The 144,179-nt window shown below is 29.6% G+C and overlaps 6 protein-coding genes across 8 annotated transcripts; 2 read left to right on the top strand and 4 right to left on the bottom strand.

Annotated features, from left to right (window-relative positions):
* The first annotated feature begins 9,097 nt into the window (after positions 1–9,097).
* LOC123305873 (protein FAM13A) lies at positions 9,098–24,228 on the top strand. Its single transcript, XM_044887710.1, has 5 exons — positions 9,098–9,327; positions 12,674–13,400; positions 15,982–16,874; positions 20,781–20,996; positions 23,743–24,228. The coding sequence occupies exons 2-5, from the start codon at positions 12,710–12,712 to the stop codon at positions 24,181–24,183; spliced, it is 2,241 nt and encodes a 746-aa protein (XP_044743645.1). The 5' UTR covers positions 9,098–9,327; positions 12,674–12,709; the 3' UTR covers positions 24,184–24,228.
* A 7,491-nt stretch (positions 24,229–31,719) lies between these two features.
* On the bottom strand, positions 31,720–34,050 carry LOC123290777 (gastrula zinc finger protein XlCGF57.1-like). The gene is made up of 2 exons (XM_044871100.1): positions 34,017–34,050; positions 31,720–33,616 (listed from the first exon to the last, which is right to left on the bottom strand). Exons 1-2 carry the CDS (start codon positions 34,048–34,050, stop codon positions 31,992–31,994), a joined length of 1,659 nt encoding a protein of 552 aa, XP_044727035.1. The 3' UTR covers positions 31,720–31,991.
* A 4,110-nt stretch (positions 34,051–38,160) lies between these two features.
* LOC123305875 (bifunctional 3'-phosphoadenosine 5'-phosphosulfate synthase) lies at positions 38,161–90,756 on the top strand. Of its 2 annotated transcripts, none has more exons than XM_044887714.1 (7): positions 38,161–38,306; positions 85,507–85,851; positions 86,711–87,172; positions 87,688–88,080; positions 89,131–89,276; positions 89,449–89,654; positions 89,718–90,756. In XM_044887714.1, the coding sequence occupies exons 1-7, from the start codon at positions 38,283–38,285 to the stop codon at positions 89,996–89,998; spliced, it is 1,857 nt and encodes a 618-aa protein (XP_044743649.1). In that variant the 5' UTR covers positions 38,161–38,282; the 3' UTR covers positions 89,999–90,756. The 2 variants fall into 2 exon arrangements, with proteins under 2 accessions (XP_044743649.1, XP_044743648.1); XM_044887713.1 differs by having other exon boundaries at positions 38,162–38,306; positions 89,712–90,754.
* Positions 90,757–92,932: 2,176 nt separating this feature from the next.
* Positions 92,933–100,225, bottom strand: LOC123305882 (SH3 domain-containing protein Dlish). The gene is made up of 5 exons (XM_044887722.1): positions 100,069–100,225; positions 99,772–99,962; positions 98,039–98,229; positions 96,435–96,709; positions 92,933–94,326 (listed from the first exon to the last, which is right to left on the bottom strand). Exons 1-5 carry the CDS (start codon positions 100,115–100,117, stop codon positions 93,866–93,868), a joined length of 1,167 nt encoding a protein of 388 aa, XP_044743657.1. The 5' UTR covers positions 100,118–100,225; the 3' UTR covers positions 92,933–93,865.
* A 7,106-nt stretch (positions 100,226–107,331) lies between these two features.
* Positions 107,332–108,427, bottom strand: LOC123305884 (speckle-type POZ protein-like). Its single transcript, XM_044887725.1, has one exon. The coding sequence runs from the start codon at positions 108,386–108,388 to the stop codon at positions 107,369–107,371; it is 1,020 nt and encodes a 339-aa protein (XP_044743660.1). The 5' UTR covers positions 108,389–108,427; the 3' UTR covers positions 107,332–107,368.
* Positions 108,428–112,430: 4,003 nt separating this feature from the next.
* LOC123305889 (endocuticle structural glycoprotein SgAbd-2-like) lies at positions 112,431–119,627 on the bottom strand. Of its 2 annotated transcripts, none has more exons than XM_044887729.1 (3): positions 119,518–119,627; positions 116,391–116,659; positions 112,431–113,108 (listed from the first exon to the last, which is right to left on the bottom strand). In XM_044887729.1, the coding sequence occupies exons 1-3, from the start codon at positions 119,524–119,526 to the stop codon at positions 112,778–112,780; spliced, it is 609 nt and encodes a 202-aa protein (XP_044743664.1). In that variant the 5' UTR covers positions 119,527–119,627; the 3' UTR covers positions 112,431–112,777. The 2 variants fall into 2 exon arrangements, with proteins under 2 accessions (XP_044743664.1, XP_044743665.1); XM_044887730.1 differs by lacking the exon at positions 119,518–119,627 and adding an exon at positions 117,967–117,984.
* Between the last annotated feature and the right edge of the window lie 24,552 nt (positions 119,628–144,179).

The following is a 144,179-nucleotide window of genomic DNA, read 5'->3' as shown; positions in this document are numbered from 1 at the left end:
TAAACTAAGAACAGTTAGCCTTTTATTATATTAAAGATAAGTATCTAAATAATGTTTTATTCAAGTTTGAGGATGCTTTATCGACTTTTTTAATGAAATATTGAAAATTAAAAATCGTAGTTTTTATATTGACTCAATGGGATCCCGTGCGTTATTCTTTATACAAGACCAAAATTCTCATATTTCCAAAAAAATGTGTTCACATATTAACGCACCAAAAAAAAAAAAGCTTAAAGTTAAAAGAATTTACATATATGAAAAAAAAATACATGTTATCGATCATTATCAAAAAATATTAACGATTAATCATAATTTACATTATAATTTCATTATGAGTATGATAACTTTAAAAATCATTAACAGATGTCGTTGACATCGGTTGACAAGTTTAATTAATATGTCACAAAAAATTGTTTTTATAAAATAGACAATCGCCTCCGAAAATTTTAAAGACACATAACTTGACGCTTTAAATCGTTGTAACGTTGCCAAATCGATTATTTTCATTATGATACAGAAGATTTCTAGAGTATAATATATCGAAATTATTCGTTGTGTGCGTAGTCATGGAAGGGGCAATAAAATCGATGCCAGCGCTTTAAGTGAAAAATTTTGGAGTTAAAGGGGGCTGTTATGACTAATTTGCAATTCTTTACATGTTAATGAAGTAGTGTATCGTTACCATGGAAACGAAACTCACGCACGGAGCGAATAGGAATTATAACTACAATAACTAACCAAATGAATGATCAAAATACTATTGATTTGTTTTTGTAATCGATTTTTATGTATTATTAATTGTTATAAAATCGATTTAATTATTATGATAAATTATGGTGTAATGTGTGTATTAAATTTTGTACGCTATTTAAAATTTTGAAAAAAAGATAGGCGACCCATACTACCTGAAATACAACTTTGATACTTTTCATGTTTTCCGGACATCCTGTACAGTGTACATTACCAAATGAAAGGCGCATAGACAGATTTAAATTAATAAATATCATCATACTAACAAAATAATTTAAAAATAATGGATAAAATATTGTAAATTGAGTTTTATTAAAATGATTCTATTAATATAGAATCATGATATAACTTTTATCATCCAATATAAATATTATAGAAGAAAATTATCAATTACGATTTCTAAGAAACTGTTCAAATGCCATCCATACTTATTGTACGTATAAAAATAAAACTATATGGAGTGTAAAACTAAATATACTTTTTTGAGTATTAATTTTTTATCTGTGTACCTAAATAAAAAAAGTTTTTAATGCATTTTTTTTTTTTAAATTTGTATGTATATTTAAATTTTCTAAGATAATAGATGTAAATGTAGCTACAACAAGTGAAAACAAACAATTGATTAAGTTAATTGTTGAAATACCATGTACAGACAGTGTTGATTACTCAATCGTTTATTTTGTGACGTTATGTGAATAAAGAAAGATATCATCCACTTTTAGATAGCCACACATTCATAACTGATATTCCCATATAGTATATACTATAAAATTTGCACCTAATTTGCGCCCTCGTGGGTAAACAGTTAAGTTTACAAAAAAATTTTTCAATCAAAAGTTGTCTATTTTTTTATAAGGAACATTTTTTACAATTAAACTTTGGTTCTATCTCTAACGGTTTACAAGATGGGTCCTACCCAAGACTCAATTGACCTATGTTGCTCTTTTACGAACTCGACCTGACTTTTTATGCCTTGAGCACGCTTTAAAATTTTTAGCTTGATATCTTTATTAGTTATTTAATTATCGTGTACACAGACAGACAACCGAAAATGGACTAATTAGGTGATTTTATGAACATCTATATCAAAATTTTGTTCGTAGCATCAATGTTTTTAAGAGTGACCAACTTAGGGCTAAACTTAATATACTATGATATATTTCATATATACATGGTATAGAAAGTACGTTGCAGATTTAGAACAAGTACAAAAATTGAAGACCTATTGTACTGAAGCTTATGACAATTTTACAGAAAATTATTTATAAACTTTTTGAGAGAAAATTATTAATAAGGCAGTATTCACCATTTAAGCAATTTTGTATATGTGTTAATAAAATCACCTAATTAGTCCATTCCAGTTGTCCGGTTCAGAATTTAAAAAGTGAGTTTGGATCAATTGGGCTTGGAGTTCGTAGAGTCCATTTTGTAAACCGTTAGAGATAGAACAAAAGTTTAAATGTTTCACTTATAAAAAAATAAACAACTTTTATTTGAAACATTTTTTCGTGTTTATCCGTGAGGATGCAAATCAGGACAAAACTTCGGTGTCCATTTTCTCCAAAACTATAAAACATAGGCAGCTGAATAAAAGATAGGCAGCTGACTGTGCAAGTAGGCTCAGCTCGTAGTCATGTGGAAGATGTGTCAGTTCGTGGTCAAAGATTCTCGAAAAATGGAAAAAATTATAGAAAAAACTTTCGAAAATTTTCAACAACCAAAACAAATGTGTTGGTTTTTTAAACTTTTCTGATTTATTAAAAATAATGCAAGCATTGCCATTCAACACTTCCTATATAGGATATTCCAACAATTACCTCATTCAATTGTTTGTTATCACTTGTTCACATTTAATAACTAGTCATACGATATCATTTTTATACAATGCATATATGTAATATGCAAGGTATACTAAGTTTAGTCCCAAGTTTGTTACGCTTAAAAATATTGATGCTACGAAAAATATTATGGTATAGGTGTTCATAAAATCACCTAATTAGTCCATTTCCGGTTGTCTGTCCGTCTATCTGTCTGGCAACACGATAACTCAAAAACGGAAAATGATATCAAAAGCTGAAATTTTTACAGCGTGATCAGGACATAAAAAGTGAGGTCGAGTTCGTAAATGGGCAACATAGGTCAATTGGGTTTTGGGTCCGTAGGACCCATCTTGTAAACTGTTAGAGATAAAAGAAAAGTTTAAATGTAAAAAATGTTCCGTATAACAAATTAAACAACTTTTGTTTGAAACATTTTTTCGTAAACATCACTGTTTACCCGTGAGAGCGCATATTATACGCAAATTGTATAATAGGTATTATATAGGTATATCAGTTATATGTGTGTGACATGTACACTCACTGTCAGAAAAAGTGCCACAGTTAAACATTCTAAGCGTACGCATCATATGTTATGTTATAATAGTAACACTTAGAATGTTTTAAAACGAGCATTTTTTGTGACATTGAGTATATGTATGCATTGCATAATGTGACAGAGTAATCAACAATGTCTATACATGGTATTTTAACAATTTACTCAGTCAATTGTTTGTTTTCACTTGTTATTTATACCTCCGCGATAATCGTGCAGGTGCATAGTGATAAATACCAATGGTAATAGGAACATTAGCAGTTATAGAAACATCAGAAAACGATTTTTTTTAAATCGGACTTAGTGTTGTATATCTTCGAGATACTGATTCTTTTATATCGGCTCGACGCGGCGCTTTTAATTTTCAAATGTAATATTTTGTTTATTTTGCATGCATAAAATATTGTTTACATTATTTGGACTTAGTTACTATTTAAAATATAAAATTTATTTATAGAATTCAATGTTTATAACGTTAAATACAAATAAATACGTGTTAATTATCTATAAATAGTGTTTTTATATTGTGTGGGATTAAAAATTATCGGCAAATATCCAAAATGTAAAATATTTTCACACACACCGCTCGCTATGTAATGAAGCAATCTTCAATTTGTTTTTTTTATTGTGAAGGTTATTTAATACGTGATTTAGAAATTGTACTTCAAAGGTGCATCATTTTGTATGGAATTTTTTTAATTATTTCCAGTAAATAATTTTTTTTTTTTTTAAATCTTCAAATAACACTAAACCTATTATGTAATATATACCCTGTATATATGTAATATATATCAAGGTATATTAAGTTTAGTCCCAAGTTTGTAACGCCTAAAAATATTGATGCTGCGAACAAATTTTTGGTATAGGTGTTCATAAAATCATCCAATTAATCCATTTCTGGTTGTCCGTCCGTCTGTCCCTCTGTCTGTGGACAGGATAATTCAAAAACGAAATGAGATATCAAGCTGAAAATATAGAGTGCTCAGGACCTAAAAAGTGAGGCTAAGTTCGTAAATGAGCAACATAGGTCAATTCTGTCTTGTAAACCATTAGAGATAAAATATTCCATATAAAAAAATAAACAACTTTTGTTTGCATCATTTTTTCATAAACGTCACTGTTTATACGTGAGGGCGCAAATTAAGACAAAACTTTGGTGTCCATTTTCTTAAAACTGTAAAAGATAGAGAGGTGAAAATTTGCAGGTAGCTTTAGTGGTCTTATGAAACATTCTCGAAAAATGAAAATAAATTCTAGAAAATACTTTGGAAAATTTTCGCATTTTTTGAAAACCAAATAAATGGCGGTTGAAAGGCCGACATAATTGTGTTGGTTTTTTAAACTCTTTTAATTTATAAAAAAAAAATGCAAGCCCTGATATTCAACACTTTCATACAGGGTATTTCAACAATTAACTCAGTCAATTGTTTGTTTTCAATTAAAACTTGACTTAAGGATGTATGAGCATAATGATCAAGTAATTTTCCATTTTGATAGTGAATTATGTTACAACTTTACAACATAAAACAAAAAGTAGGAATAAAATTTTTCGATATCTGGCGTAATTTTCATAATATTGAAAATTGAACATTTTCTTTAATTATTTAGCTTTCGATGTTTCGAAAACAAAGGCAGATATCGAAAAATTTAATTCTTACATTTCGTCTACATTACTTTTATAATATGTCTTTTTTTGAGATTTCTTCATAAGAGCAATGTCTTTTACGTCGAAAAGGACTCCGGAGACAATACATTAACTTTTGGGTTGGTTAAAATTTTTGAAAAGTATGGATCATGCTTATCAAAAGTTCTTATGGACTCAACCCTCAAAAATCCTTTCTTTCCGAGCTACGGCACTTCAAAAGTTATGCCTACATAAAGGACTCCAAAGGGAAGTGTTTTTGAAGCTTGAGCCCATAAGAACTTCATCAGCATGGTCAAAACTACCTTAATCCATAGTTTTCAAAATATTTTAACCGAGACCAAAAATCAATGTACTGTGTACGGGGTCCTTTATATCTTTAAATTATTTTCGAAAATTTAAATATTTAAAATATGAAATTTAAATATTTCTAAGGGTCTAATCTTTAAAAATATGCACACACAAAAATCAATTTCTTCAAATTTCTAGACCAGAATATCTTAATCAGAATACTTTTAGACCAGAATACCAGAATACCTTAATATAAATGTATACAAAAATTTACAATTTTCTGACGCTGTACCCATAGCAAGACAACTACCTTAAGGAACCATGAAGTAATAGTATTGACCGTCAATGTACTCCTTAATAAATAATTAAGTATATTTTTGTACAATTTTGTTAAATTTGGAAAAATTGCAATTTTAATTAGGTAATAATAGTAACGTGTCATTGTGTAGCCTTGAAATGTTCAAAATACCATAACTTTTTACATAAAATAGTGAATCAAAATTTTAAAAATTATTTTTCAACAAATTTGTTAATACCACCCGAATTTGTTTATTTTTCAGGAAAAAGAGCAATAAAAAATGCCCGTACGAGCGTTTTGGACCTAGATATTCGCTTTCTAAGCAAAATTGACATTTCTGGATTTCTGTAAAAAAAATTTTCTTTGGTTCAGTAAATTTTTTAAAAAAATAATATTATTATGTTGAAAGTTTGTACATGAGAAAACCGTCTGCCAATTCATTTTTAGTGTGTTGAATAGTCTTGCCCTGTAAAGCTGTTTGGTTTACAAACAAAAAATATTAATGTTTAACTATGCATTAATGCGTTATGCATGTTATTTAATAAATTTTTCTGTAGCTTATGGCTAAAAATATGTCTCCTATCATCGGCAGACTGTTAAAAATTTTTAATTTTTTCTGTCACTCTGACAGTCTATCTAGTTGTCACTTAAATAACCTGATATCAGAACGACAAAACATTTTCGGTGTGAATCTAGTCTTATTTATATAACAACATTTTGGTATCTTGTTTTTTTTTTGAAAGTATTCTCATGCTGATAACTTCTTTCTAGTCAACCACAAAAATATTTTAGTATGTTAATTATATAATCTTTTTCGTTTCTTTTGCACTAGTTCAAGGCTATAACATAATATGACATCATATATTGTTTTTATGGGGCCTGCAATTAGATAGAAAAATGAATCAGCACTAATTTATAAACTAATAGAAAAATATTTACGATTTCATTTCTACAACATGTTTGTTATTAAATAGTTTCAATTAAAAAGTAATTATTTTAATTAAATTTATATTAAAAACAATTCTTAAAATTTATTGACTGATATTTTTATTAATAGTTAGTGACAGATTTTGGGCATTTCAATCATTTATACACTGGCTGATTTTATACAAGGTGTCTCTGAGAATGCAACTCGAAATAAGTCGATTTAATTTAACTTTCTTTGAGACAAAATTGCTTTGGTTGGAGCTTTGTAACTTAAGTGGCAATTTGGAATTTTTATACCATGCATATATGAAATATACATAGTATATTAAGTTTAGTCCCAAGTTTGTAACGCTTAAAAATAATGATGCTAGGAAAAAAATTTTGTCATAGGTGTTCACTAAATCATCTAATTAGTCCATTTCCGGTTGTCCGTCCGTCCGTCCGTCCGTCTGTGGACACGATAACTCAAAAACGAAAAAAGATATCGAGCTGAAATTTTTACAGCGTACTCAGGGCGTAAAAAGTGAGGTCAAGTTCGTAAACGAGCATCATAGGTCAATTGGGTCTTGGGTCCGTAGGACCCATCTTATAAACCGTTAGAGATAGAACAAAAGTTTAAATGTAAAAAATGTTTCTTATCAAAAATTAAACAACTTTTGTTTGAAACATTTTTTCGTAAACATCACTGTTTACCTGTGAGGGCGCCAATTAGGCGGAAATTTTATAATATGTACTATATACTTGATTATCAGTTATGTATGTGTCACATGTTTGTATGTGTAATGTGATAAAGAAAACAACACTGACTATGCATGGTATTTAAACAATTAACTCAGTCAATTGTTTGTTTTCACTTGTTTTTTATAACTTCAATCCATATATCTCTTACGTTACGCCTAAAGTGGCTGTTATGAATTTTTGTATTTATAAATGCAACCAGTGGCGGATTAGTCAAGTAGCAAATGCTATGCGCCCGTTCACCATTTACTAACGCTTTCTGATCGGAAAAAATAATCATGTTAGACAGAAGCTTGAAAATATAACTTACTGTGCTTATCTGTGTTATTTCGTATAATGATACCAATATGACGTCACCAAATTGGATGTCCGCGTTTTTGACAGTTTAAAAAAGGTTAAAATTAAATTTAAGTTTTTGGCAAGAAAGCGTGTGTATTTTTCCGAAATAAATTTTTGGTGGCTTTTTATTAGCAAAATCAACATTTTGAAGTACTTTTTCAAATATAGTAGAAGACCCTATTGACTGAGTTAATTGCTGAAATATCCTTTATACAAAGTGTTGAATATCAGTGCTTGCATTATTTTTTTTAAATTAGAAGAGTTTAAAAACCAATACAATATGGCGGCCTTTCGGCGGGAGGAAAAGTGTGCCTTTAACGGGGTTTTCGAGGTCCCTAAATTCAAATCTACAGCCGGAAAATTGAAAAATCCATTACAGCAGAAAAAAAAAGAAACTTGAAAAGTGAAAAATTTTATACGATATATGCCATTTGAACAATTAATGCAAGCTACTGAACAATGAACTTTTTTCTTTCTGGATCCACAAACATTTTTACAGCACTAAACTAGCACTTGAAATATTTTTCACTCTCCATAAAATTGGAGAGAATCGTCGCCTATTTTTTAGTTCTTTCAGATACGGAACCCTAAAATCGCACTTGAAACATAGCTAAAAACACTGCCACTCCAGGCACCTTATTGTATTTTTACATTTTTTTGAGATCGGATTTGAATTCAGCGACACCAAAAACTCTCTACATAGATATATTTTCTATTTTTTACTGTTTTCAAATTCTAAAAATATGACTATTCTAAACTAAATTACGAACAAAATGAGCCGTGTTACTACTTATAAGTAGTATCTGATTATAATCAGACTGTTCTCAAAAAAATTAGATACTCGACCCTAATTTTACATAAATAGCCTGTGCTACTAGAGAAACGGTCCTTAATTGATTTTAATTGCTTAGAGGACCTTAAAATTTTTCCAAAATATTTTCTCTACCGATTTTATAGCGTTTTCTTTATAGGATCTTGTTGTATATCTAACATTAATAGTACACGTCACTATTGCGTACTACTTTAATTGTACACTAAAATAGACTCTTATAAAATGTTAATTATCAGCAAAGCTATATAAAATAAATTTTATAATAATTGATCAATGAATGCAATAAGTTAGTTAATCAGAAAGTTATTAGTATGACCCTTAAAGGCCAAATTGAACACGTCTTATTATAAATAAATTTATTTTTTTTTTATTAAATGATTGTTTTGTTTGTTTCAGATTAAAGAAAAAGAAGAAAATTGAAGATAAATTATAAGCACGTGAAAATATTTACTAAACAAAATTCCATAAAATATTACGTCACCCTTGAAATCTTAAAATAATAACAACTTTGTTTGCCAAGTATGAAAAATTGGACCACATGTAAATTCGAATAAACAGTCTAAGAGACAAGGATTTGATTGGTGTTTGTTGATCAAATCCATGCTTACATTACGACTAGTATCAACACATTTTTTGAAACAACCATAGATTCAGCGATGTGTCGTGATCGGGATATGAACCCGTGAACAAAATAAATCTTAAGAAGAAAATAAACTTAAAACAATTAAACACGTTAACGTTAAATAAAAATCAATTTCATTTCAACAACATATAATTTTTAATTTTTGTTTTTTAATTTCTAAATAGTAAATCGACATACATAAACCAATCATAAATAATATACCTACCATATATATATTAATTTATAATTTAAAAAAAAAGAAAAAACATCATTTTCGATCTCTTATCGACATCATTTTTCATTTTTACCTGTATATTTATTTACTTATCTACGTTTAAGTTTTATCGTCTTGCCATTTAAAATAATTCATTAATTAAACCGTTTTTTTTTGAGACAAAATAATATTTTTTTTAAATAATTGAACCAATTCTACAAAATCAATTGAATTTTTATCGGAATATATCGAAATTGATATAATAATAGGAAACGTGTGGTTTTGCGCTAAAGGCTGTTTGGTAAGTTTCTTTTGTTTTGTTTACTTTTTGTGTGTAAGAAAATTGGTACAGTAAATCTGGCATTTTGACTGGAAAAAATTACAATACTGACTCTGAGGTTATAGATCGTTACGGGGGCATGTAAATAACTTAAAAAAAAATTAAGAGAATTTTTCGTTCCGCTGTTTTTGAGAAAATCCAAAAAAATGGGGAAAAAAAATTTGGAATGTGTTTTTCTCGGAATCTATTGATTTAAGGGAAAAGTTTTTCAAATAAAAAATGTAGAAGACACTGTCAGCTACATTTTATGTCATTGGAGCAACGTCATACGAGTTAAATTACAAAAAGTAGGTGGCGTTAAAGTATCAAAAAAAGGGTAAGTAAGTTTTTCATAAAAATTGTTTAAATAAAAGTTGAAGCTAATTTTGAGTCAAACAACTTTCTCATTTACACTTTTACAAAAACATCATTTTTTCTTAATGAAAATCGTGAAAAACCCTTTTTTGATACTTTAACGCCACCTGCTTTTTGTAATTTAACTCGTATGACGTTGCTCCAATGACATAAAATGTAGCTGACAATGTCTCCTACATTTTTTATTTGAAAAACTTTTCCCTTAAACCAATAGATTCCGAGAAAAACGCATTCCAAATTTTTTTTCCCCATTTTTTTGGATTTTCTCAAAAACAGCGGAACGAAAAATTCTCTTAATTTTTTTTAAAGTTATTTACATGCCCCCCTAACGATCTATAACCTCAGAGTCAGTATTGTAATTTTTTCCAGGTCCGGCCTTTTTTTCGTCTATATTGACTGAATCAATGTTGTGTGAGTATCATATCGTTTAAAATTTCAGTTCTATGAACTTCTGTCAGTAATTGGGTTGTTATTTTAGCTGATTTACAATTGAATGCATATAAATTAAAAAGTGATAACAAAATTTTATTCAAAAATCCTAATGTTTATGGTATAAAACTCACCGGTTTACTGTAACTCCATCTGTTGAATAATTAATTAAACTCTTAATTTTAACTGAATGTCCAGATCTCTTAAAATAAAAATCTTATATTTTAAAAAAAACTTTTGTTCACTTCTGTATACAATTGGGATTTTGAAAAAAAATTTAGTTAATTTTTTTTTTTTTACAAAAATGGAAAGATCATATACAGAGTGTCTACTTACGTTGGCTACACATTGAAAACTTTTTTATTATCACGTTTAGGAAAAATTTTGTATGAAAAGTTCGACAGGAATGTTAATGGTTGTTTAGAAATGTAGACCATTTAGAACAGATAATAACGAGAATACATAATTTAAAACGAAAGGAACATAGTTCCTACCGGGTGCCCCACAACACTTCTATTATCGATAAGACAAGTTATTTTGCGATTCGCTTCTGGACTATTGTGTATGTATATGATTTATCCTTTCAAACTACCTTCAAATCATTATGAGAACTAAACACAGCAAATTGGCGAAAAATGCAGTTTTCTCTTTTTTTTGGATTTTTAAGATTTGTGAGTGAACGATATGGCCTAGAGACATCGTTCTTTGCTTATGTTAAAGCCAATTATATTTGCTTTAACAACTTTTCCCATGATTTCACCCATAAAATAAGTATTTTCCTCGATATCTGAGTCGAAAATAGACCAAGTATGAAAATTTCACTTTTTTCGAAAAAATTGCCTATTTTTTGAGAGCTGTATCTCAGTAAGTATTAAACTTACAGAGCTGATTTTGATTTGAAATTGTAGCAATTTTCTTCTTTTATTTTTAAAAACATAAAGAAAACATTTTCTAAAAAAAATCCATAGTTTTCGACTTATATTGAGAAAACTAAAAAAAGAGGCAAAAATCTGACCGCCATCTTGAATATCTCACTTCCGATCGAGATTTCGGTTGAGCAACCGGCATATTCTGATTCAGCAGGATCGAAATAGGGGGAAAAGACTTTTTGCCCAAAAGTAATATAAAATGTTTCTAAAAGTTCGATTTTCTGAAATTCTTACTAGTCTATACATGTAATTGTTCTTTTACAATAGTGTTAAAACTCCTACATATCTCGGTAGTGATTTCTTGAATCGTTTCCCTTATTATCTGTTCAAAATAGTCAAACATTTCTAAAGAATTATTATCATTCCTGTCGATTTTTTCAATTTGAGGACACCTTGTCATTCGATGTCAAGAGTGAATAGCTGAATGTTAATATTTTTGAAAGCAAAGACTTTTATAAAGAATAACTTTTTTTCGGAAACCTTTTTTAATAAATAAGTTTTCCATATGTAGCCAACTTAAGTAGCACTCTGTATATTTCATAAATTTATACAGGGTATAAAAATGACGTTCTGCTAATGGTATAAAATACCATAACTTAATAATAATGTTTCAGGAAACTATTCATAATTTATTTAGTACATAATTTATTTAGTATTTACTTTAAGAAGTATTAATTTAATTGTTAAATATTTTATATTTACAATTAGATCGGGAAGTGTTCAAATTAAACATACTGCAATAATTACTGTTTATGTTAGTAGTACAAATACAAACTTTGTCATTTAATTGTTAAAAAGGACTCCGCACAAATTAAATATAAATTGGATACCGGTCGATTTGGCTGAAATTGTGAAATGTTATAGATCTCGACATTTTGATCAAAATTTATAATTGGCTCGAAGTGATTTTATGGATAGTTTCGGAGATATACAGGAGGTGGGGAAGTTTGTGATATTGGCTATGGGCTTGAGTTATTGTAAATTGGACCCCGCTCGATTTAGTTAAAATTGTGAAATGTTATAGATCTCGACAATCCGATCAAATGTTTGCATTGACCCAAAGTGATCCTATGGATAGTTTCAGAGATATGCAGGGGAGAAGTGTATCAAATTGGTTATGGGTTTGTGCTACCATTTCTGAGTCTCTGGTATTAGTATTCAAAAATTGCTGGGTTTTTGGAGTGGCCAAGATTGGAAAATCACTTATGCCCTGAAATTATTTAGAGGTCAAGTCAAGGTTGTATCAAGGTCAATCTAAAAAGGCTTATTTTCGCAATGTGGTTTTGGAAATACAACACCCGAATCTTGAGGTTGCTTTACAATTTCAGCCAAATCGATTGGGACCCAGTTTACATTAACTTAAGCCCATAGCCAATATCCCAAACTTCCCGCCTGTATATCTCTAAAACTATCCATAGGATCACTTTGGGCCAATGATAACTTTTGATGAGAATATCGAGATCTATAACATTTCACAATTTCAGCCAAATTGACCGTTCTTTTAATTCGAAAAAACTGATTATAGTTATATTATCGGGGAATTAAATTTCTAAATAAAGACTAAATAGGTAAATTTTATTAAATTTTATTTACAGTGCAGCACAACAATCAATAAAGATCCTAGAGAAGCAATGAGGCGTCCTGTTGATCCAACAACTCCAACACAAACAACACCCACCAACGACGATGAATATTGCCAAAGTAGTGAATGTGACCAAAAAAGTACAGCCGTAGCAATATATAAAACAAAAAAAGATAAACGTTTAACAGAGAGTCGATTTGCAAAAGTGAAACGTATATTAAGTGGTACATTATCATTAGGACGATCACAACAAGATACCACCACCATTGATAAAACAACACCAAATATTGGCATGGAATCAACTAAGAAATCAACACGGAAACGTGATCGATCTCAAGAGAGAGATCGATCACATCTCAATCAAAATGAGTTAAAACAAAATGTATCTGACAATAATACATCACCACAAATTGGATTAAAATTAACTAAACTTGTTGAATTAAATAAGAATTGTGAGACATCACCGATCAACATACGAAAACGTAAAGAACATCATGAAATAATCAGTCCGTCCGAGGACCAAGAACGTAAATTAATACGATCGAATTCTGAAGAACGTCCTTTACATACTATCGTCAATAAAGAAATCAGCCATTTAAAAGATATACGTCGTGTATCCAGTCATGAGGATTTTAAAAAGAAAATTTTAACACAACAAGTTGAAAGTGACATTGAAAATTCTAGTCCGAAACATCATCCGCAGCATGCATCCGTACAGGAAATTAAAGTTGATTATGAAGGTAAATAATAAAATTTTCTTAATATATTTATTTTAACTGTGTTTTTTATTATCAGGGGTCGAAATAAGTATTTCGGTTTAAAACTGAATTGAATTAAACTTTTCTCCCGCCATTTTGAATTTTCATATTTTTTTATTATAAAATTCGAATTCAGCGACCCTAAAAACCCCATGAATGGTATTTTCTTCCTCATTTATATTTTTAATTCGTCTCGGGAACTATGGGGCATAAAAGTCGAATAAGCGAAAAGAGGGTGAGAAATTGTCACTAACTAATTTAAGGGTTTTATCTAAATTTAATTACGAACAAAATAAGCCGTGCTAGATCAAAATCGGTTCATTATCAAAAAAATTAATATTTCGACCCTGATTTCACTGCACTAGTAAAGTTTTTATGAACACGGTCTGCCAAAGCGGAGCAAGGCAATCTCAAAACTTTTTGGAGTTGCCTTGATCAAGTTGATTTTCAAATTGAATGTATAATTTCGGGTATAATTACAAAAGCAATAGCTCCTGCATGGTAACTGCAGGTAGGCCCGTGTGCAGGAAATAGCCGAGGGAAGGGATCAAAGTTTTGTTCACCATGGTAGATTATAAAGTCAATAAAAACAAGATATTATTTTTTCCGAGTAAGAGAACGTTTGATTAAGTCAAAATGATATATTCAGTCACTATTTTTCAATAAGTTAATTTTGAAAGGTACAGAAAAAACTTGCAAAACTACTCCAAAACTCTATGTGTATTGGCCTCTACATTAAGGTATGTTTTGAGACGCAAGTTTAAAGAAGAGTGTTCACTCGTCGCTGTTGTCACAGACAAAACTGCAAGAACGTGAAACATTTGGTAGAAATTCGAAAACGCATCTTTATTGCAAATATCGTGTGCTTCGATTGAATTGTTGTTACCCGGAAATGCGTTTTCGGACAAAATTGAACTTCTTCGATTCATATGTCACGGGAATCATTGTGCAAAATTGAATATTCTAATTCAAAAAGTCGAGCAAGAGTTTTCATCTAAATTTTTCATTTTGTTGAGAAAAAGACAAGCAAAATTTGATAAAATATTGCGATGATTCAAAATGTATCTATAATCTTCAACTGAATCAGTCTGTATATTGTTGTACGACGTTGAGTCTGTTATGACGTGAACCTCAGCTTCCGCTCTATGTTGTATTCTCTTCTTTCAATCAACATATTTTTCGCAGCAACAGCCAGTTCGATAGCCTCGCTAAAATCCTTTTTAGTTTGAAGTCCTCGGCTCAAAGACAAAGTCAAAGAATATACCGAGCTTAAAATATGCATGTATATGGATATCTGATTCGTTAGTGAAAATGTGTTTCATAAATAAGTGCATTTACAAGACTATATTGTTAATTCAAAATTTATGTGGACAGATTCTCAATGGGAGGGGTTTGGGGGGTCCAAATCGTTCGCACGGGCCTGCATGCAGGCAAGGCCATTAAAAAAAAATTTTTTTAACATTTCGAATACAACTTTTTTGTGAAATGTGCAATTTTTTTTTCAAAAGATTTTCGTTAAAAAAACATTTTTTATTTTTTTGTATTTTGCGTGCCATAATCCACACATATATTCATTTTCTTCAAATGCTGCTATCCAAGAATTAAATCAATCTCAACTTAAAGATCCGTTCAGATTTAAAAAAAATCTCTAGATAAATGATTAATTTTAGATGAAAATAACTCTTCTGTACCGATTTTATGGGAAGTTGACGGATCGCCGTGGTTTTGGTCTTAAAATACTCGTGAATAGCTCTAGTTCAGAATCTATATCGATTGCTAAAAGAAAATTATCATTTTTAATAAGAGTAAACAACAAAAGTGAATTAAAATTTTCTCCTGTAGAGTTATTGAGGGCGCTGATCACTGTTTTAATTTAGAAATCGGAAAATTCATAATGACCTAGTGTTAAAGAAAGTTTTTTTTGTTTTGACGCAAGTAAAGAAAGAAAATAATAATGCCAACAGATTGGAAATGGAAAGAAAATTATCTAATACTCGTCCCCACGGTAAAAAATGCTGAAAATGTCATTACTGTAACCGACAACGATGTGGTATGTTTCGATACTGATGACGGTCCGTTAGATGCTATGTACTACAACAATAAATAACTGATCCTCAAGATTTTTAAATAAAAATGCAACTATGTCATTTTTAATTTTTCATTTGAACATTAAAAGCATTTCATTTTCATTTGAATTGTGGCATTTAAAAACCATACCTTCTGACCAAACTGACTTTTTTCTACATCCTCGTACGAACAGTTTGCACCCGCTCCCACAAAAAACAGGTGTACTTTTAAATTCCGAGCTTTTGGTCATTTTTCGATTTTAATACTTCGATTATTTAAAGATAAAAAACTTAATTACCATCTCCATTAAAATTTACTCTTTTTTTTATTCCTAAAATTTCTATGTTAGCTTAAACCGGTTGAAGGTATAAGTTTTTATAAATGATCTTTAAAATGAAAAAAAAAGGAGTTAACTAAATGCACCTGTTATAACCGTGTTCTGAGGTTTGCCATATTTTATTTGTAATTTATCTCAGCTATATGTTTTCTATTTTAGATTCTACACCATTGCAAGATCGAAGACATTCACCAAACAAGGTATCACCAAATCGAGACCCTAAAAATCGTTTTTTCAATGAACAAAAATTTTTGTCTGATTTTGAAACAGAACATGAAAAGCGACGTACTAGTGAACGTTTTTCACGACCTCTAGCACCACGAGGTCGAAGCAAAATTGTAACATCTGGAATAAAAAAACGAAAAACATTAAAAGATCAAAAAATCAATAAAGTCAGTAATGATGGCGAGAGTAAATTAAACGGTAATGAAATTTTGGACAATGATACAACTAAATCATCACCAAAATTATCTAAATCTGAAGCCGAACTTCCTTTAGATCTGAATACTTTACATGAGCAAATTGATAGTTCAGAACCAATCTGTTCAAACTATTTATTTATAGAAGAAGAAATATCTAGTTCTAATCAACATCCACCTTCAGCTCCGCCTTGTCCAATGTTGTTGTCACCACGTAATTCGTTAATCATGTCACGCAAAGTGTATTTAGAACCATTTATACCGATGCAATCAAAAAAATCTATAGAAAATACACCAATAAATCCGGTTGAAGCTCGAATTCGACAAATACAAAAGCAAATAAATAGTATAAAGAAAAAATTGAAAAAATTAGAGGAAACTAATAACGGTGCTACTGAATTGGATAATAAAGTTTGGATGGATAAAAAAGTACGTGGCTATATGCAAGATTTGAATAAATTAAAGAAAGAGTTAAAATGTTTGAAAAATAATACATCAATTATTAGTATTAGCCATCGACGTAATGATTCACAAGACTGCTATGAAGTAACAGTGTCTGCCTCTACAGGTGAGGAAGCAAATCCTAGGAAACGAGTGGATATGTTGAAAGAAACCTTGGTTGAAGTGCAAAAGGTAAATAATATTTGTATTGCATAGTTTTTGTTTTATTTATCAATTATGTTTGCTTAACTCTATTTAGTCACATTGGGTAAAATTCCTCCAACGGTTTTGTAAACAAAAATTTTCCCATTAATTTAGAAAAATATATACTGTCTTTTTTAAGTTAACATATGCTTGAAACTCGATAAATAAATTTAATTGGGGAAAATTCTTCAAACAAAGAATTTTAGTTTCAAAGGCGCACATCTTAGACCGACATCGAATTCGATCAAAGTTTTCAGGTTCAATTAAAACGTCACTCTGATTCATAACTAACAATCATTAGATAAACGCTTTAAATTACAAAATTGTTCTTTATAAATAAGTTAACATTTTTCGTTTGAAAATTTTTTTTGTAAACCGAATAGTTTAGACAGTAATTGATAGTAAAAATTTTATTGAACTTAATTGATCTTTATAGAAAAACGAACCACTTGTTTTGGATTTATTGGAAATTTTTTTTCGAAGAGTATATTTCGCAGAAACAATTATACGAAAAAACAATTTTGGGTAAAACATGCCAGTCCGTTTTTATCTAAACTGTACGGTTTGCGAAAAAATATTACTTTTTTAATCAATAACAACTTTCTGATTGAAAAAGTTCATCTATCGATTATCAGTTATGGAATAGACTGATCTTGAAAACCCAAACACCAAATTATTTTTAACCCCCGTACTAAAAAAAAAGGGTGATATATGTTTGACCGCTATGTGCGTGTGTGCCTATCTGTCCGTCTGTCTGTGGCATCGTAGCGCCTAAACGAATGAAATGATTTTGATTTTTTTTATTTCGTTTGAAAGGTAATTTAATGGAGAGGGTTCTTATCTATGTCAAGCTCGAGTTTAGAGTTCGTTACTCGAAAAATCTAAAAAATTGGCGCTGATCTTCAAAATCGGTTCAGTTGGAAAAGCCTTTAAGGAAAAAGATTATTTAAACAAGGGTGTTTTTAGATATGTTTCAATTGCGAGTTTAGGTTTCCGTACCCGAAAAATTGTTCGGGAGTTTTTTAAATTAACTTGTATATATTATTTGCTTGAATAATTTTTATCAATAAAAGTTATTTTTCGAATTTCAAGCATATGTCAACCTAAAAAAGCAACCTGTATAATAAATGGGGCATCATTTCATTAAAAATATAAATTTTAAACCAAAAAAAAATTAAAGGCAAAATTACCTGCTTAATCGCATTTGATTGGAAATGGGCGGAGTTTTTCCAGTTCGAGATTTATAAAAAACTGCCGATTTTAAATAAAAAATAATATTTTTCGGTATTTAAACCAATTTATCAAGCGAAAAAATTAAGATTTAAAACTAAAATTATTAGAATATTACGACTTTCTTATTGTGAAAAAACTGACTTAAGGAAAGGTAAAATTTTTCAAAATTTACCTTAATTTTTAAGTTATCGGAACCTAGGTACAGTTTCCGAAGTCATACACTATCTAGATAGCGTGACTAATAAAAAAATGCATAATTCTTAATAATTTCTGGATTTTATTAATATCCAAAAACGACCACTTTAATCATATTTTAAAAGAAAACGAAATCCGATTTCTCTAAATTTCTATGAAGAAAAATATTTGTCTTTTTCGATAAATGAAATCAAGTTCTATAAATTTATACACAAATAATAATAGTTTTGTAAGATTATATATGCTTTGTGACGTTTAATAAAAATAATCTTTTCGTATTAATTAAGGGTCTATTTATAAAATAAAATAGGTTTCGAAAATTATTTAACATGCCATTCTGCAAGGCTTTTAATAAAATAAAATAAAATAAAACCCGCTGCATGCATCTTCTCTATTAAATGTATTTAATATTTATAATGGGGTTACACCATATATGTAATACTCCTATATGGCCAGCCGAGAAAGAGGTCCGGCGAATTTCGAGCAGTGCAGACAATTGTTTCTCTCTCATGTTTATTATTTTTACCAACACATTCATATAAATACGTCTATCTGCATACAAACATTTCTTTTTATTATATAAAAACTACCTATTATAGATACATCTCACTCTTCCTGTGACTGTTCCTCTTACGGGCTCAAATGGTCGGCTAACCATATAGAAGTATTACATATGTGGACTACACAAACTAACGCTCGAAGTCGTACAACATTCATTTATCTACATTGTTTTTAATATTTTCACAAATTTTTATTTTTGTTCACTTTCTATTAAAGCTGTCACCTCTAGTACTTTTCAAAAGCGGAAGCATTAACTTTGATTCAAAGATTTAACAAAAATTAATCACGAATGTTTTTCACATCTAACGACTTTTTTTTAGCGACAACAACCGTGATTATCCGATAAGACGCGTTGTTGCCATCACTTGTAAAGCGGGTGCTATCTCTCTAAATTTAGCACCCACCGTATGTTTCTTATTAAAGAAAAAATACATTAATCAATTAATGTATACATGGTGGACAATTTTAATCTATTATGGCCAATAGCTGATTTTGGAGTTTAATGGGCGCATTATGTTCTGAAATCAGATTGGACCTAGATCTCCGAGTTGCTTTAATAGTCAATTTAGATTATAAACGGTAATAGATAGAATAACACTTTAAATTAGAAAATTGATTCTCATACAAAAATTAACATTTTTTTCGAAAATCGTTAGCTTGCGGAGAAATATGTCATTATGGCAATTAATCGAAAGAAAACACGCTATCTACATAAAAATGCTTTAGCCGTTAGTTGTCAAGGGCAATAGAGGACATTAGTTTCAAGGTCATAAGACCTTTAATTTCAAATGATCTTGAAAATTTAACTGAGCTTATATTTTATTAACACAGACAATTGACCTTCATAGTCTTTGGTACCTTTTATGTAAAAAAATTTTCTAAAGCTACCGTATTTTATTTCGATTAAATGCAATAATGACATATTTTTAAGTCGCATTTCCTCCGAAAGCTAACGATTTTCGAAAAAATGTTTTAAATAAAAAATGTTAGTTTTTGAATGAGGATCAACTTTCTTATTTAAAGTGTTATTCTATCTCTTAACGTTTAGAATCTAAATTGACTATTAAAGCAACGCGGAGAACTTGGTCCAATATGATGTCCGTTCATGATGTCTCTCATCAAACTCTGCAAGTTTTGGTTAAGTTATTTTTTGATTGGTAAATGTACAAAGATAGCGTCTGCTTTGAAAAAGCGCATTGTATTGTATAACCACCGCTAGTGTTTAAACCTTGTTGTCGAGTCTGATAAACTTTTGTTAGAAAACTAAAGCAATTTTATTGATTATTTTTATTTAAAAATGCGTTGAATAAAAACCACGAAAAGATTGATAAAACCACGACTTCGTCGCGGCGAAGATTTTAGAAGAATGAAGATTTTAAAATAATGCGTCATTTAACATTAGTCGCGATCTTTTATCTTTTACCATTCAATTTTTATAAAAAAATTAAGGGTTAAAAGTTGGTTTTTTTTTTCTGCTCAACAAAAGATCATATGGATATTTTATTTCGGTCAACATGTTGTGTTTTGTTCATAGAATTAGAGTTTTTTGTCGATCTCAGGTATTTTGCACTTGCATAAAACAATAAAAAATTGGGGACAAAACTTTGTCAAGTTGTTAGTTTTGATTAGTTATACGCTCATTGTGGGTGGCAAGTGCAAAAAATGCTACGGAAAAAGAATTTAAATTATCTGATATTTCGAATTGAAGAGGTGGCAGCCGCATTTTCTTTCAGAGAATGTACTTACAAAACTAAATTTTTGTGTTTATGAATAATATTTATTTATTTTTTTAAAGTTTGGTTTCGTTAATTTATGTTTTTGTATTTTATTATTTTCTAATATTTGTTTTTCTAACTTCAAACAGCAGGGAATTTTTTCAAACTTGTATTACCCCATTCATTGCAGCGTTTGTCTGAGAAAAGACAGCATGCAAATCGAAATGAAGAAATCAATCAAATGAATGATGAACAATTGATTGATGAAAAAATAGCTGTTCAAAAAGCATTGTTACATTTGGAATCAATTCATGGCAGGCCAGTTAGCAAAGAAGATCGGGATGTTGTACGTCCATTGTATGACAGATATCGAATACTAAAACGTATTGTTGCTAGAACTACAAATGTAAGTTTTTTTAAATTATTTTTAAAAATAGTAGAAGAGCTGTGAAAAGTCCCTCCTGGTAATATAAGAGTTCAAGTTCAACTTTTATAGTAGTTTTATTTTAAGAGGCCTTAATACAGTCGAATCTGGATTAGCGGGAGTTTAAGGTACCGCAATCTTTTTCGCTTATGAAGGTTTCTCACCAAACCAGTTTGTCGCTTATGCAGGTATCGGAGTGGTTTTTTTTTAGTTATGTATATAGGTTTTGAGAAAAAACAATTTTAATCAATTCCACGAAACTGAAGAATGGGTGATCATACATAGCATATGTTAAGTACGCTCGATATCCGCTTATAGAGGTACAGGTAAATAATGTAGTCTCAGTTACAGAGATCTACGACCGAAGAAACAAAAACAACTTTCTCTTATAGAGGTTCTTGTTTCTCACATATAGAGTTTTTAGAAGATTAAAATGACGGGACCTGGAAATTGGAAAGGTGAATATTTTCGATATTATCTTTATTCAGAAAGAAAATAGGTAATCTATTTTGGTCCAAAATTTTTTCCTGAAAATTGACCGAGAAATGAAATATTGAAATTCTAACACAAAAATAGTATGAACTGTGAAACGGTTGACATAATTGCTAACAGAAAACAAAAAATACGTTGTTATAGAATAAAACAAGCCAAAAATCATAGCGTTTTTTGTTTACAGCTAATCAATGACTAATTTAATCGAAAAAATTCTCAAAAGTCAAAAAACCGGTTTTCTTACGATTAAAAAAAAGTTGACGTCCAATGCAAAAAAAATAAATGGGAAAGTTCTAGATCTCAAAAAAACCTATCGATTGACGTCTGTGGTCCAATTTGGATGCGTAGATGCCAAAAAAATTGCAAAATGAGCGAAAATAGTCGTTTTTACATTTGCTTATAACTTTCTTTGTTTTTCGATTTTAAAGTTGAGTGAAGTTATGAGTAATAGATTCAGAAGTCTTCAGTCGAGGGATTATGGTAGTATAGTTTTTCGGGGTTTAATCTCTTAATCGTCTAGACTTCTTCGATTATGATATTTTAGTAGCAAGTGAAATTTTTTAATTTTTGATGCTGAAATCGGGAAACGAAAAAGTGCATTTGTTTGGGATGGGTGGTCGTAGAGCTCTGAAAATTGCACACGTTACTAATAAATGCTTACAAATAACATTTAAAAAAATTTTTATCTTTCGTGAATCGACGGCTATGATCCCATTAAAATCGAGTATTTCTCCATCCCAAAAATTCACTTTTTTCGAGGCACAATTTCGGCATAAAAAAAATAAAAAATTTCACTTGCTGCTAAAATATCATGATCGAAGAAGTCTAGACGATGAGATTAAACCCCGAAAAACCGCTCTATCATAATCCCTCGACCAAGAGGAATTTTGTCCTTTATCCAGGTTTGACTGTATTTTATTATAGTGCCCTAAAGCTACCACATTATAAGAACAGAGCGATATATAAAATAAATTTCTAAGAAAATTCTTTTGCAGTTTTTGGATTTGATGTATTTTGTGGACAAAAAATATGCAACACTTAAAAATGATATATTTAATGGTGGTAGGATGAATTTGAAAAATACACTCTTTTTCAATGTGTGTATGGTCTCTAAATAGCATAATATTTTCAGTGTGTGTGCTTATCTATAAAGATGTTTATACATTATACATATATTACACAATATTTCTTAGAATATGACGCTTAAAACTTCATTATCTTTTGTAATTTTATATATTTTAGTTTAGTGCCTGTATAAAAGATGGGAATGTTGAAATTCTCTTTCAACAAAAATTGTGATGCCTATTTTTGTTCTTTATCTACCCTCAAACCCTAAGATTGTGGAGACGGAGGAAAAATTTTCAAATGGAATCTTACCTTTTATAATACATCGTTGTAAATAGCATAACAGCTGTAGCGTAGCTAGCTTTTAGGGGTCCCCAAAAATTTTTGAAACAAACCCACTCACAGAAACAAATTAATATTATTAAAAAACTCCAAGATACCGATTTTCAGAAATTTTTTATTTTTAGCTATTTCAGCCTTTGTTTGAGGGTCACCTCTCTTAAATACTATACGATACTTTACCCAAACTTCACCCTTTAGTTTTGTGATTAAGGACTGGTCATATTTACAGTAGAGTATAACGTCCCCCTATCTAAATATAATTTTGATTTTAGGTATCCCTTTTTAAATACGAAAAACATAAAACTAATATTAAATTTTGATTCAATGACTCAAAAAACCCTAGCTCCCAATTTTCAGAAATTATGCTGAAATATGTTGGCAATTATGCTGCTTATATGCTCACATAATCTTAAATTTTTTTACCGTGTATTTCCTCATATTTCGATATACAATTAAATAATTTAGTTTATTGAATAGCCATAGTAGAATTGCCATTTTGAATTTTCACTTCAAAATGATGATCAGCGACCTCAAAAATATCTGAGTGGAGATTTTAATCTACTTTCCTTGTTTATTTTCCTTTAAAAAACTGCATTTTGTTCTTACTTTCTATATGTCACACCAGAATTGGGATCAGCTATCTCGAAAATCTTTCAGTGACCATTTTAGTCCACGTTTGCTTTTCTGCTATATTGAATCTGCCATTTTAAATTTTGTAAAAGACATATTCTAACTAGATAAATTTTAAACTAGATTCACCAAGTTGCCTTAAAATCGATACCAAAATGATATTTTGACATCGACCACTAACACTTGTCTTTTGTTTTAGGCAAAACTAAATAACAGTATTACAGAATTGGGTACAATATTAGAACATGAAACAATGAATTTCGTATCAACACCAATTCAAGAAAATGATCGCGATGGCGATGATAATGACAATGATGACGAGGATTCTCCTTCGAATACACCTGGTGGTAGTATGGACAGTAGTGATACAGACACCTCATCTGTCAATGAAAACTTACACGCTTTATCATTAGATGAATTACTGGAACAACAACGGTTAACACGCGAAGAAAAGAAACAAACACGACGCTCATTAAAAGAACACGAACATGAATTTGAAATGAAAACTGGTCGAAAATTACAGAAAGATGAACGGTCATCAATGGAAAGTACTTATTTCATTTATAAACAATTAAAAGGGAAATTAAAATTAATTGAAATACTTATAGAAAAAAAACGACAAAATAAGAATGGAACATAAATTGTGATTATTTTACGAATTTTATAATCTGTTTATATACATATAATATATTTATTAAAAAAATCTTTATTCTAAATTTCATATTTCACCAAATGTCTTCATTATAAAGGTAATTTTTATAATTTTTGAAAAGACATTTTTGTGTGAATTTTTGTTTTATTCGTTATTTATTTGTTTATTAATTTCTTCTTTTTTTTCGTTTTTTAAAATAATTATTATGTATGATCGTAATGATTATTACAATTTATTAAATATATTTTATTCAAAGTTTAATTAATTGTTGATTTTTTATATCGACAAAGTACTCGACTTACCCAATATATTATTGGTTTTAAATTTTTAGTATTTAAGTAAAAAAAAATGCATCGCCGAAAATTCCAATGTGAAAATTTTCAATTTAAGTGTTTTGTATTGAATAGAAGAGAGGAGATACTTATGAAAACTGTCCGTCCACATATATATAAAATTGTTTTTAGATTGTTAAAATTTCAAACAAAATTTATATTAAACATATCAGGAAATTCATAACTTTTAATTGTTTTGCTCTATAATACATTATTTTACGGAGAATTAATCATAAGTTGATCAATTGATATTTGGAAAAGTTATTTGATGAGGAAGTTTCAATAATTTATAACAAAATAATTGTGATACTTACAAAACACTCATAAATTTCATTACTAAATACTCACAAAATTTTTAGGTTCCAGAATAATTTTTTAAAATTATTTGGGCTGCCAAATCACAAAACAAATTTGCTTTGCGAGTTAAAATATGGTGAAAGTATTGTTTATTAATAAAATTAAATACTTTACATCTATCTCATTATTCAAATTAAAAAATTAACGAAAATTAGTAACAATAATCATCAAGGGAACGTATCCAAGATTAAAACTGATTTTTTATTTTATGATATTCGTAATTTATATGACGTACGTTTGCCTACTTGGGGGTGCAAAGTAACGCACGGATCATAGTTATTCTAAAATAATGATTTCTATATCTCCAGGCTTCGATACCTCGAAACTAAGGTAGATATAAACAAATATTACTCTCACTTTTCGCTAAGTCCAATAAATATTCATCATCAAAAATGGAAACCAAAATTTATTTTTGTTTCAGTCTGGCATAATTTTCAATAGTATTTAATTGAGCATTTAAATTTTCGCATTGGAATTATATTTCTAAATTTACTCAAATCATAAATTCAGTGGAAAAATCATCAGTCATTTTTTCTTATTTGATAAGGTCCTGGTTTGATAGATGGAAGGATCCTGATATTATTTATAGGGTATTCTACTATGTTTGAAAAAGTACTTCAAAATGTTGATTTAAAAGCCACAGAAAAATATATTTTGGCAAAATAAACACACTTTCATGCCATAAAAATTTTATTAAATTTTAAACATTTTTTATTATCGCAAAAACTCTGTCAGCTATTTTGATGACGTAATATTGGTAAAAACAATAGGCGTGTATGTAATTATTGTATGTATAAATAAAGTTGTTAGTAACATAATTTACAATTACTATGAAAGCCATCAACAAATTAGTAATTAATGCATATTATTTTTGATATATGATGTCACATTATGGCGACTCGTGTTTAGGTCACGTGATATGCAGATTAAAATTTACGACTTTAAATTTTAATATAATAAAACAATAATGTGCTTTTATGACTCAAAATCAGAAAATTTAAGTTTATTTCAACATAAATTTTAATTTTTATCAAAATTCATAATTTATTTTTCACTAGCGAAAGTACCCTATTGGTATGGAATCATTTTGTTGAATAATTAAAATGTTTGATACTCTGATTGGTTTTTCCTATATATCACTTTCAGAAGATGATTAACATCTCGCTCGTATCAGTCAGATTTGCGTAAGTTAAGAATATAAAGACGGCTGTTCGAAATTTTTCAATAAATTGCAATAAAAGTTATTAAGTAGATTTTTTTGTTTTTATACATTAATAAATATTTAAATACAGATCACTAAATAATAATATCTTCATAACTTATCAGTTAACATTTTCAAACAAGGAATAATACAAATAAAAAATCAATATTTTATTATATAAAACTTGTATATTAGTCATATATGCGAAAATTGTGTTGCAATTCCTTATTTGAAAATATTAGTACCATTTTCTTTTATATTTAATTGTCTTAAATCAGAAGGAATTAACATATAGTAGTCGAATTTTCATTTATTTTCAGTGTTGTATTATTCATTTTAATTTTTGGGTCCAATAGTGAGAAATATAATGGTCTATAATATAGTATGGCTTCGATAATATTTTGCTACATTCACAATGAAATAATAATTATAGTTTTAGATGTTTAGAGAAATAAAGATTGTTATATCTTAGTAATTACTTCGATAGTTCTGTGAAATCCTTAGAAGCGACACAAAATAAATTCGCAGGGATACCTGTAACAAAGATACAAAAAATGTTGGATCAAAAAAGTACGAAGAATTTTTAAATAAAACACGCATTTTTCGTTTATTTTTTAATATTTATTTTGTGGGATTCAAAGTAAATGCCATTTTTTGCCAACTTTTTTTCCTGTCTATTTTTTATGACACTTTTCGAGGTAGTATTTAATAACTTGTTTTATCTACGCGATTGATTAAAAAATGAGCGCCTTTAACGAGAATTTTTTATTTTCGGGAAAACAAAGAAGTTAATATGGGTCAAATTTGGTCCTATTTGCCCATTTTTGCCCCTGACCACGTTTGCTGCTCTGTGCTCTATGCATAATTCTATCCATTTTTTGGACGAAGCTCCAATACGGCAAAATAGCTAACTCGATAATTGACCAAACCATATTTTTTATCTTCTTTGTGTTACCCCAGCTCGAGTTTTGGTACCTCTTTTTTTATTGTTTTAGCGAGTCGGAATAAAATCTGTTTGTACATGAAGCCCTATGCTTCCGGGGTACAAATATTAATAATGTACTTCATAAGCAACGTAAAACTTTTAGTATTCTATAGAGGTGCTAAATTTAAAAATATTGACTGTACCATTTTATGAAATTTGATAATGTATTGTAATTTTATTTCATGCGTTTACCATCAGAATTTATTTTGCTTTTCGACTTCGCCTATAAATTTTTTTTAAATAATAAAAGATTTATTTGGGACATAATGCGGACTAACATAAATTATGTATGGCTGTTAAAATGAATTTGAAATTTTAGGCCTATTAATTGCTATTTATGTATTTAGGTAATATTAGATTACGATTTGGTTTTACTTTAATTTTTTTTCGAGGTTTATGTTTATTAAACATATTGAAAATGTTTGTATTTTCTTTGTTAAGGATATGAGACCGCCCTATTTTTAAATATTTCGACTTGCGAGATCGTAGAGAATATCACACAGCTTTGTAATACAAGATACGTTACGGTTAATTGCTGTTTTGCATTAACCACCAAACAGTAGAGAAGACTCAGACGTAGAGGGCTGTTGTCAAATAATCTCCATCAAATAAATCTTTCATTTCAACCCTACCTGTACAGCTCTTGCTTTGGACCTGATTTGTTAGGTGAATACTTTCAGTGAAAGTGAAAATGGGGTTTCACGACACACAAGCTATAAAGGAGAGTCGTTAGATCACCGAAAGAGATCAAACATGTAGCTGCCTTATGGATTTTGACTCCAGTGTTAGCGGAATTATTCATGATGATATCAACTTTCATCCCTACGCGAATTGTAATTAAAGTTTAGAGACATTACTTTAATGGGTGCTTTATCTCCCTAAAATTCGATCTTCAGTGGCCGACGGGCTTCTTTTGGCATTATGTGCTTCTTGTTTTATCGCACTACAAATCTCCATCAATATCAGATTTAAAATTGACCGTTTACTTTTCTTGCAGTACACAATATCGCATAATTTCTACTTTTTATTCCCTTTCTGTTCACTCGTTGTGTCTGCTTATCTGCTAAAAAACTTTGGATCGATTTTTAACCCTTTTTCCGTGATTCAATCCAGCTGAAACTTTGCAGGTAGACTCGTGGCGAAGATTACAAAAAACCTTTAAAAAATTTTAATTATAGTATACTTTTGGATTTTTCGATGGAGCATAATAAAAACTTGGCTTTTATGGGCTAGTTTTTTTGCGATTTTTTCAATGTTAAACAAGAAATTCCACGTGTTAGAAAAGTCTTGCGTTTGATGAAAAAATGTTTCCTTCATAGATATAAGCACGGGGTCTACGTTTAATGCGCCTTAGTCGCGTTTGTGGTTTGAAAAATGGCTGCGTATCAAGTTTGAATGATAATTCAGTTGCTGTTACGAAATGACAGGTCGTGTTAGAGATGCTGAATACTCATGATCACTCCTCGAAGATAAATTTATAAAAGTTAATACACTGAGATTGGTTTTCCTTTAGATCGATAGAAGCAGGTATTAACATTAAGTGGTTCAGTTGAACTGGTGTGAATGACGCGTTGTCGAACCTTGCGCACCGGTCGCTTCCGCCCTAAAACCAGCACTGCCGTGTCATATTCTTCATTATTTCGCAAGCAGAAAGATTCAAGAATAGCATCCATAATGCTGTGATACTTGTATTAGTGAATTTTTATTTGTTTTTAATAATTTATTTTCATTATGAACGTAGCTATAAATTTAAAAACATTAGTCAATGCTGTGCATTTTTAAGTTAAATAAGATATGAAATGTAGATTCGTTTCTATTGTAGTATACTTCCACTAGACATTAGACGAAATAATATTTCATAAAAAAATAAATAAAAATAATACAATTCTGAAGATGTTTTGTTTACTAAAACTATACTCTTTGGTTAATGAATGTACTTCTGCTTATATTACAAATAAATACAATACCTACAATCTACATGGAATGTTAAATATAATAAAAATAAAAATCAATCAATGAAACAAACCATACTGCATACATTGCTTTGGAATATACAATGCATCATATATAATTAATACAAAAAAGTAATTTTTTGAATCTACTACCAACTGCAATTTAAATATTGCTTGTTTATTATATAAACTTGTATAATCCAGTTTACAATAAATAAAAATCTTGCAATATACTAAAAGTTCTATTTAATTTTACCCCCATTTTCGTAATCCAAGATCAATTAGAAATAGTAATAAGTGAAAACAAACAATTCACTGAGTTAACTGTTGAAATACCCTGTATAGAAACTGTTGGATGCCAGGGCTTGCACTTACTATGTATGAAATATATCAAGGTATACTAAGTTTAGTCCCAAGTTTGTAACTCTTAAAATTATTTATGCTACAAACAAAATTTTGGTGTAGGTGTTCATAAAATCAACAAATTCTGTCCGCCTGTCTGTCTGTCTATCAGCACGATAATTAAAAAACAAAAAAATATATTAAGCTGAAATTTTTATAGCGTACTCAGGACGTACAAAGTGAGGTCGAGATCGTAAATGAGTACCATAGGACAACTGGATCTTGGGTCCGTAGCACCCATCTTGTAAATCGTTAGAGATAGAACAAAAGTTTAAATGTAAAAAATGTTCCTTATAACTTTTGTTTGAAACATTTTTTCATAAACATCACTGTTTACCCATGAGGACGCAAATTATATAGTATGTATTATATGGGAATATCAATTCTATGTGGCTAATTCTTTATTTTTTTATAAGGAACATTGTTTACATTTAAACTTTTGATTTATCTCTAATGGTATACAAGATGGATTTTACGTACCCAAGACCCTCACTCAACCTCACTGTTTACGTCCTGAGCAAGCTAAAAAATTTCAAATTGATATCTCTTTTCGTTTTTGAGTATTCGTGTTGACGGACGGACAGATATTCAAACGGACAACCGGAAATGGATTAAGTTATTAAAGTACATGTATATGCCAAAGTACTGTGGAATTTACTCAATTTTGCCCCCCTCTAACCAAAAAATAACTGTCCTCCTTCCCAGGACCAAAAGCTGCCCATATTAGCTGCCCTAGCCCATGAATACTTTTACCAGAACATTAGTTCCCATTTTAATTATTCCAATTAATGAGTTTATTTAATACACCTTCTGTATAAGTTTCAAGTTGATTCTCTGCACGGTTTACAACAATAGTATGTAGGAACTTGGAAGTTTGAATGACATTGTGACCATAGTTAAGACGGTTCTATACACATTTTTCAATGGCGTGAAACTTTATAATTTCATTAAGACTCCTCTTAAATATTCATTGGTGGAAAAAAATATTTACAAAGAAAAGCGGTTTTCCAGATAAGAATGGTTCAAGTTACATTTGAATTTCAAGCACTGCCATTATACCCTTTACTCAATTGAAAATTTGAATATGCTATAGGTACTCATATTCTACCTGCCCTGGTTACTTTTATTTTTCGAAAATCCTGTTAATTTTCCCAATTTCCACTGTTCACATTCATATATAATGGAATACGAAAACGTAGCTAAGTATGAACAATGAAAATTGTGCAAATTAACAAGATTTTCGAAAATGAGTACCTAAAACATATCCAAATTTCAAATCGATAGAGTAAAGGGTATAATCGCAGTGCTTGAAATTCAATTGTAACTTTAACCATTTTTATCTGGAAAACCGCTTTTCTTTATAAACATTTTCTTCCACCGACGAATGTTTAAGAAGAGTCTTAATAAAATTATAAAGTTTCACGCCATTGAAAACTGTGTATAGAACCGTCTTAAAACGATTCACAATGGCATACATGCGTATATGTCACGATTGATATTCGACAAAAATTTCGTGCTACATAAAAAAATTATTGCACATAAATACAGAACATATTTCTGTTATTCTAAAGAGAAGATTAATAATTTTAGTTTGAGAGCGTTAATTTTTGGAAGTTATTAACATTAATTAACGCATTTTATTAAAATCCACTTTATTAAAAAAATTTTGTCTATCAAAATATTTTGTTTATGTACATTTTAACTTGTTAGTCATCTTCAGAACAATCTTGTTTCAAAAAAATTCATCTTGATATCTCTTTTCGTTTTTGAGTTATCGTGTTACATACTTGGGATATTTCATATATACATGGTATACAAATTTTTATCTTATCTCACCTTTTTCGATACATAAGTGTAAAAACTAAAATAAAATAATTAAAAATACATTTTTTTAATGTAGGTAGGTATAGCTGAAATTAAGACTTAAAGGCGAGTTTTTTTCAAACGCTTATATATCGAAAATGGCGAGTTGAAGTAAAAAATATCAAGGGTCAAAAATTGTTCGAAAGAAAATGTCTTATAGCTTTCACATCAAATTTTTGACCAGAACCACAAAATAATCTTTATTTTCGGCAATAAAAATACTTAAAATCGTCTAAAATACAATATCTAGTTAATTTCAAACTAAATTTTTGACCGGAACCACAAGATAATCTTTATTTTTCAACACTATCGGTTTTCGGCGTAAATCCACATTTTATTTTTTCAAATGCTCTTATCTCGAAAACAGTGAGGCTAAATAAAAAATGTGAAGAATCAAAAAATGCTGGGAATTGTTCATAATATAAAATACAATAGTTTTTTGTTTTTTATTTTATACAAGTTTTTTATTTTATACAATATAATGTAAAGTAAAGAGAATGTGTTGTCCGGAAGTAGGGTGCTTCTTTCCCACCCTATGGGAGTAAATCGAAAAAGCACAAGTTCGCATGTATATGACTTTTTAAAGTACACTCAGGCAAACATTTTCCACCAGCTCCCATATAAATCTACTGACGAGGAGTTTACACCTTGGTCAAATGCTTTATTTCCTACAGTATTATCTTCATATAAAATTTGGATTTCTTCTAAGCTGAGTGTTTAATTCGTTTGTGTCGATTTAAACTGGTTTGATGGGTAAATGATTTATCACAATTGTCACAAGAAAAAGGTTTTTCTCCGGTGTGAGTTCGTTTGTGTAGAATTAAACTGGATTGCTGGGTAAATGATTTATCACAATCGTCACAAGAAAAAGGTTTTTCTCCAGTGTGAACTCGTTTATGTTCAGTTAAATAGCTTTTCCAAGCAAATGTTTTATCACAATCTTCACAAGAAAAAGGTTTTTCTCCGGTGTGAATTCGTTTGTGCATAATTAAATTGCCTTTCGAAGTAAATGATTTATCACAATCTTCACAAGAAAAAGGTTTTTCTCCTGTGTGAATTCGTTTGTGCATAATTAAATAGCCTGTCGAAGTAAATGTTTTACCACAATCTTCACAAGAAAAACGTTTTTCTCCGGTGTGAGTTCGTTTGTGTAGAATTAAATTGCCTTTCGAAGTAAATGTTTTATCACAATCTTCACATGAAAAAGGTTTTTCTCCGGTGTGAGTTCGTTTGTGTCGATTGAAACTGGTTTGATGGGTAAATGATTTATCACAATCGTCACAAGAAAAAGATTTTTCTCCGGTGTGAGTTCGTTTGTGTCGATTTAAACTGGTTTGATGGATAAATGATTTCTCACAATCGTCACAAGAAAAAGGTTTTTCTCCGGTGTGAGTTCGTTTGTGTAGAATAAAACTGGATTGCTGGGTAAATGATTTATCACAATCATCACAAGAAAAAGGTTTTTCTCCGATGTGAGTTCGTTTGTGTCGAATTAAATCGTTTTTCCAACCATATATTTTATCACAAAATTCACATGCAAAAGGTTTATCTTTAATGTGAATTCGTTTGTGTACAAATAAATTGCTTCTCCGAGTAAATGTTTTATCACAATCTTCACAAGAAAAAGGTTTTTCTCCCGTGTGAATTCGTTTATGTTCAGTTAAATAGATTTTCTGAGAAAATGTTTTATCACAATCTTCACAAGAAAAAGGTTTTTCTCCTGTGTGAATTCGTTTGTGTCGAATTAAATGGCCTGTCAAAGTAAATAATTTATCACAATATTCACAAGAAAAAGGTTTTTCTCCCGTGTGAACTCGTTTATGTTCAGTTAAACAGATTTTCTGAGAAAATGTTTTATCACAATCTTCACAAGAAAAAGGTTTTTCTCCTGTGTGAATTCGTTTGTGGACAATTAAACTGCCTTTCGAAGTAAATGATTTATCACAATCTTCACATGAAAAAGGTTTTTCTCCGGTGTGAATTCGTTTGTGGATAGTTAAATTGCCTGTCGAAGTAAATGATTTATCACAATCTTCACATGAAAAAGATTTCCCTCTAGTGTGAATTCGTCGATGTAAAATTAGACTTATTTTAGTTTTAAATGTTTTGTCACAGCCACTGCATGGAAAAAGTTTGTTTGCATTGTCATTTCGAAAATATTCTAAATCATTTTCATCTTGCTTAATAATTAGTTCAGAATGTAATTGTTCAAATTTAATATTTTTGTAATTGTTCGTCAACAATTGTTCATTCTCTTCCCCCTTTTCTTCTATTATTTCTTCTTTAATAAATACAGGTTCGATCACTTCATTTTCTTCAAACGGTTCTTCTTTTATTATAAATTCAGTATTGAATTTGTTTTCAAGTTTAATGTTTTCTTCATTAATAAACAATTCATTACTTATTTCATTGATAAAACTTTCCATTTTATTTGTTTTTTGATCACAATTCGTAACAAATTTTTTAAATTCGTAATAAATGTTTATGTCAACTGACAACTATTTTATTATAAATTCACAGGCGTTAAATAAATCAAAGAAATAAATATAAACTTGTGGACGTGGTTTATAAATGCACAGACGTTAAATAAATATAGACTGATAGTTGTGGTTTATAAATGTATAGACGTCATATAAACATAGACTGACAGTTTTGGTTGCAAATTAATAAAATGACTAGACCTTTTAAAATCACGATTCACTTTTATATCGGGCCAAATGATTTATAACCAATATGATAAAATGAATAAGAAATGTCTTCCATCTTAGACTAACTTACTGCTGCCAGTCCAAAAAAATCTCTCTCTGCTCTTGCGCTTATAACTGATAAAAAGAGCTCCGTATACTTAGCAGATAAAATTGTTATTTTTCACTCAAACTATTTCCATTAGTTTTCCTTAAATTAATGATTTTTTTTCAGCGTATAGTTAGCAGGTAGGAAATTAAATCCACTAAATTTTTATGTTATTTGAAAGGAAATCATTTGGGAATTACGATAAACACGGTTTCAGAGTTTGGGAATGTATAATTAATTAATTACACCTATTTTTTAGTTTATTTATAGGTTATGTTAATTAACCGTACATCTGAACCATTAATTGTTATATGGCAAAACTGTTCTTATTCAATTGGGAATCGTTTGGGAAGATTGAGGAATATAATTTTATTATTTAGGACTGATAAGTTTTCATTTAATTCATTAGTTTTTCAAAGCGTATACTAAACAGGTCAAAAATTAAATTTTCACCATTTTTAAGTTATTTGGTAATAATTTACCCGGAGACTAATCTAATTTATTTGGGAATTATATTAAGTGGATTTAATTTCCTACCTGCTAACTATACGCTGAAAAAAGAATCATTAATTACAGGAAAACTAATAATTCCCAAATTCTAAAATTATATTCTCAAATCCTCCCAAACGATTCCCAAATGAATGGAAATAGTTTGAGTGAAAAATAACAATTTTATCTGCTAAACTGATAAAAAGGCCTATTGGCAATGATGTTAAAAAATTTTACACACATTTAATCTAGAAACCCCATATACTTGACAGATAAAATTTATATTTTTCATTAAAACTATTTTTATTTAATTGGAAATCGTTTGAGAAAATTTAGGAATATAATTTTATAATTTAGGACTAATTAGTTTTCGTGTACGGAGAGTAGACTTTAGAGGGTATGGAGGGTAGAACCATCTCTGTATATAAAAAGTGTCCATTAAATGCGTCAAATTTGTGGCGCCACGTTAGCAAATGATAAAATTGCTGCTGTAATAGTGATGAACGATGAGTTCTAAAAAATCGATCTTTTATATCGATTCAGTAGTGTCTCGATTTTACATGAATCAAAAGACTGTAGTGCCCATAGGCGAATTTGTGAATTTGCGGCTGCGCAAAATGAGCATTTCTTACGTTTTTATATATAACAGTGGCAGTTGCTCATTGCTTCGCTGGGCAATTTCACCTTTAAAAATAAAGACTACCGCGTTATAAACTTCACTTCCTTTACCTCACCTTTTGTTCACATTTTGATGGGTTTTAATTTTTAGATGTGAAACCGTAATTTTTTTGAAAATGAAATTTAACTCATCTTGTATCCTTCTGATAATATAATAATGTATCTATCTTGAAAAATTTTTTAAATCGGTGAGATAAGTAGTTAATTCAAAAATGACAAATTTTCATAGAAACTATCATCCCCTTTTCATCACCAAAATGACGGAGTTTCATACAAACTTTCATCTCCTATATGACCCCCTTACAGAATGAATCTTCATAAAAAAGTGATACAGCAAACTTTTGTCTCAAACCATGAGCACGCATATATATCAATTTTTACATTTCACAACATTTTACAACTTCAAAAATGACAAAATTTCATATAAACTTTTTCCCCCTATTTTACCCTCTCGAAGAATGCATTTTTTGAAAATAGTCATACACTAAACTTTCGTTTTAGTTTATACATAATTTTTTAAATTTCTAACTTCAAAATTGACCAAATTTCATACAAACTTTCAACAATTTAGGGGATGAATTTCCGAAAACACTTAAGGTAGTACCTACACGAAAGTGATATTTCAAGAATTTCTCAAAACTCAGAATATAAAATATTTAATTCATAATACACATGCTGTTAAAATTAGAAGATGATTTACCATGCCATACATGAGATATTAGCAATTAAAAGTGACGCAATTTGTACGTGTACATGGGAGAAGCGTATAAAAATACACAAATTTACAAATATTATATTTATTTATCAATGAATGACGTTCACCATCTCTATGAAAAACTAATATAATGTAGAATACTATATTTAGAAAATATATAAAAAAAAATAAAAATTATTTACCATATAGTTTCGATAAAAAACTTAAATAAATAACTCGTTTTAGCGATGTTTTTTTGTGGAGAGGATATAAAAACTAATGGTAAAGGTATATATCATAGTGTGTGTGTGTATACGTATAGGAGATAAATTAGTGTGTAACTACAGTCTTGTGAAAGTAATATATGGTATATGTATAATAGTCATAGCACAGTTAATGCACTGAATGATAGTATTAGTCCAAAACTTTTTGACTGGACTGTCGCGGAGGAACTACCTTAAACGTCTATTAAGGAACGTTTGTGAAAAATTTCATGCTTCTATAGACTCAGCGGTTTCTGCTGTGTGTTGACCGATCAGTCTGTTTCTTCTTTTATAAATATAAATATAGACTGTAAAGAATGAAGATGGGTCCTACGTCTTCATTCAAGACCCCATTGATCTATGTTGCTCATTTACGAACTCACTTTTTACGCCCTTTACGAATTTCAGCTTGATATCTCTTTCCTTAGTTATCGTGTTCACAGACAGACGTACAAACAAACGAGAATGAACTAATTAGGTGATTTTATGAACATTTATAGGTATCAAAATTTTCTTAATAGCATCAATATTTATAAGCGTTACAAACTTGGGACTTGGGACTAAAATTAGTATAACTTGATATACAGGATGAATCATTTTAATAAATATCTCACTTTGTAGTTAATCAATTAAAAAATAACTTAAGCAAAAGTTGCAGACTTTGATGGGGGACATCATGTTCTGACATCAGAATGGACCTAGTTCTTCAGGTTGTTTTAACATAGGCCATTCATAAAGAACATTAATATTTGCAAGAAAACGTCTAGTTCTGCATTTTTAATATGTTGTTGGGACCACTATCAGTAGCGTCTATCCAAGTTTGCAGCTTCGAAAACCTATGTGCTAACTTTGCAGTACTCGAAAAACCTCTAAATTTTGACCCATTTTAGTTTTCTCTATATAAGTCGAAAACTATGCGTTTTTTTAGAAAATATCTTCTATAAATTTTTTAAATAGAAGAAAATTGCTACAATTCGAGACCAAAATCAGCTGTGTACCTTCAATACTTACCGACATAAAGCTCTCCGAAAATCGGCAATTTTTTCGAACAAAATGAAATTTTAATACTTGGTCTATTTTCGACTTTGATATTGGGGAAAATACTCATTTTATGGATAAAATCATGAGAAAAAAATGTTATTGCAAATTTAATTAGCTTTAATTTAAGCATAAAACGATGTCTTTAGGTCATATAGTTCACTCACAAATCTTAAAAATGTAAAAAAGGAGAAAATTACATTTTTTGCCAATTTGCTCTTTTTAGTTCTCAAAATGGTTTGAAGGTACTTTGAAAGCATAAATCATATACATCCACAATATATCGGATGCTAATCGCAAAATAACTTGTCTAATCGGTAATAGATGTGTTGTGGGACACCCGGTAGAAACTATGTTTCTTTCGTTTAAAATTTTTTTTTTTTTAATTTTCGTTCTGAAAATAGACATTTTCTTATTAAAAAATTAATTAATTTATTACTGAATAAAATAATAAATATTTATACACTCAATAAAATAATAAATGTCGATGACTTTAACATAATTAATCTAATTTAATAACAAAAAAATTAACAAAATAAATAAATTTGTTAACAATTACTAATGGCTAATCACAAAAAATACTCTTATTTTCTCTTTGATTTTAAACAACACATTATCAATAATTTGCATAAATTAAAATTACAAATTAACAAGATAAATCTAAATTGACACTTATTATAATCTTAAAAAAATATTTATTTACTACGCTTTTCTTTACTTGTTATGAAATATGGGAAAATTTTTCAAATAGTTAACTAACTCCCTTCGGCTAAAAATCATCATCATTTATCACTACTCAACTGACAATAATAATATGCGAGGTTCAGTGAAGTAGAGAGAGAGTATAAATGTCAAATGCAATTTTAAATTTAGGTTACAAAACTATAAAATTTGAAGAAATGTGTTTTTAAAATTTGAATTAATAACAATAATCGTTTTGAATTAAGCTCTTAAATTGATTGTAAATTATCAGAGATAACAATAAAATTAAGTAATTTACTAATTGTTAATAAATAATAAATAGAAGTGTTGTGTCAAGAATGTGTTCTAAAAAACAAAAAACTGTAAGTATTTCGATTTGTTTTGATTTGATTTGATTTACTTTTTTCTTTAATATGAATTAAAATAATTTTTTTTTTTTTTTGGATTGAAGTTTTAAAACCTTGATACATTTTGTGTTTTTTACATTTTTTTTAATATATTTTTATTCATGCATGATTTAGTTCATGATTGTCATGATCAGATTTTAATAACAATGTCATGTATTTTCAATTTCTGGTTTTTAAAAATTTATATAATCGGTGATTTCTTGTGAATTTCCAGAATAAATCAATGTTAAAAATTAGCCTTGATAATTAAAAAGTCGCAAATGATTTTTAATTAATACTATATCATTTTTTATTATACCATGTATATATGAAATATACATAGTATTATAAGTTTAGTCCCAAGTTTGTAACGCTTAAAAATAATGATGCTAGGAAAAAAATTTTGTCATAGGTGTTCACTAAATCACCTAATTAGTCCATTTCCGGTTGTCCGTCCGTCCGTCCGTCTGTGGACACGATAACTCAAAAACGAAAAAAGATATCGAGCTGAAATTTTTACAGCGTACTCAGGACGTAAAAAGTGAGATCAAGTTCGTAAATGAGCATCATAGGTCAATTGGGTCTTGGGTCCGTAGGACCCATCTTGTAAACCGTTAGAGATAGAACAAAAGTTTAAATGTTAAAAATGTTCCTTATCAAAAATTAAACAACTTTTGTTTGAAACATTTTTTCGTAAACATCACTGTTTACCCGTGAGGGCACCAATTAGGCGGAAATTTTATAATATGTACTATACTTGATTATCAGTTATGTATGTGTCACATGTTTGTATGTGTAATGTGATAAAGAAATCAACACTGACTATGCATGGTATTTCAATAATTAACTCAGTCAATTGTTTGTTTTCACTTGTTAGTTTGTTGATTAATTTCGAAACGATTTCAACCATATTAATTAATACAATGTAGGTACGTTTTCAGGGAATATTTATATAAAAATGTGTAAAATAACGTTTGTGATACACGAAAGCACTTTAATTAACGCACACTCGATTGAGTTTCCAAAGAATGGTTCGATTTGAGTTTCCCAGATTCTGTTCTTATAAATTTGGCAAGATTAAGGATGTACGAGCACCAAGGCAATTTTAAATAAAAAGCTTTATTTTTTTATATGAAGTTTGACTAATTCTAAATCGATTCTGAAAATTTTAAAGGGTGTTGCTCCATTATTTAAATAAATAAATGACTTCAAAAGTAGGCATATTTAACATTGGTTTTATGGTAAAACGGTAGATGGAGATGTGTTTTCATAAATTACAAAACTAGTCGGTGGAAAATTTAAAAAAAAAAAAACTATTAAAATTAAAGTAAAAAATATGTATGGTTCCATATCCCTTTAAGGGATGTTAGAGACTACTTTAGTCCATGTTTTTCGCTTTTCCGGGGCTCTGCATATTTCTTCTAATGTCATTCCAGTCCAAGCTTTTAGATTATCCATCCAGCCAATTTTTTTCCTTCCAACTGCTCGTTTAGCTGGAATTTTACCAAATAAAGCCACCTTGATCATATTATATTTGTTCGATCTAATAATATGCCCAAAGTAGCTTAATTGTCTTTTTTTGACGGTCTTGCTCAGTTCTGCTGAAAGTCCAATAATTTTAAGCACTTTACTATTTGTTGTGTATGTGTTTCATGAAATTTTTAGGATATTTCTATGTATATAATTTTGATGGTGAATTATATTATTGATTAACAAAATAAGACGAAAAGTAAGAATAAAACGAAAGGGACTTCAGGCTGAATAATTTTTGTGTTAAGGGGATGATTGGTCACTCCAATTTGTCTGACTGATTAAGTATAGTTTTTCAATAGTTATTTTAACTATTGATACTTAAGGATGTATGAGCATGACAACAATGTTTGATTTAAAGGCTCAAAATTTGTTTGTAGGTAGTCTTTTACTCAAAGAATATGTGGTTAAAATTTCAGCTTAGGTAACCGTGCAAATTTTTAAGAAAAAAGTCATTAAAAATCGATATAAAATACATTGGCTCTTATGGAGGAATCTCAAAAAACGACATATTTTGGAAGTTTCTGATAATTTTCATTTGGAATGAATGAAAACAAATTTTAAAAAAACTTTTTTTTAATAGAAAGTAAACATATTAGCAACGAATTAGAAAAAAAAAACCAAGTGTCTCCGTCCATATAAGGGATGTAAGAGCAGGGTAGATTAAGGGTTGAAATTATTTTTATCTTATTTTCAACTTTGATGATGAATTTTGTTATAACTTCATGAATGTAGACGAAAAATAAGAATAAAATTTTTCGATATGTGTCTTGGTTTTCGAAATATCGAAAGCTAAATAATTAAACAAAATTTTGAATTTTCGATATTTTGAAAATTAAGCCAGATATCGAAAAATTTTATTCTCACTTTTCGTCTTATATCGTCAAGTAATAATATAAATTTATCATCAAAATTGAAAATATCTATTTTTAAATTTGTGCCCCCACTACCATGCTCATACATCCTTAAAAATCAGACATGTAAAAATAAGTAAAGTTTATTTATTTTTTGTGGAGCTTTAAAGCGTCTGATAAAAGTTCTGGTCCATCAAAAGTGTCTGACACTTTGATACTACTTGAAAAAAATATTCTACAAAAAGTTTTTGAAAATCAGCCATAAAAATTTAAGTTAAACAACTATTATTTTTAGTTACCTTTCTCACCTGGTACCTGCCCAGGTGTCACACGGCAAGCTCCACAAGACACTCGAGACGCTATTCAGAACTAAGGTTTCATCTGTGTTAAAATAAATTATGTCTGATCGCTCTGGGATCTTGGACTAGTATGACGGTAATTTGAAATCATGCGTGAGAAAAATTTCCGAAAACTCCTGTAAAACAGTATAAAAAATTTCTGCAGCTTGCCAAATAACTTCCATAACGACCGCGCAAACGTTACACAATATTGATAGACAAGGATAAATCATTTTAACAAATTTATTTCATTCATATTATCACAATTAATTAATTACTTTAGGAAACTATTAATTTTAAAGTATATAATAAAAAAGTGAAAACAAACAATTGACTTAGTTCATTGTTGAAATACCATGCATATACAGTGTTGATTACTCTATCACTTTACACATAATACATGTCACACATACATAACTGATATTCCCATATAATACATACTATACAATCTACGCCTAATTTGCGCTCTCACGGGTAAACAGTGATGTTTACGAAAAAAATGTATCAAACAAAAGTTGCTTATTTTTTTATAAGGAATATTTTTTAAACATAAACTTTTGTTCTATCTCTAACGGTTTACAAGATGAGTCCTACGGATCCAAGACCCAATTGACCTATGTCGCTCATTTACGAACCCGACCTCGCTTTTTACGTCCTGAGTACGCTGTAAAAATTTCAGATTGATATCTTTTTTCGTTTTTGAGTTATCGTGTTGACAGACAGACGGACAAACAACCGTAAATGGACTAATTAGGTGATTTTATGAACACCTATACCAAACATTTGTTCATAGCATCAATATTTTTAAGCGTTACAAACTTGGGACTAAACTTAGTATACCTTGCAACTTACATACATGCATGGTATAAAAATTTGATTAATTTTACATTACGTAATATGAATTTATTAAAAAATAAATTGGCCACTGGTGAGATCAAATCATAGTTTTTTTGCATAGTAACCAAGCATGTTAGTCTAAACAAATTAAAGATTTTTTGAAGAATTAATTTCCAGCAAGCTGGAAATCTTTTTAGTATACCTTGATTTGGTGCTAAATGCGTATAATCCAAGTTTTCCCAATCCCAGAAGATGTGTATAGCTTTTAGGAGCCAAATAACTGCAAAAATTTAATTATTTTTTCAGTTATTTGGCTCCTAAAACTATGCACATCTCCTGTGATTGGGCAAACTCGGAATACACGCATTTAGGACCAAATGAAGGTATTAAAACGATTTCCAGCTTGTTGGAAATTAATTCGAAAAATTAATTAAAATTTTTCGAATTAATTTCAAGAATGCTTGAACACCAAAGTTTTGTCCTAATTTGCGCTTTGGCCATAGTTTGCCGACTTTCATTTACAGCCTATGTATTTATGATTGATCATTTGAGGCGCTCTAGAGACCAAACACGTGAACCGATTTTAATCATTATTATTTATTACGTTAAGCGATTTGTCTATTTAATAGCTATTCAATGATACTTGGCATAGTTCGCTGATATTCATTTTTTCAATTTTCATTATTTCCATATCTTCGGTAGCACTTGCAAGGTTAATACAAATCGATTGACGTCAGAATCATCAAAATCGGTACACGCATTTGGTCTCTAGTGTGTCACATAGAAACACACATACATTGTTTTTCCAAAATATGGCGTCTGGTGGTCGTCATATTGAATTATTATTACTGCCATATCTTCAGTAGCACTCGCAAGGCTAATACAAATCGATGGATTAGTGTGCCACATAGAAACACAACACTTAATATGCGGTCTGGTGGTCACCATATTGAATGTAAAAACATTCAAATATTTCAAAAACTTGTAATAATTTTGAGTAAAGACCATTTTGAGTAAAAATGCGAATTTTGTCATGAAAATCGTGTATGCGTATAAAAAATATTCTTAGCCACTTTTTCTGATAGTTTTTTTTCGATATTTCTAACCGCCTCTGACGCTAGGCTAGGAGTTTCGGTTTGATTTCGGTTAATTTCTCAGAAAATGTGATTCACTAGCCTGAATGATTGAGCAATATTTCAAATCGATATTCCTTAAAAGTAACGAAAATATGAGAGTGTCTTCATCTTAAATGCGACATAATCTATATGTAAATATTTTTTTTGGTATTAAAAAAATATTTTTTATCTTTCAACTAAAATATAAAAATTCCCCAAAGTAAGCATTTTTTCTAAGTAGGATTAAAAAATTCTATAATTTTTTACTTACTATAAATTAGTAGTTTGAAAAAAGTTCATACTTTTTTTTAATGAAAAAAGCAAAAAAGTTCTATTCCATGAAGCTTGGTAAGAGTAACAAGGACACAACTATGATTTTCACATTCATTTTCGGGAAACTCCAACGTCAGAAAACTTTTTTCCTTTAAGATATGTGATCACTAAATAAAAATCGACTATTCTTTAAAATATGGTTAAAATTTGATACAATTTATTTCTAATGCAATAATATTCCTTAAAAAAATTATTTATTAATTGATTTTTCAAAATTTAATTTTCAGTAAATAAATTCCCAGTGATAAGCGCACATAGAAAAAGTTGCTCTAATTTTATAATGATATAGATAACAATAATATTTGTATTTACACAAAAACAATAAATTAGCCGATTACGCAATTATAACATAAAAGATAAGAAAATTAAATTGGAAAGATTCATTTGAATTAACTACTCCACATTTTTTGAACTTATTTTAATAATTTCATAAAATGCAACACTAATCGCTTGATTTATTAAAAACTATACTGTTTTAAATAGTTCTTTACTTTTTTCCATGACCACCTAATGCCACTTACTTTTTGGGCTAGTTGGAGGTTTTAACCAATTTTTTAGAAAATTACAAAAAAATATTCAATAAAAGTTAAACTAAAAAAAAAAACTTTTAAAACTATCGAATTTTTTTATTTTATTTTATTTTTTTTTTCGAGAATGTTTCAAAAGATAACTAATTGAATTTACCTGCAAATTCAACTTCCTATCTTTTTTAGTTTTGGGGAAAATGGACATAAAGTTTTTTTCCTAATTTGCGCTCCCACGGGTAAACAAAGATGGTTACGAAAAAACGTTTCAAACAAAAGTTGTTAATTTTTTTATAAGGATTGATTTTGACCTTTAAACTTTTGTTCTATCTCTAACGGTTTACAAGATGGATCTTTTTTATTTTAATAATTTGCAAGAAATGCGCCATTTTAAAATTGGCATATCTCGGTCAATTTTGAAGCTAGAAAATCGAAAAAAACAAAAATGCACAATTAAATCAGCTAAAATTTTAATTGAAGTTATTGTTTTCACTCCGTTTTGCCAAAATCGAGTTTTCATCAGATCTAGACGTTTTAAGGTGTCAGGAAGCTTCCCTGGCTACTTCCGCGAGGGTGTCTGTATGGCTGTATGTATGTATGAGTGTGTGTGTGTGTGTGTGTGTGTGTGTGTGTGTGTGTGTGTGTGTGTGTGTGTGTGTGTGTGTGTGTGTGTGTGTGTGTGTGTGTGTGTGTGTGTGTGTGTGTGTGTGTGTGTGTGTGTGTGTGTGTGTGTGTGTGTGTGTGTGTGTGTGTGTGTGTGTGTGTGTGTGTGTGTGTGTGTGTGTGTGTGTGTGTGTGTGTGTGTGTGTGTGTGTGTGTGTGTGTGTGTGTGTGTGTGTGTGTGTGTGTGTGTGTGTGTGTGTGTGTGTGTGTGTGTGTGTGTGTGTGTGTGTGTGTGTGTGTGTGTGTGTGTGTGTGTGTGTGTGTGTGTGTGTGTGTGTGTGTGTGTGTGTGTGTGTGTGTGTGTGTGTGTGTGTGTGTGTGTGTGTGTGTGTGTGTGTGTGTGTGTGTGTGTGTGTGTGTGTGTGTGTTTTTTTTTTTTTTTTTTTTTTTTTTTTTTTTTTTTTTTTTTTTTTTTTTTTTTTTTTATATAGCGAAGGAAATTCATTTATGAATCTCTGGCTTAGATGTTTTGCCTGGTATGTCGGACTCGGACATTAACTTAAGATGACGTGTTAATGCTAATACCGACTAAAACCTCCGCTATCCTCTGAACTCTGGTCCTCCACGGTATCCGCCGTTAGGCATTACTTCGTGGGGGGAGAATTTAGCTACTGCTTTTTCTTCTGCTAGCTAAGATGTTATTCCTTCTTTCTTCTAGCTGTTGTCCTGTGCCCTTCTTCTTTCGATGGAACGCAAGCCTATGAGGACTTCTGTTGCAAATGTGCTGATGGCGTTCCAAGAGGCTCTCGATGACAACATTGCTTCTACTAGTGTCTCTGGTTGAATACTCTGGTGTAAGATACTTTCGAGTTGATCACGCAGTGTAGAAAATCGCGGACACTCGAAGAAAACATGCTTCGCATTTTCAAGTACTCCTGGGCAGGACGGGCACTCCGGAGAATTATCGTGCTTGAAACGGTGTAAATACTCTCGAAAGCAGCCATGTCCTGATAGCATCTGTGTTAGATAGTAGTTGACCTCACCGTGGTTACGATTCAGCCAAACATCAATTCGTGGTATGAGGTGGTGAGTCCACCTGCCTTTCTCTGCAGCATTCCATTGACGCTGCCAACGTGCGATGCTCTTCTGTCGTTCTTCTGCCTTGAGTTCTTCAGCACTCAGTGTGGTTGACGCCTTTCGTTGATAAAGGTTCTGTCTTTCCTCAGCTAGAACTCTAAGAGGTAGAGTTCCGGAAATGACACACACCGCTTCCTCCGATATTGTGCGAAAAGCGCTTGCGACTCGTAGTGCGCTCATCCGATATATTGGTCCAGCCTTTCTCCAGGAATCTTGCGTCTTTAGTGCGTCAGCCCAAATGGATATTCCGTAAGTGAGTACCGATGTGACTACTGATGACAATAGTAGCCTACTGCTCTGCTTTGGGCCTCCGACGTTCGGCATCAATCGTGCGACACTAGCTCTCACTACTGACGCTTTCGTGCAGACGTGTTCGACTTGCTGCTTAAAGTTGAGTCGGGCATCAAGCATCACTCCCAGATACCGTATATGAGGTTGTGATGTGATTTCTTGGTCTCCGACTTTCAGCTTAATTGTTTCAACTTCTTTACGGCTGGTAATAAGCACTGCTTCGGTCTTCTGCTTTGCCAGTTGTAGATTCACTGTGTCCATCCACTGGTTGATCTTCTCAAAAGTGATGTCAAACAGGTGTTGTATCTCGTCAAGGTGTTTGGCGACGATCACTGCAGCAACATCATCGGCATATGCTACCAGTTTGACACATCTTGGAAGATTCAATCTCAGAAGGCCATCGTACATGATATTCCACAGGAGTGGACCAAGAACAGAGCCCTGTGGAACTCCACCGGTTACATCATATGCTCTTGGACCATGCTTCGTGTCGTATTTCAGCACTCTATCTGTGAAATAACTAATCACTAGTCTGCGCAGATATGCTGGTACGTTTTTTTCTTCAAGGGCTTGCATGATGCAGTCCCAGTTAGCGGAATTAAAAGCATTTTTGATGTCCAAGGCGGCCACCAGGCAGTACTTCTTCGTTCCACCCTTCCATCTAGTTCCTGCGATTGCTTCCTTGGCCGTATTAACAACCAGATTGATCGCGTCAAGAGTTGATCGTCCTTTCCGGAATCCATACTGGTTGTCTGCCAGGAGTGGATCGACTACTGTATCTATTCGTTGATGGATTATGCGCTCGAATATCTTACCCGCTGTATCTAGCATGCAGAGTGGTCGGTAAGATGACGGTTCTTCTGGCGGTTTTTTCCCTTTAGGTAGCAGTACCAATCGTTGCTGTTTCCACTTACGAGGAAAAGTCCCCTCCTTGAGGCATGCGTTGTAAGCGTCTAGAAATAATGTTGGTGCTGCCTTTATGATGGTCTTCAAGGCTATATTAGGGATTCCGTCCAATCCCGGAGCTTTATTATTTCCTACACGATTACAGGCCTCCAGCAATTCTTCTTCAGTGACCGGTGGAATGTCTTCCAGTTCGCCTGGCATTATCTGTGTGTGTGTGTGTGTGTGTGTGTGTGTGTGTGTGTGTGTGTGTGTGTGTGTTTATGTGTGTGTGTGTGTGAATGTATGTAAACCTCTCATAACTTTTGAACGGCTTGTCCGATTTGATCGCGGTTGGTGCCATTCGAAAGGGCTTGACCAAACTTAGATTTTGAGGACTATTTGGACCGATTCGATAGATTTCGAGAAATCTCAAAAAAACTGCAAAAAAAAAAAAAAAATTTTTTTTTTTTTTTTTTTTTTTTTTTTTTTTTTTAAGTGGTTTTTTTTGAATAACTTTTAAACGGCTGTATCGATCAATTCCAAAAACTAATCACCTCTCAACATCAAAAAACCACGTCGATCACCACTAATCCGGTCAAAATCAGTTCATTCGTTCGTGAGTTATCGTTGACGAAAGAAAACCCAAAAAAAAAAAAAAAAAAAAAAAAAAAAAAAAAAAAAAAGGGTTTTTTTCGGAATAACCTCAAAATTTTTTGTTCTATCAATTGAAACTTAAAGATTCTTCATGAAGCTTCAAAAACTGCGTCGAATGTCACCAACCGCGTGAAAATCGGTTTATTCATTCTAAAGTTATCGAGTCAATACTTAGCGGGAAGTTACAAGGATGACCTGCAGGGTCAACCGTTTTCCAAATTTTTTATTATTACTTTTTGTTTTTGTTTACTTTTAATCATGTATACGATATTTATTTACATAATGGTTTCTCGATTATAATTGATGATTTTTAATACATACAGCGTAAACTAAATATTGACAAATATCTTGTCTAGTAATCTTAATTAAAGAGAATTGAAAAAAAAACACTCGAGCCAGGACTCGAACCCGGACTTCTTGGATGTCAAGCGCCCTACCAATTAGGCCATTCGAGTTCTAGACACAGAACGCAATTTTTTCAACTCATTGAATTTTTATTTTTACTTTGTTTATTCACTTATTATTATTACTTATTGTTTTTGTTTACTTTAAATTATGTGTACGATATTTATTATTTACATCATATTCTCTCGATTATATAAATTTATTTATTTTTTTAATATTTTTATTTTTCAAATATTTTTGATATTTTTTGTGTACTAGAGTAAGCGACTTGACCTAACTTTTCTCAGTGAAATAATTAGAAAATCCAAAACTATTGCTTCTATAAAAATTTTGTAATGAACCTTTTTTAATACTGCTATAAACTTAATTGTTTACGAGATATTTTATAAAAACCTATTCTTGCGAGGATTTTGCAATGGTCTTTTCATAGGTTATTTCTTGCATCCAAATAAAGATAATTCCGATAAAAAAACTTCACTTGGATTTCTTAAGCAGAAAAATCTTTATTTTCCCGGGCTATTAATGTTAATGTAATTAAAAATTAATACAACTGTTTGGGAATTCCAAATTTTAGTAATGTTAATTTTAAATAATTAAAAATTCACATTGTATAATATTTATAAATTTTCCACTCATCATTAACAAGTGACAGCAGATAAAAATAAAATTAACTTTGCTATCGTATAATCTAACATAATATAGTGTGAACGCGACAATACTTTTACATACGTATAAAGTATACACTCCCACTCAATTATAGTTTTTTTGGACTTTTTAGAACAATAAAAACTACTGAAAATAAATAAACTCCAGTTATCCCATCTATTGTGTTCACTTAATAATTCGTCTATCTATCCTTGTCAATTTTTAGTGACATTTCGTTTATCGACTAACTTCATGGTGTTAAAAAATTGTAAGTAACTTCAACATGTAGTTTTCGTGTCATCCTGTGCGCGGGCATCTTAAAAATTCACTTCCATGATGATTTGCGGTCTCTCCATATTCTGTTAAGTTGATGGTGTGGAGCATGAAGGTTATAAAGAAGGAGAAAGATCGCTATGTACTAAAGCATTAGCGCACCTGTCCCTGAAAATTTGTAGAATTTATAGTTCATTTTTAAGCCACCAGCCGCGCTGTCATCAAGAAGTAGTATCTGCGAAGTTAGCTGTTGTTGTTAGCATAATGTACAAATTGATATATCATTTTAAATTAGCGCACAACAGCCCGCTTTTATTGATACTACCTAGCGGTCGCAGCGCCTCACTTATTTTATCCATATTTCGGGGACAATATTTTCTATAGCGATCGTTCTCCTTATAAGCTTCATGGTGTGGAGCATTAGGGTCATACTCACAACAACGACATGTTATTAATTGTATTTACAAATAGTTTAACATTTGAAAATATGTAATTAAGATACAGAAATGGTATTTAAATTTTTATATCTATAATAATTATATGGAATTAAAATTTAAGCTATTTATGACTACTTATAAAATTCCGTAAAAAATTGAAGGATAATAATTATTTTGATTAAAACATATATCAAATATTTTCACCTTTATTTAAGGTATTTCGATACCGATAAAATGAAAATGATCCAAAAAAATTGAAATTTTATTTATCAATTAATCATCCTTTTTTACTTTGTCTTTTGTGAAAAATTCAAATCGATTCTCTAAACGGTTTATGAGGAATTAACTACCAAATGTAGTGTTTTTACCAAAAAAGCAATTCTCATAAAAATACAGTAACCTTGTCGTTTGAAAATAGGAGTTAGTCTGCATCAAATCAAAAATCGAAAAATCCGTGAAAATTTTGGATTTTGGCTTGAAAATTTTCAAACAAAAATTTTGGAACTCTAAAGCACTAGTTTTTTCATAAATCCTTTTGAGAACATTTCTCAAGTAGACTTAATTTGTTACAATATCAGACGAGAATGAACTCTGTAGATCCAATACTTTCCGAGATAAAGCCTTTCAAAATTTATGGATGTAACTTTATACATTAGACTTAGAGCTATTGTCAAATCCAGTAGTTCTGATTTTTAGTCAACTTGTTTAAGATGTTCCAATGAATAATCCAAGTTGGTGACCTCAAGCGTCGAATGCAACTTTGTCAAAAATCGAGAAAACCCGTGAAAAATTTTGGCTTTTTTTCTGATTTTGGCGATTATAACCCTAAACGGCTAGTTTTTGCAGTACCTTTTCAAGATGTTTTTAAAGTAGACTAAATGTGCTACAATACGAGACTAGAGACTCGTCACTGAAGACCCAGTAGTTTCCGAGAAAAACTACTTTTGACCAGAGTACTTCGAGTGACGTCTGTAATATTGCAAAAAATTGCGAAGTTAGAAAAAATTATTAATTTTGAACAGCTTTTTCTCCGCAACTATTGGGTCTTCAGTGACGATTCTAGTTTCATCTTGAAAAGGTACTTCAAAAACTACCTCTTTATAGTTATTTTCGCCAAAATCTGAAAAAAGCTGAAATTTTTCACGGGTTTGGTTTTTTCGATTTTTGACAAAGTTGCGTTCGTCTGTCGAGGTCACAAACTTGGATTATTTATTGGGACAACATCTTAAACAAGTCTGCTAAAAATCAGAACTACCGGATTTGATGCAGACTGTAATGTATAAAGTTACTGTAATTTTAAACCGTACTAAGATTTGATATGGATATTCACAAAAGACCTATACAAGAGTGATTAATTGATAAATAAAATAAATTTTTCTTATCATTTTCATTTCAACTTTTGAAGGTATTTCGATACGGTGAATCGATAATGATACGAAAGATCTGACTTTTTTTCAATCAATTTATAAGACTTTTTATGCGTCTTTTTTGAAAAATTCATATCGATTATCTGTACGGTATAGTTAAAATTAACTATTGAAGTCAGTGTTTTTACCAAAATAAGTTTTTCGTTTGTATGCAAAGTTTTTAATTTGGTATGATTTTAAAGCTTAAAAGCACTTATTGGTTAAAAATTCAACACTTATTACGACTTCTTCATATACCACCATATAATGTAAAAAGGTAATAATCATGTTATTAATTTATCGTAAACCGTACAGAGAATCGACTTGAAATATATACAGAACTAGCGACCCGCCCCCGCTTCGCACGGGTGCAATGCTGATACTAAATACACTACAGAAAAACTGTGAACGTTGTATATAAAAACATATCGGCCCGCTCTGGCTTCGCACGGGTATAAAATATATAGCCTATGTGATTAAAATCGATCCAGTAGTTTTGCTTTATTCATTACTGCCCGTGGCCCGCACGCGTTAAATTTGGAGTAAAACAATCCCCCTTTCCCTATACCATGAAGATTTCCTGCTATCTTTGGAATATCTAAATTCATACACTACATTTTTACTTATTTACTTTTTACATTTTTAACTATTAACCTCAAAAATAGCAGTACTTCTCCACTATTTAATGGATGTTATTATACATATAAACCTTCCTCTTGAATCACTCTATCTATTAAAAAAAACCGCATCAAAATCCGTTACGTAGTTTCAAAGATTTAAGCATACAAAGGGACATAGGGACATAGGGACAGAGAAAGCGACTTTGTTTTATACTATGTAGTGATGCTTACTAAATAATGATTAATTGACACACAAAATTTCAGTTTCTTGGTAACACTTTCGTTTTGGTTTCGAAACGCCTGAAGGCTAAGATTGCCATTTTGTTTCGTTTTTGGCTATTTTTGAATAAAAAGTATTTAATTTGAAAAAAAGACTTATTCTGAAAAATAGCATAGTTTTAGGTTTTAGCGTGACATGCTGTATAACTCGACTAGCTGTGAAAGACGCGAAGATTTAAAAATTTATTTAAATCGACTCTTTGATGTTTATGAGTATGTGTAAAAGTATGAAAAAATTAGCAACAAACTTGGGGAAACATCCCTATTTGTGGCTTAAATGGGAAATTATTGTGTTTCTTGAAAAAATTATTAAATTTTTTCTTTTAGAAGCCGGAATTAAATTAATTGTTAAAAATATACAGATTAGACTATTTTAATATATAATGGTTAATAGATTGCTTTACTGAAAACCAATCAAAAAATAACTTAAACAAAAGTTGTACAGTTTGACATCAGATTGGACCTAGTTTTTCAGGTTGTTTTAATAGTCAATTAAGATCTTAAAAGGTAAGAGATAGAATAATATTTTAAATTACAAAGTTGGTCTTCATAAAAAAGCTAACATTTTTTTTGAAAATCGTTAGTTTTCGGAAGAAATGCGAATACAAAATGTCATTGTTGCATTTAATCGAAAAAATACACACTAGGAAAAATGCTTTAGGTAAAAGCTGTCAATGGAGGATATTTCCATCTCCTCATGACAAGAGCTGGGCAGTGACAGAGAAGATGAGATATTGTCTCCTGCTCCCTCCCCTCTCTGACAGCTCCTGCAGTAGTTGTGATACACTGTCAGGTCCAGACGTTCAGCATGCCTGCCGCCCAACCAATGTCCTGTAATAGCCGCTTTGCTAACAGAGGACCCTAGAAGGTTTATGAGATATCCGGAACGACTACGATTGTACTCAGGCCATATCTATCTTGTAGTACCACAAGTACGCTCCTCTCTTTATCTAACATTGGCCCTTTTTAAGATATTCTCTTTAAGGAGCAGCTTGCAGGTTTCACTGTATATTTTTAGGAATTTATTGGGTTTTGCTAATTTCATGAAACATGATACTGTGCGTAAAATAAAAGGTTATGATAAGTTTTACTTTCAATGTTTACTAAAAATTTATAAAAATTTGTAGTTACCTGAATTGCTTAAAAAAATTGTTTATGCCAATATTCCTGTGTCCTTGCAGGTATCTTAAATCAAATAAGATAAACTTGAAAAACAATTAACATTTATATTAACATCCATTTGTAAGTATTTTAAATAATAAGATAATCATATTATTAGGTCATTAAAAATAAGTAAATATGGTAATAACTCAAAAATTTATTAGTTTATAAGTAGATCTGCATTGCTAAAAAATTTGCGCAATGAGAAATTTACTTCGTTGACAAATATTTTAATAAGTGTTAAAATACCTTATATACCGGTGTGGAAAATCAGTGCTTGTATTATTTTTATAAATAAGCTAAGTCTAAAAAAGCATAAAGATTCATGTAAGATAAGAAGGCGGTCATTTTCAAGATTTTTTTTCAGTTTCTTGAAATGTATCTCTTGTACCTCCTTAATTTTATCAGAAAGGTTTATTATGAAACTAGAATCAATGGATTCACTATTTGAAGTTACCTACAAATTTTCAACTCTTAATCTTTTATAGTTTTTGAGAAAATAAACTAAAGTTTCACCTTAATTTTGATCCTTATGGTAAAACAAAGATAATTACAAAAAAAATATTTTAAACAAAATCTGTTAATTTTTTCATAAGGATCTGTTTTAAAATTAAACTTGTTATACTTTTTACGGTTTAAAAGATGGATCTTAGCGACACAAAACCCAATTGACCTATTTCGCTCATATACGAACTCGAACTGATCTATTACGTCCTGAGCATGCTATAAAAGTTTCAGCTCGATACTTCTTTTCGCTTTTTAGTTATCATCAAGAGGGAAGAGCAGACGAAATGTACTAATACGAATTTTTTATCAATGCACATACCTAGACCATTGGATCCGTTTTGATACCGAAAAAGGGTTGGCCCATCCCCGGCAACTACTCTATGAACTATTTGGAATTGTTTGAGAACATCAGGAGTGCTTTGACGTCAACGGACTTCAGGTTGAAGGGGTCGTCAAAGAAAGACTGGCTCGAGTAAGTCCAACTCCTCGTGACAAGAGCTGGGCAGTGACAGAGAATATGAGACATCGTTTCTTCCTCCTCCTCATTGTGATTGCTCCTGCAGTAATCATGATACACTGTCAGGCCCAGGCTTTCAGCGTTACTGCCGCCTAGTCTGTGTCCTGTAGTAGCAACAATTTTGGTAATAGAGGCTCTTAATAATAATAATAATAATAATAATAATAATTATAATAATAATAAAATAAAAGAGAGGTACCGCAAATAGGTCCCTAGCATCTAGACCAAGAGTCCCCTGTGCCCTCCTTGAGAACGACCTGTCACCCGAAGACGATCCGTCTTCGGGTAGGAGGCGCTATTAAAATCGAATGGAGGTAAAGGATTTTGTCGAGGCCAGACGTTTGTTCAATGTTTCGGACCCGAACATTCTGAATCTAACGTCCTTCAGATTTCTGCAGGTGCAAATGGAGATTTCTTCATCCTTCATACAGGCTCTACAAGTGGAATCATTAGAGATCCCTATGTTATGAAGGTGATAGTTCAATCGACAGTGTCCGGTCAAGAGTCCCACCACCCTTCTCAACTGTGCTCTAGTAAGTTTCAGAGGAGCACAGTCGAATGGTCTAGCTGTGGTTATACACATTTTGTATTGTCGCATGCCTTGCGCAAAGTCTCAGTAATCAAGATGGGCTTGTCGTAGTCATTCTTTGATTCGGTAAATTACAGAACATCTTGCTATGGGAATGACAGGCTCATGTGAAAGGGGCGTCTGAGACAAATAGAGGCTCTTGAAAGTGATATAAGTGTCTTGTAGTACCACGAGTACGTGCCTGCTTCCATTTAAGATTGATTTTTTTTTATAAGATATCCTCTTTGAAGAGCAACTTTCAGTTCGCAAATGAAACTCCCAGATGACTTGTTTTCGGCATCATTGTGCCATTTCTAGCAAGCTTGTCGGCTTCACAATTTCCCTTAATGTCCCTCTGTCCAGGTAACCATACAAGGTTTACATTTATTTGTTCCACTAGCTCGTTTAATAACGTTCGCCATTCCAGTAGTCGTACCTAAAAATAACAAATTTTTGAATTATTTACTTATTTTTAATGGCCTAGTAATATGACTGTCTATTATTTAAAATATTTCCAAATAGATATTAATATAATTATGTTAATTGTTTTTCAAGTTTATCTTATTTGATTTAAGATACCTACAAGGACACAGGAATTACATAAACAATTTTTTTTAATCAATTCAGGTAACTACAAATTTAAAAAAAATTTTAATATTCATTGAAAATAAAACTTATATTTTCGGGACATTATCAGTTTCTGAAAAAAAAAATTAATATCAACCTCATCGCAAGATCAAATATGGCGAATGGGGCGACGAATGTGACATAACTACCGTACGGGGTTGAGTGGTGAAGTTGACACAAACGCATGAGTTGTTTGTATGAAAGTAATATACTGTCTAACAAATTTCAAATGTTGTTGTTTTGAAATGCAATATAGAAATGCAGACAATCTTCTTTTGATTGGTTCTACCACTTATAAATATTATAACAATTATAACAAAATACTGATGTGAATGTCACAACCACATGAGCAGGTTAGGTTTATTTAAAAAAGATTAGATTACTTCTAGTCGGATTTGACCCAGAGGCATATGGATTGCTATTGAGTTTAGTGTCTGAAGTCCAAACATGGTATATATTATAAAAATGAGCAATAAGTTTTTTCAAATTCACTGTAAGTTAGTAACAACAATCTTGATGTAGTTTATACAATCACATATAGACTAGATATAACAGCTATGTGTTCGACAATAAACAAATCCTATATTCAAAGCAAACGCTAAGCAATTTTCTTTTAATTCATCGATTCGCTTTATTTACACGATTATTTATTCCAATTAAGTACAATTTTATTTTCCATCAATAAAATTCATGACTTTAAACTAAATTCAATCTCTTTCATAGAAGTAATATTTTTTTTAATTTAACTTTAGTGATTTTGTATCAATGAATTCATATTTTAAATTCAATCCCATTCTATTGTAAGTACAAATATTTAGCTGTACTTGTTCCAATCATAAGGAAATTGTTTGAAAGTATTTTTACTTAATTTAACATTGATATTTATATAAATAACGAAAATATAAGGGTGTCTTCATCTTAAATTCGATGTACTGTATTCTCTGAAATATTTCATATACAGTGTATTAGTACCTATCGCAATTTCTTAAGGAAAATTTAACGTTACAAAAAAAAAGACACAACTCTAGTAGGCCTTGAGCTAGAACATTTTTTTACTCAAAACGACGTGTCACACAAAAACTATGAAGTTTTGGACAAATAAATTACTTTTTACTAGCCATTTAATTAGTGAATCTTTGAAAGTACAGCTCTTTAGGCCATAATAATATAATATATTGTCCTAGAAACCTACTGTAGTGACATCCATTGTTTGGAGTGTCAATTTGTTGGATCTCATATAGCTCATATGATAAAAACTATTGGATTTGTGCATCTATATTATAATTAGTTGTCTATGGTAACTACAATCATTCATTGATGATGACAATATTCATTTTATGTCATAATAAGTATCTATTACGATACTAACTTTCTGATATTATGTTAAGGCAATATGTGATTGGCCTGTTAAAGTATGTAAGATGGAGGTCATTTAATTTAATTAATATTATTGTTAACAATTAAAAAATTTCCAATGAATTTTCATAACTAGAATTTTTATTTGTGACCAATAAATTATATACATGTTTATTTTAATATATTTAATTGTACGTACATTGTTCCAGATTTCAGTAAAATTAGAATAGTTTATATCTAACAAATTAGTTGTAGAATAAAATGGGTACTTTGGTAATGATCTTTATTTTAAAATCCTGAAAATTCTTTTCTTTTTTCAACCATGCGCGGTTTTTTTATTGTTATTATATTAAAGGAGATAATGATTAACTTTTTTTCGTAGACTTAATAATTTAAAAGCAGTACTGCGTTAACAACTGTACTGCGTTTACACTTTCCTTCTTTTTGTCCGAAGTTTTATTTTTTTATTTCTTTTTTAGTCCTCTTAAATCTATTTGGGTTCCAACACCGAAGCCCTTTATGAAAATAAGAAAAGATGGTGGGGCCCCTAGACGAACGCCCGCGCCGTGATTGCCTATATGATACATGTGGCATTGTTTTAAAAGAAACTGTTAAAAAGAAAACGTAGGCGGAGGGGACAGCTAAATCGATTGCAGCGCTGTTATCTTATAAAATTTGCAATAAATAATGCGTTTTGTTTAAAATTATTGAAAAATAAAAATTAATTAAACTTGCTGCATTAGAAATTATAAAAATAAGGCACGAAATTGCATATAATATTTTATTAAATGTAAATAAACATAATTACTTACTTAAATTTGTTAGAAAATAGGAAAAATATTAACTTTTCAATGTAAAATTATATTAACTAATGGTACAGTAAATCTGGCATTTTGACTGGAAAAAATTACAATACTGACTCTGAGGTTATAGATCGTTAAAGGGGCATGTAAATAACTTAAAAAAAAATTAAGAGAATTTTTCGTTCCGCTGTTTTTGAGAAAATCCAAAAAAATGGGAAAAAAAAATTTGGAATGCGTTTTTCTCGGAATCTATTGATTTAAGGGAAAAGTTTTTCAAATAAAAAATGTAGAAGACACTGTCAGCTACATTTTATGTCATTGGAGCAACGTCATACGAGTTAAATTACAAAAAGTAGGTGGCGTTAAAGTATCAAAAAAAGGGTTTTCCACGGTTTTCATTAAGAAAAAATGATTTTTTTGTAAAAGTGTAAATGAAAAAGTTGTTTAGCTTCAACTTTTAGCTTCAACTTTTATTTAAACAATTTTTTTGTAAAACTTACCGTTTTTGAAATACAGCTTGCTAAAAAATCTAAAAGTTAAGTTTTTTAAAATTTTGAAAAGGAGTACTTGATTTCCTTTTTATTTTCTTGGTTTATTTTAAACATACATTGTTTTACTATAGCTCGGAAACGGTAAGTTTTTTAAACGGTAAATTGTTTAAATAAAAGTTGAAGCTAATTTTGAGTCAAACAACTTTCTCATTTACACTTTTACAAAAACATCATTTTTTCTTAATGAAAATCGTGAAAAACCCTTTTTTGATACTTTAACGCCACCTGCTTTTTGTAATTTACTAACTTTTCCCTTAAACCAATAGATTCCGAGAAAAACGCATTCCAAATTTTTTTTTCCCATTTTTTTGGATTTTCTCAAAAACAGCGGAACGAAAAATTCTCTTAATTTTTTTTTAAGTTATTTACATGCTCCCCTAACGATCTATAACCTCAGATTCAGTATTGTAATTTTTTCCAGGTCCGGCCTTTTTTTCGTCTATATTGACTGAATCATAAGTGGTGTGTTGTTACTATGTTGTAAAGAGTTAGCATACTCACTGCATAATTACAAAAAAATTAAAACCGTCAAAAAAATTTTAAAATATATTTTTTATGGATAAAATAAGTCGATACCGAACATGAAAGTCGAAAAATTTGATTTCCATTACGACGAATTCAAAAAGCCGGTAAAAAAATTTGCAACTCTTAATTTTCATTCTTGGAAAAAAGTTCATACTTGAAGGTTTTCCATACAGTACCATAAAAGCTCTGATTATGGCGATTAGATAATATTAAAACTCATATAACCATATCACATAATAATACAATCGTAAGTGAGAGTTACGATACTTGCTATTTCATTTTAAAAAAATTTGAAACCTTTGTAAGAATTTCAAAATTGTTCTTTTATGGACAAAAATAAATCGATATCATACACGAAAATTGCAAATTTTGCTTTCTATTACGGCGGCACCAACAAGCAGCTAAAAAAATTTACAACTCTAACTAATTTTTTCAAATATTATTTTCGCTTCTACAATTAAATTAAATCCGTTATTTACCAAGCCTTTAAGATCTTAGAAACCATTAACTGCATTTGCAAATCATGGTGAACCTCTTTTGTCTAATGTGTCCTAGTTCATGTTTAGTCCCAAATGTATTATTAGCTTAAATAGCAAATTATTAATGTCCTGATAACAAATTAATGTATTCGCCTCGAAGATCAAATTAAAAAATTTTATGATTTGAGGATAACTCAAGAGAAATATGTTTTTATAAATATAAAATTTACACTATAGGTCCATAATGATATTAAAATTCTATGATTATTTTAAATTACAAAGAAATTGATCTCCGTGTTTTTCGACGATTTTTTTGTTTGTCATACTTTATCTGTACGTTAAAAGAAAAGTCAATGATTACACAATAAATAAAGAAATGTCAATAAGTTTAAAAGTATCGAAAATATTGTATTCAACCCTTTTGATATTTAGAAACTTCTTACCAATTATTTTTTTACATAGTATGTTGTTAAATAATAATAACTGTAGATATTCAATAGAAAACTACGTTGGTGACTTTTTGATTCTTATTAATTGTACTCAAAAATAGCATTTTATTACAGTTCCTTGCTTGTGACTTGTAATATTAATTTGTAAAATTTCTTTTAAAATAAAACTCAAAATACAACTATTTTACGCTGTTAAGCTATGTCCACCGAATCACGCGAGACACCCTGTATAATTATTATATTCTTTTGAACCTAGTACCTTGTCCTCAAAATTTTTTCCCTAAAAAGTAATTGATCTGACCTCTAAGAGCCATGTCGACGACGACTTGTTTTGACTTTGTCGTGGTTAAAAACGTTATATATATTTTATTTTTTACTTTATTGATTCATAACAAGTCCCATAGGACACAAAAAATCAAGTTTCAGGTTCTTTGCAAATGATAGTATAAATGTTAATTAGATGCAACATAATTTTTTTTTATCTACTTGATTTACCTATATACACCTATATAATTATGAAGGTCATCAGTCCAATTTTTAAAAACAAAAATTAAAATTGAAAACTTGAACCAAGTAATGGTATGCTCTTGAACTTACATGGTAGAATCAAATTTAAATATAAATAATGTCTAATTATATGATTACAAAGTCTATTTTATTTTGAAAAGAACCAATTGAATTTTTAAAACAGGCTAAAAAATTTATATAATAGGTTGATGTTATTAGATTAGGTACAATGAAAATAAAAAAAAATAAATGAAAACCTCATCTTTAAGTTGGCCGTTTCATATTGAAATAAAGTAAAAATACTTTCAAACAATTTTCTAACGATTGGAACAAGCACAGCTAAATATTTGTATTTACAATAGAATGGGATTAAATTTAAAATATGAATTCATTGATACAAAATCACTAAAGTTAAATTAAAAAAATTATTACTTCTATGAAAGAGATTGAATTTAGTTTAAAGTCATGAATTTTATTGATGGAAAATAAAATTGTACTTAATTGGAATAAATAATCGTGTAAATAAAGCGAATCGATGAATTAAAAGAACATATCTTTATGTTTGCTTTAAATATGGGATTTTGTTTCTATAAACACATTCCTGTCATGTCTAGGCTATAGGTCGTCACAACTACATGAAGATTTTTTTTATACAATTTACATAGAATTTGAAATAAACTTATTGATCATTTTCATAATATATTACACATATATAACACTCATCGGTAGTCCAGTTGGTACAGCGGAGGGCTTAAGACAGTAAAATCAAAAGTAATCCATAGTGGTTGTGTCAATCACATCAGTATTTTGTTATAATATTTCTAAGTGGTAGAACTAATCAAAAAAAGATTGCTTAAAACTATGTTACATTTCAAAACAACAATATTGAAATTTGTTAGACAGTATATTACTTTCATACAAACAACTCATGCGCTTGTGTCAACTTCACCACTCAATCCGTATGGTAGTTGTATCACATTCGAGGCTTCATTCGCCATGTTTGATCTCGCGATGAGGTTGACACAACCTTATATCGGTTGATATTACGAATTATTTTTTCAGTGTAATAACTAATCATTTCAAAACTTTGAGAATTCGAAGCGACTCCAACTGAATAAAAATTATTATCGCTATATTAAGTTACACTTGTTTCTTCTGTCACTTATAGCAGATTTATAGAAGACGAATTTAGGGCGGTATTAGTTACTGGTTCACCCAGTATATAGTTTTATAATGGCTGTATTCGAACTGTACAGTGATATAAATTTTCATCTTAACCATTATTTAATGTGTTTTATCTCTTAGCGTTTAGAATCTAAATTGGCTATTAAAGCAACCCGAAGAACTTGGGCAAATCTTATATCATAACATGATGTCCCCCATCATACTCTACAATTTTTGTTTCAGTTATTTATTAATTTGTTAACTATAAAACGAGGTATTAGCTATTATAGATTAAAATGGTTCACTCTGTATAGAATGCCTTTTATAAAATTTAATTTGCTACAACGCTTGGCTGAAAGTTTTTTTCATATTCACCACCATTTTCTAAAAAAAAAAAGGAAAAGAAATTTTGTTTAAAATGTTTTTTTTTTTTTAATATTTGCCGGAAATGTTGGACAAAATTAATGGCAAATTCTCGTTTATTATCTTCTCTTATAGAGTTCTCATTTATTATTATTGATAATATTTATATGGAAAATTAAAGTTCCGAGGGTCGAAAACATGACTGGTCTAAACTTTGTTTATATGAATTTCAATTATTATGAGGACGATACCTATGAAGATTCAATTCTACTGGTCAAAAAATCCTTTGGAAATTTCAACTTTAGTAATTTCAAATTTCAACTAAAGATAATGCCTGTCCTATTATGATTCTTCTAGAAAAATGAATTTGTTGAAAATATTCATACCTGATCGCTAGTAGGAGCTGGACTAATAAGATAATTAACAAATAAAATGATAATTTTAATAATATTAATTATTTTTATTGTTATTTCTCCCTACACTAAGGTGGCAAGTAAATGATACCCTTGGGATTTAGTGATCAAGTTTGTCTGTAGTTTGACTCTTTTATAGAATTCTGCAATCAAAAGCTGTAGCCAATATTGTTTTGAAATGAAATTAATAACCGGTTTATTAGTAACATAATTACAGAAATTATATTTATAGAATGACGTCGTCGTAGTTTAAAGTTGAATAAAAAATATCATTCAAAACAAAAATAATAACAATCCATTAGTGGGCCTGGCGTGATGTGACCCTTGAAGTCCACACGAATAACTTCCCAGTATAATAAAGAGTTATAAAAAATGATAATAATAATAAAAAAAACTCAACCGACTCGAAACGTAATTCTTTTCGAATCATATTGCCATTAATACGTTTCGATCGACACCTCAACAAGGCGATATCATTTTTTGTTCATATCGATCCGGAAAAAAATGACCACGAACGTACGCACACACACACACACACACACATACATATTAAGTCTGTTCGACTAATATTCCAGGATATACAATAAATTAAAATGCTTGGTTAAGAAATTTATTTCCTTATGCTCGTACAATTCACAGTAGCGGTTTTTGGAAAGATAAGAAAAAGCTTCTGTGCACAAAACGAAAAGAGATGTTTTTTTAAATTAATAAATAGATATAAAGTGTTCAGAATTTAGATTCCCGATACAGTGGATTAATCTTAACACTTTCGCAAATAATCTTGCTAAAGCTCAAATCAAACCAGATCAAATAATATTAATCTTCTAAGCTCCTATATACTTTTTTTTAGTGCAACTGCGTTCGAATTTCTTTTAAAACAAAACGGCTCTCACATTATAGAAAAATCTTTGACATTATTTATACGTTTTTTTTCTAAGTTGATATTGATAATTATTAATATAATTAAGCTCTTACTTATAAAAATAATGTTAATTAAGCCCTGGGAAAATAGTAACATCTTATATTGCGAGTGATAATTACTCTCTTTATTCTATCTATAGATCATTGATATTCCACACTGAAAAAAAAAAAAATACGACAACCACATCCCGAAGTTGGCCGTTTCATATTGAAATGAAGTAAAAATACTTTCAAACAATTTCCTAATGATTGGAACAAGTACAGCTAAATATTTGTATTTACAATAGAATGGGATTTAATTAAAATATGAATTTATTGATACAAAATCACAGAAGTTAAATTAAAAAAATTACTTCTATGGAACAGATTGAATTTAGTTTAAAGTCGTGCATTTTATTGATTGAAAATAAAATTGTACTTAATTACTTGAATATATAAACGTCTAAATAAGCGAATATACAAATTAAAAAAACATATCTTTATGTTTGCTTTAAATATAGGATTTGGTTATTACGAACACATACTTTAGCATGCCTAGCCAATGTGGGATTGAGTCAACTATATGAAGATTATTGATTTTTATAATATATAGTATAACAACCATCGATATCGCAGTTGATGCAGTGGTGGACTTAAGACACTAAAATCAATAGTAATAATCCATATGTCGCTGGTTCAAATAGAATTCGAAGAAATCTATTTTTTTTTTTAAATAAACCTGCCCATGTGGTTGTGACAATCACATCAGTATTTTGTTATAATATTTCTAAGTGGTGGAACCAATCAAAAAAAGATTGTTTAAAAATATGTTGCATTTCATAACAACAAAATTTGACATTTGTTAGACAGTATATTACTTTCATATAAACAACTCATGCGTTTGTTTCAACTTCACTACTCAACCCCGTACGATAGTTGTATAACATTCGGGGCCCCATTCGCCATAATGATCTCGTGATGAGGTTGAGAAAACCTCATATCGGTTGATATTAAGAACTTTTTTCAGTGCATTGGTACATAGAATAATAAATACTCTCCGAACAACAAAAAAAGTCATTTGCATACCCTGTTATTGCCTAATGAAAAAAAAAATTGGAGTCATTTTTTCGAATATTCAAATAATCGTTTCGAATTAAATATTACCGTTGAGCTTGTCTAATGTCTTAAGCTTGATAGCATAGATCAATAACTTAACCTCAGAGAAAAAGTACAAATTGCTTCAATTTTTGTCACTATGTGGCGTATGATACGGTCTTGTTGAAACCACATCGTAGCAATATTGAGTGCATTCAATTTCGACCTTTAAAAAATTACAGTGCAGGCATCTCCGGAAAGACCACCGGGAAACCACATTAAATAAGGTTTTTTTATGTGTACTTGGGCCGTTTAGTTAGAATGAGCTGCATAGTACAAGATCCGAATTAAGGTCGACCTTCACCCATCTGTTTACCGAATGAAAGTTATTTTTTTATGAAATGTAAAATATTTACAAATATCCCTGTTGTGGGTTGCCCTAAAAAATATGGTCCAGACAACTTTTAATAAAAATATCAAAACTTGGAAAGCTTGTAAACTTTATTTTTTGACTGATATTTTGTGGACAATCATATAGCACCGTATTTGCAATAAAATTATCTTTATTTATATATGTGAGGCAATGAATTAACAGATGAACGTAATTACTATTCACAACTTGTATAAATGCGAAAATAGTGAACGAAAAGAGGCAGACAGCATAGCTGCTGCATATTCTTTATGGCTTTTACTTTCGAGTAGATCAATATTCGTTAGATATGTAAGTCAGTGAAAAATTTCAAAAAATTTTACTCTTGATATTTTCACTAAAAGTAGTCTTGACCACATTTTTTTAGGCAACCCATTGCAGGGATATTTGTTAACATTTTATATTTCATAAAAAATAACTTTCATTCGGTAAACAGATGGGTGAAGGTCGATCCTAATTGGGATCTTAGACTAACATGATTATACAACTCAATTCCATATTATCTTAAATTTTCAATTATAATTTATCTAAAGTTGCAAACATTGCCGGTCAAGGTTGGCAGATTTCATGCTTTAGTAGTAGATCTCAGGTTTGTTTGTATTCTATCGGTCTACTGCTTTTTTAAGGAATTTAAAGAATTTTTTAATTAGCAAAATAATTCAACGTTAACAGTAACAAGGTTAATAAAAGTCAAAATTATGGAAGCATACGGATCAATGGGGACTTTTGCGATTTTGTTTAGAACCATAAATAGAAGGTCCTTTCAAAAAGCCAGCTTTCCGGGAATCTTTTCCGAAGTAAAATGTCTCTATTCCCTGTATTAATATTTATTGATCAATATCGATATCGATTCAATTATATTCATCGTGTCAGAAAGGTCTAATTACTCTAAGTAATAGTATTGTAATACTATTTACTTTTAGTTTAAAAATGTAAATATGAAACACACTTTTACTCTCACCTATATACCATATTATTAAATTTATGTAAAACATGCATTAAGTGGCTATTTGTTTGTGTGTAAATTCTTTAAAATTTTTTTTTTTTATAGTCTGAAGGACATAAATTATTTCCAGTATATTAAATAATATTTATATTAGAATACAACAATAGCGAGCTACTGAAAACCATTGCTCACGTTTTCATAAGCAAATGAAAGTTATTTATTTTCAGATAGACATATCTCCATCAATATGAATGCAAATTATCACCAAATTTTTATATTTGACCATCGCGATTTAGCCTTCACCTCCAATGCTCTCACTAATCCCCCCTCCATAACACTCAAAATAAGGGTAGGGATTGTTTCACTTAAGTAAATAATTTGTACAGATTAAAAATTTTTTTAAATGTTATAGAGTCTCAATTCATTGAGTGTATTAGAACAGGTGGCCATGAATTGTATTCACCATTTTTACAGAAATCTTTAATTTATGGTCCAAAATGATGCTCATAGACGGCGTAGTGAAATCTCATAGACAAAATTTAATAAAAAAATCTTTTATGAAATTATTCTGATGTATGAGCTTTCTTATTTGCTTCATTCAAATCTATTCAGTAGTTTTTTTTGTGAAAGCGTAACAAAAAAACAAACAACCTTACTTTCACATTTATAATATATAAAGGCATGTGAACTCATCATGATCGATTTTTGCCCCAATTTCCTAGATCGATTTTTGTTGTATATAAAAACCTATTTTAGCTACCATGTAGTCATCATCAGTATAAATTGTGTAATCATAATTTCTCTCTAGACAATTTGCACACTGGTATGAAGTTAACGTTGAAAATTATATATTAATATCGTCAGTTTACAATGTAAAATTACAATACGTCTTAGAATCTATAGTTCCTAGCCTAAGCTTTATCTATAATACATCATCTTATTAAATATATACATCGAAAAATATAAACATTTTACATCGTTTCTGAAACGGAAAAATCGTATGTAAATAACCATTGATATCTTAAATTAACCTAAGTTGGACGGATAAACCGTCCATAAAACTAGACCTAAAATATTTACAATTTAGATTACACCGAATCAGTTGTAATTGAAATCACGTGTATCGTTTCCTGAAAAGCAATGTACGCATGTCAAATTGGCCCAGTTCATTAATTTCCGGGAATTTTGGTGTGTGCACAATTTATACTTTCCAAGTATCTTAACAAATTATGACGTCGACCAATCAGTTTCGATCAAGTTATTAGTGTTTGGCCAATGAGTGTGGATCACATGATCCTTTAAGGCCAATGAGATCTAAAAAATTAATTCTTCTTAAAGGCTTAAAATTAAGTTTCTCATTTACGTTATTTGAATTTCGCAATCCATGTGGGATGATGATTTGTTTTACATTTTTACACAATAAATTTTTACGTCTAACTTTGGAATCCCTGGTAATAATTCAGGGTGGACCATTGTAATCTATAATGGCTAATAGCTGGTTAATTGTTCAACAATCAAGATTAGATTAGGTTATATTGGCTGTCCACGAGGGACACACTTAGATTATAGAGCCCATTGTGATACCATATATGGGTTTTACCACCTTTTCGGCTGATAATTTCATTTATCAGCGCCTCAATTATTTTCAGAGGCTGAGTGCACCTCCTTCATGCATATACCATGCACTAAACCAGCACATCAAAACTATTAATTAAATTAATATTTGTTGTAACGGCGGGAATCGAACTCGCTACCCTAGACATACCGCGAACGGAACAGACCATGCTCTAACCCACTGAGCTACTAGGGTTGACTAACCAATCAAAACATAACTTAAAATTTGCATAGCTTGATGAGGGACATCATATTGTGCGGGACATCATATTGACATAAGATTGGACCTATAATTCTCCAAATTGCTCTAATAGTCAATTTAGATCCTAAACGATTAGAGATATAATAACACTTTAAATTAGAAAGTAGAGCTACATAAAAAAACTAGAATTCTTTGTTTAAAACATTTTTTCGAAAAGCTTTCAGCATTTGTCATTATTGCATATGATAGAAAAAAAAGCACGCTATCTACATAAAAATCCTTTTGCCAAAAGTTGTCAAGGGCAATAGAGAACATTCGCTTGTGTCCATGACTTTGATCTGAAATTTTAGTTTTAAGGTCATGTGATCTTGAAAGTTTGTCTTACTTGATTTATGTCCTTTAATCCCGAGGGGACGTAGGGCCCCAATTTGTTGAGGTTTCTTTAATACATTGAATTTAAGGTAAGGGATTGATTAGCTTACCGTACGCGATCCTGTTGGTAGGGCTGCCACCTCAGGGCAAACAGACTTGCCTTTTCGGTGTACAGATGCCATACAAATGGTTATCACCATAGTGACGGATGCTGTCCAATTTACAACCTTTCTGACCCACTTGGCGTCTGAAAAATTACCTGGACTTAAAAGTTATTAACATAGACAAATGGCCTTTATTGTCCTTGATAATTTTTGCTTAAAAAATTAATCTAATGCTATTTTCTTTTGTTTAAATGCAATAATGGCATATTTTTAAGTCGAATTTCCTACGAAAGCTGATGATTTTCGGAAAAATATTGAACAAATTTCTAATTTAAAGTTATATTCTGTCTCTTACTGTCTAAGATCTAAATTGACTAGTAAAGAAACCCGCAGGTCAAGGTCTAATCTGATGTCAGAACATGATGCCCCTCATATATGTCATATAACTCCTTTTGTTTAAGTTATTTTTTGATTGTTTAGTTACAAAACGAGCTATTAGCCTTAATAGATTAAAATGGCTCCCTGTATACTGTAATCAGATGAGGTATGGATAATCTGTAATCTGATTGCAGGTGACGTAAATAGTGAAATTAATACCTTGTATGATTGAAAATGAAATCAAAAACAATGAAATTAATTTTGCATGATTAGCTACTTGAAATTAATCATAAAATTAAAATCCTTCTAGTGGTATTAACTTCATTATTTTAATTAATCGACTTTACGGGGTCCACCATTTTAGTCGATAATAAAAAACATTTTGTAGGGTACCAAGGCGGAACATCTTAATAGAATTTATGCGAAACATTTTTTTTTTTGTAAATCGAATGGATTACGCAATTTAATAAGAGATAAAGGCAACTTTATAGTTAGGAGAGGTAATGTTCTTGTCCTTGACTCGTAATACCTGTTACTTTTGCCGTGCTATTTAATTCTCGAAGAGAGGCTTTGAACAAAATATTTGCTCTTTTATGAAAAACAACTTCTAATTAAAAATTTTATTTTACTGCTTATCAGTAGCGATCCCAAGGTGTTTTAGATAAGCCTACAGGTTAAGGTCAAATTCGATGTGTCCAAAAGATGATTCTCTTTGTACCCAAAATTCTGTGTTTGAAAAATTAAATATTTTAAACACTTCCCGATAACCGATTAAAATGATTCCGACTTTACACATGGTGTACTTACAGGTTAATACGGGTACCCCTTAACCTTAAGTAACACATCAGTTTAAAAGAAACGCTTAACATAAAGACCCGCTACTATGTCTTGAATTGCTTACTTCCCAGTAATTTATTGTAATGGGCCGATTTTCGAAATCGAAATTTTCAATATATCTTTACGTTTCATGGTTAGGACAAGGTATTAACACCAATTTGGAGAAGAAGTATGTGTGTGTGTGTGTGTGCGTGTGTGTGTTGTGTGTGTATGTGTGTGTGTACGTACGATACGTAGACATTTGTTTCGTCGTCGCTATCGTGCGAACCAAAAATGATATCAACTTCGCTGAGGTGTCGATCGAAGCTTTTTAACGACAATATGATACGAAAAGAATTTGATAATATTAATAAGAGCGATACAAATTATTGAGCAATAGATTCCAAACCTAAAGTCCAAGTTTTCAAATGAGTTATTGAAGTTCCAAATTCGATGATTTTTCGCAGAAATACAGCTGTTTGAAATTTAGGTAAAATTTTGTCGCTGAATATTAAAAAGAAATGAACCAGGTACAGCGTACTTGATTGAATATTTAAAGTTGGTCCCCTAATCGGCTTATGCTAATCAAGCCAATTAACTCATGTCCCGAATTAATTTCAAATGCTAAGAGTAATAATAACTTATGTAATGTCCCCCAACACATGCATTCCTACTTAATTTAAATTGTTAGTTGACAATTATTACATTGTTAGCCTGTGTATGTTAATTTTTGCATTGATAATAATTAAACAAATTTAAATTAATTGTAATTATACTTTATTACATGTATAATTAAAAAAGTATATTATATAAAATTAAAATAAAAAATACTTTTTATATACCATGTTTTTAAAATGGGCTTAAAAGTATAAATAATTAAATTATACTAACAGATTAAATTTTACATAATAATTTAATTATTATAATAATTTAATTATTTTCTACTTTTTGATCCATTTTAGAAACGTGGTGTATTAAGGATGTATGCGCATGACACATTTAAAGGCTCAAAATTTTTGTATAGGTAGACGTTTGCTCAAAGAATGTGTGGTTAAAATTTCAGCTTAGGTATCCATGCAAATTTTTAAGAAAAAAATCATTGAAAATCGATATAAAATACATTGGCTCTTATGGAGAAATTTAAAAAAACCTACATATTTTGAAAGTTTTTGATAATTTTCACTTGGAAAGAATGAAAACAAATAAAAAATAAATTTTTAATAAAAAGTAAACATATTAGCTCTATCCATAAGTGTCTCCATTCATATAAGGGATGTACGAGGAGGGTAGATTTAGGGTTAAAATTATTTTTATTTTATTTTCAACATTGATGATTAATTTTATTATTAACTTCATGAATTTATACGAAAATAAGAATAAAATTTGTCGATATATGTCTTGTTTTTCGAAATATTAAAAGCTGAATAGTTAAAGAAAATTTTGAATTTGAAAATTACGAATAATATCGATAAATTGTTCTCTTACTTGTTGCGTTATATCGTCAAGTTTTAACATAATTGACTATCAAATTGAAAAAATATTTTTTTTATTTGTTTACCTGAAATTACTTGATCATACACACTCATACATCCTTAAATAGTGCACACATCTAGGGATCAAAAGTAGAGAATGTCTCATATCTCATGTTCCTTTTCGCTCAAGATCTGAGGCATTCTTTACTTACTCCCGTGTTGTGTATAGTATTTTTCTCCTCGGCGGAGGCAGAAAGCGGCAACTTCGTTTTGCCGCTTTTGAAAGTTGATACTTTCTGCACGGAGGTGAGAAACAGTACTTGGAAGTTATATACTTCTTTGTAGAATGAATAATATATAACTTGAATAATATATAATACCAGCGCTTACCAACAACCCCCAGGTGCGTTCTGGATCTGTATCGTCATATTCGCAATCAGGGATCCATAAAGTTCCCTGTAACAAAATTCAGGACTTTTAACACTAATTCGAGGATAATGATTGGATAGTTAACGAGAAATATATATGAAATTGATCGTTTTGAAAACAGCTAAAGATATCGAAATTGTTCACTCTACATTTTTTGTTGGAAAAAAATTTTCCAACAACTTTCGTTTGAATTTGTTTGTTATAAAATCAATTAGTTTCAAGATATTGTTAATTAGCATATTAAAATTTATATTTGGCAGTTTTTCCCGTTTTTTGGAAAAATGGCTGAAGATATCAAAATTTTTGATTGTACATTTTTTTAGGGACAAATATTTCCGACAATTTTTTGTTTGAAACTATTATTCATAAAGTTGATGGTCTCCGAGATATTGGCCAAAAATCGTTTTTCTACGTATACATAGCATAGAATTAACGCCACCCTAACACTTTTGAGACTACGCGTTAGAAAGGTCTTAAACTAGATGCCAAAACCTTGCTGTTTTTTAGTTTTTTTTTTTTTTGCCTTTGAATAAATTCATAAAATCGCTTATTTTCAGTTACTTTGGACGTCCTGTATAAGTAATTACATAATATGTATCCAATCATCCATAGGCCACTGCTGTTTTTTTAAGATTTAAGTCTTCTTAAGACTACCGTGTGGATTGCTTGGCGTTATTACAGCTTTCTCAATAAAGAGACAATTGCCATTGTGTTATTTTCAAAAATGGCTTTAAAAAATATATAAAAATAAATTTTTATTTTAGGTACTACACTTTCTTCTTCATTCCGAAATCTTTTAATCGACTATCATAGACGCCTTATGAAGTTGAAATTTTCAAATTTTTTTTTTACTTGTTTCCATAAAGTCAATTTATTCAATCATTTTACAACTTAAAGCAAGTGACAACAAACAATTGACTGAATTAATTGATAAAATACCTTGTATAGAAAGTGTTCCGGCTGTGTCAACGACCTTTCCGCTGCCATTTTTTTGGTTTTCGAAAATTTTCCAAAGTATTTTCTAGAATTTTTTTTTCATTTTTCGACAATCTCACTAGTTGAAACTAACTACAAACTTCATCTTCCTATCTTTTATAGTTTTGGAGAAAATGGACAAGAAAGTTTTGCACTAATTTGCGCCCTCACGGATAAACAATGATGTTTACGAAAAAATGTTTCAAACAAAAGTTATTTATTTTTTATAAGGAATATATATATATATATATTTTACATTTAAATTTCTGTTCTATCTCTAACGGTTTACAAGATTGGTTCTAGGGACTCAAGGCCCAATTGACCTATGTTGCTCATTTACGACCTCAAACTCACTTTTTACGTCCTGTGCACGCTTTAAATATTTCTTGATATTTCTTTTCGTTTTTGAGTTTATCGTATTGACGGACGAGCGGAAAGACAGACTAATTAGTTGATTTTATTAACACCTATACAAAAATTTTGTTCATCTCACTTGGACTAAAATTGGTATACCTTTATATATATTTCATATATATCGGCGTATAATAATTCTATACTTATCATTATCGATCTTTGTGTGATGCATCCTAGATGCACGAGGACAAAAACATATATTAATCAATTTGAATTAAGCAGTGAAATTAAAAATTTTCAAGTCCATTAATTTAAAAAAAAATTTGTTTCCTTAATATCATCCTTGCTCAAAGTTGTTAGAAAACTTAAGGAAGTTCCCTCACCAGTAATAGAAAAGATTAAATTAGTAGAAAATGATCCAAATTTTTAGTATGTTGTAGTTAACGATACATATTATTAAATCAAAAAAAATTTGGGTATCTTATCGATCAATTAAGAGAGTAATTAATTAATTAAAAATACACTAAATAACATAGCATGATATGAGGATGGTATGTTATTTAGTGTATTTTTAATTAATAAAAACTCTCTTAATTGATCGATAAGATACCCAAATGTTTTTTTGATTTATTAATATGTATCGTTAACTACAACATACTAAAAATTTGGATCATTTTCTTCTAATTTATTTTTTTCTATTACTGGTGAGGGAACTTCCTTAAGGACTAAGTACACACAAATTATTGACTTGTTGTAAATAAGTCCAAATATACAGGGTGTTCTGTTATTGACTGCAGATCGTTGGCCTACAGAATAAGCTCATAAAGACGAAGGAAAAAGTCATTTACTAATTTTGGATCTGAGCCCCAATTTGCGAGATATGGCTATGGTACAAATCAAAAAATTTAACCATTCACAGTGTTTGAAAACCTGGTAGGCATACACTATCTTATTTGGAAGGGACAGTTAAAAACTATCAAATTTAATTGGACAAAAAAAATTTAATACATTAGCAATTGTTATCTTTATTTTTCGCATTTAATTATTTACTTGTCTCGCTTGTTTTTCGATTAGTATTTATTTGCCACTACAGTTCACTTAGTTATAGGCTGGAATTGTCTTATTACATAAAAAAATGGGCTGTCTTTGCATACTTTACATACGCAATAAACTAAATAATAAATAACATGTTGATTCTTTTCAAATAATTTTATAATAAAAACAACTGAATAGAGCAGGAGACGGTCGTTTCATCAATACGTATGTTTTGTGTAAATTTATTATTATTCAAAATAGCTTATAGATTATTTACATTTCTCTATAACAAAAGATCATTCCATTGGTTTCAATAACGAACGTAGACCTTCAATACCAAAAAAAAAAATTATGTAGGAATTTACCAAATTTTGCATTTTCTCAAATTAGTTTTCCCACAAATTCAAGAAGAGCGTTTTATGGAAATTTTCAAAAGTAAATGAAGTATGTTAAGCGTGGTATCCAAATTTCAAGATATTTTCAAGCCACAAACGGCCAATGGCAAATGAATGAATTATGAAATATTTGTACATTAATCACAGCACAGATTACATTTATTGCAGGAAATTACAACTAATACTAAATAATAATAAAAATAAGCCTATCTTATCACCATTTTCAAAATCAGTAATCTTTTTTCACTTTTTCAGTTTTAAAAATCATTAGTTCTCCTTCAAATTCAAGGAAAGCGTTTTTCGGAATTTTTCAAAAATATATGACGTATGGTAAGCGTGGTATCTGAATTTCAAGCTATTATCAGGCTACAAGCGGCCAATGAAATGAATTATTATCTAGGAATATCAGTAATAGTAATTATTAACCAGGAATATCAGAAGAATGTGAATAATGTAAGCTGTGCTGTGATTAATGTATAAACAATTCATTGTAGTTTGTAGCTTGAAAATAGAATCCAAATTTCATTTGGGTACCACGCATAGCATACTTATTATACTTTTAATTTTCAACATTTCCGAAAAACACTTTTCTTGAGTTTGTAGGAGAACTTACGATTTTTAGAAAATGAAAAATGAAAAAGTGGATTAAGATTACTGATTTTGATTATTGTGATCGATGGGTTTATTTTTATTATTATTTAGTATTAGTTGTAATTTGCTGTGAATATTGTAATCTATGCTGTGATTAAAGTACAAATAATTCATAATTCACTCATTTCATTGACCGTTTGTAGCTTGATAATAGCTTAAAATTTGGATACCACGGTTAACATACTTCATTTATTTTTGAAAGTTTCCGAAAAAAGCTTTTCTTGAGTTTGTAGGAGAACTAATAATTTTTAGAAAATGAAAAATTGGTAAATTCCAGCTCGACAATCCTACGCAGTTTTCTTCTAGATATTAAAGGTCAACGTTGGTTTTTGAAACCAATGGAGGTCACATTGAGCATTTATTACAGAAGAATGTCAATAATTTATAAGCTATTTTGATTAATAATAAATTTATACAAAACATACGTATTGATGAAACGACCGTCTCCTGCTCTATTCAGTTGTTTTTGTTATTGAATCAACAAACAAATTTCAACTTGTTTGTTATTATTTCTTGGAATATACAAAATAGTTTTTTTTTATGTATGTTAAATGGATTGTAAGACGTCCTATTTAGCTTAAGTATTAACACAATACCATCATAGTTAAAATATAAAAAGTGGGCGGGTTTAGTGGCAAATAAATACTAATCGAAAAACAAGCGAGACAAGTAAATAATTAAATGCGAAAAATAAAGATAACAATTGCTAATGTATTAAATTTTTATTGTCCAATTAAATTTGATATTTTTTAACTGTCCCTTCCAAATAAGATAGTGTATGCCTACCAGGTTTTCAAACACTGTGAATGGTTAAATTTTTTGATTTGTACCATAGCCATATCTCGCAAATTGGGGCTCAGATCCAAAATTAGTAAATGACTTTTTCCTTCGTCTTTATGAGCTTATTCTGTAGGCCAACGATCTGCAGTCAATAACAGAACACCCTGTATATGTTAGTCCGCCTTGCACCTACTATATTATATACAGTAGAGGTATAGTAATCCAAATGCTTGATAAGTAAAACAGAAACGTCCAGTAATCCGAACACCCCTTAATTTTTATTGAGAATCTGAACACGAGACTCTACTGTACTGAATTCTAAAGTTCTTATTTGCTTTAATTATAAAATTCTATACTTTTGGGACACTCTTACTTATACATGTCTCTTATTATAAAATCACGTGTAGAAAATCTAAAGTTGATCGAGCGTGAAGTATCGTCAACAAATTAATAGTAAATAAGTAAAATTAGTATAAAAAAAAAAAACCTTAAAAAGAAAATCATCTGTGCACAATATATTACACGAATTTATCCTTCAAATTATATAATTCAGATAAATCAGAGAATGGATTTAGTTGTTGCTACTGTATTACAGTAGAATCTCGATAAGTTAAAGTCCAAGGGAAACAAAAAATATTTTAAGTTATAGAGGTTTTTAGTTATCAAGGGTCTATGTTATTGAATGCATCAGAAGGATGGGTTCAATAAAATACTGAAAATTAAATACATATGTAATCATATTTATTCACATTACTTACATTACATAAAAATAAAACAACAACTAAAGGTTTAGTCTACTTATAAAAATCTGTGATTTTCTTTTGTTTTAAAAAATTCACTGTTTCTAAATCGATTTGATTTTCAATGACAAATAGAGAGGAAAATACATTATCTTCTATGATGCTACACTGCTCTATAAATGATCGTACAGTTGTTTTGACACTCTTTCAAAATGACTCATTCACACAATTTTATGTTATAGAGGTTGTGGAAACATTTCTTTTAGTTACTGAGGGCCTAACAGAAATTATTTATTTAAGTTATAGAGGTTGCGTATTTTAAGCTATAGAGGTTTTGGGCTCTGATGGGAAGGGAACGTAGTATTTTTTTAAGTAACTAAGGTTTTTATGTTACCGAGGTTTAACTTATCGAGATTCTACTGTATTTACAAAGTGTTAATTTAAGGATGTATGAGCGTTATGATCAAGTAATTTCAGGTAAACAAATTTTGTATTAATATTTTCAATTTTAATTTTGAAATATGTTATAACTTGATGATATAAGATGAAAAGTAAGAATAAAATTTTTCGATATCTAACGTAAATTTCAAAATATTGAAAATTTGGTATAATTATTCAGAATTTTATTATTATTTTTCGTCTACATTCATGAAGTTATAATAAAATTAATCATCAAAGTTAAAAATAAGATAAGAATAATTTCCACCCTAAATCTTCCCTTTTCGTACACTCCATATATGGGTGGAACAACTTGGTTTTTTTTCATTTCTATGCCATTGCTTATATGTTTACTTTCTATTAAAAAGTTTATTTTTTAGTTTTCATTCGTTTCAAGTGAAAATAAGAGCCAATGTATTTTATAACGATTTTCAATGATTTTTATACCTATGAAATATATCAAGGTATACTAAGTTTAGTCCCAAGTTTGTAAGGCTTAAAAATATTGACTCTACGAACAAAATTTTGGTATAGATGTTCAAATCATCTAATTAGTCCATTTTAGGTAGTCTGTTCGTTTGTCTTGTCTGTCTGTCAACACGATAGCTCAAAAATGAAAAAAGATATCAAGCTAAAATTTTTATAGCGTGCTCAGGAAGGCCATAAAGAGTGAGGTCGAGTTCGTAAATGAGCAACAATCGGCCAATTGGCTCTTAAGTCCGTAGGACCCATCTTGTAAACCTTTATAGATAGAACAAAAATTTAATTGTTAATAATGTTCCTTATAATAAAATAAATTCTGTATGAAACATTTTTTCGTAAACATCATTGTTTACCTGAGAGAGCGCAAATTACGCGATTGCGTAATCAACACTGTCTTTACATGGTATTGCAACAATTAACTCAGAAAATTATTTGTTTTCACTTGTTTTCTTAAAAATTTGCAGATACCAATGCTACCAATGCTGAAATTTTAACCACATATTCTTTGAGTAAAAGTCTACCTATAAAAAAAATATAGACCCTGTAAATCAAACATTGTTGTCATGCTCAAAGACTATAGGATAGACAAGAAGCAGAAGTATAATTATAAGTGACATCTGGAGTCTGAGGCGATCAACTATTAAGTTTGTAGGCCTTTGCGGGTATGGCTATTAAGTTTAACTACTTTGCGGGGGTGACTATTAACTATTAAGTTTGAAAGCCTGACTCGGTAGAGGCGCTGAAACTCGTATACTACGATTTTACATTAGCTCATATGGGCTGCTTCTCCTCTATCCTATGCTCTTTGGTCATGCTCATACATCCTTAAAATTAAAATTAAAAAAATTATAAACAATACATTTTTTCTATGTATGTTGATTTAACTGAAAAGTGGGGGCTTTTTTTTTTAATCTGTGATCACTTTAATCACAATCAACTATGCATACAAAAAAAAAACACTTTAAAGTATTATAAGTACTTGGAGATGGTTGAGTTTGTTTAATAATCATTTTAGTAGTACTGTGGTGTATGTGTTAATAAATTTTTATAATACTGAACGCGTGCGCATGCTTTAAATGATTTATGTACAAAAATTTAAATAAATTGTGTTTGTGTGTATAGTTTTTTTGTTGTTGATGTCTTTGAATTGTATTGACACAGTGTAAACCTTTTTTTTTATTAATTATGTATATTTTATGATTTTTTTTTAAATGTTGTTGAAAGCGTTTATTATTATTTTTCAATAACAAATTTTAAAATTTAGTTATTTTTTCTTGCTGATTTGAAAAATTAAAACTAGTACATTATATTTTATTTTGGCAAATTGCTTATTCTCTTGATTACTTGATTGTACAAAACCTCATCGCGATATTAAAAGTGGCGAATGGTGCCATGAATGTGATATAACTATCGTACGGGGTTGATTGGTGAAGTTGACACAAACGCATGAGTTGTTTGTATGAAAGTAATATACTGTCTAACAAATTTCAAATATTGTTTTTTTTATTGGTTCTACCACTTATAAATATTATAATAAACTACTGATGTGATTGTCACAACCAAATGAGCAGGTTTATTTGGTTTATTTAAAAAAATAAATTAAACTTTTTCGGTTGGATTTGAACCAGAGACATATGGATTACTATTGATTTTATTGTCCTAAGTATACCGCTTAACCCACTGCGCTATCGATGCTTGTTTATTTCAAATTTTCTGTAAGTTAGTAACCTACATCTACATAAAACTTAGTCAAATCACTTCACCAAGCTGCGACTCAAGTTGCTCAAGGCCTTAAGGACGTTCATTCACCTACCTGTTTTGCTATGCACCTCTGTGTCACAAAAAATGCACGGATTACATAAAGTCGTATAACTATGTAGCCCGTGCATTTTTTGTGAAACTCAGCTCATAAACAACAGTATTAGTGGAGATCCGTAAGATTTATAACTCGGAATCCAAAAACAGTCAATGATGATATTTAACGTCAAATGATAGAAAAATTTGATAGAAATATTATCAAAGATAATAAATAATAACTCTAGGATATTTCGAAATAAATTTCGATTTTTGAGTATTCATACTGATGATGACTACTTGGTAGTAAAAATTCGTATTTGTAAAATACAAAAAACTGATCTAGAAAATTAGGGCAAAAATCGAAATTAATTTAGAAAAATTAGACGTTTTTGAAAAAACCATGAAAATGAAACAAATTTCAAGTCATTTGCTGAAAGTTTGTCGGACCTTTCTTTTTAGGTTTTAGCCAGTATAAAAACTGATGAATTTACCACGGGAACTAAAAAATTAACCTTGCCGCTTTCCAATTAAATTTATGTAGGTACTGGCAACAGTCTCAAGAAGTTCTAGCAGTGTCGGATAAATATTTTTTGAAATATTGCAACTTAAATGCAAAAATTTTATTTCTTTATCGTTAAATAACTCGAAAAATAATAAAGGTACAGAAAAAATTTAGATTTTTTTCAGAATATTTTATCTACAAAACTTTTTTTTGTAACTTTTTTTTTTCGAGTTATTTAACGATAAAAACATTTTTTTGTATTTTTCGCATTAGAATTCCAATATTACAAAAATATTTATCCGAAACTGCTATAATTCTTGGGCCTGAGCTGAGCAATATGAGACTAGATACTCGTCACTGAAGACGAAAAATCAGAACTACCGGATTTGATGCAGACTGTAATGTATAAAATTATTGTAATATTTATAATATAGGCAATTTTTTTTCACAAATATTTAAAAAGTTGCAAAAAAAAAATTAAGTTGCTAAAAATTTTTTAACAATTTTTTTTACTTGAAAACGTTTCCTTTACTTGAGAATATCCAAGGAACTGATTTTTGCATGCAATTTTTGAATTAACAGTATTTCGACGAATAAGTTTGCGTAATTTTTACGGATTTTAATTTGTAACTTTATTAAGTGTACCGTAAAAAACCTTGACCATGAATAGGGGGACTATGAGAAAAAATATATGGAGATTATTAAATGAAGTATTTATACACCGATCATAAACTGAAATTAGTTAGTTATACGCAATTATTAATTCATAAATTATATCGGATATTCAGATGTCTCATGTGACATGACTCTTATGAATTTGATTTTGTAGGGGAACTATCATGAGAGTGGCACATCATAACTATCTATCAGGTAGGGACAATAAAATCGATGCCAACGCTTCCAGTGAAAAATTTTGGCGATAAAGGAGGCTGTTATGACTAATTTACAATTCTTTACATGTTAATGTTATAGAAAATGTCAAATTAAAATTATTGAAAAACAGTAATTTATTAAACTGAATGCATTAAAAATTGTGAAAATAAGAAATCAAATTGCATAAATATTATTTTTTAAATGTAAATTATCATAATTATTTATTTAAATTTGTGAGACAATAATATTAAATTTTCTATGTAAGTCATAAATATATATGATTATATATGCATAAATACAATTCTATAATTAAAGTAGTGTATTGTTGCCATGGAAACGCCTCCAATAAAACTCACGCACGGTGCGAATATTTTTTGTGATTTTTAAACTTAACATATGCTTCAAAATTCGAAAAATTTGCGCTATCAAGAAAAATGCATCAAACAAAAATTGTTGGTTCCAGGGGCGTACGTCTCATTGGGCTATTGATTATGTCATATTGAAAGGAACTAAGACGTTCACGGGTTTTTATTGTAGGAATCATTCAATGGGTGGTTATTAAAAGAGAAAAAACCGGGGTATTAAATTAGAGGGTGGGCACTGAAGATAGAGGTGAAAAAGCACCCCTTTTGGTTTTTTCCAAATATCTCATAAACAAAGCAAAATTTCGGTATATTTTATATATTGGTACAGTATCAAATTTTCCATCAGATTAGTATTTTAAATTAGAAAAAAGGCCGGGAGTAGGGAACTTTTGCCCCGCCGCATGGGCGTAAATAGAAAAAGCACAAGCACTCACGTATATGAAATTTTTGCGTACACTCAGGCCAACATTTTCCACCGGCTCCCATAAAAATTGAAGAGGAGACAATTCCTCAGTTAGACGGTTTTTTTGGTTTCATTACCTCGATTATGATGCTTTGAGTTGATATATGATGAAGAGATACTGGAAAATTTTAAATTCGAAGGTTATTCTTTAAAAAATAACTAGCTGACCCTGCCACGTGCTGCTGTGGCTCAGTTATAATGCAATTAATTAATATTATACTAAATTATTCACCACAAGTTAATTACTATATACATATAAATAAGAGCAATATTTTTACACAAATAACTGAACACTCATCTTTTTTATATTGCATTTTAGCCCAGTGTCTTGGTAGGTTTTGTTGATTTTAAAAATAAAATTTATGCCGAGAAAGATAGTTTTTATGCTGTTTCACCTCGTTTTTTAATAGCGGCACATCCGGCAACAAAATCAACTATTTCCGGAAACTCGTAAAATTCAGTTTTTAGGCCAAAAAATGCAGTTGTTTAAAAAAAATCAATAGGTCTTGTAGATTTAGGTCAGTTTAACCTATAACATCATCCATTGTAAGTTTTGTCAATAGAGTCAACCTCCTACCCGAAAAAAATTTAAAAAAAAGCGATAAAAATGGCCATTCCTTTTTTGCCTCACCCCGGGGAGCAAAATGACCCTAATGAATGACCCTCTTTTCTTCTTCTTTTTCAATATTGACTTAAAATGGTTATTGGAACACTCTGTGTGAATTTCAGCTTTTATACTTTAACGTGAGAGAGCTCGGGTACTGCTCCCCTGATTACCTGCTACCTACCGAAGGAACCGTTAGTCAAGGTTTGTAGCCCCCAAAGATTGGTCCCTAACTCCCTACACCAGTGAGAATACGCAAAAAAAATTTCAGCTTTTATACTTTAACGTATGTCTGGCAGGCGCTGGCTCTTACTCTATAAGCATTTTCATTGATAGAAATTCATAAATTTTTATAGCCCATAGCAACATCTTATGTAAAACACCGCTGGATATAAATTTCTTGTATATATCTCTGACGTACACTATCATTTGTTGTTTTTACTTTCGCTGAAAAAATTAAATGAATAAAAGAGGGGACGAAAAGAAATTATTTGAAAAAGTAAATAAACAAAAAATTTTATGTGTATTCTAGTAGTGAAATTGTTGAAAGAAAGTTGATTAAATAACAATGAATCTTATAATTATTATTTAAGAAAGAATTACGTAACTTTTTTAAAAATTAACAAACAAAAAAAAAACTTTATTTATTTATTGTTAGTGTAATTTAGTTTTATGGTTTGGAATTTTTGCTAAACAATGCGAATACAACAATCATTACAGGTAAAATTTTATTATTCAACAAGTAAACGTAACTTCTTAGAGAAAAATTAAGGTAAACGAACGTTTTTTTGTTATTCTCTATCTGTTTGAACGAATGTTATTTCTAGTCACTCTTGATTTAAGGATGTATGAGCATGACAACAATGTTTGATTTAAAGGCTCAAAATTTGTTTGTAGGTAGTCTTTTACTCAAAGAATATGTGGTTAAAATTTCAGCTTAGGTAACCGTGCAAATTTTTAAGAAAAAAGTCATTAAAAATCGATATAAAATACATTGGCTCTTATGGAGGAATCTCAAAATACGACATATTTTGGAAGTTTTTGATAATTTTCATTTGGAATGAATGAAAACAAATTTAAAAAAAACTTTTTAATAGAAAGTAAACATATTAGCAATGAATTAGAAAAGAAAAAAACTAAGTGTCACCGTCCATAAAAGGGATGTAAGAGCAGGGTAGATTAAGGGTTGAAATTATTTTTATCTTATTTTCAACTTTGATGATGAATTTTGTTATAACTTCATGAATGTAGACGAAAAATAAGAATAAAATTTTTCGATATGTGTCTTGGTTTTCGAAATATCGAAAGCTAAATAATTAAACAAAATTTTCAATTTTCGATATTTTGAAAATTAAGCCAGATATCGAAAAATTTTATTCTTACTTTTCGTCTTATATCGTCAAGTAATAATATAAATTTATCATCAAAATTGAAAATATTTATTTTTAAATTTGTGCCCCCACTACCATGCTCATACATCCTTAAAAACTCGTTCATTCAAATCTTTCATCTGACTAAAATTCAAATATTAAATCTTCACTCATGTAAGTTTAAGGTAGTACGAGCGCCAAAGAAAGTTTAGACTTGTGGTTGAAATTATTTGTATCTTATTTTCAACTTTGATGATGAATTTTGTTATAACTTCATAAATATAGACGAAAAATAAGAATAAAATTTTTCGATATCTGACTTGGTTTTCGAAATATCGAAAGCTAAATAATTAAACAAAATTTTCAATTTTCGATATCTTGAAAATTACTCCAGATATCGAAAAATTGTATTCTTAATTTTCGTCTTATATTGTCAAGTTGTAATATAATTCACCATCAAAATTAAAAATATATATTTTTTTAAATCGTGTCCCCACTATCGTGCTCATACTTCCTTAATTAGGCGGACTAACGGATTTTTATACCATGTATATATGAAATATACATAGTATATTAAGTTTCGTCTCAAGTTTGTAACGCTTAAAAATATTGATGTTACGAAAAAAATTTTGGTATAGGTGTTCATAGAATCACCTAATTAATCCATTTCCGGTTGTCCGTCCGTCCGTCTGTGGACACGATAACTCAAAAACGAAAAAAGATATCGAGCTGAAATTTTTACAGCGTACTCAGGACGTAAAAAGTGAGGTCAAGTTCGTAAATGAGCATCATAGGTCAATTGGGTCTTGGGTCCGTAGGACCCATCTTGTAAACCGTTAGAGATAGAATAATAGGTGAAATGTAAAAAATGTTCCTTATCAAAAAATAAACAACTTTTGTTTGAAACATTTTTTTGTAAACATCATTGTTTACCCACGAGGGCGTTAATTAGGTGCAAATTTTATAGTATGTATTAATATAGGAATATCAGTTGTGTGTGTGTCTATTTAAAAGTGAATATCTTTTGTTATTTACGTGACGTCAAAAAAACAAACGACTGCGCATCAACACTGTCTATACATGGTATTTCAACAATTAACTCAGTCAATTGTTTGTTTTCACTTGTTTTTCAATAATTTATTTAATTTTTAACTAACAAATTTAAATAGTTTTTTATAATTTCTACCGACTAGTTTTATAGAAATCTATGAAAATATATCATGAATATATATAAAAATATATCATCCATATACCGTTTTCCCATAAAACTAATGTTAAATATACCTACTTGTGAAATCATTTATTTATTTGAATAATCCGACAACCCCCCCCCCCCCATCTCAAATTTTCATAATTGATTTAGAATTAGTCCAACTTCATATAAAAAAGCAAATAGGTGTCATGGGCATCCGGTAGAAACCATGTTACTATCTTATCTTCTTGTATTGTAAATGTAGCGCTTACTTTTTTACTCAGATTTGACTTTTTTGCTGGTTTGAATGATTGATTATGCACATGTTCAATTTTGTAAGATCATTTTGTGCTTTTTTCTTCTGTCTATATTTTTAAAAATATTCAGCACGGCTTGTAGTCGATTTGCTATCTAATTAAGAAACACAAAATGAGGCCAATGATAGCAGAACGTCAGCGTCATTGTAATTTCAATTTACTATTTTATTGCCATTCGTCAATTTATTATTTTATTGTGATGAATGAAAGTGTTGGTAAATATATTATTTGAAAAGAATGAATAAATAGAAAAACCTGTTTTATCATTTAATAGCATCATTTTATATCAAATAACTTAAAACATTTTATTTTAATATTTATTTCCTGTTTATCAAATTTGTGTTTCCAATAAAATTTAATCTAAATTTTTATATAATACATAGTAGTGAAACTAATCATGGTACATATTGTTTTTAAATCAATTCCATTTTTGAAGTTGTTAATAACAATATTATTCTAGGAACTGACATAGTAAAAAGTCTAACCGCCTCACAATGAAAAAAAATCACAGATTATAATTTATTCAAAAGTAGTAGGGACAATTTTTTGAAGGGAAATTCATTCCAAGTTTCTGTTTGACATCCTTATTTTACTCAACCATTATTTTTTATGCCTTTAATTAATCGAACATTAAAAATAATTGTTGGGTTTTTTCGATTTGAAATTAGAAATTGTCAATTGGTATAGATTTTCATAGAATCACCTAATTAGTTCATTTCCGGTTGTCTGTCCGTCTGTCAGTCTGTCCGTCTGTCTGCCAACACGATAACTCAAAAACGAAAAGAGGTATCAAGATGAAATTTTTACAGTGTACTCAGGACGTAAAAAGTGAGGTCAACTTCGTAAATGAGCAATATAGGTCAATTGAGTCTTGCATCCGTAGGACCCATCTCGAAAACCGTTAGAGGTAGAACAAAAGTTTAAATGTAAAAAATGTTCCTTATCAAAAAATAAACAACTTTTATTTGAAATATGATATATCTGATTTTGATAATTCAAAAATCAATCATATCAACTCCATCTATGATCACGAATTAGACTAACTTTAAGTTACTATTTTTGAAATAAAAAATTTTTTTAATGAGTTTCTGATACATATAGATTTTGAATTTATTCGTAATTTCATCTAATTGAATAATAATATTATTAGCTAAACATATCTATATACATTTTTTTATCTCCCCAAAACTTTTACGACCCATTAACCATATTATAACCAAACAGAAATACGCTGGGCAACAATAGACTGCTAATTTTAGGATAAAAGAACAACTGTTTTCAGAATAACAATCTCAAATTTGAAACTTGAGATGATTGTTATTATTATAAATTCTTATATTAATTTGTAAATAATATTTTTTATTTATTTTATGTATAAAAGTTTGTTAATAAGTTTTGATGATTCTTTAAGCTTTGAATCAACTATTATTTTATTTTATTACATACTAATAAAAAATAGGTCACAATTAATAATGGTGATAATACGTATGATAAATTATAAATTTCCATTGTAATTTTTTAATTAAACTACACAATTCCACATTCTAACCTAACTTATTTATATTAAATGCATTGTTTAAAAATTTAAAGTTATTGAAACATTATTGTCCATAAATCAATTTATTATGGATAAATTTGATTTAAAGATGGCATTGAATTGGGTATTAGTTTAGGATTTTTTTTAAATTGCACATCGTGTTGTAAAAGTTTTAATAGATAATAATAAACGCCTTATCAACATTGAAAAAAAATCATTCCTCTATATAAAAATGTTTATCCTTAAATATTCTAAAAATTATCATGTACTTTACAGTCATTTATTATAATTAATCATGTTAAACGGTCACAACGAGGTATGTTTTTTAAATAAATAATTCATATACCTAATAAGAAAATGGCTAACAGTTTTATTTTTTGTTTACTTACAGTGTTTACAAATTGCCACAAATGTTACACATCAACAACATCATGTGTCACGGGAAAAGCGTGGTCAAGCTTTGGGTCAAGGATTCCGTGGATGTTGTGTATGGCTTACAGGATTGTCAGGTGCAGGAAAAACTGCAATCGCTTTCCAACTTGAAGCACATTTAGTATCTAAAGGAATTCCGGCATATGGTTTAGATGGAGATAATTTACGTACAGGTCTAAATAAAAATTTGGGCTTTTCGGAAGCTGATCGAGAAGAAAATATTCGACGTGTTGCTGAAGTTGCAAAACTATTTTCGGATTCTGGTGTTGTCAGTATTTGTAGTTTTGTATCACCATTTGCAGCGGTAATTTTAAATTTACCTATTTGATCATTTTAAAAAATTTATCCAAATATGTTTATTGAAAAAATGGTAGATTTGTAGGGGGTGAGAAAGAGAACAAGCTTTATGTTACCCCTCGTTCAAAAGCTTTGAAGGGTGGCAATTATTATCTTTATAAAAATAACGAGTTTTTATAATATCATACCCAGCAAAATTGATTCATGTACTTCAATATTTTTAATTCAAATACTATAAATTCTTAGAATACTTCGGAATGATAGTTTGAAAATATCTTAATCGAAAAATTCTTAAAATAAAAACTTTAATTAACGAAGTTCTAGTTCGTTAACGCACGGTGTGAGAGATTGAAAAACACCAAAAACCAAGTCAGAGGAGGGCAATATGAAAGATATAGAATATTAATTATAAAAAAAAAAAAAAAAAACAATTTTAGAGCACCATTTTGGTAAAATTACTAAAAAGCCTAAACAGAATTTTTGCACTTTTCTTACGTATGTGCTTCTATTTGATAGATTTAGAGATGGTACAGTTTGTTTAATTGATTATTGATGATTCTTTGGAATTACATCTATTTACAAATACTTCGTCATTAACTTATTCAAAATGACCTTCAATAGCCGCGTATTCTAATTATAGTAAATTCAGTAGAATATTCGGATATTATTATTTCCACCCATTATAAAATGAGTGGAATTTGAATCATTTTTGGGAATCTCTAAAGGGAGGCAGTTGTTCCTACCTGCCCCTCTTGGCGACGCCCATTCCAAAACCCTGTTCTCTATTTTAGCACCCTACATAATCCCAATTAAATTTGAATAAAGTAATAACAAGTTTTTAATAATAATTGTTTTTGAATTTTAAGGATCGTGAAGTCGCTCGTTCCATTCATAAAGACGCAAGTTTACCATTCTTCGAAGTATTTGTAGATACACCAATTGAAGTATGTGAATCGAGAGACGTAAAAGGATTATATAAAAAAGCACGTCAAGGTTTAATAAAAGGATTCACTGGAGTAGATCAACCATATGAAAAACCAGAAAATCCTGATTTAGTATTAAAAACTGTCGATGTATCGATTGAAGAAAATGTTCATTTAATTGTGGAAATGTTATTGGAAAATGGTATTATTCCAATATCAGCAAAAACGGAAGATACAATTCATGAATTGTTTGTAAATGAAAATCGTGTTGAAGCTGCGCGTGCTGAAGCTGCATCATTACCTGGTATTAATATTAATGAAGTTGATCTTCAATGGGTCCAAGTGCTTAGTGAAGGATGGGCAGCGCCATTACGTGGATTTATGCGTGAAGATATTTATTTACAGGTAATTCTTTCACACCACAAACTGTGATGGTTATGACTTGTATATATTAGGCCACTAACTTTTTGATTATAGAGAGCAATCGTATAGACAAATGTTCATAGTTTCTTTTTTATGCTTATTTGGGATACTGCAGCGTATTTAAAGATCTAAAAGATAGATAAAATTCTCAAAATTTAAATATCATATTTTCTACAACTTTATATTTTCTACGACCGTTATTAAAATACACCACAGCCGAAAAATGTGTCGAAATGTGACGTTCATCAATCGTCAGAGTAATCCTGGCGGAGAAGACATGGAATTTCTGCGTGGCGTCTGGCCTCGATAGAATTCGTTAGCTTCGTCTACTTAAAATAACATATCTTACACGGAGACGTCTCACCTTCGGGTGACAGGATGTTCTCAAGGAGGGCACAGAGGATCCCTTGGTCTAGGTGCTAGGGATCTATTTTCGGTACCCCCCTTATGTTTTATTATTGTCATTCAAGTCAAACGAATGAAAATTATGATTTTAGACTTTGCATTTCAATACAATCACATACAACGGAACAACCACAAATCAAAGCATTCCAATAGTATTAGCAATTAGCAGTCAAGATAAGGAACGTTTAGAAGACACTTCCGCCCTAAGTTTATGGTATAAAGGGCAACCAGTTGCAATATTATCAAAACCAGAATTCTATCATCATCGTAAAGAAGAACGATGTGGCCGTCAATTTGGAACCTACAATTCTGGACATCCATATGTGAAGATGATTCAAGATAGTGGAGATTGGTTAGTTGGTGGTGAGTTAGAAGTAATAGAACGAATCCGTTGGAATGATGGTTTAGATCAATATCGATTAACGCCAAATGAATTGCGACAAAAGTTTAAACAAATGAATGCGGATGCCATTTTTGCATTTCAGGTATATTTAGACTATTAATATTATATGAACAGAATGTTTGGTAAATCGATACAAATATTGCCAGAGGTTATATTAGAGCTTATTTGCAGCAAATTTGACTAATAAACCGGGAATCAAAAATGTTCGATATTCGAACTGACGCATTTCTAACTTTTTCTTGCTTTTTTCTACTTTAAATGGCGTGTTACACAAAAATTATTTTGGAATCTAATGCTCAAAAATTTTTGATTTGCGCGGAGGATTGAAAGGGTGAGAAATGTTATTCCTAAATTTTATTTAAATTTTATAAGCGTACAAAAATTAAAAAATTTTTTTTACAACAAATTAGTGGCCGTTGGAAAGAAAGTGTTAAAAGTTTTTACAAAACAATATGCCAAGACTTAAAAAAATGCAGTTCAAGTTTCCGAATCATATAAAAAAAAAATTCAGTGCGGTGATTATTTCAAAATATACAGGATTTTAAATTCATAAATGTCAATTTTGTTTGGAAACCGAATATCTTGGTCCAAAAAGCACGTATGGAAATTTTTTATAGCTCATTTTCAAGAAAAGTAAACAAGCTTTCCAAATTTGTTGTAAAATTTTTATTTTTAAAATTTTGGCACGCTTCTAACTTTAAATAAAATTTAGGGATAGCATTTCTCACCCTTTAAACCCTCCGCGCAAGATGATAAAAATTTTTGCACCATTAGATTCCAAAACTGGAAAGTACAAGTTTTCAAACGAGCTGGTTCGGTTCCAAATTTGATGATTTTCTGCAGATATACAGCTGTTTGAAATTTTGGTTAAATTTTCTGTTAAAAAAACTGTCTTTTAATTCTTTGGTTGTATATATTTTTCGATTCTATGTTTCAACTTTGACTTCATTTATCTTAAAAACTCCATTTATCTCAAAAACTGCTGTGTGTTAAGAAGGACCTTTTACTAAGATCTTAAGACAGTTTATCCGAAAGATCTTTTGCGTTTAATCTGTGCGAGATTCTTTTAGTATAAACATGCTATATTTTAGTATAAACATGCTATAATAGATTATATTTTTTAAATTTTTAGTTACGGAATCCAATACATAATGGTCATGCGCTTTTAATGACTGAAACAAAACGTCAATTAAAATCTGCAGGCTTTAAAAAACCTGTTTTATTACTTCATCCGCTAGGAGGTTATACCAAAGAAGATGATGTTCCACTTCCAGTGAGGTAACTATTGAAAGCAATTTTAAAAGATTTTATATTTCGAAATGGTTTGGCAACATTCGATTAATTTTTCTACTAAATTTCAAGTTTCAATTTTTCTTGGAAACATTTGTAAATTATACGTTAAAAAGGCTACTTTCAAAATCAAGACTGTAACAGTTTTTTTAAACCGTAGAATTGCTCAACATGAAGCTGTGTTAGAAGATGGCGTGTTAGATAAAGATAGTACAATTTTAGCAATATTCCCGAGTCCAATGATGTATGCCGGTCCAACTGAAGTGCAATGGCATGCCAAAGCACGAATGATTGCTGGCGCAAACTTTTATATTGTTGGTAGGGATCCAGCTGGTATGCCACACCCATTAGGAAAATCTTCAGGAGGTAAGATTTTAAAATTTCATAGATCATTCACTATTTCATAAATGTTTCGTTGATTAGGTACAGTTGATGGTAACTTATATGATGCTACACATGGAGGTCGTGTATTAAAACAAGCTCCTGGTCTCGAAAATTTACAAATCATTCCATTTAAAGTAGCTGCATATGATTTAAAAAATAAACGAATGGCGTTTTACGAACCAGAAAGACATAACAATTTCGATTTTATTTCCGGTACTAGAATGCGTGGTTTGGCTCGATCTGGTGAAATGCCACCCGATGGTTTTATGGCACCAAAAGCTTGGAATATTCTTTCAAGCTATTATCAATCGTTAATTAAAAAATAAATGAAATAAAGCACTTAACATGTGCTGCTTGTTCTTATCGTAATAATTTCTTCAATTTTAGAAATAATAGAGGATGGGACAAAGGAATTTGAAGATTTTTTAAATTAAACTCAAAATTTCATTAACTTCCGAGTACAGGGGAAATTATAGTAATGGGTCCAAAAATTCCAACATTTCATGGTTATGGCATTGTACTAACACTCGAAAAGGTTGGCAAAAGCGACGTATAGAAACTGGGAAATTAAGGACGAAAATAAACACTAAGCTTGTTTTATATTTTCAAAATTTTTCGAATTCAATATAAAATGGAACTTTTGATAATTAGCAAACTGAAAGGGTATCAGTTTTACTGAAATTTACTGTTATCATTTTTTCTGTACGTCTAAAATATGGACGATTTTTAAGGTTTTACTTGTAATAATTTAGAAGTTAATAATGATATTCTGATTTCTGTGGATACGATTTTGAGTTTTGTAAACATGATTTTGGGTTGTCTGACTTTTACACGCTAAGTCCAAAAAATATAACATTTCACTGGACTATAGTAGGGTTTTCCGATTTAAAATTGATAATTTCCACTGTCTCGTCCTAAATAAGCAAATAATTATTATTATTTAATTGTTATTTTTTAAGTAACAAGCAGCGATATAATTTTTTATCCATTATTTTCACGTAATTTGTACAAATGTTGTAGTTTTTATATAGCCTTTTGACTTTATTATTATTTTTTTAAATATGGTGCTTCGTATTACATAATATTTTTATGGATGTAAATTATGTTTGTGTACAGTTTTACTGTAATTGTTTATGATTATAATATTATTATTATAATCAATTTACATATATTTTATAAAGAAAGTTATATTTTAATATTATATTAAAATTATATTTTTGTTTTTTGACAAAAATTTTTTGTTTAATGCTAATTTGTTTTCCTTTTTTTCAATAAATCCTTATTCAAATTAAGTTGTGCATATCTGTGGTCTGTATTATGTATGTATGCATTTTTTAAAAAGGACCCACAATAAAAATATCGTGCTAGATTTATAAAAACTATTATTAATTAGCTAATTAACAATTATTTAAAAGAAAAGATATTTCTAAAATTTTTATAGCTAATTAATAATAATTTGTATAAATTTAGCTAAATATTTTAATTGTGAGTTCTGTAGGGGATATATTTTAACAAAATGAATAAATCCATATGTGTATTTTCCTTGAATCGTTTTGTAAAGGTGTGTTTTCATGGTGACTCTTGATGCTGAGTTTGAACTTGAAATTAGGTGGTGTAATCAGTTTAGGCCGTACTGCCATCTGGGAAAAAGGTAAGCAGCATGACAAACATAGTTTAGATTTTTACTCGGAAATAATTTTGACAGTACTGGCTTAATAAATTTATATTTAAGTATCGAATACATATAACAATTTAAAATATAACATACAGGGTTATTTCACGTTATTCGACACATGAGGGCTTATTGTGACTGTACATTTTAAAATTACTGTACTGTTTCGACATTTGTTGACATTTAATGCATTTGATGCGTCTCATGCGGCTGCAGCTACAAGGAGCCACTCGGCTATAGCTCTCTTTGAGTATTACTGACGCAGACGCAACACTCACACATGTATACAACACTTTGTTTATGCAACACAATTTAAATACATATTTATGCGTGGTATATTCATAAATAATTAGTTGTCAAAAATGGCTTCGAAAGAAGTGTTTTCAAGTATTGATGACGAAAAGCTAGTGGGAATGTGAAGCGAAATTACCGTGTATTTACGGTATAAGTAATAACCTGTACAAAAATCAATTTGTCAAAGACAATGCGTGTAAGGGAATTACAGCCAGTTTTTCTTCGGGGGTAATAGGGTACTTATATCTGCATGAAGAATTTATCCTAATATCATCCTTTATAAGATCCAAAACATAATTAAACTGAGCGACGTTTAGCCTAAAAAATTCCCGGAACTGTTTGTCATCCTGTAATAAATGCTGATTGATAAGTTTTGCAAAGAAACCTTCTCTTTTCTTGTTTTATATAAGGTATGGACTTTAACTTCAGCATTACCATCAAGCAACAATTGTTTCAATAGAATTTTTTCTTCAATTTCTTCCAGCATTAATAGGCGTAATAGAATATCACGATCACTCATTTTACTTCACTTTAGTTTTTAACAGTTAAGCATAGTAGAATTAGAAGTATGACAGCAGTGCACATAAGTCAAGTATGACAGCAGTGTGCATCAGACTCTTGCGTCAGTCGCAGCATAGGAAACAGTCAAGTATGCGTCAGACGCAGGCGTCAGAGATGCAAAGTTTACTGTATTACTTTTTTATGAAAATTCATTCTTTAAGGGGGTAAAAGAGGGCATGAATGTTTGTATGAAACTTCGCCCCTTTTTTAAGTACTTCTTTGCATTTAAAAATGAAGTTTCTAATTCTCTGTAGTTAAATACAAAATTTTCTTGAAAAAAATACAAATATTTAGTTTGTTTCACTGTGTCTCATCTTCTCCTAATTTTAAATTTCTAATTTATAAAAAAAAAATTTTGAAAATAGTTTCAGTTAAAATTTTTATTAAAAGTATAAAAATATATATATATTTTTTTTCTTAAAAAATGGAGGCAATTATACAAATATTAACATTAATCTAAATATATATAAATATAAATATATAATTAAAATAAAATAGAGCGGACGCGGACGATCAAATGGAATGTTTTCGATTTATAGAAATATAGAATGATTAACGAATGTTAAATTGTACTCGTTGTTATAGCCTATAGGCAAGTTTATTTAAGTTATTAATATTTTTGGATAAAAATTTACCGTGTTTTAAAATAAAAATTTCGTTTCTGAGAAATAAAATTTACAAATTTGTAAAATCCAATAGACAGGTACTATTTTTTTTTAATTTTCTGGGACAAAATTTTTTTATAAGGAAATAGTTCTTCCTAAATAAAACCATATTTTTACACTTTTTGAAGGATTTTTATTTTATTCAATAAGTAGTAAATGGGTGGGATTGTCAACAATATTATGTTAAAGATTTGTATATTATTCATAAACATTTTAAACAAAAGTGCTCTCACTCCTTCTCTGTGGATCTTGTTTCTATTAAGATCGATTTCTATCATGATCTGAAAATCCGCTATTGCTTCAGAATTCTGAGAAAAATGGTTTAATAAAGTATATCAAAAACAAAATATTTTATTGAAAAAAAGATGCTGAGAATCATAGATATCGATAAATTAATGGAAAGGCCATATAATTTATCATCGCTACAATTTTTCATGACATTAATTAATCTAAATTGTATACTACTGATCCTTTGTTTTTGGTGACTTAGAAATGTGGGGGATTGGTGTAATTGTTAAAACAATGTCAACAGAACAAATTTCAGAAAATTTGATAACCGGTTTTAAATTTAATTTAAATATTTTCGGAGAAAACGAAGCAACTTTGAACTAAGGTAAGTTCAGCTAAACTGGTTTATTTACAGCTGTTTATGTGTACATACCTTTCAGAGACTAAAAATAGTAATCGTAGTTTTAATAATTTTTGTTTATGCTTTTATCAAACAATTAGCAAACGCAATTTTAAGAAAATCGCAAAATCCGTTTTAAATTTATTCAGGATAATTTTAGACAAATCGATTTATTTAGAAACTCTATTATGTACCCGGTGGAGCATTGTTTACTTGGAATATACATGTATTTTAAAATGACGGGTGAGGCAATCCTTCAGTCGTACGGAAACTTCGATTTAGACGAAAGAGACTGACAGATAAATTCATTATGATTATTAAAAAAAAATTTCTCTGTCTATTGGATTAGTATATGAGAAGAAAATAGCTGATGCTATAAACTAGTCATCGCAGGCGGTCTTGCATATGCTTTGGGAATAAATCCATATTTTCTTGTTTTTGGTGCGTAGGCCCACAACCATCCATCAACAGTCTGATTCCCTAAATCAGCGTAAATCCAATCACCACGCCGCACACTTAGATCGTCCGGTGCTTGTGCTTTATAATCGTAAAGCATTACTAGCTCAGTACCATGATATCTTAAATCATTGTCTTGGTGATGACTATTTGACGTTTGACCCAAATTATTTCCTTGTGCTGACGATAAATTACCGCTACCCTGATTTGGATTGTTTGTTGAAAAAGCTACGTTATTTTGTACTGGATTTGATCCTGTTGTATTTAAATGACCTTGAATGACATTATCAGCGGGATATACAAATCCAGAAGGTATAAATCCTTCTTGACCATCACTTCGTACAATCCAAAACCAATCAGGATCTTCACGATTTAAAACTATAAAATAATTTGGTTTGCTTAAATTATTGAAAAATACATTAAATGGAAAGTTTATACATTTGGCCGAGGTCGTGCACGTGTATGAAATAAGTTTTTGAATTTATAATTCTTTAGACGCGTTATAAAAAAAATGATGAGAGTTAATTTTTATGATGCGCGCGCACAGGGTGACATGATAACTACATATTGAAGCTAGTTACAATTTTTTAATACCATGAAGTTAGTCAATAAACGAAATGTCACTCCCAATAAACAAGGATAAATAGATGACAGATTAAGTGTCATCTATGAACACAATATATAAGCTAATATAATGGAAATTACAACTTCCTATAGTGAGTGAATTTGAACTGAGAATAACTATAGTATGTATTATTTGTTTAGTATACACACCTTTTTTTTTATAACTATGACGCTTTGTGTTCAGAGTGTGTAAAAGCATACTAAAGATTCACATTATGTCGACCCAACGTTGCATTACTCTTAGCTCCTGATTTGGCCCTCATTAATAAAGTATACTTTATAGAAATGCACTAACGTAAATAAGAATAGATTCGGGGAGAGGGAGCGTCAGTGTTGAAATTAGGGCTAATAATCAACAAATATTGACGTTATTGCATCCTATTACAACACAACCCATTTAAAATTGAAGTAAAACAGATCGGGTCAGAGGTTACAAAATCAGCACACACACAGTATGAGTTTTTAATAGTAAAGGCTGGAGGTAAGTAAAGTGGAGTGCTACAATACAAAACAACGAATTCTCATTGAATGAAGAATTATTATCAAAATGGTAAAAGTTTTGCAGCCACAGTTCGCAAAATGCGTACAATCATGGGCCATTGGAATGCTCCAATTGACGCCACTGTAAGAAGATTAATGAAAAAAATGAGCAAAGTGGGTCTGTGGATGTGAATGACGTGAAAACCGAAAGACGCTTTCGTCTTGGTCGCTTGACTGAAATATCGCAGTAGTGCGTGCAAATGTTGAGGAAAACCCAATCACAATAATTCAGCATGGAGCTCAACAAATTAGTGTAAACAAGCACTATGCATCTGAGCCAATCTTCCATTCAATTCCATTCATAACCTCCTGATGTGTACTTCATTATTCAATAAATGTTTGAAACTTACTACACAGATATATAGGGTGCTGTTTTAAGTTGACATTATGCTTGAAAGTCTATAAATAATTTTAATCGAGGAAAATGCTTCTAACGAAAAATGTTTGTTTCAAAGACACACATCTTATACCGACATCGAATTCGATCTAAGTTTTCAGATTTAATTAAAGACTGGCTCTGATTCATAACTGACAAACATTAGATGAACACATTAAATTAGAAAGTTGTTCTTGATAAATACGCAAACATTTTTTGTTTGAAACATTTTTTTGTACAGCGAAGAATTTAGACAGTAATTGATAGCATAAATCTAGCTTTTTGTGCGTTTGTTCAATCATTTTGAACAAAAATTGTCTTTATAGAAAAACAAATCACTTTTATTAGTTTTATAGTAAAACTTTTTTTTTTTGAAGAGTGCTTAGATTTGGCAGAAAAAATTATACGAAATAACAATTTTGATACGAACAAACAAACAATTTTGGGTAAAACTTTTCTTTCCGTTTTTGCATAAACTGTACGGTTTGCGGAAAAATACTTCGAACAAAAAATGTAACTTTTTTAGTCAATAACAACTGTCTAATTTAAAGTGTTCATTTATCGATTACCAGTTATGGAGTACAGTAAACTTTTCATTGAAGTTCAAAACCTAGGTCAGGTTTAATATCTGCATAAGATGTGCACCTACACACCCAACATATTTCGCTTTGAAGCATTTTTATCGATAAAAGTTATTTTTTGAGTTTCAAGCATATGTCAACTTAAAAAAACACTCTTTATATGTTTTATTTAAAACTCAAAAGCGGCGTTCTTATTTGAACAACTTTTAGTTAAGCTCGACTACAAATTTGGTAGTACTCTACATCTTTACATACTCTGAACTTCACAGTCGAATGTCACAATAATTAAGATACACGAAAATAAAAGTGTTTGTAAAGGTTTTCATACGCATGTCACATATCTCGATCTGTTCATTTATAAATACCTGTTACGAATTCTCCACGTTCAACCGATACGTCATTCTCATCACGTGCAATAAATGTATACAAAACTATATAACGACCTGAAGGATCTTTACTAAATGGATACATGTCAGGTTCACTTTGTAAACTAGCTTGGGAACCATTACCCTGTGTAGACGCTCCATTGTTGATCACAGTATTTAAAACACTACTCGATGTGGCTCCTAAATTTGTTTGTGATTTTTTACAAAGGGATTCTGTATCGCTTGTGTCCAGACACGGTAAAATATCATCCGCACTGAAACAAATATTAAAATTAATTTTTATTATCTATATTAATATTATAAATTCGAAACTTTCATTGAGCGAAAGATAAATCGATCTGGGATTTGCACCAATCATTTTGTAACAATGATATGTTAAAAAAAACGGCAAGAGCAAAGCTTTGAAACTAGGGAGGGTTTTTGAGGTCGCTGATTGCGAATATGACGATAAAAAAGGGCCAGAGCGCACTTGGAGATCGGTACGTCCTAGTATCGACGTCGTCTGTAGAAATTAATACCCGATCTTTGGCTGCTGTAAAATTTAGGCACCTTCATTTTATCTACATCATCGAATGTTGTGAAGCACTAGTACCCATATGTTCTGATAATAATTTTAAATATGATCAAGTTTATTGATAACAAAATTGTTTTAATTTTAACACAAAAACTGTGTTTATATACAAACTTAAAACCCTTCAAGATAGCTACAAAAAATACCTAATAGTTCAATATAACTTAAACGAGATTTTTTACATTTCTCCAGGTGCGCTTTGGATCTTTTTTATCGTCTTATCGCAATCAAGGACCTCAAAAAACCCCGAGTATCCAAATTCGTGACTTTTACAAATAATTCGAGAATAATGATTGGATAATTAAACAAATATATGTATAAAGCTGATCCTTTTGAAAATGGCTGAAGATATCACAATTTTTGATTCTACATTTTTCTTAGGGAAAAAAGTTTCCGACCATTTTTGTATGAACCTTTTTCACAAAGCTGTTTAAGTTTCTATTAAGATTTAATAATAAATGTTATAATTAAACAAAATAAGTTCAAAAGTAGATACATGGAGCCACCGGAAAAGTTAAACTTAGTGACCCCAACCTTCTACCAATTATAAAAATAACACCAGAATTTTACTATATGTAAAAAAACAGTATACTGACGGAAGCAAGTTAGATTGCGTCTGCGCAACTACATTCATGCTTATCGAATTGCCCAGTATTCGCAATTTTTTTTATTCTTTGATAATATTGATAGAGTCGGAATTTTGATAATGCAATCTTGTACTACCGAAGATGCGACGTCGATTGATAGCAATATTATCTCGTAAATATATAAATTAAAAAAGAAAATCGATCTCAAAAATCGTACAGTCTTTTTATTATTTATTGACAACGAATGGACGGGCAATTATTTTGAAAATTGTTCTGGAATACAGCGTCCTTACGCAATTATTTTAATTATAAAACAACATTTTAAACCGGGTACCGTATAAAAGCATGTTGTTCCATAGAATTGAAACATTTTGGCTTTTATCCGGCTTGATTTCTAAGATTATATGTATCTTGATCAAACTTACCAACCATCTGGAGACTGTTCTAATAGCATATTATTAGCATCACGAGGTAATTTCTTTTTTACTTGAACTAACAACTGGCCAGCTCGACTTGCATAAGGTGCACAATATGAATGAGGAATGAAACCTTCTTGTCTGGATTCGGCATCAATTACGTATACCCAATCATTTTCTCGATATAATATATTAACTATCTGTAAACAGTAAAAAATATATTTTATTAAATAACTTCATAAAATAATTGAAAAATTGTAGGGGAAGATGTAGTATCTAGAATCGAAATGAAAATCGTTGTTTATAGAACTTTTGTTCATCAAAATTAATTTTAAAAAAGCATTTTATTCGCTTAGAGTTGCCTTACAATCTCTGCATATTTATTGATATCATAGATACAGGCTGAAACTGTAAAAACGGAAAGAAAAACGGGAATTTACAAACTGTAACAGTTGATCGACACAAAACTGGGCAGTTAATACCATACACTATAGCTTATAATTTGCCGTTTTCCTTCCGTTTTATCATGAATCTACGATATTAATAATTACGCTTTTTCCGAAGCACCTATTTTTGCATTAATTTCGCAAATTGTGCGAAAACTTTATATTATTATTTTGCGTCGAAAATGTTTTTTTTTACAAAAACATGACAATAAAAGTTACAATTTGAGCCTTGAACGGATTTTTTGCTGAGTCATACAAGCCAAGAAGATAAAAGACGAAAAACGCGATAAAAGCAAGCTTTTCGTGAAGTTTCCTTCGGGATGCTTTTGCCGTCAATATATTAATTATTATCGATAGACTAATTATTTGAAGCTACCTACAAATTTTCAACCTTCCATCTTGTATTGTTTTGGAGAAAATGGAAACTTATGTTCTATCCTAATTTGCGTCTTCGTGTGTAAACAAAAATATCTACGAAAAAATGTTTCAAAAAAAGTTGATTATTTTTAATCAGAAACATTTTTATATTTAATTAACTAAACTCTTTTTCTATCTCTTACGGTTTACAAAATGGGTCCTATGGACCTATTTACACCACAGACTCAATTGACCTATATTGCTCATTTACGAATTCAAACTTACTATTTACTTCCTGAGCACGATATATCTCTTTTTTAGTTATCGTGTTGACGGGCGAACAGACATACGAAATTGGACTAATTCGGTGGTTTTATTATAAATTAGATACCTTAATATACATTTCATATACAGTGCGTCGCATTTAAGATGCAGATACCCTCATATTTTCGTTATTTATAGGAATATCGATTTGAAATTTTGCACAGAAATACAGGGTGATGGGTCATATTTTTTAAGATGCTTAACCGAAATCAGAATTTTAAACTCAGCCTAATATAAATTGACAAATAGGGCCAATTCTTAATATTTTGTCTAGCGTCATTTTTTGTATAACCATATACCGATTTTCATAGTAAAATTCGCATTATTAATTTTTTCATTGGGTGGCTGCGATCACAACCGTTTTTGAGGGCTGGATACGTGCCTGATCCAGACAAGTCAATTATTTGAATGAATAACTATTCCATTGTTAATAAGAAAGTTTACCTACTCTTAAGTACTAATCCTTAGGAGATATTTGTTGCATTTTTATTTAATATACATTTTAAAAACTAAACCAAATTATGCCTCCCCCTATAACATCTACTTCTTACGAAAATATCTAACCACTAATATTAAACCACAGACAAAAAACAAAATAAAAAAATTTAAAATTACTTGTCCTCTTTTCACTTCTAATTCGTCATCAACACATGGGGTAAAATCATGTAACACAACCATTTTCGAATCAGGTGCCAGTCCATGCTCTTTTTCGATACCAACACGTACAAGTGTTTCAATACTTGCAGATCCTGTAATTCGTCCCATTGCAGGGGTAACTTCTTTGTCCAGATCATTACTGCTAGAAGCTAGAAAAAATTTTTGAGCAAATTTTCAATTATAAAACTTATTCTAAAGTTCATTGGCCCGGTTTAATTTATAATTATATAATTAATATTTAATACGAATTCTTACGTTTCTTCTTTTTTCCACGACGGATTCGAACTGGACAAAGAAACGCCATTATTTTCACATATTTCTATCTTTTATACATTAAAAATTTTTTTAATAATATTTCTTGTCAAAATTTTTCAAGAGATATTTTTACCTTAAGAAATGAATGTTTTCGAAAACTTGTCTTAGATCATTGTGTATACAAATGTCATATATGTTTGATCTTTGTCTAATACATTGTATATTGTATTTACAACAGTAGGTGATAGATGATATTGTGAAATCTTAGGTTCAAATTACGGGTTATAAAATTAGAGCATTGAAGTCTCCATAAATTATAATATGAAATAACATGGAAATAACTGAAATATTTCTGTTTCATATTGATTGGAACCAATTATTTCTTCAGTATCATCAATTCATCCGTAAATCCTAATTAAATCAACAATTTAAAGTTTTTTCTAATCTATAACTTTTTGTTTATATTTAGATTTAATATCCTTGTCTTTTTTAATATCTAAATTTTAACGTTAAGAAACTTTAAATTAACCATTTAATAAATATTTTGATAGCTTTAGTAAATAAAGGTAAGTTTATTATAAGCATACTAGCGTATAGTCCAGTATCCCTATCAGACAAAAAACCAGATTATCTTTCTTGGTACACGCTTTGTGATCGTGAGGGATGGATTCTTTTCTTAATATTATTAAAGACAAAATTTCAAAAAAATTTTGCCTCGAACGATCGTTTTTGGCGGGTTTTTTTAAAATTCTTGAAAAAAGGCGATTTTTTGTGATTTTTTTTGGCAAAACTATTGGTTTTTGCTGATAACCCTGTTAGAAAAAATATTTGAAGAAAGAATAAGAAATTCTGAAAAAATGTTAGGAACTTTGTATTTCTCAACGTTTTCGGACTAGTCTAATTCAGAGTTATTCAGAGTTCTTAATAATTTTTTTAAGTTTCTAAGACTTTTTCAGAGTTTCCTAAGACTTATTAAGACTTATTCTTTTTATACCATGTATATATGAAATATACATAGTATATTAAGTTTAGTCCCAAGTTTGTAACGCTTAAAAATAATGATGCTAGGAAAAAAATTTTGTCATAGGTGTTCATAAAATCACCTAATTAGTCCATTTCCGGTTGTCCGTCCGTCCGCTGTGGACACGATAACTCAAAAACCAAAAAAGGTATCGAGCTTCGAATTCGAGAAATGGTCAAAAATACAAAAAATTGATATCTCGTGTTCTAGTGGGCCTATCGAGACGAATCTTAGCTCATTTAAAAAGAAATTTGATTATATTATATTTTGTAGATATTTAATAATACTTCGACCTGACGGGGCTCTATTGAATTATTATTGTTGAATTATCTTCAACTTTCTAATTTAATGTTATCAGCGAAAATCAATAGTTTTTCCAGAAAATCAAAAAACCTCCTTTTTTCAAAATTTTTCAAAAAACCCACCAAAAAGATAGATTCTGGGGCAAACTTTTTTTAGATTTTTGTTTTTGATAACATTACCAACCCACCCCCATGGTCACGAAGTGTATACCTCAAAAAAGTTGCCCTCCAAATAGGGGACCTGGACTAGAAACAAAGATTTAATAGTTAGTTAGGGGATTTTCATCATGCGTACGCTCAGACCTGGATTTACATATAGGGTCACATGGGCCTTAGCCCTAGGCGCCAAACTGATCGAAAGGTTAAACTATCAGAACTAGCTAAAGAAACTTAGGCATTTTTTGCTTTTGCCCGAGGGAGTTTTGTGTAAAATCGGCCCTGCTGATACGCTCCAAAATTGAGCCACAAGTGACAAATTAGGCTCTTATTATTTTTCGGTAGGTATTTAATATTTTTCTTTTTTTTTAAGTGATAATTGGGCGAAAGGTATTTCAGAATATTTTGGATATAGATGAGGCGACTTAAATGGAAATTTTCATGCAACCCTGAACTTGTTTTAAAATTGAATTGGAACGCTTCGTAAGGTGGTTTGCGTATTAGAAAAATTGAATCAGTTTTTAATGATTTTCAAATAGGTTACTTTTAAAATTCAGTAGAAGAATAAATTGATGACAAACACTCACATTTACGTCTTACAAGTTGCCTATTTACAAATTTTTAAGTCAACTTTAAACATTGACCGTTTCAATTAATTAACAATTTATGGTCCAGCTAAGCCGAAATTTTTCCTTAATAAATTTTAAACGAAGCAGTTTTATAATTTTATATCCCTACCGCCCATACAAATAATGTTTACTTCACCATATTAAAAAAAGGAAACAATAAACCTCAAATAACAATTCTAAATTAACTTAAATATTAAATGCTAATAAAATATTTTGTTAACTAGCTTGATACCCGCCCGTTTCAAACAAAAGTTGAAAAATGTTTCAAACAAAAGTTGTTTATTTTGCTATAAGGGACATTTTTTATATTTAAAGTTTTGTTCTATCCCTAACGGTTTAACATAAGCAATACTCAAAATTTTAGCATTTATGAAATTTTTCAAGCATCATATCTCAAAAACTATATTAGACATACGAAGGTCGGCTTCAATTGTTTCAAGTTTAGTATACTTTCAAAATGATACTTACATATTATGTCAAAAGCTGCAGGAAACTTTTTTTGCTTGCAAAACGCGGTTTCACACTCCTCTAAGGGTGCTTAATAACATACCCAAAAAGTAGCTTTACATCGCGCTTTGCGATTTTAATGTAGGATTTGACTGGCGTAAATAGTAGGTACAATATTTATAATACACATTACTAAATAATACAAAATGAACTTCTGCGTTAAAGATTTTTAATTTTTATACCCTGTATATATGAAATATATAAAAGGTATATTAAGTTTACGTCCCAAGTTTGTAACGCTTAAAAATATTGATGCTACAAACAAAATTTTGGTATAGGTGTTTATAAAATCACTTCATTAGTCCATTTCCGTCTGTCTGTCTGTCTGTCGTCTGTCGTCTCTCCGTCTTTCATCACGATTACTCAAAAACGAATAGCGATATCAAGCTGAAAATTTTATATAGCGTGCTTAAAACGTAAAAAGTGAGTCAAGTTCGTAAATGAGCAACATAGGTCAATTGGGTCTTGGGACCATCTTTTAAACCGTTAGAGATGGAACAAATGTTAATATGTAAAAAATGTTCCTTATAAAAAAATAAACAATTTTTGTTCGAAACATTTTTTTGTAAACATCATAGTTTACCCATGAGAACGTCATTTAGATTTCATCATAATTATAAATGTATACCAATGCATGTTATGGTATTTTTATTGGTGAATGTCTAAGTGTATATAATTAAAACTCTTTGATATAGATAGTACTTTTATATACCCTACCATATGTATTAGACATAGGGAATATCTTGCACATAGTACCGTATGGATGGTTATAGGTACATGAATGGATGTAATTATTAAAATGTTGTTGATGAAAGAGTATTGATGGGTAGAGTAGATACTATTTAAACGAGCTCAGTGGCCAAAGCTAACTGTCCTAGGGTATTGATTAATTGATTAAACACCAACGAAACTATCACCAGTTGTTGGTAGACTAAGCGGGGTAAGTGGTTTAATGGATAGTTAATAAATTAATGATTCACTGAAAGAAAACTTCATTTTTTTAATTTGGAAGAACATTGTGGCGGAGTAGATTTGGATGGTGTTATTTTGAGGGGGTGGGTTTGTTGATTGGGGGGGGGGGATCTTCACGATTACTCAAAAACGAAAAGAGATATCAAGCTAAAATTTTTATAGCGTGCTAAGGACGTAAAAAGTGAGGTCAAGTTCGCAAATGAGCAACATAGGTCAATAGGGTCTTGGATCCGCAGGACCTTTTTATAGCGTACTTTTAATTTTTTTTTATTGATAGATTCAAGAATAAAAACAATGCAGAAAAAGCGCGCTTTGCGCGTTTTTCAATAACACTTCGCGTTTTATTATAAAGCATGATGTTCACTAACCTTTTGTGCCCTACAGCCAAACGGCGCGCCGCACTTATATATAACGCTTTGCGTTATATCAGATACCTAAAAACCCCCCTAAAAATCGCTTCGCGTTATTTATTATCTAAGATTAATGAATAGAATTATTCTTAGATAAGATATTTAGTAATACCCTTGGCGCTTTTCAATAACGCTTTACATTATATTATCCGAAAATGATTGTCACAAATAAAATGTTATTTACAGGCGGATTATTCTTATTTTTTGTTTAATTTTCAGTCAACATGTATAGTCCTTTTTGATCTAATAATTTTTGCAAATTGTGTAGTTTCTTTTGATTTATGTCAAATACAGATATATATATAATACTAATATACAGGCGGATAACGCTACGCGCTTTATCAAGTATTTAAACAGAACGTTCTTTGCGTCATAAAACAAAGCTCATTATGTTTTTACAAAGATGAAGCGCGTCTAACTCAATTTATTTTATTAATAGATTCAAGAATGCGTTATATTATACAAGCATGATACTCACTGGCCGTATGTGTCCTACAGCCTAACGGCGCACCGCACTTAAATATTACGCTTCGCGTTATATCAGATACCTAAAAAGCGCCTTAAATAAATGCTTCGCGTTATTTTTTATCTAAGAATAAGGAATAGAATTATTCCGAGATAAAATTCTTAGCAAAGCGCCTAGGGTGTTTTTCAAGAACGCTTCGCGTTATATTATCTGAACATGATAGTCACAAATCGAATGTAGTTTGCTGGCGATTAACGCTTCGTGCTTTATCAAGTTACTTAATAGAGGGTTCTTTGCGTCATACAATAAAGCTCAATATTTCGTAAAATGGCGCGCTTCGCGCGCCTTTCCCAGTTTTTTTATTGATAAATTCAAGATTGAAAATAATGCAGAAAAAGCGCGCATTGCTTGATTTTCAATAACGCCATGCGTTTTATTATACAAGTAAGATTCTCACTAATCTTATGTGTCCAACACGGCGCTGTCAATTAGTGTCGAATGTTGCAATTAATGCTACAAATCATATCATAAAAGTTAGAAGCTTCTTTGTTGATGTAAATATGGTATTTTTATAACTTAGATTTATGAAAAATAATGCAAACACTGATAATCGACAATGTCTATACAGGGTATTTCAACAATTATCCCAGTCAATTGTTTGTTTTCACTTGTTTAAATATATAAACTGCAATGTTTGTAATAAAAAATAAATAACTTTTGTTTGAAACATTTTTTCGTAAACATCATAGGTAGTTTAGGACAAAACTTTATTGTCCATTTCCTACAAAATTATAAAAGGTAGAAAGTAGAAAATTTGCAAGTACCTTCAACCAGTGGATTTTATAAAAAATTCTCGAAAAACGAAAAAAATAATTAATAAATAAAGAGTTTGAAGAACTTCGAAAAGCCAAATGGCAGTCGAAAGGCCGCCATAATTGTGTTGGTTTTTTAAACTTTTATATTTTATTAAAAACTAGCTGACCCGGCGAACTTTGTTCCGCCTTAATGGCAATAAATAATCATTTTTTTTTTTTAATTGTAAAAAATACAAAAAAAAAAATACATTAATCATTCATAATTATTTCTGTATTTTAGTACATAGGTTGCTCTTCATTTAAGTACCTTGTGATACACGACATTTTTTGTTTTATTATCAGGCGCAAAAACAAACAACGCAGATGATCTTCCGACCCGTGAACATGCCACGTATAATTGACCATGGGAAAAACATGAATGTTCTAGATTTAAACCACAAACTTTTAAGGATTGGCCATTGTTTAAGAATAAAGATTGGCCAATAAGTTCATCATGGATGGCACCACCGCCGAAATAAATGTTAGTTCGATAAGGTTTCCATAGATGGCGCCACCATCGAAATAAATGTTAGTTCAATAGGGTTACCGTAGATAGCACCACATCGAAATTAATGTTAGTTCAATAAGTTTACCATAGATGGCGCCACCATCGAAATAAATGTTGGTTCAATATGTTTACTATAGATGGCACCACTACCGATAATGTTTGTATAGATAATGTTGGCACTGATATTTAACACTTTCTATATAGGGTATTTTAACAATTAACTCAGTTAATTTTTTGTTTTTATTATTATTAGATTCACACATTTGAAACATTTTTTTTTATAAACCGAAGAGTTTAGATAGTACGTAATAGCAAAAATTTAGCTTTTTGTGCGTTTTTCATTCAATTTGAACTAAAATGGTCTTTATAGAAACACGAATCACTTTATTGGATTTTTTTAATTTTTTTTTAAATTAATATAGTTTAACGGCTGTACGTGTAACAGCTTAGGTCATATGTACAGCCAATAATATACAGTGTATTATTGTTATAATTTGTTAATTAATTTTGTATCTTTAAGGTAATGATTGAGTTTAGTGAGTATTGTGTTGTTGTCGGAGAGAAGTTGATTTAGATTAGGTAGCAGGTTGTGTTTATTTCTTGTATTTTCATATTTTCTGCAGTGTATTAGTATGTGTTCTATTGTTAATGTTGTATGCCATGTTGTACATTGTGGTTGTTGATTTTTTGTTAGTAAATACGAGTGGGTGAGTTTGCGCTCCGGGCGAATGCCTGGTTTCCCCTACCCTGGATCAGGGACTGAGAATATAGATCAAAAGAAATAAATAATTTTTATAATTTTATTTATTTTTTAAAGATAAAATCACCCAATCTTAATATAAATATATACACAAAATAGCAAAAAAATAATTGAAAAATAAAAATGTACAAAATCATTTGTGATTATTTCTCACAAATTCAGGTCAGGTTTAAAGTACAAAAGACCACATAAAAGACCTCAGGTGAGATCTATGTGAAAGATGATTTAATTTTTTTTAAATGATGAATACATATACTTGAAATTTCGTGAGTGGCTTCCTTTTGTGAGTGTCTACCAAACTTTTCTCTACGATTTTTTTCGAAAAGGAAAATTTTTCAAATGAGCTTGATGACGTTATATTTGAGTTATCGTTTCGTAAAAACGTAGGAGGGAATTTGTCTGACACTAAATAATTCAGAAAAAGTGAACCGTGTACGTATTAAAAAAAAAAAAATACTTGAGTACGGCATGTTCAAGTATTATTTTAGTAGACAAGCTCATCGGTGCCATATTTTTGTTGCAAAAATATTTTATTGTTTAATAATTAATGTTATCAAGTGTGTCCGACAAATACCCTGCTGCGTTCTTTCATAACGATAACTCAAATATGACCTCACCATGCTCATTTAAAAGCCTTTTCGAAAAAAATCGCAGAGGAAAGTTTGGTAGACTCGTAAAAAAGAGTGCACATCATGATGGATGGCTGTTTTTAGTTTTATTCTTCACATTTTGGCTGTGGTTCAAGTGGATGATATATATCGGCAATTAAACGCGGATATGTTTGTATCATTTCTCTCCAACCTGTTGTGCTCTTTACACCTGAGTTATTGTTAATAAAATCAATAGCTTGAACTTTTAATTGATTAGCATTATGAAGATCGGCTAATATTAAGATTTCCGCTGCATTCCCTGTTGATAAATTTGCACATAACTCTTTTTCACATAGTCTCTTTAATCTATCTAGGGCATATTTTTCAGCTGCCGCTAAAATTTCACCAGCCATGGTTTCTAAATTTTCCACTTTTCCTGTATAAATAAATTTTAAAAGTTCATGTAATATTTCATAATTAACATCAACTATATTAACACGATTTTGTTTGCGTTCCTCCATTTCGTGCTCAAACATTGCAGCAAATACAGGACTCCGAGCAGCTAAAATAGTCTTATGTACTTTAAACTCCCTGCCATCAGCTATTAAAGTAAAATCAGAAAATTTTTTTGATTCAAATATCATACCAAAATCGTCTAGTAATCGAGATTCTGGCACTTGTATTGTACTTGAATGACCTGTTACATCACCAAGTACACTTAATTCACAAAATATTTGGAGTTTATCATCAGACAGTAGCTTATACTCCTTATTTAATACTAGATCCTTCTTGATAATATCGTAGGAAATTTCTTTTTCCAAGTAAAATCGATGTACATCTTCAAATTTATGTGCTTCTTCGCCTTTCTCATTGATTATTGCAAATTTATACTTCACTCGTGCTTCCTTTTTATCGCTTGATACAAATTTTAAGAATAATGTGAGATAGATATTGTAATCATTATTATTGTATTTTTGGTTTAGTTTCAGATGCCAAAATGAATTATGTTTCCCTGTACTAAAAGTGGGAGATGTTAACGTTCCCCCCATACCAATGATTGTTTTAAAACCCATACTAAAATTGTTTATAGTCCATAAGAAAATATGTTTATCAACTTCTATGTTCGTAAAACTTTTTTGTTCCATTTGTTTTGTTTACCACACAATTCACTATTCCACTAATAATGTTTATGTCTGACCCCCTGAATTACTCGCTGACAGAACTAAAAAAATTTATGATTTATTAAGGTTCCAAATTTATGATGCCCCCCTTTATGATAATTAAAACAATATTATGTGTCAATTAAATAATTAATTTTTCTGTTAAACATACTTTACAACAGATGGTTAGGTTCGAAAAAAAAATACTGTAGAACTGTAAATTTTTAATTTATTATTTTAGAGATGTCAACCTTGAAAAAAATAAAAGACGTTTCTAAGGCACCCAGTTTAATTTAACTGGTTTGGTCTTTTAATTCTCCGATTTCTCTCTAAAGAAAGTCCGATTCAAAAAATTTTCTATTGGACTTTTTTTTTTGAATCGCAATTTAATCGAAATGAATTTTAAATTTACGATTGAATTCGGATTCAATTTCCAATTGGTCGATTTGAAAAAACATGTAATATTTTAGTCCATTTTGAAATTGGTTTATGCAATAAAAATTACATATTTGATGAGCCAGTGGCGTAGCGAGATTAACTTGCGTGGGACGACAATATCTTTTTTTGGTCGCAGACCTGTGTTATTTAAGTGGTATTTAATGAATAATTAAGAGGAAAACTGCATAATAAAATGTATAAAAGTAGTATTTAATCGGCAATTAAATGAAAAAACCGTATAGTAGACAGAGTCGATCGTGAACCCCCATTTTATTAAGCGGTTTTCCCCCTTAATTATTCATTAAATACCACTTAAATAATTATTGAATAACTTATATTTATAAATATTGAAGCACTGAAGTACGTAATTACGTACGAATATTTAAACTGAGCGCCCAATCTCGCACCCTCTATTTCAAAAACATTTCAACGTACAAACCAAATTTCAGACAAAATTTCTAGAAAATTTTATCCTCTACAACTTTTATAATGTATGTTAATACGATTGAAGGCAAAAAAACGAGATATTCACAAAAAACTGATTTTCACGACTTTTGACCTTGAATTTCTAAGGACGCGCACGCGTGATCTTATGTGACTTTTGAGATCGGGTTATATTATTTTATCAGACCAATCAAGAAAGGTGATAGTTTATCTGCAGGGAGCGGGGGGCTTGTTTTAACGAGAGTAGGTATTAACAGTCCTCTAGCTTCTAAGCTATGCACGACAAGGCTTTACCTTCGGGCGATGCTAACGAACAAGTTACAGCACGTCATTTGCCTGCCGACAATGTTGTTGTGGCACATGGGTGCCAAAAAACAGGGAATCGAATATTTTTACGTCGTGTTTTTTTTTTTTTTTGAGCTTTAATTCATTACTTATTTGATTGAGGATTTATGTATTTCTAATATTTATTGGAGCATAACATCTGCAATATTTATTGGAGCATAACATTAAGTGGAGCATAACATCTGCATGTTGTTTTGTTCAACTAATGAAGAGTTATTTATTAATAATTTTTTATGTTTGAAAAGTACCTCTGAGGCTAGTATTAACCAAATGCGTGGGGTAAGTATTAACCTGTTTGCCCACGAGAAAGGTGTGAGGTTCAAAATTGAAAGTGATGTTTACCTATTATTGCAGAATGAAGAATTACAAACGCACAACAACTAGGGGCACCACTACTAAAGAGGTGTATGAGTTAACAGTATAGGAGCCACTAAATTCTAATCGAAAATATAGGGATATTGCAACGAAGCCGGCTTGATATTCATTGTAAGGCTTAATAACCCTAGACTGATTTTCAAAGAACAACAATAACGTTCTCTTGTCGAATATTTAAAGAAAAGTGCCTCGGTTTACTTCGGATTGCTTCCAGAACAACTTAGATCTCTAGCATACGAAACAGCCGTTGATTCATATATTCCTTTTCTGGAGTAAGAAAACAAAAAAGGCTGAGCCAAACTACCAGTATGAGCTGATGTTATACCTCTTTCAATCGTACCAACATCCATTCATTTTTGAAAAATATACATGGGTGAAACCGGTCTCACCACTTTCCAGATTCCAAGAAAGATTGTAGCACAGAAAATAATTAAGCGAGCTGGATCTGCAATACATGGTGAAAGAGGCACTTTGAACACTCTGCGGCTGCAGTAAATGCAATTGGCATCACTATTGACAATTCTGCTTCTTACAATAAAAAGAACCAAACAAAATGATTCGCCTATTATAGTGATATCTGTTCAACGAGTGAAATAAATGCAAGTTTACTGCCATTAAACTTGGATTTATTTTCTGCTGGGGATATAAGGTCTTAAATAGGGATATATTGTCTACATTTTTTTTACAAAGGAGAATTTTATACGCTGTATGCATGAAATATATATCAAAGTATACTAATTTTTAACCCCCGCAGTGAAAAAAGGGGTGTTATAAATTTGACCCCTATGTGTGTGTGCCTGCCTGTCTGTGGCATTGTACTGCCTAAACGGATGAACCAAATTTGATTTTATGTTTTGTTTGAAAGGTAATTTCATGGGGAGTGTTCCTAGCTATTTCAAATGCGAGTTTAGGGTTCCGTATCCGAAAAAACTAAAAAGTTGGCGATGATTTTCAAAATCGATTCAGTTTAGAAAGACTAAGGAGAAAAGTAATTAAATAGAGAGTATTCTTAGATATGTTCCAGGTGTGAGTTAAGGATTCCGTACCCGATAATTTCGTCGGGGGTTTTTTAAATACAGTCAAATCTAGGTAAATGAGAAAACTCTATAAGTGAGAGTAATAGCCAGGACCCGTCATTTTAAGCTTCCAAAACCTCTATTAGCGAGAAACAGAAATATCTGTAAGAGAGAGTCGTTTTCCCCTCATGGACCTCCGTAAGTGAGACTGCTACTTATCTATACCTCTATAAGCGACAGTCGAGCTTTATTTATTTATATTATTTAGGAGGAACTATATTTCATCATTTTCCATATTTATTACTACATTCGTACTTGCTATGACTTGTTATTGCTGCGTACCTCTATAAGAAAGAAACGCTACCCATGTACCTGCAGTAACGAGAAACTTGGGTTAGTGAGAAACCTCTATAAGCGCGAATGAGATTGTGCTCCCTTGAACTCTTGCTTATCCAAGTTTGACTGTATTGTAAATTTCACTTGTAGTTCCAAGTTTGTAACGCTTAAAAATATTGATGGTACGAACCAAATTTTAGTATGCGTGTTCATAAAGTCATCTAATTAGTCCATTTTCGGTTGTTTGTCTGTCAGCACGATAACTAAAATACGTAAAGATATGTCAAGCTGAAATAGCGTGCGCATTACGTATGAAAAGTGAGTTTTAGTTCGTAAATGAGCAACATATTAATTGCGTCAAGAGTCCGTGGGGCCCATCTTGTACATCGTTAGAGATAGAACGAAATATTTCTTGTTTATTTTATAAATATGAACAATGTTCCTTATAAAAAATAAACGACTTTTTTTGAAACATTATTTGGTAAACATTATTGTTCAAGACAAAATTTTGGTGTCTATTTTTTCCAAAAAATTATAAAAGATAGAGAATAGAAAATTTGCAAGTAACTTCAACTAGTGCTCTTGTAAAACTTTCTCGAAAAATGAAAAAAATAGTAAGCAAATAAATAGTTAAAAATAATAAGTAAAAAAAAGAACATCGAAAAGTCAAATGGCGGTTGAAGGGCGCCATAATTGTGTTGGTTTTTTAAATTTTTCTAATAAATTTAAAAAAAAATGCAGGCACTGATATTCAACACTTTCTATTTCAACAATTAACTCAGTCAATTGTTTGTTTTCACTTGTTTTTATTATTATAGTTTCAAAAATTTGAAACCACCGTTTTACACCCAACGAATCAAGTTTATACTTTATTATTTTTATAATTTTAGTATTCGGAAAATGTTTTAAAAATTCAGAATATAGACCAAAACAAAAAATGATATTTATAATTTTATTTATTTTTTCTGATGTTTTTCATTTGTACAAAATATTGTAAGTTTATGCATGTAAAAGAAAATAAGATAAAATCACACAATCTTAATATAAATATACAAAATAGCAAAAAATTGAAAAATAAAAATGTACAAAATCATTTGTGATTATTTCTCACAATATATATTCAGGTCAGGTTTAAACTACAAAAGACCTCATAAAAGACCTCAGGTGAGATCTTTGTGAAAGATGATATAAGATTCTTGTTAGAAATAACAATCAATTATATTATTTTTATCAAAAATCATTAAATGCGGAATCCCGTAAAACCAATTCTTTGAGACACTCCAAAAAAAAAAGTGTTTATAAAATCTTTTAAAATTCAAACTAGACCTAAAAAATCACGTGTATCGTTCCATAAAAAAACAAAAAAAACCTGTCAATAAATACGTAAAATTAAGAGAGAGACTTCGTTCATCATATTAATTTAATATTGACGGTTGTTATATTGATTGTATGGATTGTATTGGGTTGGATTGTATGCGTTGTATTGTGGATTGTATGGATTTAATCCACGGTTTTTGGCAGCAATGTATTCTAATGATCGTTGAATTGCAAGTGGTGTTGGTGGCGGTGTTGGAAGATGAGCACCTTCTGCTCGGAAACCATTTTCATCAGCAATATAACGTACTGAGATTGGTGTACCATCAGGTGCTGTGTATGAATATGATCCAGTTACTGATTCGGCTTCAATATTTGTGCCAGGATTTTTTAAGACACCAGTTTCCTGAGCGGTTTTACCATCAGCAGTTGTGAAACTATAATTATTAAAAGACGAATTTCAAATTTGTATTTTTCAAGATATTTTACTCATCAGGGTATCATCGTTAGTAAAAAAAAAACGGACTACTTTAAGTTTTACACTCATAAATAATAGCTACGTAATTATTGATAATTGCATTCAAGTATTACTTGAAACAATGTTGCATATATTGTTTCATAATTTAATATAATTATTTTGTAAAGTCTGGTTTATGAAAAAATGACTACCTACATTGCTTTTTATTTCTAAAAGAATAATCAATATCTAGCAAAAAAAAAGTCCCGTTCAAACAATCGGATTTAATCCTATCGAAAATTATTTGAATATTCTTATTCATTTCTCTACTGATTTAATTTCCATGAAAGATATACTTTTTTTAAACTATCAAAAATTATTGTTTAAAGATTAAACTCTAGTACTATAATTTTTAGTAGTTTTTATAGATTTTAGTCCTAGATTTAAAAAACCGTCAGCGTAGTAAATTCACTAAGCAAAATTTTTCCGCAAAAAATATCAATCTTTGCCTTGTCCAGACAACTCAATGTAGGTGTTTTTAAAAAGATATGGCAATTATATAGAAATAGCTATTTTTTATATGAAATATCGAAAAATTAACATTTTGTAAAGGTTTGTAACTACACACCAACTTTTATTAATTTTTTTACCCACTCGAAGGGTGGATTGATGAAAATTAATATTTTAGTTGTCAAAAATCATTAATTTTTAGTTTTTTATTTTCAATTATATTTTGTAAAAATGTGTTTTTTTAGTATGTTTCAGACGAAAATTAATTTTGTTTACAAAGGTAATAAAAAATAGAACAATTTGAAAAAAAAATTATAGAATTTAGAATAAGTACATACTATTTTCTTTAATTTTCATGAAAGATTATTTCAACAACAAAATTATTATCTTTTTAATTCAATTTATTGTCTTATTTGTAAACCAAGGTACCTATATCAAATTCGTAAATATTCAATTTTACCGTCGAGTTTTAATAATATTAATTTGTCGATATTTTGTGTCAAAAAATATTATGGGCAGTGATTCTTCATAAACATAGCTAAGGATGTATAAGCACTGTAGTAGGGGCACTAATTTAAAAAATTGATCTTTTCAATTTTGATTTTGAATTCTGTTATAACTTAACGATATAAGACGAAAAGTAAGAATACAATTTTTCGATATCTGGCGTATTTTTCAAAATATTGAAAAATTTTGTTTAGTTATTCAGATTTCGATATTTGGTAAACAATGGCTGCCATCGAAAAATTTTATTCTTATTTTTCGTCTACATTCTATAGATACACTAAAATTCATCATCAAAGTTGAAGTTAAGATAAAAATAATTTTAACCCTAACTGTACCCTGCTCGTACATCCCTTATATGGATAGAGACTTGGTTTATTGCTAATACAATTAAGTTTTTTTTTAAATTTGTTCATTCGTTCCAAGTGAAAATTATCAAAAACTTTCAAAGTATGACGTTTTTTGAGATTTCTCCATAACAGCAATGTATTTTATTTCGATTTTCAATGATATTTTTCTTAAAAATTTGCATGAATAACTAAGCTGAAATTTTAACCACATATTCTTTGAGTAAGTCTACTTATAAAAAATTTTGTGCCTTTAAATCAAGTATTGTTGCCATGCTCATACATCCTTAAGGTATAAACGTTTTAAATGTTTTCAGACTTTTATACTTCAAATGTCAATTTTGTCATGGCAAAACGTTGTGCTTAAAGAAAGAGAATAATTTTTTCTTTAAAGCGCTAACCATCCGAGAGTAGCTCAATCTTTAATTTAGACTTTAATAATGGATAATAATAAATGTAAATTAATTACAAATAGTAGTTTGTAGTTGTAGTCCATATATTATGTCTAATTTTGAAATATTTATGTTAGTTAGGCAACTTGTTGTTCAGAAATACAAAAACAAGTATTATTTATCATTATAGATTTATACAGATAAACTATGATATTTTGTGTATATACAACATTTTATTAATGACGTATCAGGAAAAATATAAATCAGCGATTTCGGATACGGGTAATGAATGTCAAAATCCGCGGATATGAATACGAATCCTTGTTTAAAAGTAACAAATTTCGTCCGATGAATGTTTAAACTTGTTCAGGCAGATATAAAGTAAAAAACTAAAATATTGCTTTATACGTCGAGTATTTTTTGTAGATTTGATTTTTCGTATAATTTTTAATGCTTTAATTATTATAAATTTGTATTAACTTAGCTTTTATCTTTTTCTTTTTGCTGTAACCGAAAAAATTTAATCAAAAGATCCGCTAAAAAAGAAACGGGTACAGACAGGCATCTTTTATTACACTTGTTAGACAACTTTTTCCGAACTAGTCATTCAATAATAGACCCCGAAATCTCATAAAGTCCGAAAAATCAATGTATATCAAGAATCACTTTTCATTTTAAAAAGACTGAAGTTTTGATACAAACACTTGGAGGCGAATAATTGCCAAATTCGTATGAAACAATAATGATTTATTAATAGTACGAGCACCAAGACAATTTTAGACTTAGGGTTGAAATTATTTGTACCTTATTTTCTGAGGAAGATGAATTTTGTTATAATTTCAAGAATGTAGACGAAAAATAAGAATAAAATTTTTCGTATCTGCCTTGGTTTTCGAAATATCTAAAGCTAAATAATCAAACAAAATTTTCAATTTTCGATATTTTGAAAATTACTCCAGATATCGAAAAGTTTTTTTCTTACTTTTCGTCTTAACGTAATTCAACATCAAAATTGAAAAAATATATATTTCGTTAAATTTGTGTCCCCATTACCGTGTTTATAAATCCTTAATTAGTCGGGCACAATGGGCTTTTTTTGTTTTCCATAATTTATTAACGTTTTTACTTTAATTTAAATAGTTTTTTTTTTTTTTTAATTTCCACCGACTAGTTTTGTAATTTATGAAAACATATCATCCATCTACCGTTTTACCATAAGATCAATGGTAAAATTTTCAGAATTGATTTAGATTTAGTCCAAGTTCATATAAAAAAGTTAAGCTTTTTATTCAAAATTGACATGGCGCTCATACATCCTTTTCATTTTGAATAAATTTAAAAACATAATTTGGTTTATTTTCATCAATTAATTCGCGTGGTTCTATTTTTTAGAGCGAAATGTTTTTTTTTTTTTAAAGTATTTTCTTATTTTGCATATTTTCAAATATGCAAGCGTCGACTTTTCTGTAGGTGCCTACTATTTACATTTCGATCAAACCCATTGCTTACCTGTATTGGTAGGAGCCATCAGGATTCACTTCTTGGGTTTGCGATGTAATAGGTATGTATGGTTTCTGTACATAATTATATGCGGCAGCAGCAACAGGATTGTAAATGTTACGATTTGGGTTGTAGACATTTGGATTATACGCATTTGGATTATATGCATTTTGATTATATACATTTGGATTGTATATATTTGGATTATATTTGGCTGCATTATAACCAAAATTTTGTGGTTTTGCCATTGCAATAGCAATTAAACAAGTTGCAATAAACTGAAATATTAAAAAAAAAAAATTATTATTGAAAATTAATACCCATTGTTAATATAGAGAATAACTATTTTAAATAGGGATTCTGCTCCAGAATTCTCGAGAAATTTATCTTAAGTTGAGACAGGAAAAAAAACCTCAATGTCTCGATAATTCGAAATATCTATTTAGTTTTACTAAAAAAACGCATATAACACGCAGTGTTGGATTTACCGGGAAGCAAAGGAAGCAATTGCTTGGGGCCCTGCTTGGACAGGGGCCCCAAAAAATGGAAAATTTTAAAAACACATTCTAAAATTTGAAAAAAAAAAATAACACATGAAAAAAAGAAAAAATCCATGTCAACAATATATATATTGTACCAAGTCATTTTCAAGGATGAACTGTTTTCAGCGTTTCCAAATGTTGAATGCCTCATCAGGCTATTCCTTACAATACCGATAGCTAATAGTACAAGGGAGAGATCGTTCAGCGCATTAAAACGCGTCAAAAATTATTTACGCTCATCGATGTGTCAAGAAAAAGTTAGTGAATTAGGCTTACTGTTTATCGAAAAAGACAAGCTTGAAAAACTTGACTTTGATGATGTCATTCATCAATTTGCGACTGAGAAAAGTAGAAAGAAGTTGTAATTTAGATAGTAAATTATAAGTTAACTGTAAAATATATTGATTATGCAAAATTAACTAATTATTCATTATTTTGAAATATCGGGGGGGGGGGGTTTACAATGAGGGCCCCAAAAACCTGAGGTTGCTTGGGGCCCCGTCAAAGGTAAATCCGGCACTGATAACACGTAGATAATAGATTATATCCAGACTCAAATTCTAGTTCAACCGAAGTTTCGTACATCGCGAACCAAGATGAATGACGAGGACCTCAAACTCGAATATGAATTATTTGAACTTCAATTTAAAAAGACCATTCAGGCAGCTGAAACTACTGACAAAACCAGTCAGACTCAAATAACTACAAACTTAATTTAAAAAATAATTTCAGTGATTTGAGTCTACTGTGAAACGAACGCCTACTCTTGAAAAAATGTACAAAGCGGTAGTGACTATTAAGGTAATACTATCGGTAATAGACTTTGCATTCTGAATTTAATGAAACTTGGCATAGTTGTCCATTATTATATCATAATTAACCAGTTAAATTTTTAGGCGCCTTCAGAGAACTGAAAATCTGAACTTCCAGTTTTGTGAAATAAAATAAAATCTGTGATTTCCCATAAGGATCAATTTTTCAGTTCTCTGAAGGCCCCTAAAAATGATATAATAAAACTGGTTAATTATGATATAATAATGGACAACTATGCCAAATTTCATTAAATTTTGAATGCAAAGTCTATTACCGATAGTACTACCTTAAGCCATAATTGACCGAAAATGAGCATTTTTTCTCGTTATCGGGCAACATTGCACTAAAATAAGAAACTGTCAATCATATTATGCTGTGAAGAAAAAGCTTTGAATTAAAATTTGATTTCTTTGTTGATTATTTTGTGGATGTTGCTGATACAATTTTAGGTGGCATACTATGCACAAATTAAAAAGTATTGAAAGTTAATTATGATTTGTTTAAAAGAAAAACTGTGATGTTATTAACATAATCTGTTTTTATAAAAAGTGCATTTTTAGTTAAAGTTGGTAGCAAAATGTTTGTTTTGGGTAAGATTGTTGTACATTTGGGAACTGGTAGGAAACCATATACTCTTTACTGGTTATATAGAAGAACCGAGTATACAGTTGGTTTGATTTATTGTTTATTTTTGATTTTCAAAATAATAAAGGCAATTTATGGTAACAAAAAAATGAGATTTAATTGATCTCATTCATTATCAGTCTAACTTGTAATAAAGCAATAATTGAAAATAACGTCCTATTTTATTATAAATTTCTAAATTTCTCGAGAAATCCTGGTCTAGAATTCTCGTGCCTCAAGAAATAAAAAGGTCGAGAAATCAGGAACCCTAATTTTAAATTTTTATACTAATAATATTTAACAATCTAGGCACTTTATTTTAATGAATTTAGTTTATTTAATTTATGTTTCAGAAATTTCAAGACTTTCAGTTTATACAATTAATTTGACTAATATTTATATCCAAATATTATTAAAATAAAATTTTTAAATTAACTTTTTTCCCAAAATTAGTGAAAAATAAAAATGTTCTTATATAAAAGTCTCGTAATTTTTTCACATTTTAAAATGGATTTTTATTGACTTGAAGTATTGAGACAGAGTTGTTCAAGAAAAATATCACGACACTCGAAATGAAACTGTATATTAGAAATTAATTTGAAAAATATCTTCGATATGTCGATTGAAATCAGTATCTTTACGTAAAATTAAAAAAAAAATAATTAAATATATCTAAAACAAATTACAAAAATTACAGGGCAGCAAATAAAAAATCGAAAAAAGATAATTTTTGTAACATCTCACAATAAATTAATACATATAATTAAATAACAAAATAATATGAAATTCATTAAATAATTGATTGTGATTTGTGACTAAAATTTAAATGTTTTAAAAATTATTATGTTCGTTTTTTGTATATTTATTTATTTACTGCTCTGTTATGTCATTTGTTTTGTACTTTTTTTTAAACGTGTTGTACGATTAAATTAGCTCCTGATGAGGATGGCGTTGTAATCGAAATATCAAAATTTAACCAAACATAATATTTTTTTGTATTTTTTTATATATTATTAAATACAATTTTCATGTTAAATTTTATTTAGAGTGTCGTTTTATTATTTGAATATATTCACATGTTTTAAATTAGATAATTTTTTTCGCACTTAAATTTTCACAATAACTGTTATTAAGAAAATATACAAAAGTTCACTTACAATTTTCATGATTGTTGAGAATAAAAAAAACAAAATTTTTAAGAAAAATCCCAAAAGAAAATTGGTAACAATTAACCCACAACTAATACCTATTGACGAATCAAGTAACTAGAGCCGAATATACTTTGTAAATTAAAATCAGTGCGTATTTATTCAAAAATTTGCATTGTGGATGAGAGAAGTTAGTTGGACTGACGCATCCATTTAAAATCATATATCCTGGAATTAATATGAATATTTAATTTTTATTTTTATTCAAATATTTCTTCTCTTTATCTAACATAATGTTTATCTTGCAAATTCTACATGTGAGAATCAATTCCCCCACTGTAGTACATATAATATATTATTAAAATAGCAAAAAATAAAAAAAATAAAGAATCTAAATAACAAACAAATAGAATTGGTCCATCTCTATTTATCAAGATGGTCTTCTGTTACAGACAGACTTCAGTACCATCATCAACTCTGATCTCTTACCATATTTGATATTTTGCATGGTATTGGTAAAAAAAAAAGTAATAATTTGCTCTCCTACCCAAGTAAGTGTCCTTATTTTTAAAATGATTTGTAGGAATTTTTAAATTTAATTGATCTTTAAATAATTATATCATCGATCGATATATTATAATAATATTTTTTATAATAAGATGATCTAATTTTTGTGCATTTATTGTGATTTATTACAGTGATTTCAAAATATTAATCGTTGTTTTATTTTACCTTTATAATCTTTATACAACAATCGAGTGAACAAAAATTTATTATTGATAACCGATTAAAGTCGAAATATCAATTGCGTTGATAAATCTCTTATTAACTTCCCACTATAGGAAGTTATTGTAATGGGCCGATTTTCGAAATCGAAATTTTACAACATATCTTTACGTTTCATGGCTAAGGATAAGGCAGAAACATTAATTTGGAGAAGGCGTATGTGTGTCTGTGTGTTTGTGCGTAGATATTATTTCGCCTTCGTTGAGGTGCCGATTGAAGCGCATTTATGGCAATATGATCCGAAAATAATTTCATAATATTCGATCGAGTCGTTTGGGGCCGGGCGAGTTTTTATTTTTAAAATTTTTTATAACTGTTTATTATGGTGGGAAGTTATTGGTGTGGACCTCAAGGGTCGCTCCAAACTCTATCCACGGCTTGTTTCATATTGATTTTTGTATTTTTTGTTAATAGAGCAGGCACAAAATAGAGTTGAGTGTGCAAAAATCGAGGACCACATTTTTTCAATTGATTCTTGTTCAGAAAAGCTTATACATTAATATTCCGGATGTTGCCAGAAAATCTATTGGTTCAATTTTTCTTTATCCATCCATAGAGTCAGCCAAATATTAATAAAGCTTCCCAAGGTTTTTTTCGATTATTTTACATAAAAAAGCCTCCTTGTGATTTTTTTCTTTAGGTTCACCGTTTTTGAGTTATTAACAGTTTAATGTTTGGAAAAATTCCTGAAAGGTTATTTTCAAACCTGAAAATTAATGCTAATAAATTACATTTTTGAGATTTTCAAAATCGTAAAACCCATCTTCGAACATCTTTTATAAAGTTCTGAAGAGTAAAATTTCAATTGTTAAAAATTATTTAAATGTTAAAAAAAGTCACAAGTTCGTCCACGTTTTTGTTTAAACAAAACACTCCAATAAAACACTTAAAGAATTCATAATAACTTTTAACAATATAATAATTAAAAAATGAGGCTTTAGAATCAAACAATTGTTAATTCTAATTAGTCTTTAGAACTTCATAAAATATGTTCAACAATAGCTTTGAAAGTAACCTTTCTGGAGTTTTTCCAAAAATCAAATATTAAACTGTGATTTAATACCTACCTCACATTTTCCAAAGTGGGGTAATTTAAGGCGTGTATTGAATTTTAAAGGAGTTAATTTGACAGTAAACATTAGATATTAGAAAAAAAACATTGCAAATTTGTTATAAATTATAGTTGAATAAATTTACCGGATTTTTATAAAGAATTCGATAAATTTTTGTAAATTTCCGTTGTTTTTTCTGAAAAATTTCTAGTTCGTTCAGTTCAGGCAAATCATCGTACTTTAACTTTTTTTTTTTATAGTGCTAACGATTTTTTTACAAAACCTGATTATAAGCCGAAACATTGCAAAATAAAGAAGATTTGGAAAAATCAAGAATTTACAACAAAAAAACCTATTACAAAATTTGCCATTTGTAAAACTATTAGAATTTTTTATCAAAATTCGGTGGATTTATTCTACTAACAACTAATTTATCATTTCGATTTTTTGGTATCAATACGTGTTGAAACGAATTTAAAAAAAAAAAATTGATCATTATAGTCCTCCATAATATTATCAGATAGACTTAATTTGGCTTTCGAAAATTTCGATTTTTGGTATCTACATGTTTTAAAATAAATTTTTAAACAAAAAATTGGCCTCTTAGCTCTCCTTAATATTATCGCATAGGATTAATTCGGTTTTCGAAAATTTCGATAAATCTGGATTTTTGGTATCTACATGTTTTGAAACAAATTTTTAACCAAAAATTGACCCCTTAGCCCCCCTTAACTCTATCTAATATAGTTTTGGAGAAAATAGAAACTTAGGAAAAAATATTTTGAAAAAAAATTATTTTTTAAGGATCATTTATTCATTAATTTTTTTTAAGTAGCATTTTTAACGGCTTACATGACCCAATTGACCTGTACAGAGAACCACTTGAAATAAATAAGATTTATTAAAAATATAATATATATTTTTGGAACTTCGCAAAACGAATAGATTTGACAGAAATTTAATACAAAAATAAACAATTTTGCCCATAATTAAAAGGTGTGAAAATGATTTTAATTAAATTGATTAACCTTTAAAAAACTATTTTTATATTAAAGTTTTTCATTATCTCTTACCTTTGTTAATAATAAATACATGCGTACAAATAGATCAGTTACATTACAAACCTGAATTGATTTTGAATGACTACGACAGAGCAGAAAGAAAATTCGGGGACGGTATATTTTAGGAGAAACATTGGAAATTTTTTTGAAAATAAACGTTTTTTTTTTCTAATTTTGAATTCTACACCTCAATTTTCACTTCTAAAGCCTCAAATTCTGAGTGGTAATCAATATTTTGTTTCTGACTCGATTGCAATAGCCTTACAATATCCAAGGCCCGATCCACGGGGGGAGGGGAGGCGAGCCAGGCAACCGACTAGAACAGAAAAAATGTGGGGTGGCAAATCTTAAAAATATTATATACAGTATTCTCGATAAGCGGGACTCAATAATAAGAACAGGACTATGCCGAAAACTGCGATTGTATGGAAAAATTCATTATAATTTATAAATAAAATTAAATACTGAAAAACACCACTGGAATCTAAGTAATTAAGAGAAACTGCACATATATCCTGTATACAGGATCTCATTTTTCAATTGACATATGCGAAACTCGATAAATAACTTTTATGGATAAAAAAGTTTTAAGCAAAAAATGTTGGTTGTGTAGGCGCACATCTTACGCAGACATTAAACGTGACCTAGGTTTCAAACTCACTCTACTCTGTAACTGGCAATCGATAGACGAACACTTAATAAATTAGAAAGTTTTTATTGATTAAAAAAGTAACATTTTTTGTTCGAAACATTTTTCCGCAAACCGTACAGTTTATTTAAAATCAAATTGAAAAGTTTTACCCTAAAGTGTTTTTTCCTATCAAAATTGTTATTTTGTAAAATTGTTTCTATGAAATCTAGGCATTCTTCGAAAAAAAATTCCCATCAAATCCACAAAAAGTGGTTTCTTTTTCTATAAAGACCATTTTTGTTTGAATTAAATGAACAAAACGCACAAAAAGCTAGATTTTTGCTATCAATTGCTGTCTAAACTATTCGATTTACAAAAAAATGTTTCAAACAAAAACTGTTTGAGTAGTTATAAAGAACAACTTTATCTATTTTAAAGCGTTCGTCTGATGTTGGTCAATTATGAATCAGAGGGAGGTTTTAATTGAACCTCAAAACTTAAATCGAATTCGATGCCGGGATAAGATGTGCCCTTTGAAACTAATATTTTTCGTTTGAAGAATTTTCCTTGATTAAATTTATTTATCGAGTTTCAAGCATATGCCTACTTAAAGCCACTCTGTCTATGATATGTAAAGGATGACAAATATTATTTTTGCCCGGAGCGGCAAAATAGCTAGATCGGGCCCTTTTAATATTAGCCTTAAATAAATTACTTGCAATCTGTTTCTATGATTGCATTTTAAAAATAATTTAGCTCATTAAAAGTCAAATTTAAAACAATGGTATTTATAGTAGAATAATTAAAATTTTATGGGATTAATTAATTAATTTAAAATTAATGAATATTCATAGTATATAGTTTTAATTTGTAGGTATATAGATACATACAAATTCAAGTTCTTTTGTAGCATCTTTCATTTTATTTTATTCATTATTAATTTTTATTGTAATGTAATATTACACCAAAACAATTAAATTATACACAAATTGCAATTAATGTTTATTATTGTTTTTGTTAAATAATGTATAGTTTACTTCCATAATCAAAATCAGGTTTCAGTAGTGGCACTGGAGGCGCAAACATATTCTCTGCCAAAATCAATTGTTTGTAGTGTCCGACCGAAAGTGGAATTTCTACCGAAACCGAAACTGAGTCTTCGGTATCTGTCTCAGTTTCCGAAACCGAAATCGAAACTAAAACTTTTGTAGACATGCTAAAAATTGATTGCTTACTGAAATTTAACTTAACACATGCTGAATCAAATAAAAAACAATAATATTGTTTACATACTTTTTTCACAGTCAAAATTAATAAACAAGTATCTGAAGATAACACACAATTAAATCATAGCGATAGCAGGCAGGAGTTTAAATGTTTGGGAGGTTAAAATTAAAAAAATTAAATCAAAGAACGCACACACAACACAACACATAAAGTCACGACAAAATTACACCGGGCTGGCCGGCAAGCTCAGTAGACATGAACTCACTCAAAGTTAGCCGCGCGATAATTCACGAACGCAGAGTTTCGGTGAGGCCGAAAGTTCGGCAGATTTTCTGCCGAAACCGAAACTGATGCCGAAAAAAGGTTTTTTGGCCGAAACCGAACCTTCGGTCGGACACTAATTGTTTGTACTATCCACTGCCTCCATCACTGGTTCAGGTGGACGATCATAGAATACAAGAACGGTTATAGTGCAGCGAATGAGTGAATAAATATAAAGTCAGGGTCGACTTTCCAATTTTTTTGATAATGAACTGATTTTGATCTAACCCGATTCACTTTATTCGTAATTGAATTTAGAAAAAACCATTGAATTAGTTTGTGATTCTTCCTCACCCCTATTTTTCGGGAATTCGAATATTAAACCCCAGAGTCACCGAAACCCCAGAGTCACTGTTTTTTGGGGTCACTGAAATCGAATCTGACTATACAAAATTTGAAAATTTAAATGACAGACAAAAAATTCAATTTTTAGCCGAAATATCTATTTTGTTTCAGATAATATAGTTTTCTTATTAAACTTATTTCAACTGTGTTTAATATTATGGGAAATCGAAATTGGATTTTTTTGAATATTTTTTTGTAAACATCACTGTTTACCCACGAGGGCGCAAATTAGGTGAAAATTTTATACTAAGTATTAAATGGGAATATTAGTTATGAATGTGTGGCTATCTAGAGTGGATATCTTTCTTTACTTACGTGACGTCAAAAAACAAACGATTGTGTCATCAACACTGTCTATACATGGTATTTCAATAATTAACTCAGTTAATTGTTTGTTCTCACTTGTGTTTTTAATACTTTTCGGGAACTCTGTGGCTTCAAAGTACTATGTCCGAAAAGGGAGTAAGGGAAGGGTCATAAACTTATTTAAAGAGTTTGTTTACATTCAATTACGAATAAAATGCGCTGTCTTGTATCAAAATCGGTTAGTTAGCAAAAAACTGCCTACGTGTTAACCATTTTACTACTTAGACTGAGCAACATCAGTCAGGTTCTTCAACCTTCCTTTTATTAAAGTTTTATTTTTTGCCTCTGAATAAATTTATAAAATCGCTTATTTTCAGTTACTTTGAACGGCCCAGTACGGTAAGTAAGAAAGGTCAACATTTTTTAGCAAATTATAATTATTTAACATAAAGATAAAAAGGCCCATTAGATAAAATTCAAATAACAACATTAGAATTCACATTCATCAATTTTTAATTAATAATAATTTTCGGCTAATTTCTAATAATCTAATAATTATTAAAACTTGATAAAAAATCAATTTATAGTGTCACTTATAATAATCATTTTGATTTTACCGAATTAATGGAAATGTTATTTTATTGTTTTGATTATAAAAAACACTAAAAGTTGGTAAACGAAAATTGATAACAGTCTATGAAAGGACGTGATTTTGGTCTGTGAATTGTTGCTTAATTATTTAAAAAAATATATGTGTGGTTTTTAGGTTCTTGGCGTATTTGATACTAATCTGCCCACAATTAAAAACTAACGGAATATTACTGGATTGCTTTTCTGGATAGAATGGGACAAACAATTGACTGAGTTAATTGTTGAAATACCATACATAGTCAGTGTTGATTTTTTTATCACATTACACATACAAACATGTGACACATACATAACTGATAATCAAGTATAGTACATATTATAAAATTTCCGCCTAATTGGCGCCCTCACGGATAAACAGTGATGTTTACGAAAAAATGTTTCAAACAAAAGTTGTTTAATTTTTGATAAGGAACATTTTTTATATTTAAATTTTTGTTCTATCTCTAACAGTTTACAAGATGGGTCCTAAGGACCCAAGACCCAATTGACCTATGATGCTCATTTACGAACTTGAACTCACTTTTTACGTCCTGAGTAAGCTGTAAGAATTTCAGCTCGATATCTTTTTTCGTTTTTGAGTTATCGTGTCCACAGACGGACGGACGGACAACCGGAAATGGACTAATTAGGTGATTTTATGAGCACCTATGACAAAATTTTTTTCCTAGCATAATTATTTTTAAGCGTTACAAACTTGGGACTAAACTTAATATACTATGTATATTTCATATATACATGGTATAAAAATGACGAATAAATAGTAGGTAATAACAATTATATTTGTTACAAATTACATGACGTGTTTTTGAATGGTAGCAGAAAAATAAAATACTATTAAATGTTTTACTTACTTTTTTTTTTGTATAGGTTTTTTTTTTTTTTTTTTTTTTTTAATGAATTGTGTGCACTAAAACAATTATTTATCTGAAAAAATTATTTAAATTTGAATAGATTGAAAAAATTATTTTCCGGGTAGATCTGTAGGTAGGTATTTTTATCTACTCTTAATTTCAATAGATAATTACAATTGTTATTATGTCATTGTTAATAGATTACTTCATTAAAAACGATATGAACATATATATTTACAATATGACCTCGATATCTCATGTCTTTAATATTGCTTTATTTAATTTAACGTTAATTTTGAAGATATTCTCTGAAAGTATACCATTACCGGTTCGGAGCATTTTCACTAAGCATGGGCACTGAGAAATTTTTTTGTTTTATTGGTTCCCATTCGACTAATAGGACATTTAATGGCTCCTATTTCCCGAATTTTCGGGTAATCGGAGCGACACACAGTTAAGATTTTTTTTAAATTTTCGTCTTTTAGGTTTAAGATTTTTCTGTGATTTTCTAAAAAATAGATAAGTAGAGCTTACGTTCAAAATAAATAAAATTTTTAATTATAGAAATTATGAGTTTTGTTAATAATCTAACAATATTCCTTAGATATTGCCAATTACTCCACGCTCCCCTAATATTCCGTTTAGAAATTGTTTGATCATTTGTATGAGTAACAATAATAATTTGACTAAGAATTTCATATCGGCAAATTTCATAGAAATTATTTCTTTGATTTGAAAAATTAAAGGAAAAAATATGAAATTTAAAATGCAAGAATCCGGATCAATAAATCATCATAATATTTTTTTTTTTGTAAAAATCAATTATGTCTTATTAATGATAATTAATATGTACGTTATATCATATATATATGTAATAAACAATTATTTATAATATTTTCCAATTTGTAATTGTAATAATTAAAAAAAAAAAAAAATTGTTATTATAAGTATTTTTGTAAAAATAAATGATTACTTAAAATATACCTATTTTACAATTTTTTATGATCACTAACTTAAAACAAATATTGACTTAAAAAAATTAAATTATATTGGTTAATAAATTTTCTGCAATCCAATAATTAAATAGAAATGTCAGGGTTGTTCTTTATTCTTCTTTTTTATATATTTATAATTTTAAATATTGCATTTTATTCGTAATTAATTATAATTAGATGAACATATATTTTATAACATTTAACATAAATTATTATTTGCTACTAATTCGTTCGCTTAAAACTGTTAATTATGGTAATATACTGTTTTGGATCTAATAAGTTCGTCTAGCCTTTCGTGTTCTTAGTCAGAGATTAATGCTCATTATAATCACTACATAGTATAAAAAAAACTTTTAACAAAAAGAAAACCGACTTCAAAAGATAAACTTCTCCAAAATAAATTAAAATGCACTAAAAAGTAAAAAAATAACGATAATATAATGTAGTTAAAATTATTGTTATTTTTGGAGTCGGTGTCAAAGTTTTTTTTATTTTGTGATTTTTAGTGAATCTGAAGTACACTAACTAATTTGTCACTAAAAAAAGAATCAGCGAAGTGATATTGAGTTATTCGTCCTCTTGTCGTGCATACTTAACGCAAATTTAAGACTTTTATGATTTTCTCATGGCTCACCCAGTCAAAAGTTCTGAGGTAACAAACATAAAAAAAATACAGTCGAATTGATAACCTCCTCCGTTTTTGTTTGAAGTCGGTTAAAAACAAAGTCGCTTTCTCTGTCCCTATGTCCCTTTGTATGCTTAAATCTTTGAAAATACGCAACGGATTTTGATGCGGTTTTTTTTAATAGATAGAGTGATTCAAGAGGAAGGTTTATATGTATAACATAATAACATCCATTAAATAGTGGAGAAGTACTGCTATTTTTGAGGTTTCTAATGTGATGTCGTAAATAATTACATTTTTTCCGCATACAATGCAAACGCAGGCTGAACCCTACGAGTTTTATCAAAATAATGTACTAAGTATTGTACACATTGAAAAGGTCTACAAATTTTCGTCGCTATATTCGTGTTCAACGACCCCAAAAACCCCCATGTAACAAGTTTGAAATCATTTTCATCACTATTAACCGAATTGTGAATTTAATACTTACGGTCAATTTAAAATGCAATTATAAAATGCATATTAATGATGCCAATTGCATATTTTTAATTTGTTATAAACCAAACTAGGGCATAAAATTTCTTGACGCTCTAACGCATTGAATGCCGAAAACCGCATTCAAATCCGACTTACTGCTCAAATTTTTTCGAACTTTATTCCTACGTTTCTTCGTCTAACAATTGTGCTTTGATGCTTGTAAAATGGATTTTAATTGTATCTTTCCCCAGATATTATCATGATACGATTAGGTTCTCCACAAAAGCGAAGGTGTTGTTATTTAAAGTTTTTTCTTCTTACAATTTTAGCATTCAACAGGATACATTTTATAAAAACATCAGCTTTCTTTTAGGCCTTCAACTACTATTGGTGAGAAGATTTATTTAATTGCTTGTTTGCCACGGCTGGATTACCCCAATTTAAAAATGATACAAGTAAGTATTAGAAACTACATAAAATAGATGAGTAACGGGATTATAAAGACGAAGGAAGGAGGTAAATAAAACTAATAAGAATTAAATTACAAAAATATGCAAATAAAATGTAAATTAAAGTCATAGAATTTATTAAACTACTAACAATAACAAACAAGTTCTTCTATTATTATTTAAATTAGTTTATAGAATTTTTACAAAAAAAAGTTTTTAATGTGTATCATCCATCTTATACAATTAGTTGTACGATGATATAATAACAACATAATAAAATTTTATTTATATTATCATACTTAAATCAAATAATAATAATTTATTTTACTTAACAAACAAAAAAAGTATGAAATAAAGCTCAATTCATTAATTTTTTTTTCATCTGCTGATAAACTGGGGCTGGGATTTCTCAATTAAACTGTAAAAACTCATGGATCAAATTAATTTTCCTCAAAATTTTGTTGTTGAAAAATTTCCCATTCTTTGGGTTAAACAAAAATGAAGATGGAAAATACATTTAACAGCGAAATGAAACAATCCATCACAGTAGAATGTAGTAATAATAATAATAACAATTTTTGTTTTTAAGATTTAATAACCTTTTACAAAAAATTCCTTGCCATTAAACAAGGAAAAGCAAAAATAAATGTAAAAAGAACAAGAAAATACTCAAAAGAACAGAGAAAAAAAGTTATAGAAATTATCAAAATGAAAAAAAAAAAAAAATATCAGTAAAAGTAAGCTATAAACAAGTGAAAACAAACAATTGACTGAGTTAATTGTTGAAATACCATGCATAGTCAGTGTTGATTTCTTTATCACATAACACATACAAACATGTGACACATACATAACTGATAATCAAGTATAGTACATATTATAAAATTTCCGCCTACTTGGCGCCCTCGCGGGTAAACAGTGATGTTTACGAAAAAATGTTTCAAACAAAAGTTGTTTATTTTGGAACCTTTTTTACATTTAAACTTTTGTTCTATCTCTAACGGTTTACAAGATGGGTCCTACGGACCCAAGACCCAATTGACCTATGATGCTCATTTACAAACTTGACCTCACTTTTTACGTCCTGAGTACGCTGTGAAAATTTCAGCTCGATATATATTTTCGTTTTTGTGTTATCGTGTCCACAGACGGACGGACGGACGGGCGGACAACCGGAAATGGACTAATTAGGTGATTTTATGAACACCTATGACAAAATTTTTTTCCTAGCATCATTATTTTTAAGCGTTACAAACTTGGGACTAAACTTAATGTACTATGTATATTTCATATATACATGGTATAAAAATAAATTCTAAAACTATAATGACAAAGTTTGCAGAAAGTAAAAAACTTTTTTATATATGAAATAGTTTCACCGTATAAGAAGCCTTCCCGTATAACAAGTTATACGGTCAAAGTTAACGGATTAAACATATAACAGATGATTAAAGATTCTAGAACAATAAAATTGCAAAGACTGCAGCCAATGACATAATTAATTTTTCTGAAAACAACACGTAAAATTTGTTTATTCGAGGTATGGAGTTGTGTAAATACTTGAATAAAAGATAGAGGACAGTTAAAAGTTAAATAGTTCTCAAATCCATCTCTTGTTATTATAACAACAATTATATGTTGTATAATAACAACAGTTATATGTTGAAAAGGCCACCCTTTTAAGGTCTTCTGTCACGTAGTTTCTTTGAAATTTCTCAAGGGTGGCTTTTATTTTTGCTTTCGAAATGAAATCGCAAAAAAGAATAATGAGGGGTCGAAAAGTGTAAAGCTGGATACCCGACGGTAAGATTTAATAACTTTCGATTACCGAAGGAAGTGTTGTGAATGAATGTGCAGGCGGGCAGACTGATAATATTAGCAGCAGAAGAGGATTAGGTGGAAGATGTTGGATTCGACTAACACTGATAAATTAACAGTAAGATCGATGAAACCATTAATAAAAAGCTCGCAGAGGTACGCCGAATGAAAGTGATATTTTAAATTGTACTGTCAGGAACGGTCTTAACAAATTCCACCATTGAAGAAACGAAGAAAAACGACAGATAATATGCTGAGTGTTTGAGTCAAGTGAGGAAACAGCGGTTTTTTTGTCAGTATTTTCTAAATAGCGCGGAAAATGGAATAAGAGGAAAAAATGAGCTGTGCTATAATATGGAAAATTGACATTTGGGTAAAGATTCGAACTGTTGGACGATTAGTTCCACTTTAGCTAACCGAAGTTACCTTATGAATTAAAACTGTTTGGTTATAAGTAAACAAAAACTAATCATATCAGAATGTGTGGTCTATTATTGTTGGTATTTATTTATTTATTTATTTACAAATAATAAGTTTCGTAAGATTTGTACTTGCTCCAAACTATAATATTTAATATTTTAATTTTTCGTTGTGTAATATCATGTCAGATTAATTTAAATAAAACTGATCATCCTTGATATGAGATATGCTTGTTAACTAAAGTATCGGTATATTTGTGTAATGTGTTAAAAACTGTTGACAATAGATGTTACATTAAATGTAATTTATTACTAACTTTTCAACATTAACCAATTTTTTTTTCACTTAATTCATAATTTTATGTAATTTATTTTGTTTTTTATTATATCAAACACCCGGTTCAGCTTCGTATGGAAAATTTTCGCATCACCAAGTAGGAACTACCAAGTATGGACTCGGTTTACCCTCAAGAAGGCACACGGTCTTCGCTTCGAGAATACAATCTAAAAATGAAATTTAACTCAGCATGAACTATAATAAAAATCTTTCGGAAAAAATTATCATGATGGTGAAAATCGTTTCAAAATACGTTACGTATTAGAAAGAGTTAGCGGATAAAGACAGGACAGACTGACAGACAGGTGCAAAGAGCGGCTTTCTTTAATTCTCTGTATACTTTTTATTTTGAAGTTTGTAAAAATTCCCAAATTTTGTCAAAAAAAGATTTGTTTTTCAGTTTTGATCTATTTGGCGGATCTACTTATCAATCGATAAGTTCGAATTTGTAGAAAACTGAATCTCTAAAAAATAAAGTTCTCTCTAAGTTAATGATCCTTTTCATTTTAATTTCTTACAAGCACTTAATTACCACTAAATTGATTAACCTGATTTTTAGATCAGTTGTTTTGCGAAATTCTAGGCTTTCGTTTCGAATTTCGCAAAACAACGGATCTAAAAATCAGGTCTATCTAATTTCTGATATTGATACCTAATTGGCATCTAAAAAGTACTTAATTTTGAAACCGTACTTTGCGTCACCGGGCGTAACAGAGCTTGAAGAATTAAAACCATCACCGCTTATGTTTCATTGAATTCTGATATAACGATTCATTATAATTTTACATATTGGTGAAACGAAATAAAAATAAAAATTTTGGTTTTACTTTTAAACAAATAATATTTTTTTTCTACAAGCTTTTGTCCAAAATTAACTGTATATGAAATATTTTCTCTAACTTTATTTGAAGACACTCCTTATACATCTCTATTTTGTTTTAAATCATCGCCAATGCCTCCAAGATTCATTTCACTTTACATAATATATTAAAAATATTTTTAATAAAAAATTCAAACCAGCCTTAACAGAAAGTATGTTCAAATTTGTATATTGCTACATGAAATGTAATACTTAAATTTTATTGAATACATGTTTATAAGACACATATTAAAAAAAACATTATAACGCCTACATTAATAAGAGTTTTAGTATGCAAAAATTTTAATGATTAAAAAAAATGATTTATTAGTTTTAATGTTTGCTCCATACCCATCGAAATTAGAATAATGTAAAACAACTGATTTGAAAGAAATATAATTTTTTTTATTATCGAACTCTTTTTGTAAGAACAAATTTCAATATCTTTGGAATTAATGCTGTGGTGAAGATTGTATGTACATCAAGGAAAACCTCTTGGAATAGAACACACATATATCCACGATTTTCAGTCAGAATTTATATATTAAGTATGTTCACTTCAGTAATTCGTAGGATATTTCCAGGGAAAGGAAAAGTGCATTTTGGGACATCAATTTTCTAATCACCTCTGCTCTCTCTTTATCGTCATTAATATGCCAGATAATGCTGATGTAATCAATGCTTATTAACTTCCCAGTGGAATAGTTATTGTAATGGGTCCGATTTTCCAAATTGAAAATTTAGACATATCTCCACGTTTTAAGGCCTTTGCAGTCGAAGAGTATGGTTTTTAAAAAGATGTCCGTGTGTGCACATGTATGTATGTATGTTCGGATTCAATTTTCGTCTCGCATATCTCGAGAACAAATGATGATACTGACGTTGGACCAGTTTCATTTAACGCATAATTATGTAAGTTAGACCTGATTAGGTTTTGAGCAAAATCGGTCAAGCCGTTTTTTGTACCGAATGAAAACCTGTATAATTGTCACTATTATCACTTATCATTTATATAGTTTTAACATCATGGGGGGTGCATGGGGCAAAGCTCCCGCTGGGAGGTCCACGGAAACATGAAAAAAAATTTTTACAAAAAAAATTATAAATATTAAAACATATGATATTTTTTTTATCCTTTCCACTGGGAAATTAGTCGTGTGGACCTTTCGGGTCGCACCTAGACCGCTTTTTTACTATTAGCAATTATTTTACAAAACTTCATGTTATAGGGAATGAAGCATTTAAGGTTGTAATTCTATGGAACAATGTAACTTGTAATGGAACCCGGTTTAAAATGTTCGTATGAGTGTGTAGAAGCAATATTGATAAGAAAGTGTGCTGTTACTAGGCGCACGCGCGCTATCGCTAACGAGTTCGCCCAAGGTAATTCTGCTGAAAAATTGAATTCTGCTTAAAATTTGAGAAAACAGGTATTGGATCTTATGTTTTAGGGTAGTCTAAGCATTTTTTATCTTGTGACATTTTCTGCAGTAAATTGCAGAAAAAAAGTACATCCCCGGTTATTGGCCCGTTATAGTTGAATGTAATTGAATGAAGTTATATGTGGGGTTAGTAATTTCACAAACTAGGATTTTATTTTAGAAAAATTCCCAAAATTTTAAATAAAATTTTCAGAGTGTACCATTATGATTAAAGTATTTAAAATTTAATGTATTTTTTAGCAAAAGTAACTCCTATATAACCTTAACTGATTAATTTTAAATCAACAATGTACACCAGTAAAATTCTACATTAAAATCGCAAAACGCGATGTAAAGCTGATTGGTTGGTATATTGGTATGTTATTTGGACTCCTTGCGAAATTACGTTTTGCAAGCAAAAAAGTTATGTTTAAAATTTTCGGACTTTTTTCAGTTTTTCACATATTACGCTTGTAGCACAACTTTTTTTGCTTGCAAAACGTAGGTTTAAATCCCCAGAGGGATTAAATAGCATACCAAAAAAGCAGCTTTACATCGATTTCCGATCGCCATTGGCATTAGTTATTGAAAATTTATTTAAAAATTTTTTTTTTTTTCGTTAATTTTTCATAAGACTCGTCAATTTACATCTCTCTAATTTGCTCCCTCATACATTTAAACTTTTGTTCTATCTATCACGGTTTAACATAAGTAAAACTCAAAATTTTAACAATGTAAAAAAAACATGTAAATTTTTTAAGCATCATATCTCAAAAACTACTAGACATACAAAACTGTGGGTTGGCTTAAATTATTTCAAATTTAAAGTAGTTCGACCGTCACTAGTCAAGGTAGCAACTAATTCATTGAATTTAAATCTAAATTATGAATAAATATAATATTTGTATCACGTACATGCTTTAAAAATATCGTAAAAGGTAAAATTTATAAGTTTAGTTTGACTAGTTTTTGACGTCAAAAACCAAAGTTTTTTTTTATATTTTCTTTTTTAAAAGTGTCGTTAAAAAATGTTTTTTTTTTGCATAAACAGAATCTGTTATAAATTTTCTTAATGATGAGAACTTTTTTGAAGCTCAATAACCTATTTTTGTACGATTCACATTATTGTGACTTCTTCCATAAGGTGTTAAAAATTGCAATTTTAAAATGAAATAATTCACAATAGACCATAAACTTTCGTTTACCGCAAAAAAAAAAATTCACATTCACTACTTGCTCAAAAATCCGAAATACTTTAATATACTTTCAAAATGATACTAGTAATGACAAAAGCCCATAGTTTTTGAATTGAACTGCAAAAATTGAAAAAATTTCGAAAATATTGCAGTTTTTCACGGATTACGCAGGTAGCAAAACATTTTTTTGCTTCCAAAACGTAGGTAGTTTTACACTCCCTTAAGGAGTACAAATAACATGTCAAAAAAGTGGCTTTACATCGCGTTTTGCGATTTTAGTTGTTTAGATTAGATTTTATTGGTGTAATGTATATGATATTTTATACAAAACTTTTAAATATTAAATAGGCAGATGAAATATATAAATAATAAATGTGCATATTTTAATGATGATTTATCGATCATATTACTGCGCAATTATGTTAATTTTGAGTTAACTTTACAATAATATTCATTATTAAAAAATGTATTGGATTTATAAAATTTATATAAAAATACCCACATAAAATATATATAATTGGATAATTACTAATAAAAATCGATATTTGCATTTTAATACTTTATAATTTCCGGTACATAGATTTTGAATGTTTAAATTTTCAGAATCCTGCTCAAATTTAGTTTTTATACCATGTATATATGAAATACACATAGTATATTAAGTTTAGTCCCAAGTTTGTAACGCTTAAAAATAATGATGCTAGGAAAAAAATTTTGTCATAGGCGCGGCGTTCATAAAATCGCCTAATTAGTCCATTGCCGGTTGTCCGTCCGTCCGTCCGTCTGTGGACACGATAACTCAAAAACGAAAAAAGATATCGAGTTGAAATTTTTACAGCGTACTCAGGACGTAAAAAGTGAGGTCAAGTTCGTAAATGAGCATCATGGGTCAATTGGGTCTTGGGTCCGTAGGACCCATCTTGTAAACCGTTAGAGATAGAACAAAAGTTTAAATTTAAAAAATATTCCTTATAAAATAATAAACAACTTTTGTTTGAAACATTTTTTCGTAAACGTCACTGTTTACCCGTGAGGGCGCCAATTAGGCGGACATTTTCTTGTATGTAATATACTCAGTTATCTGTGTTTCACATGTATGTACGTGTAATGTGATAAAGAAATCAACACTGACTATGCATGGTATTTCAACAATTCACTCAGTCAATTGTTTGTTTTCACTTGTTAATAGAATATCTTAAGTTTAGCTTGATCAGTGTTCGATTTAATCTTCCATCATTGTTTTTTTTTTTTTTGGCCAGTTTATGATTAATTTTTTTAATTAATTGCAAAATAAATACAAAATTGTTCTTAAAAATGAATTAATTTTACAATGTTGTGAACATTATAATGGAATCATCTACAATTCACATAACAATTAAATAAATAAAATCAAATTATAATTAAAAAAAAAAAAACAAGTGAAAACAAACAATTGACTGAGTTAATTGTTGAAATACCATGTATAGTCAGTGTTGATTTCTTTATCACATTACATATACAAACATTGTGACACATACATAACTGATAATCAAGTATAGTACATATTATAAAATTTCCGCCTAATTGGCGTCCTCACGGGTAAACAGTGATGTTTACGAAAAAATGTTTCAAACAAAAGTTGTTTGATTTTTGATAAGGAACATTTTTTAACTTTTGTTCTATCTCTAACGGTTTACAAGATGGGTTCTACGGACCCAAGACCCAATTGACCTATGATGCTCATTTACGAACTTGACCTCACTTTTTCGTCCTGAGTACGCTGTAAAAATTTCAGCTCGATATCTTATTTCGTTTTTGAGTTATCGTGTCCACAGACGGACGGACGGACGGAAGGACAACCGGAAATGGACTAATAAGGTGATTTTATGAATACTATAACACCTATTGTTTTCTAGCATCATTATTTTTAAGCGTTACAAACTTGGGACTAAACTTAATATACTATGTATATTTCATATATACATGGTATAAAAAAAAAAAACAAATGTTTTTTAAATGAATACTACTATGTTCCTAGTTTGAATTATTTCGTATACATAATGTATTTTAATATATATTATAATATTTTATTAAAAAAATTATTATTTAACATGAAATAATAATAAAATATAAAACAGTATTATCTATGGTTATTTTACAAAATAGGTTTACAAATTATTTATTTAATTAATTAGTTTTTTGCGTGTTTTTCATTTAATATATGTAATTTGTAACAGATGAAATTATTATTATTATTTTTATAATATAATATACCTTTTATTTATAAAATATATAAGTTGTTATTAACTAATAAACTATTTTTTAAATATTTTACGAATTATTCTTGTAAAAAGTATTATGTGTGTAATGAATGATCTAACATAGACCAATAATATATTACACAAGGAATCGAATGCAATGGTAACGAGATAGGCGTTCATTAGTAAAAGCATTCCTATTTACAAAAATGTCGAAATATTCGAAACTTGAACGGTTTGACAATCCAAGAATCTCTCTTAGAGTAAACGATTGGTTGTTTATATATCTTACGACAAATGATCCGACCACCCACGTTCATCTATGGAATATTTATGTTGACCGGAATGTTATGTTGCATAGTTTTGCCTTTATCTAATTCGGATCACGGTTTTCGGGCTGGCTTCGCTAAAATTATGGAATTAGGATAACATATAGTATATTAAGTTTAGTCCCAAGTTTGTAACGCTTAAAAATAATGATGCTAGGAAAAAAAATTTTGTCATAGGTGTTCATAGAATCACCTAATTAGTCCGTTTCCGGTTGTCCGTCCGTTCGTCCGTCCGTCTGTGGATACGATAACTCAAAAACGAAAAAAGATATCGAGCTGAAATTTTTACAGCGTACTCAGGACGTAAAAAGTGAGGTCAAGTTCGTAAATGAGCATCATAGGTCAATTGGGTCTTGGGTCCGTAGGACCCATCTTGTAAACCGTTAGAGGTAGAACAAAAGTTTAAATATAAAAAATGTTCCTTATAAAAAAATTAAACAACTTTTGTTTGAAACATTTTTTCATAAACATCACTGTTTACTCGCGAGGGCGCCAATTAGGCGGAAATTTTATAATATGTACTATACTTGATTATCAGTTATGTATGTGTCACATGTTTGTATGTGTTACGTGATAAAGAAATCAACACTAACTATGCATGGTATTTCAACAATTAACTCAGTCAATTGTTTGTTTTCATTTGTTTTTTTTTTAAACTTATGATTTGTTTAATGGAAACACTGTGATGTTATTAAGTATTAACTATAGTTATCTAAACTTACTAGAAATTTTGTTCATTTAATTTTACTAATTATTTTTTATTCAATTAAAGACATAATAATAGCTGTGCGAGTTTAGTTTGTTTAATTTATTGTTTATTTTTGATTTGTTAATCAATATAATTGATCTCAGCAATCAGTCTAATTTTGTAACAAAGCAAAAATTTGAAGAAAAAAAATATCGCGCTTTATTAAAAGTGTCAAAATTTCTCGAGATATTCGAGAAACTTGAGAAATTCCGCTCGAGAAATAAAAATGGTTGAGAAATGAGAAACCCTAATCAAAATCCAACAACTGGGACTCAAAATAATTATTTGACTCAATTGTAAACAGCACGCTAATATATATTAAGTCGAAGCATGGTCGTTAAGGTACCTGAATATGCTAGATAAAGTTCAAAGCACGTTTTTTAAAAGATAACTAGCTCTACCACGTTATACACCCCATTAATTAATTCGATTAGAAACAAAAACGCAACATATTACGATTAAGGCATTGTGAACCGCTTTTACTTCGTGGTTGAAATTTCTTAAAAACCCGCTACTAACCTATCTAATAAATGCTTTATATATCTGATAGAACAGAATCTTAAACCTACTAACCAAGCTAAATACAATTGGGCTAGTCAATTAAAGAAACTTTTAATCTCTTTGAAATTCATAAAATAGTCATAATTCATTGAGTATTTTAGAAAAGATGGCCATGAATTGTTTGAAGTTTACTATTTTTACAAAATGAAAATCATAGATGGAGCAGTAAAATGTCAGATCAAATTTAATTTTTATTAAATTCATTAATTTTATTGAATTATTAAAATGTCAGATTTTTAAATATCTTTATAAATTATAGCTCATGTGTTATTCTGATGTATGACCTATATTGTTGTACAATTTCATGAAAATCCATTCGGTAGTTTTTGCGTACAAGCGTAACAAACAAACATCCTTTCTTTCACATTTATAATATATGTATAAGGATAAGGATACTTAATATATAAGCTTGGCTATAGTACAACAATTTAATATTACCTAATTAATGATTATTATCAATTATTTGTATATATTATTAAAAATAAATTTAAATTGGTCTGGGCAATTATACTATTAGCCTAAAGTATTTTAATATATTTACAGTAATTAATACAAAATAAATTAGGTAATAATATCAAAAACGTGAATTTATTTTTTAAATGATGAATCTTTCATATTTCTTCTAGTGATTGCGCTAATAACTAACTTATATGTATATTGTATTTTCACAAGAGTATTTTTATGAGAAATAATTACCATTATGCTTTTGATATTTCTATATTGGTGTATTTCTTATAATTTAAGTTCCATTTAGTACAAATGACAAAAAAAAAATTATTTTGTTGTTTTTAGATATACAGAGTAACCCATTTTAATCGATACTTACACTACAAAAAAATGATTCGTACAAAAATGTTCAGATTAAAGTGGGACATCGTACTCTAGCGCCAAATTTGATCTGCGTCTTCTGAATAACACTTTAAATTAACAAATTTTGTTTAAAACATTTTTTCCAAAATCGTTAGTTTTCGGGGGAAATGCGACTTAAAAATATGTCATAATTGCATTTGATCAAAAGATAATACGCTTTAGGTTTATCGATAATAGTAGGTCAAAATCATGAACACAGCGAATGTCCTCTATGGCCCTTGACAAATTTTGTCTAAAGCATTCTTCCGTAGGTAGTGTTTTCTTTCGATTAAATGCAACAATGACATATTTTTAAGTCGCATTTCCTTCGAAAGCTGACGTTTTTGGAAAAAATGTTTTAAACCAAATTTGTTAGTTTTTGTATGAGGTTCAACTTTCCAATTTAAATTATAGTTATATATACTTATCGTTTGCTAATTAATATACTATCACTTAGGAAATAAAAGCGGCGTGATGAAATTAAACATTGGAAATTAAAGAGCCTAATTGGCCGAGCGGTCTAAGGCGTTAGACTCTGACCGTTCGTCTATCTAGACTTAGGTTGCGAGTTCGAATCCAGGCAGCGGCATTGTGAACAATTAAAATAAATGAGGGCGTTGGAATTGATCACATTGTCGTCGTTGGATAAGAACGAATATATGTGAGTGGCCTCTGTTATAGACGTATATATCAGAGAAACGGAGGTTAAACCCCATTATTATTATTATTATATTAGCCTGGTATGTATCTATGTAACGGAATCTTTGATCGTGATTTTCAGTCAATTAAAAACGTTAGCGATTTAATAATATGAATAATTCATACAATTTTGGTGGAAGCGCTGATAACATTCCATAATATTAATAAATAATAGATTAAAAAAAAGGTTTTGTAGCTCGCTGAACTAAAAAGTAGAAAATAAATAATAGTTTAAATAAACTAAAAAAACACACTTTTATAACTATAGTCGCATTAATGAATGTTTTCAAAAAATTGACTTATGTCCACAAAAATATTTTCTAATTTCTATTCTTAAAAAACGGTAAAATTTGATAACGAAAATAGAGGTCTATAAAAAAACTTGTCAATCAAAAGTGGGTGGCTTTGCACCAAAAAGCAAGAATCTTCCATAAAAAATATGTAGCTCTATAAAAAAAAAGTTAACACTGTTTAACCAAGAAGGCGTCTCCATATATAAAAAAAAAAATACTATGTCTTCATTCCTACTAAATAGAAGCCGCGATACGTATTTTCGCATTTCTAACGTAATTTACACGAAGATGATGAAAATTCTTAAATATATAACATAAATAACTTGAAAGTAGGAAGCTTGAACGAAGAATTTACATGAAAAACGATTTGTACATAAAAACATGACAAATCGATCCCAATATAGTTTTATCCTTGCGACTAATCTGTCACTTAAATCGAGTTTTTGACGTTATAACGTTAAACCATAGTATTCTTCTCATAATAAATAAAAATACGTTATGTAAAAAATGATAAGTTGTTAACAAATTAATAAAAAAAAAAATTAAACACAAACGATTTTTATCAAGTTTAATATGAACATGATTTATACCCGCACCATGATTCTTTATTCACCAATAAATGATTAAGTTTGTTGATAAAAAACAATAAATTAATAACTCATTAAGTATACCTTTTGTCTTTTAAATCATTTGTTAATAAAGCAAGAAAGTCTAATAGGTAAGCATAGGAATTTCTCATTTAAAAAAATGAAAATTATTGTTTTAAATATGAATATCAGTCCTATACGGGCGATTTTTCTTTTGTTGGTATTCGTTGTGTGCGTAGTCATGGTAGGGACAATAAAATCCATGCCAGCGCTTCCGCGATAAAGGAGGCTGTTATGACTAATTTGCAATTCTTTACATGTTAATGTTATAGAAAATGTCAAATTAAAATTATTGAAAAACACTAATTAATTAAACTTAATGCATTAAAAATTGTGAAAATAAGAAATCAAATTGCACAAATATTATTTTTCTAATGTAAATTATCATAGTAATTTATTTAAATTTGTGAGACAATAATACTAAATTTTCAATGTTAGTCATAAATGCAATCCATACAATTATACTGGAGTAAATTTAAGCAAAAAAAGTCTGTTATATGGATTAAAAGTTCGGGCAGAGAAACTTTGGGGTTTTTCTTTTCACATCAAAATAAGTATTTTTTGAAATTTTTTACTTTCCCTGAGTGGCGCAACATGTCTAACCAACAAAATGGCGTCAAAAATGGAATTTTTTTCAGAAATTTTATCATTTTTATTTTATTTTCGCAAGAAGAAACAACTATATTTATTTTTTTATTTTATTTAGTTGTTTATTACTAACAACTTCCGCTTAAAATTTTAGCGAAATCCGTTAAATAGTTCGACCAAAATTTCCAACTTAGTGAATTGTTTAAAATGGCTGCCATTTTATGCCATTTTGTCCTACGGGGTTAAATTTTAAATTTGTTTAAATTGTAGCATTTTTTATTATTTTTCGATTTTATAATAAGTTACTTACCCGTAAAATTATTCCTTGATCCCTATTTTTGCGAAAAACGGAAAATTTAACACTTTCTGGAAATAATTGTTTGGGGGGTGTATGGACTGGCTTTTGGGGGGTGTTTTTTGCTTTGGCTTCAGAAAAATATTTTTAAAATAGGTCTATATGGTTTAAAGCAAAATTTTTAAGTTTTAACCCCCGCGCTATTAGGGGAAAGGGGTGTATGGAATAAATGTATTTTAAAAGATTTTTAAAAGGGGTAAAAATAGTTTTAAATGCTAAAGTAACCCAAAACTTAAGATGTTTGTATTAATATATATATAAAGGGGTTTTCGGGGTCGCTGATCTCGAATTTTGCAAATAATTATCAAAAAAATGATAATATTTTTAGGGGGTGTACGTTGTTTCTAAGTTAAATGTATACTTAGGTACTCCACTATAATTTTATAATAATCTTGACCTATATAATAACATTTATAATTAATATTTTTATATATTATATTGACGATAGGTAATGCGTATAATTTTTTTTTCTTCTGTATATGAAAAATAATACATAAAAAGTTAGATTTATAAAATCAAGGATACAATAATTTTTGTTTGTTTGATGGTGCGTTTCAATTTTTTTTAAATATGTTGATTGATTAGTCAAGAAATCTCTTTAAGATGTATGAATCAATTCAGAAGGATTACATATTGAGATTTATATACGGCTCAGTGATGAGCGAAAACAAATGTCTGTCTTGGAGAACTCTTTCCAAGAGTTTCGATATAGGCTTGATCCTAAATGAGTTATAGAAATATTTTAATCTTATTTATAAACACAAGTTTTTAAAATAATTTTTTTATAATTAATTGTCCAAAATTATATGTGTACAAAGAAACTATATGTGATCTTAGATGAAACTATTACAATTTATGATAATAATTTACACCTGTTTGAAACAATATTACAATTAATTATATAAATGTATATAGCATTAGAATTATCTCAAAATGTGGGTGTTAAAATAAATAAATAATCAAATACTACAAAGTAACAAAGGTGTGTCGTTTTATTAATTATAACACAAATACAAATGCTACATAAAAAGTATTTTTTTTTATGATTCATTTTGAAAGACTATTATTACGTTATTTATTATTTATTTGTACTTGCGGCTCTATATGTTAAATACAATTATTGTGCTTAGTTATTCAAGCATAATATGCTTGAATAACTTCTATTATTTTTAATCCTTGTTAAATTACTAAAAAACAAAATCACTAAAAAAAACTTTTGTAAGGAACTTTTTTCAACATAACCTCAAATTCTATGAGAAAATCGCGAAAAACTGTTTTGTTTTTTTTCGTTTTTATATTTTTTCTCGGTCAAAACAACCTTGGTGAAAGTATTTCTTTTTAACTACAGAAAATTAATGAATTTTTTATGAAACCGAAACATAATTTTTTCTCTTGATGTTTTTTTTCGATTTTCATATTCTGCTTGGGCTCATTTTAGCTGTTGAAATGTCTATTTTAAAATGGTCTATCTATGTATATGGTTTACTTTTCATTCTATCTTTTAAAATCCTGAAAAACCGAAAAAAACGATTTTTTGT

Source organism: Chrysoperla carnea, chromosome 1 (assembly GCF_905475395.1).
Source record: "Chrysoperla carnea chromosome 1, inChrCarn1.1, whole genome shotgun sequence".
Lineage (NCBI taxonomy): Eukaryota > Metazoa > Arthropoda > Insecta > Neuroptera > Chrysopidae > Chrysoperla > Chrysoperla carnea.
This window is presented reverse-complemented; position numbering and strand designations above follow the sequence as displayed.

Bases quoted from the DNA above. Each gene is read 5' to 3' on its own strand.
- LOC123305873 (XM_044887710.1), top strand. From the start codon at position 12,710: ATGAGGCGTCCTGTTGATCCAACAACTCCAACACAAACAACACCCACC. The intron at 16,875-20,780 runs GTAAATAATATT...CATTCATTGCAG, and splicing joins CCTTGGTTGAAGTGCAAAAG to CGTTTGTCTGAGAAAAGACA. The intron at 20,997-23,742 runs GTAAGTTTTTTT...CTTTTGTTTTAG, and splicing joins TTGTTGCTAGAACTACAAAT to GCAAAACTAAATAACAGTAT.
- LOC123290777 (XM_044871100.1), bottom strand. From the start codon at position 34,050: ATGGAAGACATTTCTTATTCATTTTATCATATTG. The intron at 33,617-34,016 runs GTTATAAATCAT...TTATAATAAAAG, and splicing joins TTATTCATTTTATCATATTG to AAGAACCGTTTGAAGAAAAT.
- LOC123305875 (XM_044887713.1), top strand. From the start codon at position 38,283: ATGTGTTCTAAAAAACAAAAAACT. The intron at 87,173-87,687 runs GTAATTCTTTCA...TTATGATTTTAG, and splicing joins GTGAAGATATTTATTTACAG to ACTTTGCATTTCAATACAAT. The intron at 88,081-89,130 runs GTATATTTAGAC...TTAAATTTTTAG, and splicing joins ATGCCATTTTTGCATTTCAG to TTACGGAATCCAATACATAA.
- LOC123305882 (XM_044887722.1), bottom strand. From the start codon at position 100,117: ATGGCGTTTCTTTGTCCAGTTCGAATCCGTCGTGGAAAAAAGAAGAAA. The intron at 99,963-100,068 runs GTAAGAATTCGT...AATTTTTTCTAG, and splicing joins TCGTGGAAAAAAGAAGAAAC to CTTCTAGCAGTAATGATCTG. The intron at 94,327-96,434 runs GTATTTATAAAT...ATTATTTTATAG, and splicing joins ACGTGGAGAATTCGTAACAG to TTTTAAATCGTGAAGATCCT.
- LOC123305884 (XM_044887725.1), bottom strand. From the start codon at position 108,388: ATGGAACAAAAAAGTTTTACGAACATAGAAGTTGATAAACATATTTTC.
- LOC123305889 (XM_044887730.1), bottom strand. The intron at 113,109-116,390 runs GTAAGCAATGGG...TAATAATTATAG, and splicing joins GATGGCTCCTACCAATACAG to TTTCACAACTGCTGATGGTA.